This window comes from Amia ocellicauda, chromosome 14, assembly GCF_036373705.1.
Source record: "Amia ocellicauda isolate fAmiCal2 chromosome 14, fAmiCal2.hap1, whole genome shotgun sequence".
Taxonomy (NCBI): Eukaryota; Metazoa; Chordata; class Actinopteri; order Amiiformes; family Amiidae; genus Amia; species Amia ocellicauda.
Window position 1 is genome coordinate 18,031,812 of NC_089863.1, and position 142,470 is coordinate 18,174,281.

Consider the following 142,470-nt stretch of genomic DNA (forward strand, 5'->3'; position numbering starts at 1 on the left):
TACATTGGAGTAGGCTATTTTATAGACTTTATACCGACAATGGGGGACATCGCCAGGAGCCGAGGCGCGCACAGCAGGTGTTATATTTTGGTTATCGAGCGGTATATAGCCTACAGACACAGTTAAAGTTGCACTTTAACAATGAAGTTATTGTGTATTTTATCTGCTCTTATTGTAAAATGTGTATATGTTGTGTAAGTCGCCCTGGGTGAAAAATGAAAATATGGCTAATAAATAACCATTGCTTCACCTGTGTGTGTGTGTGTGTGTGTGTGTGTGTGTGTGTGTGTGTGATAGTTGTGAAAGGCTGCCTGGAATTAAATTACTTAAATAAACATTTAGAAGATTGTACTGCATTTATGTAGCTGAATTATAAAATATATGGATTGATTTACACATAGTATTACTTCTGTAGTAATAATAAAATAATGTCTCGAAAAGAACACATCGTACAGGATTTTTTAGCAGACACCCTTACCCCCTGCGACTTACACAAAATATACATATTGTACAATACGAGCAGATAAAATACACAGCAACTACGGAAAGTTGGATAACCACAATATAATACGATTAAATATACCTACGTTCTAAAGGGGAAAGTGTAACTAATTTATACACATCTCAAGAAACAATTTATATAGTTGTTGTTGCTGCTGCTGTTTTTAAGCAATCTAATCAGCATGTAGAATAGCATAAACGGAAACATCTGCCATGCAGAAGCGCTAAACTGCCTCCCGTTTGCCGTTTGCTGACGTGCTTTGCGCCGTGGGCGAGTGATCAGGCGCTCCCGCTGGCAGAGTGGGGTTTGCTGACGGCACATGCGCACATCCATGAGGGACGCACGACACTCAATTCGTCATAACACCTGCCCTGTCCTGCGCGATGATGGGAATGATGTCCGCCGTGATCTCTGTTGTGACGTCACATTTACGTAGTCGAACTCGTCATAAATCCACAGAGGTGTTCAGGTGCTGTATTACACGTTTTAAATAATAATAATAATAGTAGTTGTGAATGTTATTAACATTGTGTAAATGCTGTGGAATGTCATAACTTTCAATCTCAGGGCCTAGCGGATTTACGGAGATCCTATTTACTGTTGCTAGGTTCCACACATAAATACAAAGCAACAAGTACCGTTAAGTTTTTTGGGATTAGTATATTATGCCCGACCCTAAACCAGAAACATACAGACCATCTAGTTCAAACATCACTGACCCCACTATCGGCATTTGTGCGTTCAAGCAGGTTCATTCCCCCGCCTGGTTGACCAAAATAGTTTACTTCTAACCAGAATTGATTAAATTAATTCAAAATGTTCAGTCCCGTTCAGCTATAATAATAATAATAATAATAATAATAATGAATTAGGACACACATCTCTCTGACTCACCAACAGTTTATCTGTCTTCCTGACGTGGATCAAATAGTGGTGCCAAAAACCAAGCTTCCTGAGGTAAAAACAAAGCAGACATTACTAATACCCCATTTCCACTGGCTACATTTAGGTGCATTGCAGCCTGTCCCCTTGAATCCAGGCATTTCCACTGTGGCTCAGGTGCACCTCAGACTGTGTCCAAACTAGTTTCAGGAAGCAACGCTTGAGTCCCAAACTGGCCTGGGTGGAAGTACCGTTACGTAGCCTGACACATCACTATTTTCAAATTGTAACAATAATAATGGCGGTCACTACTGTTGCAACTTGCGAGAGATATGATAGAAATTTTTCCCATGAAACAATGTGTGTGTTTAACTTCTAATGATTATGAAATTGGAGTACTTGTTAACGTATGGTCAGAAAGTGCCACACAGGATCAATTGTTTGGAGCAGTGTTTGAAAAGATTGCAAAAATCCTGCTGGTGAAAAGACTGCATCGAACTGCAATACAGTGCCATGAAACAATACATTAAAAACAGAGTACAAAAAGGTTATAAGATGGCAAAACAAAAGTGGTAACTTGTTTCAATGCTGTTTAACCTTTGGTGTCTCACATGCACTTTCTGTGGCAGCTGTACCTAACACGGGCAGCTGGAAGGAGGGTAATAGTGACCCACGGGGCTAATACTAGTACACACCCACACAGAGTGCAGCAGTCAAAGTCAAAGGGCTGTGATTAACATCCTGCCCATTAGCAGGGCTTGTACAATACACTTTAATTCCTTTATAAAAATACAAATTTGCTTTGTATTGACACAGACGTCCGACAGTACAGTACAGTACAGTAACAGCAGACTTTTCTGTGATGCAATAACGTCTATTGGTTTTACTGCTATCAAAATACAATCACCCATTCAATAACCCACTCAGCTAACTGGGCAGGTGCTACTGTATAAAGTTACACGCAGATGGACAACTTGTCCTATTATCTTAAAAAATATGTATTTGAGATACAAGACTCTCTCCATGAGACGAGCAGGTGAGCTTTCACTTTGCCCGTTCATTAAAATAAACACATTTCAGGCTTTTTCCAAATACAACACACGGATTCAGACTAAAAACAATACTGAATTTGTTTTTCATTTTGTTAAAATTATTTATTAATTTGAGAAGCTGATACAACCACTTTGTCAAACTCCCATGGACACACATCGCAGGGCCGAGAGAAACGTGTGTTCTTCTTCAGGTGTGTGTTAGCATGCATGCGTGTGAGTGCACTTGTGTGTAATGCAGTGTGTTTTTGTGTGTGGGTGCATATGTGTGAGTAATGCAGTGTGTGATCATGTGTGTAATGCTAGTGAGCACGCAATAGCGTGTGTATTGCAGTGTGTGTGTTTAATGCAGTGAGTGTGTGTGTGTGCGTGCGTGTGCTTTCCTGCAGTAGCTATGTGGCAAGGGCACACAAATGCCAAGGGAAGTCTGCCCTGTAGTGTTCCTATTAAACGTTCCTTAAGGCTTCAGGTGTTGCACAGAGCACGTCAACGCACAGAAGTCAATAGGCTACTTAAGGTTAAAGCTGCTGGATTTAACACTTCAGTTATTCAGTAGTGCAGATCAGCCTGTGATGGACCGGCGTCTTGCCTTGTGACCTGTGCCCGCCGGGTTAGGCTCCAGGCCACTGCCACCCTGTCCTGGATGAAGCGGATATTGAAAATATACATACACATGGATGGACGGACTAAGCACACTGTCTGTTTTATGCCACTGGTCACAGATCGCTCGGGCTCACAGAAGCTGTTGGGGGAGCGGTGCGAGGGAAGGAGCTGCGGCTAAGCCAGTGGTGGCTCTGGTCAGTAACCCCCCCCAACAACTGCAGCCCATACCAGTCCACATGCACAGCCCTGCCTGAACCCACCGCAATCCCTGCCACTTTTCCTGTGGAGGAATGGCATGGTTTGCCAGAGTGGGACGCACATCTGGGCAGCCTGCCCTCCTGTGCGAATCCGCTAATGCCTCCTTGTGCAGAGAGTCTGTGTTAAGGACATTGTCGTGGGGGGAGCTAGGGCTTCTCAGTGGCATGGGTCCGCTGGTGTTTGCGAAGAACGCCCGACTGGATGAAGCTGCGGCCACACTGGGCACAGGTGTAGGGCTTCTCCCCCGTGTGGATGCGTTGGTGTGTCTTGAGGTTGGACATCTGGCTGAAGCTCTTGCCACACTGGGTGCAGGAGTAGGGCCGCCTGCCCGTGTGGATCTGCTCGTGCTTCTTCAGCGCCCCGGAGTCGATGAAGCTCTTGCCGCACTGGGCGCAGCTGTAGGGCCGCTCGCCCGTGTGGATGCGCTGGTGGATCTGGAGCTGAGAGAGCTGGCTGAAGCTCTTGCCGCACTGGGGACAACAGTAGGGCCGTTCCCCCGTGTGGATGCGCTGGTGCTTCTTCAGGTCCCCCGAGTAGATGAAGCCCTTGCCGCAGGTAGGGCAGCCATACGGTCGCTCCCCGGTGTGGGTGCGCTGGTGGATCTGCAGGTGGGAGAGCTGGCCAAAGCTCTTGTCGCACTGGCTGCAGCGATAGGGGTTGACCTCGGCGTGGATGCGCTGGTGGGCCTTGAGGTGCACCGAGTGAATGAAGCTCTTGCCGCACTGGGCGCAGCAGTAGGGCCGCTCGCCCGTGTGGATGCGCTCGTGCTGGGACAGGTAGCGAGCCGTCTTGAAGCTCTTCCCGCACTGGGAGCAGCCGAACGGCCTCTCGCGTGTGTGCGTCTGCTGGTGGCGCTCCAGGTTGCCCGAGTGGTTGAAGCTCTTACCACACTGAGCGCAGGAGTATAGCTTCTCCCCCGTGTGGATGCGCTGGTGCCGCTCCAAGCTGCCCGAGTTGCCGAAGCTCTTGCCGCACTGGGCGCAGGGGTAGGGCCGCTCCCCAGTATGGATGCGCTGGTGCTTCTTCAGGTCCCCCGAGTAGACGAAGCCCTTGCCGCACTGGGCGCAGCTGTAGGGCCGCTCCCCGGTGTGGGTGCGCTGGTGTGTCTGCAGCGTGCCCAGCTGACTGAAGCCCTTGCCGCACTGGGTGCAGGAGTAGGGCCGCTCGCCCGTGTGGATGCGCAGGTGCTTCTTCAGGTCCCCAGAGTAGACGAAGCTCTTGTCGCAGTGGGAGCAGCAGTAGGGGCGATCGCCGCTGTGGATGCGCTGGTGGACCTTGAGGTACTGGATGAGCGTGAAGCTCTTGCCACACTGGCTGCAGATGTACGGCCCCTCGCCCAGGTGGATGTGCTGGTGCGCTTTGAGGTTCTGCGAGTGGCTGAAGCTCTTCCCACACTGATCGCAACTGTAGGGCTTCTCCCCGGCCCCTCCAGCCTGCGTCGTCTGCGGCCCCAGCTCCTGCTCCTCCATCTCCTCCTTGATCAGCACCATCTGTATCTCGGGGAGCAGCTCCAGACCCAGCCCGGCCTCCTCATCCAGGGATTCGGACAGGTCCTCCCCATTGACCTCCGGGAGGCGGGGGGCGGCGCCATCCCTCTCCTGCTCCAAGCGTACCAGTTCCTCTCCATCTAGTGAGGAGCCCGAGTCACTGTCGAGCTCCTCTTTGATGCAGACGGCAGTGATGTCTCCCGAGCAGACCGAGTCCCCGTCGCTGCTCTCCTCCTCTGTGGCGCTAGCCCGCTCCGATCCGTCTGGCTCCTCCGCTGCAACTGGAATGGGACCTGGTTCGCTGGTCCGGTCCACCGAGGACAATGGACCCAGTTCTGCCGCTCGCACATCCGGCTGCCCACTGAGCTCCTCCTCCATGGCAGAAGGTTTAGTGTCCGCTCACTGTGGACCCAGGTGTTTATTATTACAACTTCAGGGGCTAGTGTCTGTTGCCCTTCTTCTAAGAGTGTCCTGTCTCAGACTGGAGTCCCACTCCTGCTCACAGTGCTGCTGCTCAATGGGAGCCCTTTCCCCAGAGTCAGGGAGAGCGCTGGCCTCTACAGCTCCTGGGGGAGAGACAACCAGTAGTAATTAAGACACAATGGAAACAAACAAACAAATGTATACATTTTCAAATGACATCTTTGTTTGTTTCTTAATCTATAAATTTAGTAGATGAAAGTATTGAGGGATATGAAGAATAAAGGAGTGCTTTTAAGATGGAGTGGAACTGTTACTTTCTTTTTTAAATATCAACAACAATTCAGAGAGAGAGAGAGAGAGAGAGAGGTGTAGAGAGATTGATGGAGATGGTTAGGATAAACAGATTGATAAAGATACATGGTGTATAATAAGCAAATAAATATGCATTATAAAATAACCATAATGTCATTTTTCATTCTAGCTGTATAACCTTTATAAAGATATAGATGTGGTTAGCAATTCACAATAAGGTCAGGCCTGTTGCAGTTAATACAACCTGTGTATACTATTAGTATATAAAAGCAGGATTAGTAAAGGTAGTGACACAATCCCTGTGAACGCAGACGAGTGCATAAACCTCCCGTATTCGGAGGCAGTCTTTTGACATGGCTGGTTTGTTGCTCTACTGGTCCCCAGACAGCACTGTTCGAACCCGAGCGGGGGGCTCCAGCCTGCACACGCTACAGTGTGAACCACTGATCACGTAACCCGGATCCTCCATGCTTGTGTTGTGTATAAATACCGAGTGTGTGCGCTAAGCAAGATATGAGTGAAGAACAACATCTCAGCTTTCCTACCCTGTGACCAGAACGTCAAGCCCCTAGCAGTGTATTTAACAGGCTGTCTTCTCAGTGCCCTCTCTTTGGCCTTCCTGGAGGAGAACTGATGCAGGAGGTTTATGCTACAACAAGGCTGGTTTTCTAGTCTGTTATGGTTCATCTATTCCTGCTATAGTTTGCCTATTAACTGCAGTAGCTGCAACCTTCTTACTTATTCAAACCTGCAGCTTTGCCGGAACAATGTGCTGCTGGCTGGAGCATGAGAGCCACGTACAGTGTGTGAGAGTGCATTTGAATTGCAAAGGACTGTGGCTAGCAAGCAGGGGTGATAGTAACATAGTTTGACCTCAGCCACCGAGACAACGATAACAACACTTACAGAAAGACAATAATAACTGAAGATCTGAAGTGCTGGAGCAGCGTTGTGCTTACAGGGGTGTTTAGAGAGCAGTAGCATCATTACTAAACAGGCATTTTAGTGAAAAGCATGCTCACATTCATAATGAAACAAGAATCGTGGACACTACACTGCGGACCCGACGCAGGGCCTCCCGTATTCACACCTTACGAGCTCCCCATCCCGCTTACTGTGGAGACCAGAGCCGCACGGCACCTGCGACTGTATTCACCAAACCCGGCCGGACAGACTCCCCCGCACCGCCGCGGAGCGCCACACACGGGCAGACCCCTCCGGTCAGGACCCGGTGTCCGTGCCGGTCCCTCCCCGCGTCCACGACTGCGGCGTGGGGGGTGTAAGTGTGCCGACGGGCCGCTGCCGTACGGACCTCCCTCTCCCGTCTCCCCGGCTCTTCCCGGTCCGCTCCGGGGCTCCGGCTGCGCACACACCGCGGCCCTGCGCTCCGACCGCAGCCTCCTTCTCGGCGCCTCGCTTTCTCGCTGGCTTCTTCGGGGCTCCGCGCACTCCGTCCTCCGGCGCCGTCTCTCTCTCTCCGTACACGGCCGCTGGAGTCGTGCGAAGCGCATACGGGAGCAACTAAGCCGCCACCCCGCCGGTGCGGCTCGCTGCGCCGCTGTTGTTGTCGGCCGGACGGGCTGACTCAGCCTAGCAACCCCCGACACCGCCGTTGTCAGCGTCGCTACTGCGGCGAACTTCGGGGGGACTTCGTGTGTTTCCGGAAGGACGAGCGAGCGCCAGCTACCGCAATGCCTCGTATATAAGCGGCTGCGCTGCCCTGTGCGGGGGCCGATGCGGGACACTGCCCTGCCTGGATGCAAAACAGAAATGCATGACTGTTGCAGCAAGATTGTGTAAGCCGTGTGCATTTCAGTTGTGTTCATTGCAGGTTTAGTTCAGTGTCTGTGTAGCTGATTTTGGAATAAACACAGCTTTCTTTGAAGGTCATGTGGAGGTCAAACAACCAGCAACAGTGTGATGCGGTTTGTGGCAGCTCACTGACGTCATGTCTAGTAACAAAGGGGAGAACTCTTCTATATGAAAGTATGTTCTTTAGAAAAATTTTACATGAGCCTTCCCGACTGGCCATCTCTGGAGTGCTTTGTTATAGATGAATAAACTGTGTATTGTGAATGATTGGGTATTATTCTAACCAATCGGGACCCGATTGTTCCTGATCAGCTTATCTATTTAGGGAGAAAATGTCACTCTATGTTGTAATGAGACTGTACCGTAGCAAGAGACGATAAACGCAGCTCTGACTTGTTGCGTATTGAATGAAGTGTGCGTAACATAGTGGTGCTAGGGATTATTATTATAGTACCCGATAACACAATCATACATCAAGATTCATATAACACCACATAGCTATAAACTATGTGCTCAGGTACATGAGCCCGAAACTGATTCTTGCAAGTATTCTTAACAAGAGAAAGAAAAGAAGAAAAAGAGAAAGAAATTGGAATCTGCATGCGACTCCAGTTAGTCCCGCCAGGCGGCGCTGAAGGGCTGCAGATGGAAGAGTAACAGCCCAATGAATATACAGACAGCATCTCCACAACAGCTCATAATCCACAATACTGGATTATACTTTCAAACTGCATTAGATGTTTGATCTACAGTACAGTCCAAGACAGCAGGGTCTTCAGCCCTGGTCCTGGAGAAGTACAGTTTAGCTATCCCATATGTTACCACTAAAACTGTCAATAATATGTAGTATATTTGTAGTCCATGTTTGTTTGTGTTCTGTCTCAGGTCTCAAAAGAAAATGTATGACTTTTATTACAAAAAATGTATAATCATATATGGTACAATATTTCCCTGCCTCTGCCTGGCTTTGTCCTGACTGTTTGTCTGATTGTCTGTGTGAGCTTTTCATCCTGCACTTCAGTGCAGTGCTTTACCTGGCGAAGGGAGTACATGGGTGCCATGATTGTGGTACTTTTGGTAAATGTGGGGCTGTTTTTTAGTAGAAAATTAATTTACTCAGGCTGAAATAGACATAACCTGGCAGCCTGAAGCTCAACCATGCATGACAGACACAAGACAAAAATCACACCACATCCAAACCATGGGTCTGTTAAAGAAATCCCTTCTTCAAGTAAGTAAAACAACCTTTTTGCTAAGTAAATTAAATGTTAATGATTTTGTTAGTTGAAGGTGTAAGCTTGATAACATAAATATCCAATAATTTCACTGGACTTGCAGCTGGCTAGCTAATGATTTGAAGCTAAACATTGTGTGTATTGCATGCTAGCCCAGGTCAAGGGTCCTCTTTGCTAGGCAGCAAGCTAGCACTCAAAGGAAAATTGCTAAAAGCACCATTCAGTGAATTTTGAGGTATTTCAAATAAAGACATGTAGGTAGCTAAGCACTTATTGTTTACATTTTATTATTGTATAAAACATTTGAATACATTATCTAGCTTGATCTGTAAGCAATAATGCAAACCTGCATTAATTAATAATTTCTAACTTCAAAGACGTGCAACTCTTAAATGGAGTATGAAGAAATCATTGTCCCAACCTGGCCACCCCACTTGAAAAGTTCTGGTCATGCCCTGCCTAGAGAGCTACAGTAAAGCACAGTAGAGGTCTCCAGCCCTGGTCCTGGAGAGCTACAGTCTAACATGACTTTTAAATAAACTTCTATCAAAGTGTTCTCTTAGTGGGTAAAGATCACATTCATCTCAATGAATGAAGACAATAATTGGTTCAATTACTGTACTGGAAACCCCTGCTGTACAGCACTGCACTGCAATGTACTGTCAGAACTGAAAGACTGCTTCTCTCTCCCTGTGTGTCAGTGCATTTCTCAATGTGTGTGTGTATGTGTGTATCAGATAGCAAAAGTGTGCCTCCAAGTGTCTTTGAGTGAATCCTGTCTGTCATTGCATCAGTGCCCCTCTGTCTGTCTCAGTGTATCAGTGTGTCTTTTAGTCTATGTGTGTCAGCTTATCAGTGTGTCCGTCTCAGTCTCTCTGTGTGTATGTGTGTGTGTGTGTGTGCGTCAAAAGTATATGTCCCAGTCTGCCTGTCCATCTGTCATCATCTTGACACGGATCACACACACACACACACACACACACAAAACACACACACAACAAAAAAACGGTCGATCTCCGCCCTCTCTCTCTCTCTCTCTCTCTCTCTCTCTGTCTGTCTCTTTCTCTCACTTCCTCCCCGTCTCTTAAAGCCCTGGCCGCTCGATCGCTCTTCCTCACTCGTCCCTCTTCACTGTTGCGGCAGACACTCCTGCACCGACACCGCCCGACCTCGCCCGACTGTCACCGGCCGCTCCAGCCTCTACACCAGGTAAAGACCCCCCTCTCTCTCTCCCTCTCTCTCCCCCTCTCTCTGTAATTGGATAGCACACACTGTTCATTATGAGGAGCTCGGGTTGTTTTAAGTTGGTCAGTAAGTAAACAAGTAAGTGAATAAGGAAACACATGAATTGAAGTCTCCTATCTAAGGCACTATGACCGGCCATATAGGACCCTGGAGTTCGGTACTACTGTGGTGGGACTTTTTTTCTTGCATGCAAGCTAATACTTCAATTGAGCGTTGAATTATTATTATTATTATTATTATTATTATTATTATTATTATTATTATTATTATTATTATTATTAAAAAGGATCGATGTTTGTGCAGTAGCAGTTGGCGAAAGTTTGTCGCTTCCGATCTTCGTTGCCTTCATGAGATTGACTTTCTTAAATGATTTGTATTCATAATAATGCATAAGTATAATAATAATAAGCAGCAGCAGCAGCAGCAGCATCTTTTGCACACGAAGAGTTTATGCCCGGCCTCCCATGGCTTTGCTACGTCGGCCCGCCGTTGGCACAACGACAGAGAGAAATGTACGGACAGGAACTGTAGCTTCTGGGCCAGTAAGTCTGTGCTGCATGAGTTACAGCACTGGAGTCCTGTTACAGTAGTTACATTAGGACAGTCTTGTTAGGACTGGACAGCCTGTTACAATGTACTAGAAAATAGTCATTTTATAATGTTTGATAGCTTGCCCATACATTTTGTAATCGGTACAGCCCACATAGTAATCTACCTATTGATCCTCTGGTCACAGTCTAGATGTTGATCAGATATTGCCTAGCAATCAATGTGGACTCATGAGTGTCTCTGTGTCTGTCTGTCTGATGGAGGATTAACTTCACTGCCTCTGTGTGTCTGTCTGCACTGACAATGATCTGGCATTTTGTATCTTTCTTCTCTGTTTAGGCTACATTTTTTGTTCTTGCTCTCTTCCTTCCTGTTTCTCTCTTCTCTCTTTCTCTCTCTCATCCATTCTTTCATCTGTTTCTCTTGCATTCTACTATTGCTAATACTACAACACCTATTACTACGTATTATTGTTAATATTATTGTTATTATAATGCTTAATTTTTCCTGTCTTTGGGTGATGGTTGTGGTCCATGCAAAGCTGTCGAATCAAGGCAATCGATGCTCAAAACACTGTTGTTCTTTGTAGCCCTCTGGCCGTTGTTAAGCAAGAGTAATACACGGCACAAGGCAAGCTTCTCCTCCTTTGTGTCTTTTTTTACCACTACCTACCCACACAGTCCAACTAGAACTCTTTAAATATCCAAGGGAATGCAAGATTTAGGTAATAAATCACTGTGCCTTAGGCCCTTTGATAAAAAAAATATGCTTTTAATTTGTCAGAACAAGATAACAATGAAATACATATAAAATATATAATACATAGAAGGTTCAAGTATTATTGTAAGTTAAGAGTATGATAAGCCAACAGCACATTTTGCACAAATGTCTCTCTGTACATTTCCTGTTGAGGCCCCAGCTCTCTTAAGAAAAAAATGGGTAAAAATAGTTTTTTGCGTTTTAGCAGAAATGCAAATAACCGTGCAGACCGCGTATAATGCAATAGGTCTTGCTGAGGCTACAGATATTGCAACAAGGCCAACCATAATAATAATAATAGTGATGATGACTAGTAATAATAACAATTAATTATATTATAATTATTGTGCAAATTCCACACTTCACTGCTCATTTCACCAATAAGTCCTATGTGTGTATGAATAGTGGGGGTTCTGAAGTCCCTGTTGCACCAGCAGGTGTACATTCGTGCAGTGATGTGAAATACCAAACACCAAATTAGGGAAGAGAGAGACACTGTAGAGTGAAGAAGAGAGAGATAGAGAGAGAGAAGGGGAAGATGCATGGTCAGGGCAAGAAAGAGGGAGAGAGGAGAGGAAGATGAAAAATGCAAGAGGGAAGGACAGGAGAGAGAAAAAAGCAATTGTGTGATCAGCAGTAAAATAAAAATAAAATGCATGAGCACAGAGAGAGAGTGGGGGGAGGGGGCGAGAGAGCAAGTTTGTGAGACGTAGAGGTAGATGGTGAGATAGAGGCGGCAGTCAGGGAGCAGTTACACCACATCCTCTACTGCTGCAAACTCACTCAGACACACACACATAGACACTCAAACACACACAGGCGCACGCAAACACACACACGCAAACACACACTCACACAGAGACGCCCAAGCTCATGCTGAGAATATCACACCCATACTGAGACACACACACACACACTCACACAGTGAGCCACACATGCACAGCGTAGAGCTGAGCTGGAATACAGGCAAATCACATTGGTTGGCAGTCAGTTGGCAGGCAGCACATCGATGGGCCAACTTGAAGGCATTGCTGAAGTTGAACCCCTGAGCCTGGCGTCCCTGTGCCCATGCATGCGATTGCCAGCCCCAGGTCACAGCAAAGTGCAGCACTAGTGCAAAGAGGCCTGTGGTCACAGACACAGAGTCATAGTCACAGAGGAAGCTGGCTGCTGTTCCACTTTCATACAGATACTGTGGCTGAGAGCAGAGCGAGACATTTGCTGAACATGGTGTTGACCGAGGAAGGCTTCTGCACCTAACTGCCTCAGTAGAGCTAATGAGAATGCTTTAGTGCCGACACATAGCTCATCTCAGTTAGCAAGTATTAATTAATATCCACTCAATCAACCAATATAGTACCAGACACTGAACAACACCCAGACAGCTTCCTTTGGCAGTATAGTTTAGTTGCCTAGATTGCGATTTTTGATGACCCTACCTACCTTTAAAGCGGTAAAGGGCCTCATTAAGCCTATGGTCCGATGGCCTATGACTTGTTAATTAATCGTTGGCAGGTTGAGGAGAAATCCCCTTAGTAGGGAGGCCTGTGTAATTATAAACGAATAGGCCCATAATCTGCTGATCCAACGAGATTTGCTCTCAGCAAGTCTTTCTTCACGGTCTCCAGGAATATCATAATTGTGTCATGTATCTGGGACTGTTGCAGGTGCGTCTCCTGTGTCCCCTGTCAGCAGTGTAAAGACCCCACCCCCTTTAATGGTAAGAGAGGAATTAGTTAATACATGTGTGGCTACACACCAGAGCTCTGGGATTCAACAGAGACAGGTTATCAACGCTGAGCCCGCTTTAAGGGAGAGAAGGGACATAAAAAATGACACAATCTATGCAGTGCAAATAACTTTAGTGTAAATCCAGGTTGTTCAGTGCTTGAATGGGAAATAAATGTGCCTAGTACTGTAGATAGTGGAATGACAGGCTGATTGATTGACTGATTTAATTTAAGAAGTACTCACTTAACAAGATGAGCTTTCCACGACTTTCACATTAGCACTCAAAGGCATTTTCTGTATCTGTATTTCCATGCAGGTTTTAGTTGGACCGAAATGCGGTGCTTAGAGTGTCCAATTTAAATGTCTGGGTTACAACCTATCTTGATCCTTTTTGTCCAGCTGGACTTTTTGTCCATGGTCTTCTTAGGATCTTGTGTTACCACCCCAGGTGTGCCATTGCCGTGTGGGTGGCTCTCAATAACAGCATTACAGAGAGTCTCAAGTGGAGCCATTGAAATGTCATTACGTAGCTTCATTCAGAGTGGTATGGCAAGGCCAGCTGGACAAAAAGAGCCAAGACTAGACCATGAGACATCACTGTTGTGTTTCCGCCTGACCCTTTTGAAGTGGTCACTCAAAGGACAACATTTGGCACCATTGAAACTAGCATAATATAAACACAGCCATGGGGAAAGCTCTAGTGCTAACTGTTGGAACGTTATCTTGTTAAGGGAGCACTAACTAATTTCAATGAATCAATCAATCAATTCACTCATTAGAATATTATATTAATTAGAGTTTTTATGCAGTAGCCACTGCTCTGGAATATCACTGGGAAAGCTACAATGATTGATGCAAATTTCTCTACCTCTGCGGGCGAAAGAAAAGTGTGTGGAATTGTCATTGGATATAATAACAACCCAGTGATATTGATTAGAGGTAATGCACAAGAGGGAGAACCGATATTGATCACCGTGTTACCTTGCTGTGTCTGCCTGTTATCTGAGCTGCACCACGGTGTTATTGATGGGAGTTATTGGTGCCGAGGTTCCGCCATGTTGGTGAGGAACAATGATCAGGACAATGCTGGTTGGTGTTATTGATCTCTGTGGGGGGGATCTGGGGGGGTTTTTAGACCTGGCTGGAGCCTTTCAGCAGGTGTGATGGGCCCGAGAAATTGTATAATTGTGGCAGAGTAATTTGATCCTGCTTTACAGGACATTTGATCAGTTTCCAAACAGAGTTATTGATTTGCCACTGTGTCTCTAGTCTCTCTGTCTCTCTGACCACCTGTCCCTCCGTCTGTCTGAAAGTGTGATGGTGCTTTGCAAAGGCACCTCGTGTCGTTGTTTCTCGGCAGACTACGCGGAACGTGTTTTTCTTTTTCCGCTAAGGGGGGGCGTGGCAGACAAGGGGTAGGACCGAATGTTGCAGCGGTCAGAGCTGCCAGTACAGAAACGGGGAGGAGCAAGAGCGTGGCTGCCAAATTATGTCCTTATAAGTCGCGGATGGGAGCTCTGTGGGTTACACAGCGCAACAACAAAAAAGAAAAAGCAGAGAGAGAGAGAGAGTGTGTGTCGAAATGCAGATAAATATTTTTTTCCTTCCTCTTCTTGGTGTGTGTGTGTGTGTGTGTGTGTGTGTGAGAGAGAGAGAGACAGAGAGAGAGTGACTATTTGTCGATCCCTTTGAACTAGAAACCTACAAACATAAATACATGGGAACATATGTACAAAAACATAAATTAATCAAAGAGTTTTTTTAAAGCTGCCCGGTGCACAGTTGACAGTGCCGCCATTTTCTCAGACTGTGGTGAAAGCACCTGCCAGAGCATTTGTAAATCAATTATTTATTTATTTATTTATTAATTTATTAGCAGATGCCCTTGTCCAGGGTGACATACAAAATATAGTAGTTAGTAATTAGTCCTGAACCCAACACAGTTAATGGGGAAGTAGCTGCTTTTGGAAGTAAGACTGTGCTGGCTTTTGGCTGAAAACAGCAGGTACAATGTGATGCTCTGGTAGGAACTGGTACAGGAATACTTCCTGTAGTGTTACGTAGATGAAGTATACAGGGCAGTGGTCTCCTGCAGTACAGTACAGCAGGGGTCTCCAGCCCTGGGAAACAGGGGCCAGTGCCAGATCAGTGCAGCCTGGAGAGGAGTGTTCCCACTGATCTCTGAGATCATTCTTGATAATAATTCTGAAGTACTCAATCCTGTATGGCTCCAATCTAGCCCCTCTACTATACTATATATTCCACACAGCACTGGCTCCAGTATGGGTCCTGTAAGTGTGAGTTTGTGTGCATCGTTGTCTCTGTCATGGACAGGGTGGTGACATTGAGTTCCACTTCCTCTTATATTACTTCCTGTGTGAGTGTTCACACAGAGCGAGAGAGGGAGAGCGAGAGAGCGAGTGAGAGAGAAAGGGAGGGGAGCATGCAGAGCAGGGGCTGTAGAGCTCTCTGTGCTGCCATCGGCACACAGAGCTACAGTACAGTGCAGTACAAAGGCAGTGGGGTACAGTGCAGTTCAGTGACTTTGTGGTACAGTTTTGCAGGGGTGGCTCTCAGGAGAGTGTAACTGAGAGCCAGCAGGAGAGGAAGTAGGAGAGTAACAACTTCCTGTTCACTCCCCTCATGATAATGTCACAGAAGACAGGCACTGTTCCCTTTTCATAGACCAGCAACAAACTGATAACAATTCTGATACACTGACTGCCTGACTGACTGATACACTGACACACTGACTGTGACTGACACAGTGACTGACTGACACACAGACTGAATGACTGACACACAGACTGACTGACTGACACACTGACTGACTGACTGACTGACACACTGATTGACTGACTGACTGATACACTGACTGAACTGTACAGCACTGTACACCCCTGTTCTGTACAATACTATACTGCACTGGAGTACACTAGACTGTACTGTACTGTATCAGACTACACCCTGCTGGACTGTATTACATCATGCTGTACTGCACTGCTTCCCATTTGACAAATCTAGCATTTCATATTGTCCCTCGCTTTTGTTTGAGCTCTGAGTCAGTTTGCCCAGATTTCTAATTTTATCTGTGAGACGACACAGCCCTGTACATGAAGAGGACTGGAGGGAAGTTGTAGCTAAAGATACCTCCACCAAAGACACTTCTGTTTTCACTGGGCTGGGTGAGAGAGAGAGAGAGAGAGAGAGAGAGAGAGAGAGAGATAGATAGATTGTTTTATGAGCATGATCAATACCATTCAAAGCATTTCAACCCCCCCCCACCTCAGAGAAGTCAGTGTCCTGCAGTGTCCAGTCAGTCAGTCAGCGTGTCTATACTGCATTAACACCCCCTTCTATCTCAGTTCAGTGTCAGTGTCCTGCAGTGTCTAGTCATCACCTGACCACCTTCTGGCGATTACTCAAGACACATCTGTTCAGACTGTACTTGTAATATAGCAGCTTATTCTCCTGAGCTGTTCAGCACTCCTGTAACATTGCACTTTATATAACTACACTTCCTTATGCTCTTCCTTGCTTATACACTGTTAGAACTTCTGTTGTTCACTGTGTTCATTGCTCCTAAGCCCCCTCCTTTTAGCTCATACTGTACCTAGGACTTCACCACATTTGTTACCTCTTTGAAGTAGGATGTATGCTTTGTATTTTATATTAACTGTAATTCTGCACTTTTGCCATTCTTAAATTGTCCATAATTTGAATTTGGTATTGAATTGTATTACTGCACTTTTGTCATGCTTGTGTAAACTGCCCTGGATAAGGCTATCTGCCAGTAAATAAATAAATACATAATAATATGCCATGCTTTACTGTTCTATACTCTCCGTTCTATACTAACCCCATCTCGCTCTCTCTGTGTCTCTCATTTAATGTACTGTACTGATCCATTCTCTGTACCTGCAGTGAACATGTTCTGCACTGCACTATAGTCTATTGTAGAATACTACACTCTGGTGTACTGTACTGTAGTAACACCCCTCTCTCCCTGCAGTGAAGATATACTACACTACACTGTACTGTACTATACTATACAGTACTATACTCTACTGTACAATTCTGTACTCTACAGTACTGTACTATACTACACTAACTTCCCCCTCTTCTCTCTTGCCCCAACCCCCAGTTAAGATGTCCAGGAAGGTTGTGCGCAGCAGTAAGTTCCGGCACGTGTTCGGCCAGCCGGTCAAGGCTGACCAGTGCTACGATGACATGCGCATCTCCCAGATGACCTGGGACAGCACCTTCTGCTCCGTCAACCCCAAATTCCTCGCCATGATCGTGGATGCCAGCGGAGGCGGGGCCTTCATGGTGCTGCCACTCAGCAAGGTAGGACAGGGCTGGAAGAGAGAGGGAGGAGAGAGGAAGAGGGAAGAGGGAAGAGGAGGGAAGGGTGTGGGTAGAGGAGGTGAGGGTGAAAAGAGCGGGAGAGGGGAGGAGAGGCAACAGGGAGAGGGAGGAGAGAAAGGCATTGAGAGGGAGGGGGAACATGGAGCATAGGGAGGGAGGCAAGGAAGGAGGGAGAAAGAGAACAGAGGGAGATGGGGAGGAGAGCAAGCATGGGGTAGGCCTGTGAATGGGCAACTGTCTGAACTGGGCTGCTCTGGGCAACTGGAGAGAGAGTGAGAGAGGGATAGAGAGGGAGAGAGAGAATGCACAAGAGAAAGCATCTGTAAACGGGAGAGGCAAGCAGAGACAGAGATGGGGGAAGAGATGGAGAGAGAGAAAGAGATCCAGAGAGGACGTGTCACAGAGAGAGAGAGAGATGGCAAGAAGTGACAGAAAGACAGCGACAGAGAGGGGTGAAAGTGAGAAAGGGAGGTAGAGAGAGCTGATCTCCAAATTAGGAAGTGTGGAGATCAGTTTCATTACGCGTTTCTTCTTTTGTCGCTGTTTGCCATATTTGGCGTCATGTCCTCTACTCACGTATTACAGGATGTGGTGAGAGAGAGAGAGCGTGAGAGAGAGAGAGAGAGTCAGGTAGGAAGAAGGAGAGAGAGCCACAGAGAGAGAGAGAGAGACTGAAAGGGGGGAGAAACAGACTGTGCAATTGTGAAAAAGAGAGGTGTGACAGTATGTATGTGTTTTTTCTGTGTGTGAGTGTGTGTCTGTTTCAGTGAGTGAGTGTGTATGCGTGTGGTGTGTGTGTGTGTGTGTGTTGCAGGGGTACAGAGCTGTGTGCTCCTGCAGCTCACTTTCCAGTCCCCTACACACAAACACTGCAGCCATCAGTCCAGATATTAACAAGGTTAGCGCTAATTTAGCACAATTGGTGGCATGTCTCATTAAATTGAGATCATCTGACTGATTTCCCAGAATCCCCCATCCTCCTCCTCTCTCTCTGTGCAGCTAGTGTCTATATGCTGTACCTTTGTCCCTAGTGCAGCGTTAATGTACTTCATTATCCAGTCACTCAGTGTGTCTCTAGTGTATTAATCCCCCCTCCCTCTCTCTCAGACAGGCCGTGTGGACATTGCTCAGCCCACAGTGTGCGGTCACACCGGCCCTGTGCTGGACATCGAGTGGTGCCCTCACAATGACAACATCATCGCCAGTGGCTCGGAGGACTGCTCTGTAATGGTGAGACACACTGGCACACTGACACTCTGACACTTTAATAGTCTGACACCCTGAGACACAGACACTCTGACACACTGACACAATGACACTTGGCTACACGGACACACTGATGCACTGACACTTGGATACATGGCTACACAGATACATGGACACTCTGTGACATGGACACTCTGACACACTGACGCACTGACACTTGAATATTGAATATTGAATTTTGAATATTACTGAAACTGTAATACACTGAAGTAGCCTGAAACACTTAAATAATACACTCTGATACACTGACACACTGACACTTGGATACACGGACACAGTGATGCACTGAAACTCTAATACACTGACAATGTGGCACACTGAAACAATTATATAATACACTCTGACACACTGACACTCTGACATTCTTACACTATGATACACTTACCCACTGACATTCAAATACACTGACACAGTGAGACACGGATGCACGGAGACACTGGCACAGTGAAATGCTGATTCTCTCTCTCTTTCTCGCTGTAGATCTGGGAGATTCCTGACGGGGGGCTGACGCGGCCGATGACCGAGTCAGTGGTCACTCTGGAGGGACACTCAAAGCGCGTGGGCATCCTGAGCTGGCACCCTACGGCACACAATGTCCTGCTCAGTGCTGGTACTACCGGTTACTACACTGACACTGCACTGATACTATTCAGATACTACAATCATACTACACTGACACTACACTACACCAGGCTATGATATTGTGATAGTAATCTGTGACGTGTCTGTCCTCTGTCCCCAGGCTGTGACAATGTGATCATAATCTGGGACGTGTCCCGTGGGGAACCGGTAATCCGACTGGACTCTATACACTCAGACATGATCTACAGTGCAGCCTGGAACAGCAATGGCAGCCGCCTGGTCACTGCCTGCAAGGACAAGAGCGTGCGCATCATTGACCCCCGAAAGGGCACCGTCATTGCCGTAAGTCACCGGCACTCTCACCCTCTGCCACGACCACACTGTCACTCTTACCTTTGACACCATATTGACTCACTGACACACGGACACACCAACTCTGGTCCTCCAGACGCAACATAGTATCCAGTCAGTAAGTCTCTGTGTCTATAGTAACATCCTATCTCTCTCTGTCTCTCTCTCACTCTCTCTCTCTCTCTCTCAGGAGAAGGAAAAGACCCATGAGGGCTCCAGGCCAATCAGGGCTGTGTTTGTGTCCGACGGGAAGATCTTGACCACTGGCTTCAGCCGCATGAGTGAGAGGCAGGTGGCGCTGTGGGACCCGGTATGTCTTGCATACTAAACTGCTTCTACACTGTAACTGTGCTGCTACTACACTAATGCTGCACTTATGCTACATTTCTGTTACACTGTTACTACACAGACACAATACCAATGCTACACAGTTACGACACTAATGTTGGAATGATGTTACATTGTTACTGCACGGTTATTAAACGTTATTACAACATCAGCACACTGATGCCACAGGTGTCTTACACTACACTGTTTCTACTGTATTATTACAACGTTTGTAAAATGGTTACTACATGCATATTACACTGTTACTATACTACTATGCCTCTGCAACACCAAGGCATACCCACTGACCTGCCCTGACCTCACTCCCATGGATAGAACACCTCTGGGAGAAACTGCAAAAGTGATTAAACACTAAGCATGTGACTGTAATAATACTAAAATAATGATGATAATTCATGTGTCCCTGTGTCTGTGTGTGTGTGTCTATGTGTGTCCTTGTCTGTTTGTGTCCCTGTGTAGAAAAATTTCTCGGAGGCCCTGACGCTGCAGGAGCTCGATACCAGCAGTGGGGTGCTGCTGCCCTTCTTCGACCCCGACACCGGTGTTGTCTACCTCTGCGGCAAGGCAAGGGTTAACACTACCTTCACTGCCCCCCACCCTGCTTTCTCTTTCCCTCTCAGTCTAACTGTAATTCATCCTAGCATCCAGTCAATCAACAGTCTGCGTTAACTCCCCTCCCTTGCCCTCTCTCTCTCTCTCTCTCTCTCTCTCTCTCTCTCAGTGTAATGGTACAGTCTCAGTGTCTGTATTAACCCCACACCTCTCTCTCTCTCAGGGGGACAGCAGTATTCGGTACTTTGAGATCACAGATGAGGCACCGTATGTCCACTACCTCTCCATGTACAGCAGCAAGGAGTCCCAGAAGGGCATGGGCTACATGCCCAAGAGAGGACTGGAGGTCAACAAGTGTGAGATCGCCAGGTAACACTGACTGACTGACTGACACACTGACTGACTGACTGACTGACTGACTGACACACTGACTGAATGACTGACTGACTGACTGACACACTGACTGACTGACTGACTGACTGACATACTGACTGACTGATACAGTGACTGATTGACTGACCATGTTGTCACCCAGTGTCTCAGTGTGTGTATGTGTGTTTCTTTCACAGGTTCTATAAGCTACATGAGAGGAAGTGTGAGCCAATTGGCATGACTGTCCCTCGCAAGGTAACTTTACACACTGTATCTGTAGTGCACACACTGTAGACACTGTATCTGTACTGAACACACTGTATACACTATCTGTACTGAACACACTATTCAGGTATTAACCCTTTCTCCCTTTCTCTCAGTCTGACCTGTTCCAGGAGGATCTGTACCCAGACACGATTGGTCCAGAGCCCTCAGTGGAGGCGGCCGATTGGTTCGCAGGGAAGGATGGAGAACCGATCCTGATCTCTCTGAAGGAGGGCTTCGTGGCGACTAAGACCAAAGAGTTCAAAGTTCACAAGAGCCTGCTGAGCACCACCTCCTCCACTGCACACAGACAGACAGACGGCACGGTGAGAGATGGACACACACTGCACACAGACACTGTCAGACAGGCACACATACATACTGACACACTGACAGACAGCGCAGCAAGACTGACAGACAGACATACACTGTGCAGAGACGCAGCACATGAGACAGACAGACACACACACACACAGACACACTGACACCCTGGACAGTCAGACACACTGACCCTATCTGCTCAATCAAACAGTCAGTCAACCACAATATCTGAATTAACCCCATTGACTCTCTCTCTCTCAGGATTACCACTCTCTGCAGGAGGAGATAAAGAAGCTGAAAATAACTGTGGAAGAGCTGAGCAAGAGAGTCAGCAGCCTGGAGAGCAAGAAGTAGAGAGAGAAAGGGAGGGATGGAGAGGGAGATACAGAGAGAGAGGGAGAGGGAGAGAGGGAGGGAGAGAGACAAATAGAGAGAGGGAAGGGGATAGAGCGAGAGGGAGAGAGGGAGGGAGAAAAAGTGAGAGGCAGGGAGGGAGAAGGAGAAAGAGGGGGGAGAGGAAAAGGAGAAAGTGGGAAAGGAAGGAGGAGATCACAAGCAGGAGAGCGAAAGATTGAGGTAAAGGAGGAGAGGAGTTAGAGAGAAATAAACAGCCAAGGCAATAGTCTCTCTCTCTCTTTCTCTTTCTGGGTTTTACAAAAAAATGTAATGCAGCAGAGTGGAAATATATTGAAAAATTATAGTAATAATTTTATAAGTTTTCTTTCTTTTGTAAAAAAATAAATAAAAAAACGAACCCACCTCAGTGTTAACACAGAGACAGAGAGGCAGGCTGTGAAGAAAGACACTCCATTAACACATACACACAAATATATACAGAGACCAAATACAGGGAGATTGTGCAGCGAACCATTTCAGTTTCTCTTTGAATGGATGCAATCAATACATACCTCATTTATTTATTATCGCAGTGCCAGGACACCTGCACCTGATATGTCCTCCTCTCTGGGAAAGGACACGGTCCAGGCCAGTAAAGAGACAAAGTTGGCAAAGTTTCTGTGAAATCATCAGGAGTCCTGTGTCTTGGTGTGGAGCACAATTGCTCTGATATTTACCTAAAGTCTTCTACAATTTCATGTCCGAGAGACTGCAGGGGTCTGAGAAATGTAAGTGACTGAAATGGTTCAATGATTGAAAATAATAATATTAATAATAATAATAATAATAATAATAATAATAATAATAATAATAATAATAATAATAATACCATGTACTTTATATCTAAAATAAACTGAGGATGATTGATGCTGTAATACCACCATCTGTCCACACGGGAGCAGCAACGATTGAGATAAAAATAACAGATTTGTCTCCATTTCTCACACCTGCTGTTCAATACAATTACATCAACCAATCGCTGTGGAGATACAGCAGACAAAGCGATGCAGCCACCACCTGTTCACCTTAGGAGCCTGAGGAGAACTGCTGTGCCAGGCCTGGTTGTTAACCAGTTTCCTACAGTCACTGCCGATTTGTTTTGTGAGGGTTGGAGAAGCTGTGTTCTTAGTATCTGTTTGGATGCTTTCTGAGGGTTTCTCTGTGTGGGGACATGAATGTGTGCCTAATTAGCCGCTACAATTAACAGTGCTGGAGAGACAGGCATAAATAAAGAGAGTGCATTGTCCAGAACTGCAGAGCTGCATCTCTATCTCTATTATTCTACTTGTGAGTCTGTGAGGGGCGTTACACATTAGACAAATTGAACAATTGGACAATGCAGGACACTGCCACTGCAGGGTTCATCAGTGTGTTCTGAAAATAAATGCAAAGTGAAAATGTGCAACTCAAGAACATATTTGTTCAGTAAGGGGGGTGGGGTGAGACAGGGCTGCAGTCTGGGTCCAACCCTGGTCAACATCCACACTAATGAATGGCTTTAAACGCATTAAAAGACAAGGTACACAAGACTTTTATGTAATAAAAACATGTTTTGGGAAAACAATACCAGTATACACCAATTTTGGATACAACTTTTCAACTCTATTATACTAGTCCTGCTATATGTCAGTGAAGTGTGGGGTCCCTTTATGAACCCTTACAATACAAAGTCGCCCCATGGAAGCATTTCATTTAGAATTTATTTAAAAAAATTTACCAAGGCTCAGAAACACCCCCAATATTGCCTGCAGAGTTGAATTAGGATTCTTCCCTCCACACACAGCAACACACAAAAAGAGCACCCAAACCCACTGCATTTAAACCCACAGTCCTACCAGTGCAAGGCTCTACTGAGGAGCCAGCTCTCCCCAGACAAGGACCCCCAGGGCCAGCAGGCTCGGACCCTCCAGAGCCCAGCCACACAGCCCCAATTACAACAATCAGGAAAACTGACATCAATTTAGATAAATTCATTCCAATTGCAACACAAATTGGAAATCTATTTTAGAAATCAAAACTATCAAACAAAGACTTAATACAGACTCGGCGACCACAGCCTAGCACTTGACAATAGGCTGATACAGAAAAATCCTGGATGGACAGAGAACAGTGGCCTTGCAGTCACATGACCCTGGGGATGCAGAAAGAGAGACGCACTTCCTGATATCCTGCTCCGAGTACAAAGAAATACAGGATAAATATCTCCAGAAATATTAGAATCAGGTAGCTGAATTTGGGCAGCTCCCTGACTCCAGTAACCCCCCCCCCCCATCCCATTAGGAGAGAGGGAGCAACTCTTACTATGGAGGACAGGGGCTTGTGGATTGTTTTATTTTGTGGTATTTATAGTTTCCCCCCATGTATCTATTTCTTTATATATTTTCTAAATCCTTGATTAATTTTCTTTCATTTCAATATGTTCCATTCCCCATTCCCAGGGTGGTATCTGAACACTGCATTGTTGTTTTAAAAGCTTTGGCAACACTGGAGCACTCCTGACATGCCAATTATGCAAACTGGAATTGGAATTTGATTGAATAAACTATAGACACACTGACTGACTTTCTCTCCTCTTTCTTTCCTCCTACTGCATTTTAATCTCTCACTTGTCCCCCTCTATTTCTCTAGATTTTCCCCCCTCTCCCTCCTCTCTGTTTCCACTCTCCCTTTCCTCCCCCCACCTCAGTCTCTCTATCTTTCTGAGTCTCTGTCCCTCACTCTCACATTCCCCCACCCTCCCTTCCCCTTTTCTCTCTCCCGCTCCCTCTCCCATTTCTTTCTTTGTCTCCCCTCCCTCGCCTCTCTCTCTGTGCTCTTCCCTATCCCACCTTGCTGCCTCAACCCCCCGACTATCTCTCTCTCTCTCCTCAGATCAAGTCTGTACAGGTTATGGAATGACACCCATATCTCCTTAAGTACAAGTCAGAACTTGGGCCTGACTTAGAAAATCTTCCCCCTTTCTCTCTCTCTCTCTCTTGTTCTCTCTCACTCTCTCTCAATTTCATTTCAAGGTGCTTTATTGGCATGCCATACAAAATGTATTGCCAAAGTGTTACAAAGGAATATATAAATTATAAGTAGAAAGATTAATTATAAAATCAATAAGGTAGGAGGGGGGATATTTAAAAAGAACAAACACACAAGTATGTATAATGAATATTTCATTTTCATTTACAGTAACAGTCATAAACAGAACAGTAGAAAAGCAGGAGGAAAACAATATATTTACAATGATATTGATGGAGCCTCTCACAGGCTGTGCCACTCTGGATGGAGTTCACTGGCGCCCCCTTCAGGCTGTGACAGGCAGCTATAGACTGGGCCACTCAATGGGACTGTGTGTCCCTCACCCAGTAGGATGGCCAGTTTCTCTGGCTCAGTAATTTTTGTGTGATTTTTATATGTTTATTTTAGTTCTTTCGCAGCCAGGAACTACTGAATGTATCCTCATGTGAATTACTAAAGATTAACACAGGTGGAGGCAATTTAACTTGGTATGTGATTTTGAAAGCGGTGGGTTACACGCATGGGTGGCGCTATACCCCCATTATTTTCTCTCAGCCCCCCTAAAAATAATACGGACATTAAGTAACGGCGCAGTCAAACAGTCCGACAAAGCACCTGCAGCAGCCCCTTGTATTTTCTCTCAGCCCCACCTAAAAATATTAACACAGAAGAATCCAAGAAAGAAGAAGTAACTTCGCAAAACACTGTCAGCAACCCCCATCTCTGACAAGGGACAAAAATGAGGTCTAGAAGCGCCCCTGGTTGCACCTGAACTAATTTAGGATTACTTTCAAGGGGGTGTACACTTATCCAACCAAGTTATTTCAGTTTTTATTTTTTTATTCATTTTCTAACAATGTGCAGATCTGTAGAATATTTTTTTCACTTGGAAGTTGGGGGGTAGGATATGTAAATAAATGAAAAAAAACAACAATGCATGTTAATTCCAGGCTGTAAGGCAAACAAGTAAAAATGTTTGAAAAGGTGTAGACTTTAGGCTATAGGCGCTGTAAATATTTATTGAACAGTCTCACACTCACCCAGTGACTAATTCAGTTTATTTTGTCAATTTATATACCACAATAATTTTCCAAGTACATTGATTACAGTAATCCCCTCAGGGTACGCTAATTCGAGTTATGCAATTTATGAATGCAAATCCAAGTAGTTTCGAAATGCACAACATTCTCGTACACACGCGAACACGCCTTCATTCTCAATATTTACATAAATCCATTCCAGAATATAGGGAGCTGACAGGAGCCTTAAATCTAAAATTAAACCAGAAATATGCTCACTGGGACAAAGTTAAATTGATTAAATAAGTTTTAATATAACATTTCGACTCCTACAATGTATGACTAATATAATTACCCAACACAGAAAATGTGCGGAAGTAAGGAGTCATCAATTCAAAACAAAAACACTAAAAGTGCATGACCAGAAATGTATAACGAGTATTTCGAGAGCATCCTAGAACAATCGAGGAAGTTCTGAAACGTCACCATAGTCTCTCCAGACACAAGCTGCGCAGACAAGGCAGGAGCACGGATATTCGAATATTCGAATGGACGTTAGTATTCGATTATTGTGAGAGTAGTTGGATTCTGGGAGATAAAAGCTGTGTAGGCGTTGAAAACATAACATTATCCTAAGGGTTGTGACATTTGAAATCACAAGGTAAGTCTAGCACATTTTCTGTGTCTTTTTATATTATTTTATAGTGCTTCATATCTGTTAATTGAATTAATATTCACTGCACATGATGTTGTAACTGAATAAATAATGACAAAACATTATTTAATTGTGTTACCTTAAGTGTAATAGTTGTATAAAATATGGTTTCTGAGTAACACATATCGTCACATTTCCATTGTTTGTGATGATGCCCCCCAGGTTACGTCTCGCCTACGTGATGTTTTCCAGGAACGCATCTCTCTCGTATCTCGAGGGGTTACTGTATCTCATATGCATTACCTGTTGTGCTATTTTGTATTTGTTTGTAATAAAGTATTTTGTGCCAAATGCAATCAAATGCTTTTTAAAACAACTCAATAAAACAAGCCAAAACATTTACTTTTTTTGTTATTTTACATTTCAAATGAATAACAACACATTCAAAATTTTAATACTCATGATTAATTTTTTTAAAATCAATTCCTAAAATCACTAAAAAAAAAAAAAATCTTAATGTGATTAACTTAAACAAAATACATGAACTCAAATAAACGTGCTTAAATCAATGAAACAATAAACTTGTGATTTAAAGCAAACTGCAAACCAACAAAAAAGGTCAATACATTGAAAGTAACTGAAAATGAATCAGATAAATCAAAAAATAAATAAAACAATAAAATAAAAACAAAAACAAAACAATCTGATGCATTTAAAATTAAATCCAGACGGCCAATGTATTTGACAAAATAACAAAACAAAACAACCAAAAAAAAAACAAAATCAAATCATTCTTTAAAAACAATTAAAATTCGTTTTTTAAAAATCATTTTTAAAAACAATCATTCATTACAAGATTAAAAAGATCTTGAACTCGGGCTCCAGCAGGGGGAACTGACCGTCCCCGGAGGTGGGTTCCATCATGGGATCCTGAGCTCCCCCAGATCTTGTATGTGCCAGTTCTTAAAGGCTTCCTCCTTGCCCCTCTGATGGACCTCCAGATTGACGTAGTCTCCTGTGCTCAGTAAAGTAGTACAGTATTTGCCTAGGAGAGTGTTAGTGTGAGTGTGAGAGAGTATTGATGTCTGGGTGTATGGTTGTGTGTGTGTGTGTGTCAGGGTGGGTACCTACTGATGCAAATCATTTAGGTCAATAGTTTTGTTACATCCACATTCCATATCTCTCAATGTCTTTTTCTCTTTTTCCTAATCTCTCTCCCTCTCTTGCATGCATTTTCCACTCCCATTCCTCACTATCCTACCTCTCTGTGTTTCACAATCCCCACCACTCTGCAATGAGAAAGACAGGGAGACAAATCCACCGAGCGTGTGCCCAAAACAGAGACACAAACAGAAAGGGGGAAGAGAGAGACGGACAAGACCAGGCTCGCACTGAACCCAAGCATCCTCCCTCCCTGCCAACTCACTCTTTCTCTTTCTCTGTCATTCTTCATGTAGGTATAGCACACTCACTGCACTCACTGTGGACATCTAGAAGACTCCTGATTTGAAGACGCATGTGATGTCTTAATCAGTCAATCAGGGGACACATCTGTCTAAAGGAATGTACTGAAGGAGAGAGAGAGGCAACTATGACATCAGCAAACTGGATTGTGACTCTGACTGACTGGACTGAAGTATAAGCAAGTGCTGTGTGGACTATAGTATAGTATAATATAGTATAGGGGCCCAGAGTGGAGCCAGTGCTGTGTGGACTATATTATAGTATAGTATAGTATAGGGCCCAGATCGTTTGTTTATTTTGCCACAAATATACAGTCCCTCCCTCTTTCTCCCTCCCTCTCCTTTTCCCTTCTTACTACATCGCAATGACAGTAGTGTGTAATTATAGAACAGCGCGTATGAGAGTGTGTGAGTTGTCAGTCTGTGACTCACACCCTCATGCCCCTCTCTCTAGCTCCGCTGTTGACTTTCTGCCAACTAAGAGCCCAACGACCAAGCATGCTGACCCATGGGGGGGTGGGGTATATAGACACATTAACTGACTGGACACTGCAGTACCTAATCAGTGCCAATTAGTCTATCAGTCAGTCAGTGTATCAGATCAGCCCGTTAGCTTTGTCTACACTTGTCCACTTTGCTACAGTACAGGAGTGGAGTAACCTTAAAGTGTGTGAGAGAGATCAGGAATCATAGAACAGCAGAGAGATATGGCAAATCTCATGATATATATATATGCATCTGTGTGTGTATTTAAGCATATATACATGTGCATGTTTGTATTATATATATATATATATATATATATATGTATGTATTATATAAAAACTTACTGTCCATGTATTTTCACTGCCCTATCATATTCCCTGTGTTATGGACTGTCCATGGTGTGTATAGATGTAACATTTATTGTTATTGTTGATGTGTGAATATATGTAATTGCTTTGGCAATACTACAAATGTTTTTATGCCAATTAAGCACCATTTGAATTAGAATTGAATTAACAGAGAGAGAGAGAGAGAGAGCGGGAAGGGGAGAGATGGGGGGAGGCAGAAATCCGACAGACCGAAACCAAGAAAAACACATACACACAGAAACAAAGATAAACAGAGCACGAGAGAGAGAGAGAGATGGACAAGTCCAGTCCTGCTCTCCCCAAAAGCATCCCACTCTATCTCTCTCTCCCTCCCTCTCTTTCTCCATACCTCTGCCCCACCCTGTCCCGAATTCCTCTTGAAAACAGACCACTCTACCACTCTGCACAACAGACAACACACACAGGACTACTGCACGGACACAAGTGAGAAAGAGAGAGAAGAAGAGAAGCAAAGAAGAAGAAGACGGGGTCAACCTCACAGAGAGAACCCTTTTTATTGTGGTAGAAGACTGACTGGAAACATCAGCCAGGTATATTGGATTTCCTCTCTCTCTCTCTCTCTCTCTTTCCCAGTCTGTTTTCCATGTTTTTTTCTTTCCTCTCCCTTTCTGTTTTCCCTCTCTTTCTCTTTTCTTTTCCCTCTTTGTATGTTTTTCTCTTTCTTTCCACTTTTTATTGACTTGCAAAGCCAGGAGATTCAAGAGGTGTATACTGTTATAGTGGCTCCAGTCAGTGTCTCCCTGTCTTCCCCAGTCTGTAATCCCTATATTTCCCTCTCTCCCTCTTTTCCCCAGGCTGATATCCCTAGCTGTCTCTCCCTCTCTCCCTTTCTATTTCTCTGTTTTACCCATATTTCTCTTTTCTGTTCCTTATTTGTATGTGTTGCTCTTTCTCTTTCCACTTTTTATTGATTTGCAAAGCTAGGAGATTCAAGAGTTGTAAATTGATATAGTGACTCTATAGTGACTCTATTGATATAGAGGTGTATATATACAGTACAGGGCTCAGTCAGTGTCTGTACTCCAGGTGTATATATACAGTACAGGGCTCAGTCAGTGTCTGTACTCCAGGTGTATATATACCGTACAGTACAGGGCTCAGTCAGTGTCTGTACTCCAGGTGTATATATACAGTACAGGGCTCAGTCAGTGTCTGTACTCCAGGTGTATATATACAGTACAGGGCTCAGTCAGTGTCTGTACTCCAGGTGTATATATACAGTACAGGGCTCAGTCAGTGTCTGTACTCCAGGTGTATATATACAGTACAGGGCTCAGTCAGTGTCTGTACTCCAGGTGTATATATACAGTACAGGGCTCAGTCAGTGTCTGTACTCCAGGTGTATATATACAGTACAGTACAGGGCTCAGTCAGTGTCTGTACTCCAGGTGTATATATACAGTACAGGGCTCAGTCAGTGTCTGTACTCCAGGTGTATATATACAGTACAGGGCTCAGTCAGTGTCTGTACTCCAGGTGTATATATACAGTACAGGGCTCAGTCAGTGTCTGTACTCCAGGTGTATATATACAGTACAGGGCTCAGTCAGTGTCTGTACTCCAGGTGTATATATATAGTACAGTACAGGACTCAGTCAGTGTCTGTACTCCAGGTGTATATATACAGTACAGGGCTCAGTCAGTGTCTGTACTCCAGGTGTATATATACAGTACAGGGCTCAGTCAGTGTCTGTACTCCAGGTGTATATATACAGTACAGGGCTCAGTCAGTGTCTGTACTCCAGGTGTATATATACAGTACAGTACAGGGCTCAGTCAGTGTCTGTACTCCAGGTGTATATATACAGTACAGGGCTCAGTCAGTGTCTGTACTCCAGGTGTATATATACAGTACAGGGCTCAGTCAGTGTCTGTACTCCAGGTGTTTATATACAGTACAGGGCTCAGTCGGTGTCTGTACTCCAGGTGTATATATACAGTACAGGGCTCAGTCAGTGTCTGTACTCCAGGTGTATATATACAGTACAGTACAGGGCTCAGTCAGTGTCTGTACTCCAGGTGTATATATACAGTACAGAGCTCAGTCAGTGTCTGTACTCCAGGTGTATATATACAGTACAGTACAGGGCTCAGTCAGTGTCTGTACTCCAGGTGTATATATACAGTACAGGGCTCAGTCAGTGTCTGTACTCCAGGTGTATATATACAGTACAGTACAGGGCTCAGTAAGTGTCTGTACTCCAGGTGTATATATACAGTACAGGGCTCAGTCAGTGTCTGTACTCCAGGTGTATATATACAGTACAGTACAGGGTTCAGTCAGTGTCTGTACTCCAGGTGTATATATACAGTACAGTACAGGGCTCAGTCAGTGTCTGTACTCCAGGTGTATATATACAGTACAGGGCTCAGTCAGTGTCTGTACTCCAGGTGTATGTATACAGTACAGGGCTCAGTCAGTGTCTGTACTCCAGGTGTATATATACAGTACAGTACAGGGCTCAGTCAGTGTCTGTACTCCAGGTGTATATATACAGTACAGTACAGGGCTCAGTCAGTGTCTGTACTCCAGGTGTATATATACAGTACAGTACAGGGCTCAGTCAGTGTCTGTACTCCAGGTGTATATATACAGTACAGGGCTCAGTCAGTGACTGTACTCCAGGTGTATATATACAGTACAGTACAGGGCTCAGTCAGTGTCTGTACTCCAGGTGTATATATACAGTACAGGGCTCAGTCAGTGTCTGTACTCCAGGTGTATATATACAGTACTGGGCTCAGTCAGTGTCTGTACTCCAGGTGTATATATACAGTACAGGGCTCAGTCAGTGACTGTACTCCAGGTGTATATATACAGTACAGTACAGGGCTCAGTCAGTGTCTGTACTCCAGGTGTATATATACAGTACAGGGCTCAGTCAGTGTCTGTACTCCAGGTGTATATATACAGTACAGGGCTCAGTCAGTGTCTGTACTCCAGGTGTATATATACAGTACAGGGCTCAGTCGGTGTCTGTACTCCAGGTGTATATATACAGTACAGGGGCCCCAGTGACAACCTAGATCTCAATTTCATTAATGCATCAGGTTATTGACTTCATAAGTCCCAAGAAAATGATCAGCCCCTGATTTCTACACACCTATAAAGCATGAGACCATTGCTGTACTGTAGCTCTCTAGGATTAAGGCTAGTTAACTGATGTGTGGCCATTGTTAGTACCAAAGCCTCCTTAAGCCCCCTGTTGATGAATCCTGGTGACTCAGAGTCAATTACAACAAACAGCAGTGGTTTTGTCACTCATTTCTTTACGCCCACTCTCGCTGCCTATTTCTCCATCTCCTTCTCTCTCTCTCTTTCTCTTCCTGTCTCTCCATCTCTCTCTTCCAGTCTGCCCATCTCTGTTTCTCTCTCAGGGATAACTGTTTCCAATGTGACTGGATGCTAACATCCTTTTGGTGTTTTATTCCCATAAAAAAAGACTCAGGAACTAGGAATGGGTGCAGAGCCCTTGATTCATATCTGCTGCTCTCTGCCAACACACAGAGCTCACTGCAGTGTCGCTACAGCCCCTCTTGTGTCACACAGCGATTTGCAAGTGGTCAGTGGTCAGACCACACTCGCCATTACTTAATAGAAAACTTCATTTAACTGATACCAATAACAGTAGTAACAATACTTGTAACTTGATCCCGTTATGTTACAACATCTCCTGCAGCAAGCAGATAAGTGTTGCCACACCGTCTTGGTCAGTAACTATAGTCGAGGCATTGCGCTATTGTTCCAGACTAGGTTTATGCGTCTCCATGGCGCGCTCTTTCCTGCCTGGCCGCCCACCTCCCCCCCGCCCCCTGGGCTGGATTAGCACACCTGCTGAGTGAGTCACCCCCGGGGCAGCCCTGCCCGCCGAGTCCAGTCCACAAACACGGGGGCAAGAATGCGAAAACAAGTCGAATATACAGTTTAGAAAAAATGATTAAGAATATGAATTAATTAAAAATATTTTTGTGACTGTGTATGTGCAGCTGTTTGTGTGTGTCTGTGGGTGTGTGATTGAGAGTGTGTATCTGTGTGTGTGTCTGCCTGTGTGTGGGAGTATGTCTCTGCAGGTGTGTGTGTGTCTGTCTGTCTGTCTGTGTGTGTCATTGTTGCCTGTGCTCTTATTGATACAATCCTTGAGTTTTCAAAGATTTTGGAATATGTGCCCTCAAGCCTCTCCCTCCCTCTTTCTCTCTCTCTCTCTCTGTCACAATCCTCAAAATTCCTCTTTTTATCTCTCCCTCTCTCTCTCTCTCTCTGAGAATCCATGTGAGTCAGTCAGGCATGTCAATACAGGCCCCGCAACTGCAGCATTCTACACACACACACCGCTACGCTCTCTCTCATTCACATATATACATCTGTACCCTGCACACTTACACACCTATGCCCCCCCACCTCTCTTTTTCTCTCTCTCTCTCTCTCACACACATCCCTGTCTTAGTGCATTCCAGGTCAAACAAAGTTGTGAGGACAAGCAGAAAAACACACAATTGTAGCATGTTAATTTGTCTATATCCCTGGGCAAATAATGTGTGACAAAGGACTACAAAACAAATCTCAAAAATTGGAGATATATCTCCCTAAAGGGTAGAATGTAAGAATTAAAATTACATATAAAACACAAATCTAACACAACCCAGCATCAAAATATTGATGTTCAAAGTAATGTGGCATTTATTGCAAATGCTACCAAGCAAATTATATTGCTTACTGACTCATCTTCCTGTCTCGGGTCACATAATAGTCACTCTAGACATAACACCCTGTGTGTCTGTACTGTATTAACCACCACCTGTCTCTCTCTCTCAGGATGGGCTCTGCAATCCAGATGCTATCGGTGGCCCTAGGGCTTCTGGGCCTGGTGGCGGCGGTGGTGTGCTGCGCTGTGCCCCTGTGGAAGCAGTCAGCTTTTGTTGGACAGAACATCGTCACCGCACAGGTACCAACTACAGCACTGACCACACTGACGATCACTGACCACCACTGAACTGAACACACTGGCCACTCCCCCTGACCCCCGCATTGAACACCACACTGACCATTCCTACTGACACACTGGACACTCCAAATGACACACTGGACACTTCTACTGACACACTGGACACTCCAACTGACACACTGGACACTTCTACTGACACACTGGACACTTCTACTGACACACTGGACACTCCTACTGACACACTGACCATTCCTACTGACACACTGGACACTCCTACTGACACACTGACCAATCTTACTGACCCCTGCATTGAACACCACACTGACCACTCCTACTGACACACTAGACACTCCTAAAGACCCCCATAATGACAACCACACTGACCATTCGTACTGACACTGACCCCTTCAAACATACTGGCCACTCCCACTGCCACGCAGACCTCCACACTAACCATCCCCTCTCCCCCCTTCACCCTAGTACAACTATGAGGGCCTGTGGATGTCCTGCGTGGGCCAGAGCACTGGCCAGCAGCAGTGCAAGAGCTACGACAGCTTGCTGGCCCTGGCGCCGGACCTGCAGGCCGCCCGCGCCATGGTCATGATCAGCTGCATGCTCTGCGGCCTGTCCCTGCTGATCCTGTTCACTGGCGCCAACTTCACCACCTGCGTACAGAACGAGTCGGCCAAGCCCAAGATCAGGCTGGTGGCCGCCGTGGGGCTGCTGCTGGCCGGCCTCCTGCTCTTCATCCCGGTCAGCTGGTCCGCCAACACAGTCATCAAGGACTTCAACAACCAGCTCAACCAGAACAAGAAGGAGCTGGGACCCTGTATCTTCATTGGCTGGGCTGGGGGGGCCTTGCTGCTGCTGGCAGGGGGGCTTCTGTGCTGCTTTAATGGCCTAAGGGGGGGGGGTGGTGGGGGCGGGGCAGCCAAGTATTATGCCAACAGCTCAGCGCCACCTAGTAAGAATTATGTGTAGGTGGAGCAGGGAGAGAGAGATGGGGAGAGAGAGGGAGTTGGTCTTTGTAAATATTTCTGCTTGTAGTTCTCAGGGAAAAGGGAGAAAGGGAAAAGAGAGAGAGAGAGAGAGAGAGAGAGAGAGAGAGAGAGAGAGAGAGAGAGAGAGAGAGAACTCTTGTACAGGGGCAAAGGTGTGGGTCAATACTGTATAACCAATCACATTGTTAGACTCAGGGCTACTTTTAATTCTGCTAAGGAATTCTACTAATTGAGGGGAGGGAGGGAGTGTTTTTTTTAAGTTCAGGATCTGGTTATTGAACATGGGGATGACATGGAGTGAGGGACAGTGGAAGAGAGAGAGAGTGAGAGAGAGAGGGAGGGATTGATTTATGTTCTTTGCTTCTCCAATATTTCAAGTCAGTGTGGACAAATATGTTTGTGTGTGTGTGTGTGTGTGTGTGTGTGTGTGTGTGTGTGTGTGTGTGTGTGTGTGAGAATGTGATCTGGTCAGTTCCTATGGTCCAGTATATTCAATGATTCTAGTATTTTATAGAGTCCTTAGACATTTCAGCACAGACAGGGTCTACAGCTCCTGCTACTTGTCCCACTGTGAGCACACACTGTAGAACAGAGGTGGGGGGGTATCAGAATCCTTCACTAACGGGTATGCTCTATAGCAAGGGTTTTCAAACTGGTCCTGGAGTATCCCCTGCCCTGCTGGTTTTTGTTCCAACCTAGGTCTTAATTACTTAATTGAATGGTATATTGCTTTGTTAGGTCAATAAAGGGTGCAATTAAGCAATTAAGACCTCAGGTGGAACAAAAACCAGCAGCGCAGGGGATACTCCAGGACCGGATTGAAAACCCCTGCTCTATAGGAAAAGAGATGGGGGGGTGGGAGAGGGAGAAGGAGAGGGGAGGCAGAGATTCCTTCAGCATTAGACAGACTCCATCCGACAAGACACAGAGCAGGGAAGAGTGAAAGAGTGTGTGTGGGAGAGAAAGTGAGAGAAAATGAATGAAAGGGAGAGAGAGAATGTACAATTTTATAGGTGGGACTGGGCTGTTGTTCTGTCTGCTGAAGTAATATCTATGGTCCTACATTTCATTCCTCACACAGACTGGTGTCATTATAAACAGTTTGTGTGGTTACTATTGCAATGTAATGCATAGTCTTTATGTTCATCTCTTGTTATACATAATAAACAAAGACTATACTAATAAAACATAATTTCCTACATTAAATTAAGCTCTGTTGATTTGTCTGTCTGAGTGTCTTTCTCTCTTCATCACTCTCTCTCTGTCTGCAAGCCTATTTCTCCCTCCCTTCACCTCTTTCTAACTTCATCTTCTCCCTCTCCATCCCTCCCTCTTTCTCCATCCCTTCATCCTTTTCTCCCCACCCCTCCCTCATCTATCATTATAAACATGTAATGGATTGCACAATGTTACACAATGTATTGGGTGTAGTTTGTTTTCAATAATTAGAAAATCAACACAACAGGTTAGTCATTGAAAAACTAGAGACAGGCTTAGAACATGAGAAAGTGTACAAACGAGAGGAGGCCATTCAACGCATTGTGCTCATTTGTGTCCATTAATAACTGAATGATTCAAGGATCCTATCCAGTCTATTGTTAAATGTTCCCAAATTTTCAGCTACAGCCACATCGCTGGAGAGTTTGTTCCAGATTGTGACGCCTCTCTGTGTGAAGAAGTGTCTCCTGTTTTCTGTCTTGATTGCCTTGAAGCCGAATTTCCATTTGTGTCCCGGGTGCGTGTGTCCCTGCTGATCTGGAAAAGCTCCTCTGGTTTGATGTGGTCAATGCCCTTCATGATTTTGAAGACTTGGATCAAGTCCCCACGTAGTCTCCTCTGTTCCAGGGTGAAAAGGTTCAGGTCCCTCAGTCTCTCAGTAGGACATTCCCTTCAGACCTGGAATAAGTCTGGTTGCTCTCCTCTGAACTGCCTCTAGAGCAGCGATATCTTTCTTGAAGTGTGGAGCCCAGAACTGCACACAGTATCCAGATGAGCTCTAACTAGTGCATTGTACAGTCTGAACATCACTGCCCTTGTTCTCAATTCTACACTTTTGACAATATACCCTAGCTTTCTGTTTGCCTTTTTTATTGCTTCCCCACATTGTTTGGCTGGAGAAAGTGAGGCGTCCACATAGACTCCTAGGTCTTTCTCATGCGTTACTTCATCTAGATCTGTACCTCCCATAGTGTAATTATAGTGGACATTTTTGTTACCTGCATGTAATACCTTGCACTTGTCCACATTGAATTTCATCTGCCAGGTTTCGACCCACAACTGAATATTATCTAAGTCCGTTTGAATAGCCTGTGCTGCCGAGATTGTATCTGCTGAGCCACCTAGCAAATTTGTCATGTTTGCTAACTATCCCAGAGTCCAGATCATTAATATAGATTAGAAAAAGCAAAGGTCCTAATACTGATCCCTGTGGAACTCCACTAACAACCTCACTCCAGTTAGAAGCAACTCCTCTAATCGACACCCTCTGTTTCCTAGACATCAACCAGTTCATAATCTAACTACTTACATTACCCTGAATGCCTACAGCTCCCAATTTGAGGATCAGTCTTTGGTGTGGAACCTTATCAAAAGCTTTTTGACAATCTAAGTATATCATATCATATGCTTTCACGTGATCTACAGCTGCAGTTGCATGTTCAAATAACTCTAATAGATTAGTGAGGCAGATCATGTATTTTCAAAACCCATGTTGACTATCTCCAAGAATATGGTTTTCATTGAGATGCTCCTCTATTTTCTGTCTACTCATTTTTTACAACATTTTACAGGTGATGCAGGTGAGACTGATTGTCTGTAATTTCCTGGCTCAGTTTTGTCCCCTTTCTTGTGGATTGGTATGACATTTGCTGTCTTCCAGTCAGTTGGCACATCCCCTGATCTAAGTGTCATTTGGAATATTTGAGTTAGCGGCCTATAAATAATTTCCCTCATTTCTTTAAGTACTGTTGGAAATATCCCATCTGGCCCAGGTGATTTTTTTGTTTTTAATTCTGCTAGTCCCTTTAGTACCTCCTCCTCATTTATCCTGATCTCTCTTAGGGTTTGACTGGACTGATTGTCAACCCGTGGCATGTCATCTGTTTTTTCTTTTGTAAAAACCTCTGTGAAATACTCATTTAGAACATTTGCCACATCTTGTTTGTTTTCCAAGATACTTCAATTTTTGCCCTTTATCTGTTTCAACTCTTGCTGTTGTAGTATTGAAAAAAAAGCTCTTTGCATTAGTTTTAGCTCCAAGAGCTGTTTCTTTCTATTTCCCTCTTTGCTTTCCTGATCCCTTTCTTAAGATCTCTTTGCAGTTCAACATATTCTTTGTATTTTGTTTTGTCTCCATCCCTTTTGTATGCACTATACAACATTTTCTTTCTCTTGATATTTTCTTGCATACTTCTATTAAACCATTTTGGCCAATGTTATTTGGTCCTCAATTTTCCACTCTCCTTCCTCCAGAGCCGCTCCTTCTCATCCCTGGCCACTAAATGGTGGAACGACCTGCCCACCAAAGTCAAAACAGCAGAGTCCTTGACCTCATTCCGGCGCTTACTCAAGACGCATCTTTTCTGACAGTACTTGTAATATTAGTCCTCCATCCCCGTTATATAGCACTTCACAGTTTTATTATGCTTCTTGCGTTCTTGATTGTTTTCCTCTTTGCTCCCTTTCCCTTAGCCCTCGTCTGTAACCCTACATCTTGACAGCACTTAGCTTTCACCGTCCAGGATGTAGGACCTCACTTACTGTACTTGTGTAAATTGTAATTTGTAAAATGTATTATTTTGAATTGCTATGGTTTAGCTAAATTGAATTTGTAATGATTGATGCCTTGTACTTTACTGTATTTTTGCACTTATGTTGTAAGTCGCCCTGGATAAGGGTGTCTGCCAAGAAGAAAAAAAAATAATAATAATACAATTTTAAGTTTTGGTAGATATTTCTACTGAGCCTCAAGTAATATTTTCTGCATCGTTTCTTTAGGAAATGAGCGACTGCTTTACAATAGGCAATGCAATAGGTTTCAGTTTCAAGTGCGCAGCAGTACTGAACCATACCCTGTACTATGCAAGCAGTTGTGTTGTTTGGCCACAGGGTGGACAACGTTACAACACCACGGCTGTTATTGTAATTGCAAACACAAGAGGGAGACAAATGGGCAATATTTTTTTCTGCTTTTTTCCAATATTAAAAAAGGCAGTTGTTTTCTGTGTAGTAGTAGTCTCCGGCCATTAGGTGTCCCCCACGTAACACCGCCATGTGTAATCTAACTTCACGCTTGAGTTCCGTTATTGCCGATTGGTAGTTCTTTTATCAGCCGAAACGTTTTTTTTTTTTGTTAAGTTAATTAATATGTTTATTTAATTCCACTTGGCTAAAGACATCAACTTTATTATTTTGTTGGTCGTCGTTTTCTCAAAAATGAAACACGAATCATTTGACAGCAGTTCGCATTCCAGAATCTAAGGTTCCAGAATTGATTTGCAACGAATATGATGCAATCACATTACCCTCCGGCTACTAAGAAGAAATAGGCTCATGGCGTCCGTGCTAAGAATGGATCAATATATGATATATTTAATTATAACATCATTACGCGTCGAGATATTTTTTACGAAAGTGCAGATTACGAATAAGCGGAGCCCCAACTCGCCCAACCTCTTTCTGTCTTCCCGTCTCCCATGTCCGGCACAGGAAAAAAAAAAAAAGGCTGTGTGTGGTTCATCTTGCTGACGTGGAGACAAACCAATCGGCGTCGAGAGACTGGGTTCAAACCGCAGCCGACGACCAATGAGAACGCGATTTTTGAGTGTGACGTCTGAATGGGCGGGGCAAGGGGAGGATCGCTCGAAGAAGGGAAAAAAACAATTCAAACGGAGGCGAGAGAGAAGGGGTGACGCCGCGCCTGCGCACAGCGATTCTTTACCTTCCAAAAAAAAAAAAAAAAAAAAAAAGAATTGGCCTTTTTAAGTGCCGTCAGGGAAGAGAGAGAGAGAGAGGGACCGAGAGAGGGGGCTCAAAAAGAAAAAGAGGGTGAAGAACGGCGAACAGGACGGTTCATATACATTTCTTCCAGCCAGGGGGACTATCGACGCGGGCGGCAGCGGTTGTGGTGACCTGACGGCAGCGAGCGAACGACGCACCGACACAACTCCCTCGGAACGGAAAAAATGGCGGAGCCGGATAAGTTGAACATCGACTCGATCATACAGAGACTGCTGGAGGGTGAGTGGAGCCGGCGAGCCGAGGCCGCCGCGCCGCGCCGCTGGGGGGGGAGAAAGGGACGAGAGCACGGGGGGCGCTTTTTAAAATCGGCCCTTTCCCCGAGAGAGAGAGAGGGAGGGAGGGAGGGAGGGAGGGAGAGAGAGAGGGAAACAGCCCGCAAATTGAATCGGCTACAGCGGGCACCGGAGAGAGAGAGAGAGAGAGAGAGAGAGGGCGAGCGGCGCAAACCGAGGGAGCGGGAGAGGGGGACGGCAGAAATGCAGCAGCGGGAGAGAGAGACACCCGGGGGAAAGGGGGTTGAAAGGAGGGAGAGGGAGGGAGGCATCCTGGGGTCGGCCGCCCTGCCAGAGATCCGTTTATTCTTCTTTTTCTGTGCATGAATTATGGCTTCAGTGGCTGGATCGACGTCACCCGATTCCGCTTTCTCGCATTTTAAGGTTAACGCGCAGAGAGAGATTAAATAAATACGCATTATTGGTAAACGGCGCGTTTGGGGGTGTTATTATTAATGGGAGTCTTGGGGGAGCCTTTCCGGTGAGTTGTAGACGGCGGGGTGGGGGGCTTAAACGGCGGCGAAGCCCGGGCAGTGGTAGCTCGGTATCGGGTCCCCCCGGTCGTGTGTTTTATAGGCTGTAAAATGAAGTGTATAACAGGCAAACGGGGGGGTGGGGGTGTTGAGCGATTATAGCTCGGCTGCAATTGTTCTGCCCGGGAAGCGCTTCCTGTCTGTGTCAGCGAGGTGAGGAGCAGACTTTGAATGCAGTCCCAGTGAGAGGGAGAGTGCAGTGGAATCCGAGCGCTGGAACACCGAATTCAGAACGCCGGCGCGACAGTGTTCTCTCTTTATGATCGTGTTGTGAGTTTAGCTCGGCATTGTGTTCGGGGTTGTCAGGGGCAGCAGCACCGAGCCCTTCGGCCCTGCAAGGCGGCAGACTGAGGGGGTGCGAGAGTTTCCTGGCCAGTGATCTTTAAATCAGCTTATTCAGTAGAGAGAGAGAGAGAGAGAGAGGTCGGCAGAATACTTGTTTAACGAAATCTGAGACCCGTAAGGCGGTGGATGAAGGGCTTTCCCCAGGACCGGGTCTGCCACTGCCGTAGTGTTAGACTACAATACTGTGTAGTATTTCAATTTCGTCAGCATGTTTTTTCTTTTTTCATATCCATTCAGTTGGCTGGTACACACTTGACAGAAATAGACCTCGGAATCCCATATATAATAGTGCTATATTCGATTAGTATGACGTCAGTGTCGGAGGCATTTGTATCAATACAACACTTCGACAGTAATTTAAAAGGAACAGGATGTGTATTAGTGCGGTTATTTGAGTGAAAGTGAATGAAACCCATAGTCCGCTCGATGATTGATTTGATACGTCTCCATTAATGATGTTTTATGTAACTGCTCTGTGTGTCTCTCTCTGACTCTCTCGTTGATTGCTGTACATTACGACACTCCGGAGGGCTCTAGTTCGAAATGGATGTTTTACTGTAATGCTCCTGGTGTGTGTGTGTGTGTGTGTGTGTGTGTGTGTGGCGGGGGGTGGGGGCTGCTGCTGGTGGTCCATCACAGACCGTCCAAGCACCCCCTCCTTCACAAAAAATAAATTGAGCAGAGGCTCAGTTACAGGTCAGCAAAGCCAATCAGCACCCAGCCAGTCACTTACTCTTTCTGTCTTTGAAAAGCCTTGATTTGGTTCCTACAACTAATTAAAGCCCATTTCAGAGGAGCACACCACCTTGGGTTTCTGATGGGCTAGTGTGAAAGCATGTACACGGGGGTTAAGAGCCAGCCAGCCCTGACACAGGCAGAGCTCCTTCCCTGGTCCCACAGAGTCGGTGTTCCCTGTGTTGTACACGTGTCCTCAGCTGAAGGACATGGGCCGTGTCCAGCTTTGCTAATTAAGCCCCAAACTGTTCAGTCCTGTATTTGGGTCTTTAGCTGTAATATAAACCTGAACCTGTACTGTAGCTCTCCAGGACTAGGGCTGGAGACCCCTGCTGTACTGTAGCTCTCCAGGAGACCCCTGCTGTAATTGATCAGTTTATTAATCGGTCAGCTCATTGAAGTTAATTTAATGATGTGGGTGGGAGTGAAGCTGGGGGGGGGGTGTTATGGTCTCTGGCATTATTTTGATGACAGTTGTTGAGCCTGAACCCCCTAATTTTCTCCATAAAACCCATCGCACACAAATCAGTTTTCCAGTGCGTCAGTCCCTTTTGAGCTCCCTCGAAGTGGGTTGTGCGCTACTGCTATCGTTCTATCCGGCATGTGATTTCTCTCCTACTCTAAGCCTGGGGCTCACAAACCATTCCTCTAGATTAGGAGGGTCACACTCCAGTCCTGGGGGTTTTCTCCTGGTTCTTCTTCCAATGGGAACTCTCAAATTACTCATAGAATTAATTTCTCATTTACTCTTACATCTTCACCTTTTTATTTGTGTAACTGTTGACTTCCCACCTGTTGATTTTACTCAAAGGTATTGGACCCGGTTAAGCACCCAATCGGATCAATGCAGGGACTGAGAGTGGGGTGAGGGAGTGGGTGGGAACATGAGCCAGAAAAGCCCAGAGCCCTCCAGGCATTGAGCTGCAGACCCCTGCTGTACACCTCAGGAGTTCAAAATAACTCCTCCCAATAGATTCACTTAATTTGTTCCTGTTTTGGATGCATGGTTTTCTACCCTCATTCCCTTGTGTGTGGAGCATTTACGTAACCCTAACTGTGGTGTGGAGAAGGAAAATACATTTTTCCCTGCTGGGACCCTTTGTTTCTGGGAGAGGTATGGGGGTCTGTGTAGTAGAGGATGCCAGTGGAGGGGTGACCGTTCCAAACTGAAGACCAGCTGCTGGAGTTTTGTGAAGCGGTGAATCAGCTGTGTGGGAAGCAAACAGAAACCGGTTCACCTGGGGGAAAGGGAGAGAAGAGATGTTCTTTTCACAGCAGTGTGTTCTGGGTTTGTCTTTTTCGGTTAACTAGTTTATAGGCGTTCTCATTCTGCTTTTAATGCACCAACTCAAACATGTTTGAAAGTGCACACAGAAGAATGAAGGAGTCATTCTTGGCCCGTGGTGGTGGTGGTGGGGGGGCAATACAGCGCTGTGCCCGTGGAGACTCACTGCGATTCACTACACTGATTTAATTACACCGATGTCTGTGACCAGGCACTCCAATTAAGCATTGAGCCTCTTGCACTCATTCCCTGTATGTTCCTCTTTTTCTCTGTGCACCCCACTTTCCCCCTCTTCTCTCGCTCTCTCTGTGCCCCACTCTCCCCCTCTCTCTGTGTGCCTCCCTTTGTATTAAAAAAATAAATCAATCAAATAACCAGAAGAAGAAGTCTCGGAGGGTTAATAATCACTAATCCAAGCCGCAGTGATGCAGGTTGATTCAGTCTGTCATGATGCGGTGAAAGGGTGGCGTTCATAAAGACACGTTATCCTGAACCACTGCTTTTTCTTCTCTTTTCTTTATCGCAGCAGACTCGCCCTGATACATTGCCTCTAGCCTTTTGTCATGACAGGGGCTCTTAGGTATGACCAGGAGCTTTATGAGCACAGTGTATGGTGTCACAGGGGGCGGGGCTTTTGACAGAGTAAGAGCTGCATTCCAAGTGTGTAGAACTGAGCCACGACAGCAGCACATTTCAGATGTTCTCTTTTGTCTTTTTAAACATTTTTTGGCTAGCTACCGTTACTTGGAATTTAATAGGAGTTTAAAAGTCTAGGTGCTGAGAATAAGACATTGAGGGCTACAGTACAGGGTCCTCGGGTAATCTTTCTTACCCATTTCTCAATTACATAACCATAACAATTGCAAATATCGCCTTAAACCACTGTGCGAATCCACTGGTAATGGCGGATAGATTGGGGCTGGCAAGGCATCAATTCCCAATGGAGTTGAGGACACGCACTGCAACCTGAAGTCTTCACACACTGGTCTACTTGCCTTTCGCCATTCTACTTCCTCTTACCTGAGGGGCCACTCCAAATACTGTATTTCACTACAGTTACAATTTTAAAACGCAAAGAAAATATTTCTCCTTTTAAGTGATCAGAGAATCCAAAATGTCCCGGAAATGAATGACCGGAATAATTCCATTGATCAAAGGCATTCGGCAACTCAAAGATAGCTCTAATCTCACTTTGCCTCGGCAGTGGTCACTCGTGCCAGTTAGGTCAGGGAGAAATCCATTGATCGCCCCAGATAGGGATGGGGACAGCCAAAAAAAAAAAATCCCTAAAGAATTAGCTGCCGACGGTGGGGAAGATAATATGACCTGGTGTAAGCACCCTTGAATTTGCAGTTTTTGTCAGTGAAGCAATTAAATGAAAGCTAATTATTAGGTTGATTTAAGGTTTCAATTAATTGAGAACTCGGTTGGAACAAAAAGTAGAGGGGAAAGGGGGTAGCCCTGACCTTCGACTGTTCTTGATGCACACAATCCTCGGTTGGCACTCCTTGAACAAGATCTGCAACCTGGTCTCTCTCGGCATTTTGTGCGTTTAGTGTAACGTGCCGGCAGGTATACGCCCACGAGTTACGGTCCTCAATACTCACGCACCTGGAATCAGAACCAGGGCTAGAGCAGGTGACGGAGAATGAAGCAGGAAGTTCAAGATCCCAGGGGAAGCTGGCAAGAAGAAGGGAACTAGACTAGTGTGCCTTATAGCAGCGTGCTGTGCTTCAGTGTGGAGGGGAAGTGCGGGTATTCAATTGAGCAATGGCTAGGTAACCTCCACGCAAAGGAGAAGTGCAAGTCTGTGATCATGCCGCACGGTTTTGTACGTGAGAGGGGTGTGTGTGTGTGTGTGCGCGCGCGCTGCTGAAGTCCGTGCTGCCTTCCCTGCCCGTCTTGCTCAGAATTACCCGTCCTATAGAGTGAGCAATGCGGGGAGCTTAGCTGGGCTTAGTAGAGTTTAAAATACCCCACACGCCAGCAGAGTCTATTTATACAGGCAGCGGCCTAATCACTGCTTCACCGGCGGCCCAACACTGCGGTGCAGTGCGAGAGGAGGCTGGGCTAGATTTCAGTCACACTTAAAATCTCACTCTCTTTCTCTCGTATATATGCATCTATCTATAATATTTAGAAAAGTGTGTATTTGTAATAGCAAAGAAAGATCTGCTATCCGTTAACGATGTTAAGATGGCATACATACCATGCAATGCCAAATAACTGCAAGTAGAGGAATTAGCTGGGCAGTGTTACGGTACACAAATTCACCACCACTGCTGTCATTCTGTTCTTTGACTACTACTATAATAAGGAACTTAAAAAAAAAACATTTAAAAAGTGACACACTGATAAGGTTTCATAAGGGTAGGATATAACGAAGGATAACACAATATTACAGTTCAGATGCAAGTACAGAGTGAGGGACAATACCCCGGCGCTGTCGGAGCGTCAGCATGCAGAGCACATTTTCACACCATGGCGCCCCGGGCAGTGCGCTGCGATCGAAAGGCTTCATGTGGAAAAAATTCCGGAAGCTGAACTCTCTGGGACTTTGTCAACACAGGCAAACTGTCTCAGGCAGTTATAATCAAGGCTCCCACTGCCCAGGCTTGCCCCCGTCTCGCTCTTTCGCCCCCCCAGAATGCACATCGTACCTTGGTATTAGTGCTGCTGGTGACTGCACTGCCTCACCAGGTAAAGGGAAGGGAAAGGGGAACATTGAGCTCTATGTATTCTGTAACATAAGTGTATCCCCTTGGAGCCACGGGGGTGGAGGGGCAGTACAGTATTTTGGTCTCCATCTGAGCAGAAGCGGTCTTGGTAGCGTGTCTCTCCTATGAGAATATAGTGTACCCTACTCAGTGCGCTTCAAAGAAGCGTCTGCTTCATCGGCAAACCTTGTGATGCCCTCAGCGCGAGAGCTGGGCTGGCCCGTCTCGTCATGGTCACACTCACCGTGTCGACATCGTCCACCTGGTTTTCAAATAAGGAGATGAGAAGTGATTTATAAAACCAAAAGAAACCAGCTCATGCAATATTCTCACCTTTTTACCCTGAATGAAGCCGTTAAAATCACTTCCTGTTGTCTTGCCCCTTTTTGATACCAGCGGGGCAAGGTGCGTTGGTTACAGAAGTGCCCCATTTTTTTGAGATTTTTCAGATTGCCCTCAGCTGGTGCCAGGCCCAGGGAGCCTAGAGCCAACAGCCAGGGCTGAGGTCAGCACTCGGGTGAAAATTACACAACCAGACATGATTATGCAACTTGCAGTGAAAAATGACCATCTGCTACAGCAAACAAACCGCCGTGTACGGAGAACCACGTGGTGTCTTGGAGGGGAGATGTTCATTAGCACTCACCGTTACCCAGGACGACTACACAAACAAACAATGCTTTTCACAAAACATGATGCATGACAGCAAGAGCAGTTAACTATGATCTGCAGTATGAGTTCTTGTTAGTGAACTAAAAACAGAGATGCAGTGGAGAGCCCAGTGTGTTTTTGAAAAACTGCTGGTTCCATCTAGGGAGGTTTTAAGATTGGTCTTCTCCACACTGTGATGAAGCAGCACGAGAAGAGGCAGTTAATACCTCCCCGTCATGTTTGTTCAGCCGCCGAACTGAGTTTTGGACACCAGGTGTATTTGTCTGGTTTTTAATTCCCGTGGGGCAGCAACCCTGTCATCGGGCTCCACGGCTTATTTAAAATATTGGACTATCATTTCTGAAAAGGGGAAAGAAACGAAAAACTAAAATCTGCTAGAGCTGACTTTATTTTTTTGATAATATAAACTTTCATTTGGTGCTTGGGGTAGTTTGGAAAATTCTTTCATGCACTTATCTGAGCAGCTGTTTTGAGGGTTTTAGTTTTTTTGGGCTGTTTACTGAATGCCAGTGATCTCTGTGGCAGAAAAGCTCAACTTTAAAATCCCATCCTTGGAACTTTGGTTATGTTTTCGCTAAATCTGTGTCCAATGTTTTCAACCCAAGTCTGCGGTAGGGCAGCTGGCTATATGTACACAAGACGGCATCGGGGTATAAACTAGAGTGCCTTGCAGACGATAAACTTATGTTTTCAGTTTTGTGGTACTCATTTACAGCATTTGGGTTGTATGTTCAGAGGTTTGTTTTATTACATTTGTTTTTTGCTGTTGTGCTTTGTGATGCATCTATAGAGTAATATCTGTTCAGTTGCAATTTCTTTCTATTGTGCTTTGCGACGTGGCTGAATAAGACCTGATTGCGTGACCTTTCATATTGGTTTGTAATAGGGCTGTTACGTTGACGCTGCTGGAGGTTCTAGTTATGCCTAAAAAGCAGGCGGTTCTAGTGTGAAGGCCATCGGCAGGTTCCAGTCAGTGTTGGCTTATCAGATCTGTGTAAATCAAAGGTGGCCCAGAGCGGTCCTGCTATTGGCTTTGTTCTGGACACCAGCCCTGTCTCGAACCCCAGATGTTTATGTAAGCCCACATGTTTGAGAATTACACACTGTACAGAAGTCAGGCAACCATTCCAGACTGCCATTCTCTGACGGTGTAGCACTGAAAGCAGTACCCCCTTCCTCTAGTCACAGTGAGAGCTTTCTATAAAATGGAGATTAGGGCACCATCATTTAAATGCCCTCTACATTTTTGTCTGAATTAATTTCCTGTTGGTTAGAAATGCTGTTATCCTCATCAGTCCTACCAGTGTGTCCCAATAAAATTATCCCCTCCACACTGTACCCTTCAACTTTCTGTTCTATAGGTTTCTATTCACATGGTTTTTCTTGCTATGTGCTATGCCAATGGGTGTCGCTAAAAATGTCTTCCCTCCCCCCCCCCTCTCCCTCTCTCTCTCTCTCAAGTGAAAGGTTCCCGGCCTGGGAAGAATGTGCAGCTGACAGAGAATGAGATCCGGGGCCTCTGTCTCAAGTCTCGGGAGATCTTCCTCAGCCAGCCAATACTACTGGAGCTGGAGGCGCCACTCAAGATCTGTGGTGAGTGCAATTGGTGGACAGCCTGTGGATGAAGGGGCGGGGCTTTAAAAAAATATATACATATCTATGTGTATGTATATATACAGCTCTGGAAAAAATGGACACCACTTAACATTGATTTCTGAACTTGGAGTGGTCTCTTAATTTTTTCCAGAGCTGTGTGTGTGTGTGTGTGTGTGTGTGTGTGTGTGTGTGTGTGTGTGTGTGTGTGTGTGTGTGTGTGTGTGTGTGTGTGTGTGTGTGTGTGTGTGTGTGTGTGTGTGTGTGTGTGTGTGTGTGTGTGTGTGTGTGTGTGTGTGTGTGTGTGTGTGTGATGTTTTTTCCACTGTCCTCTGTAGGAGGTGTCCACAGGTAGAACTGTAACCTCCTGAGATCAGACTATATTCTGTATCATTGTTATGATGGCAGGCTATGCATGGCCTATACCAGGGGCTATTTTTGTACAAGTATTAGTATTATAATTTGTTCTGATCAAAGTCATGAGATGGTGTTGAAACTGATAGGGACAGATACCGTTCTGTTTGGCTTCCAGTTTTAAAGAAACCGCGTGCTTTTCTCGGTCTTCACGTCTTGCAGTCAATACAGATGTGTTTTGGTTGTGGCCAACCGACACTCGATGCATACAAACCCAAGCTACCAATGAAAGTGCTGTCTGACCCTGCCTGGGAGTTATTGAGCGCCATTCTCCACTACTTTAATTACCAGACTGTACACTTTTTCTTTTTAATTGTTTTTTGGAGGAGATACTATTTATACTAGTTTGTCAACCTAAATCTGCCATCAAAAAGGAAAACTTCAGTATCCTATTGCCGGGACTGTGTAATGTCTCCGTATATAATTTGTATGTTATAAAGTATTCAGCCGGCTGCTATAATGGTGCCCAAGTTTGCTGTCCTGTTTGTCCTAATGCTCTCGGGCGCCTTTTTCTTTCTTTTTTGTAATGTCAAAGAACCAAGTCTGCGTACCTTAGAAATGCACCGCTTCCAAACAGAGCACCCAGCTGTGGAAGCGATGGATTCGAATGCACAGGAGCTGCCCAGCCGTGTTTTTGTTAGGGCACTTTCACAATTTGACCATGGCATTTAACAATCTACAATGTGTAGTACGGATACTATGATTCGTTGAGGACTTTTATACACTTAAATTGGCAAGTGGATGGGACTATTTTGGTATTTTTCTTTCCCTAGTGCACCACGTCACCAGCACGCCCTCGAGTTGAACAAGAGTCGAGTACAGCTGTTTCTGCACCTTGCTCTATTTTTATCCCCTATAATGGCCAGGGTCTGACCTGCTCTTCAGACTCGCTTACCATTCCTCTCCCTGAAGTGAACGGGGGTGTGCTTAGTTCTGAGCAATGTGCTTCAGAGTCCCTTGCCTACACACAAACTCAATTAACTTCAAGCAAATCGCACCGTACTTTATCCATTTTAAGTCGAGATAACGTTTCCTTGTATAAAAACGTTATCGGGTACTTCAGTGAAATAAAATAAATACAAGATAAGCATTCTTTATAAATATTTTTTTTTAATTAGAATTCCTGAACTGCATTAACAAAAAGCAAAGCTGCCTGCGTCTGGCATCTTGAGCCCAGTCTGTATCGTTTATATTGTTTGTATCCTTATCCTCCGTTCAGTGTTAGACGTGAACTGTTCATATTGTGGTGTATCAGCCTTAATCAATATCTGTAGGCAGAACTCTGACCTTTGACCTCCACAAATGGTTTGTATTCAGACTTGATTTTGTATCCTGATCCTCACAGGTGTTGCCCCTGGGCAGTACTGTGACCTTTGACCTCTGGGCTCAGTCCACTCCTATTCCTCGTGTCATTATCCCCACAGAAGATGCCAGCGGGCAACACCACGAACTTTGACCTCTGAGTAGTGTCTGTCCGTGCCTTTCGATTTTCATTTGTATCCTTATCCTTCCCCATCGCAGGAGACGTCCACGGGCAGTACTACGACCTGCTGCGTCTGTTCGAGTACGGCGGCTTCCCCCCCGAGAGCAACTACCTGTTCCTGGGGGACTACGTGGACCGGGGCAAGCAGTCCCTGGAGACCATCTGCCTGCTGCTGGCCTACAAAGTCAAATACCCCGAGAACTTCTTCCTGCTCAGGGGCAACCATGAGTGCGCCTCCATCAACAGGATATACGGCTTCTACGACGAGTGTGAGTGCCAGAGAATGGGAATGGGGCTGTGGGAGTGTGGGGAGGGAGTGGCTGAGAGACTGGGGACTAGGGGAGAGGGGTAGGGGGCTGATGGTGTAAAATGGTGAGGCTAGGGGTGGTGGGAAGAGAGGGAGAGGTTGGGGCAGGTGGAGGGAGCCTGAGGGAGTTGAGAGGCGCTGAAAGAGGGAGTGTTATAAGGAGGGGGTTTGTGCTACCAGTGTGTAAATGTAATGTGGTGCGTCTCCCCCTTCAGGCAAGAGGCGGTACAACATCAAGCTCTGGAAGACCTTCACTGACTGCTTCAACTGCCTGCCTGTGGCTGCCATTGTGGATGAGAAGATCTTCTGCTGCCACGGAGGTGCCTGGCCGCCCCTCTTTGTGTGGCCACCTGCCTGCCTGTCTGTCTGTCTGTTCCCACCCACCTGTCTGTCTCCATGCCAGTCTCACTCCATCTCTCAGTACCTACGTGTGCATCCGTCTCTCCCCCTTAGTTGTGTACCTTCTCGGACTGTATCTTTCTCTGTCTCTCTGTACTATATCCTGCAGCCTCTGTGCATCTGAACAAGTGCTGCGTTAACCCCCTCCCCTCTGTCTCTCTCTGTGGTGGTCTTATTAACCCTCTATTTTCCATCCCGTGCGTTTGCAGGCCTCTCTCCGGATCTACAGTCGATGGAGCAGGTGCGGCGCGTCATGCGGCCCACCGACGTGCCTGACCAGGGGCTGCTGTGCGACCTGCTGTGGGCCGACCCCGACAAGGACGTGCTGGGCTGGGGCGAGAACGACCGGGGCGTGTCCTTCACCTTCGGGGCCGACGTGGTGGCCAAGTTCCTGCACAAGCACGACATGGACCTCATCTGCAGGGCGCACCAGGTAACGCCACCCGAGTGGAGGAGCTCTCGCTGCATATACACACTAGACACGTGGGCTGCGTCCCAAATCGCACAATTGCTCCCTCGTTACCCTCGTTCTCAGTCACAGACAAAAGTGCTGAATGCTGACGCTGAAGTGTGTCCCATTGAACACTTTTAGCTTCACCCTCCACCCTACACCCTCCTCACTCAAGTGCGCACTCTGACACATACGCACAACGTCACGCGGAATGCACACTTGTCGAAGGGTGTGATTTGGGATGCAGCCTTAATAATGTGGTTATAACCAAGATCGGCCCCCGTGAGTAGCCTGGCGGCGAACTGCTTTACAGACCCCCTCTCTGTGCGCAGGTGGTGGAGGACGGCTACGAGTTCTTCGCAAAGAGGCAGCTGGTGACTCTGTTCTCGGCCCCCAACTACTGCGGCGAGTTCGACAATGCCGGGGCCATGATGAGTGTGGACGAGACACTGATGTGCTCCTTCCAGGTGTGTGTCTGCTCTATTAACTCTCTCTGCACAGAGTATCAAGTCACGGCATGGAAATCCTATATTCTGCAGTGTCAGTGTCCCATCCCGTCAGTAGTATTGTTGTGCTGCAGTGTCTAGGCATCACATGGCTACTGTCACGCCTTTACCGTGTCCGTGTGTGTTCTAGGATGGCACTGTGGTTAACACAGACGCACAAAGAAGTGTAGTGTTCATTCAGGGCATCTGTTTAATATCTCTCTCTCTCTCTCGTTCAGATCCTCAAGCCGGCAGACAAGAAGCTCTTCTCATATGGAGGAGGAGGGGGGATGGGCTCAGGACGTCCCGTCACACCCCCCCGAAATTCGGCCAAGGCCAAAGCCAAGAAATAGCACCCACTTCACCCCCCCTCCCCTTTCCTCCCTTCTCCTCTACCTCCCTGCACCCTTTCTTCTCTCTTTTTTTTTTTTTTTTTTTCTTTCACCAAACAATGTATCCAGGGGTTTACTAATAGTACATTCAGCTCAAGCAAGGACCAGCTTTCCCTACTGACTGTAGTTGTCCTGTTCCACAGAGAGACTGGGACCCTCTCCCTCCTCTTCCCCTTCTCCCTCTTTCTCTCTCTTTCCAGCTCAGTTGTGAGTGTGCTGTTTTGCAGATCGGCTCAATAGTATGCACACACAGACAAACACTTGCACGCAGACTAGAGAGGGTAGCCAACCAAAAGGGGTGCCTTCTGGGTAAAACCAGAACTCGGTGTGAGGGAGAGAGAGTGACCGAAGATCCTCTAGTAATGAAGATGGCAGAGGTCTGTGCTGTGGCTGGAGAGAGTTGCTCTAAAACAGACCACAGATACCTTTATAAACACAGACACACACACGCACACACACATGGAAGACACAGGGCAAATGTGTAAACTGGTGCCCATCTCCGGTGACCCAAGTCATTCTGCGGCAGGCACGGTTCCTTGTGGTGGGGGGGGGCAGTGAGACTTTGGTGCTGAAAACTTTGTATTTGTATTTTTTTCTGGTTTATTAAAGGGGAGACTGTAGACTGATCCCCAGGCAATAGAGCATGGGGTGGAGGGGGGGGGGGAAACCGAGAATAAGGCATGGGTCAGTTGCACCTCTGAACTGAACGCCAGTTTAGCCAGGCTGTGTGAGAGAGAGTGAGGGCGAGATAGAGATGGGCAGGGAGAGTCAAAGCAATCGAATCTGAGCTGTTTTTATTTGTCACCATTTCTCTTTTTCTTCGTGTGTATCGTTCACTGTTTTGCTGTCCCTGCCCCCTCTCTCTCTCTCTCTCTCTCTCTCTCTCTCCCCCCCCTTCTCTGTGACTCTGACTCACTCTCTCTGTGACTGACTCACTTTCTGTATCTTTCTCTTCCCAATGGAACTGGTTCATTTAAGCGTGGGAACCAGATACAAGGCCCGTCATCCCCTTGTACCTCCCATCTCTCTGTGTACAATCACGGGTCTTGATCCCCTGTAGCGATGTTGGATTTGAGGGGCTGGGGTTGGGGTGGACCAGTTGTCAGCTTGAGAGCTTGTGACGCCTCCCTCTCTCACTTCCTATTGGCCGGCCTAAGTGTATCAGGACAAATCCAAAGGGTTGGAGGATAGTTGGGGTGGGACTTTCACAGGCAGGGCCAATGGGGAGGGCAGAGGAAGTAGCCAATCACTGTACTGTACTGTGTGTGTTTGTAGGGTCTACTCTCATTCCACCCGAGTATGCGCTCTCTGTCTCTAACTCAGGAGTGTCGATCAGGCTCTAGTCCTTGCTTTGGTGGGTCCAAAATATTTGACTGAACACTTCACTTTATTTTAGCTTGTAAAAAAGGCATGTGTTTTGACTGGGGATTTGACTCTTATGCAGTCACTGGACCAGTTGGTCATATACAGAACTGCAGCAAGGTCCTGTCTCCCAGTGTGTTCTGTTTATCGCCCCAGGCCAACACACAGTTCATGGCATGGGCTGGTGGGGGGGCACCGGAGAGCCATGGCTTAGGGCCCCGATTCCCCACTGAGCCCCCTGTCACTTGACTTGGGCATCCCTAGTGGTTAGCTTCCATATGGGACCCTCCCCAGTGCTGTGGCTCTCAGGGTCCAAGACTCAGAGTTACCCTGTTTTTTTTTTTTCTACCCCCTCAACCATCCAATCAGGGAAAAGGAACCTAAAAGAAAAACGAAAAACTCTCCACTCACTTGTTGCTGGGTGTCCTTGAGTTTTAAGTGACCTCTTCAGTCTTGGAGGGTGGGAGATTGGAGGGGAGGGTGTGGCAAGTGGAGGGGGCTGGGCCTCTGGAAATTGGCTTGCCCTGATTCAGATGTATTTATTTGTGGTGGGACGTGGGGTGCTGTAACAAAAATACTAGCCTTCGAAATATTTTTCCCACGAGAGTCCCCCTAGGCCTCGCCAAATGACTGTGTGTGGCACTGCTGTGCTGTGAACTGTACTGTCAGTCTGGCCAGGGAGGGGCAGACTACCTGTTCAATGTCAGTTTTTGCTACATTTTTTCCCCTTGGAGTGAACCGCCCTCAACCCTACATTAGCTCCCGGTGTGATCCTTTTCCTTTCTCTTCCGGATGTGATCGTGTTTAGTTCCGATCTCTGTAGTAGGGGAGCGGCTAATGGGGGGGAAAAAAACTTGATACCCCCCCCCCACCCACCACATGTGAAAATAAACCAAAATAGACTGAGCTTGTTCTCCTGTTTTACTAGACTAGCGCTGGGCAGCTCGGCTTGGAGAGCCCCAGTGCCTTCTGGGTGTTTGTTTTCACCCCCCTCGTATCACTGCACTGTGTTCCAGGGGTCCAGTGACTGATGACGGAGAGAGGGCTGGAGAAGCCACAGCGCTGTCTCTCTCCAGGAGCAGGGCCCACCTCGGCTACCGAAGACCAATCTAAATACGTGCCGAGAGAGCAAGCCTTAGCCACGGCCCGCCTCTGAACTTTGACCTCCCCCCGAATCCAACATGGCATATTTGCCCCCCCGACCTCGGTTTCGTTTACAAATAGCGGAACAGCGGCTTGCGACCATCAAACCGAGCCACACTGGGGGCACCGGTGTCATTTGGGTTACCGAGGGAAGGTGATTTGGCCTAGCCCCCCACCATCTTTAACCCTGTCCAAACCGACCACCCCCACTCCTCTCTCTTCCTAAAGTAGCTAGTCTTGTTTATTATTTTTTTCCTGTTTTTGAGTTCTGGGCCCAGCTGTACTGTACATGTACTGTGATGCCCCCCACCCCGAGCCCCCGAGCTCCAGAGGCTGCTGTGGGAAGTTTGGCATCAGAGGGCAGACTTGAATTTCTGGGGAGGAGGAAGGGGAGGGGAGGGGGGTGGGGTGGGGTCGCTTCAAGGATGAATTTATCGGTTCGGTTTTGACAATTTACAGAATTAAATGGTTTAGCTTGTTTTTTCTGTTTTTAAATGCATTGTAATGTTTGAGAGGGAGAGCAGATGACCAGGGGCCAGTCTTGAGCAGCTGGCGAACAGAGAAGACCCCTCAGTCAAGGCTTCCTATTTCGTTTTTTTTTTTCTCTCCCATTTCCTACATTTTGTTTTATTTTCCTGACTTTTTCAGTCTCGGCCGACTTGAATGCCGACTCCCTGCACTGTGCATTTGCTGTTGTCAAATAACTGTGCTGCACCATGTTGTGCGGTGCATTCAATCAATACTTTGACACACTGACCGTGTGCAGTGCAGTAGCAGTGTCCCCTCAGCAGCACTGCCCCCCATGCAGTACAGCCCAGCAGCACCCTACTGAACCGTGCTGTGTACAGCCCCACAACACACCAGCACTGTACTGATAGTCACTGTAACCACGGCAGTGTACTTGATAGTCACTCAGAGCTCTACTATAACAATGTCACTGTACTGTGTAGTCACTGTAACTGTATTGTCGTCACTGTACCCATGGCAATGCTCTACTGTATAGGCACTGTTCTCTATAACAGACTGGACTACTGCAGCGCTGGTGCGCCACAGTCTCCAGAGCACATTACAGCTCCCCAGCAAACATTGTCAGGATAACAGTGCCACCTGCCTGTGGTACAGTGTACTGCCACTATACTGGGCACTCCTGCACTGCCTGGTTTAATACAGCCGCATCCCACCGCACCACACTGCACTGCACAGGGTCAGGGTACAGGAGCCTAGAGCCAGAGCCAACCCGAGTCGGTACTGAGCAGTGCAGGCAGTCTGGGGGTTTGTTACCGTGAGGTCTTGTGTTGGAATTTGGGATAGTTCTGTATGATGTATAGTAGGTTTACCTCGTACTGCCTCCCTTCAACCAATCGGAGAGCCTCTCTCCCCTGTTGCCGGGCAGAACTGATGGGCACAGGCCAATGTGATTTTCTTTTTTTTTTTTTTAGATTTAACTATTCTATATAATATTTTTTTTCTCTTTTTACCTAACAGAGAGAAGTAGGGACCTTTTAGAAAATAATGTGATATAATGTGTTTGGTTTAATTTTGAAAAAATATTAAAAAAAAAATAAAAAAATACATTTTTGAACCAATCAGGGACCTCCCCCATGCACTGTTGCTGGGTAGAATAAAGAAACTAAATGCTATTTTTTATTTTTTATGTACATTTTTTTTTTCCAACCAATCACAGATCTGTCTCTCTGTTACCGGGTAGAAAATAAAATCAATAGTGTATTTGTATACAAGTGTGTGTCGTGTTTTTGATTGGTGTTTTCTTTTCTCAAATATTAAACTTTCCATCAGGTGTATATTAAAAAATGCTTGTCAATGAAGCAGTCAATTTATTTATAGGCAGAGTTGATTTAGCAGTGATACCAGTCCCTAACATTTGAATGTGCAGTGTTTGTCAAGCCAAATGTTTTTTTTTGTTAGAGCCTCAAACAGCAAAGTTAAGATATTTAACATCAAATATGATATAGATGATATACATCAGAACTGTGTTTTAAACACTGTAATGATAGCTTTACCATAAACAGTGTGGTCACATGCTATTGTCCAAGATAACGACGATGTGTTTAGTCATATGTTGTGTGTGTCCCCCACCTCTCATCCACATATACCATTTTTTGTTTAAACCGGTCCTGTACTACTCGCTGCTCTGCTGGTTTTTGTTCCAACCTAGGTCTTAATTACTTAATTAAATGGTATATTGCTTTGTCAATTAAGGATTCAATTAAGCAATTACGACCTCGGTTGCAACGAAAAGCAGCAGCGCAGGGAGTACTTCAAGACCGGTTAGAAAACCACTGACATATACTTAAAAACAAAAATACGTGTGTGTATACTGTACTGAAGGCTGGACAATACAATGCAATACATAGTATATGCATTAAAATAAGACGCATGGGTGGTTGATCCGCTCCGAGCAGTAAGCAGTCTGCTTGTGCCTGTGGTGCCACCTCTGCCTAGGATTACGATGGAAGGGCGTTGTGACCAGGTTTTACACATGTGCATGTGCACGTATATCTATGTGTGTCTATATTATCTATGTCTATATAAATATGAGAGAGAGAGAGAAATCTAGATAGATGTATATCAATATCAGAGAGATCTACGTAGGGCAAGGGCTGCAGGCAGTGTCTGCACACTAGGCAGATGTATACAGAGTTGAGCATTAACTATTGATGTTACAAAGGAGTGGCAGTGCCTCTGTGCGGCTCTGATAGGTCACTTCGCAGTACCATTCAACTTGATTGATTGCAGTTTTAAACATAATTCGATTATATGCAGCGATACAAGTAGGGTCACTATGAAATAAATGTATGATTCATTGTGTTCTCTGTTTTAAATCGAGCATGCATCCACTTTGGTGTCTGCACTCCAGCTCTATATGTACAGTACACTATCTCCAATAAGTATAACAAACACCTATATACTTGAATCTTGCAACGTCAAAAAAAAAACTAATTTAAATTGCACGGTGACGGTAGAGATCAGGATCTTTGATGTAGGGGAGCGGGGGACCTTCGTGAGTGCGGTCGCGGGTCGATGACGTCATATCCCCGTCGCGGAAGTGCCTGTCTGTCTTGACGAGCCGATCCAAGATGGCTGCGCTGTTGGGACTGCGTGCGTGCGTGAGCTCCGGTAAGTCATCGTCCGCCCCTGAAGTCCTCTGCAGGGCTGCAAACCCCCATGTACCCCGGCGGTGGGGCGACGGGGACGCGGTCAGGGCCGGGTTTGCCCCCTGATTTCGGGAGGGTTAGTGCATGGAGACCGTGTGTGTTGGTGTGAGGGAGAGATGCGATGCTACTGGCGCTAAAGGTCATTTCTTACTCCGCGTCAAGCAACGGTGCGCCACTGAGATAAACTGAGATAAACTGAGATAAACCACTAAAATCAAGCGTTGAATAAGTAATTAGTAAACGGCAGTGTGTCTGTATGCATCTATATATGACCGGTGTGTGTGTCGTGCTAGCGGCTTTGTGTCGGTACGCTGCCGGTGTGTGGAGCTGCTCGGTATGGGAGCCCCGACTGTCCCCTGAGAGGGCGGCTCAGCCCGACCGGGTTGGACCTCATCTGCCCCCGAGCTGCATCATTTCGACGAGCCGTTAGCTGTTAAAAAGAGCCGGCGACTGTGCAGCAGCTCAACGATACAATACAGGGACGAGTTACAGTGCGGCAGGTCGGCTCTACATCACTTCCACTGCTGGGGCTGAGGCGGCCAGACCTGTGGAGATCCAGCCTGCAAACCACTGATACAATATGGAAAACTACCCAGGATTGATTCCATAAAGCAACTTAATACATAGCTTTGTTTTACTCTTAAATAAATTAAACAATATTGAGTAGCCTGTCACTTTGGCAATTACAAAACGAAGCTTCTTGACAAAAATCAGTCCATGCCGTGGCATAATGTCATAAACAGACGGATCAGATCAACTGATTAACCCCCCTTTATACCTGACTTAATCAGTTGATCTTCTAATCTTCAGGCTTGTCCAGTGCCACCAACCTAGTGGAGCAAAGCAAAAGATTAGTGTGCAGACATCCTGATTCCCCCTTAATCATGTTCTTTAACACTCGGCTACACTTTCAGAAGTCCCCATGAGATGTAAACCAATTAGTCAAACCATAGATTTCCTCTGTTGCAGAAGACTGAAATATAACTATATAAAATATAAATGTGGGTCTATGACAAAACTTATCAAGTTTTCTGTTAGAAATCACTACTAATCACTTGATTAAGGCCACAGTATATCATAAGCTGTGCTAAAAACAAATAGTGCTATAATAAATCATAAATAATAGATACATATTCACTTACAAATTCCATAAATAAAACCCCATACTGCTATGAATGAATCATAAATAAAATATACAGAACATATTCAATTCAGTAAGTAGGACTACATAAATATAACTCTTGATTTAAATTGAATACTACTTAATGTCCTACAACGATTCCAAAACAGACCTTTATTAAATCTTTCATACCCATGGCAGTTGTAGTTTTAAGACTTCCTACAGAAAACTACTATGCCCAGAATGCATCACTCTGCATGTTTATAAGGGGGGTGACACGCAGACTTTCCTCATTCTGAACAGAATCTGCTCAGAAGAATCTGACCATTTAGCCAGTGAATGCTCAGACTTTCTGCAGATTCTGTGCAGAATGACTAAGGTCTGTGTATGGCACCCCATGTATACACTGCTTTAATAAAATGCTGTTTTGGAACCATTGTAGGATACACATTTACTATTGTGGGTGTTTTTTTCTTGATTGGTTGGGGTTTTAGGCTAACATACAACATGATAAAGCCCCTGCAGTAAAGTATCGTTAGTTATCTACTTAATCATGGATTTATGTTTTTGTAGTTTGTATGTTTTAGATTCTGGGCAGCTTTGTGTGTGTGGTTGTGTGTGTGTGTGTGTGTACATGTATGTACTCAAATAGATCTGACACTAAATAGCACAGCAGTGTCTGCCAGTACATACACTGAGCTGTAGAAGTTGTAGAAAACCAATGTATTGTTATATAATCATGAAAGACTGTAATAGTTATTATTAATTAATTAATTCCCAATTGTCTTCCTTTTCTCTCTCCAGTTCTGCAGAGCTCAGTGACCGGTCTCCTGCACAATTCTTACAGAGCAGTGAGTATTGTTGTCCCGCAGTACCGTGGTTGAACCACAGGGGGAGGCTGTCAACAGTGTTTATTAAACTGGGCATCTGCCTGAGACACAAGTGATCATTCCTGTTTGTAACCAAGAGAGAGAGACAGCTCTGGGAAAAACTGAGACCACTGCAGATAAAATAAAAATAAAAAATATGAATGGAATGGAATGGCTGCCATACATGTAGAGATCCTACATGTATGGCAGCCATTCCATTCCATTCATATTTTTTATTTGGAATTGGGGAGAAATGTTGTCAGTAGTTTATAGAATAAAACAAAAATGTTCATTTTACCCAAACACATACCTATAAATAGTAAAACCAGAGAAACTGATCTTTTTGCAGTGGTCTCTTAATTTTTTCCAGAGCTGTACCATTGCAGTAGAAACTGGAGTTCTGACTAACATATTTCTTCTTGTCCTGAATTTTCTGCTCTCTCCTTCACCATGTTTCTCTCTCTTTCTCAGTGTCCAGTGCTGGTGTCTGGTGGACGGCGGTGCTATGCTGCGGAAGCGAAGCGGGTGTTTGCCCGCGACAAGCCCCACGTCAACATCGGCACCATCGGCCACGTGGACCACGGCAAGACCACGCTGACCGCTGCCATCACTAAAGGTAACCGCTGCCAGCACTCCGGGACCCCCGCACCCTCACGGCCAAGACTAGGGCTGGTCTCTACAGCATGAGTCCTAATGAGGGAAAAAGCCAACTTACTTCTATCAGTATTTATCAATACACTCGCACTGAACAACACACAAACCCTGAACTACACGCGGTACAGCACAAACCCTGAACTACACGCTGTACAATGCACACGGGCCACCACCCCACAGCGCAGGGTCCTGTTTGTGTGTAACTCTCCCTCCCTCCTTCTCAGTGTTGGCGGATGCTGGCGGCGCTCGCTATAAGAAGTACGAGGATATTGACAACGCCCCGGAGGAGAAGGCCCGCGGCATCACCATCAACGCCTCGCACGTGGAGTACAGCACCGCGAACCGGCACTACGCGCACACCGACTGCCCCGGCCACGCCGACTATGTTAAGGTACGGCACTGCGTACAACACTGTACACCACACACTTTAAAATACACACTGTGCACCTGATTGCCCTGGTCACACTGCAGACGCGCTCACTCGCTCTCATTTTTGCCCTTACTAACGCCCCCCCCCCCCTTCTCCTTCTCTCTCCTTCTCCTTCTCCCTCTTCTCTCACTTTCTCCTTCTCTCTCTCTCTCCTGCTTTCTCTCTCTCCTTCTCCTGCTCCCTCTTCTCACTTTCTCCCTCTTCTCTCTTCTCCCTCTTCTTTCTCTCTCTCTCCTCCTCCTTTCTTTTTCTCCTTTCTCTCCTCCCCCCCACCTTCTCTCCCCTTCTCTTTTTCTCTCAATTAAATTAAATGCATGACATTTGTATACAAGTATTGCCAAAGCATGTGATATAATTGATACATAAACAGGAAAATATAGATTTTATAGAAAATAAAGTAAAACAGAAAAAGAATAAAAAAGAAATACATAGATTAAACCATTAAAACAATTAAATGAATAAATGAAATGGTATGATTAGGTACATTTCAATACATAAAAGTCTCTCTCCCCCCCCCCCCCCTAGAACATGATCACCGGCACAGCCCAGCTGGACGGCTGCATCCTGGTCGTTGCAGCCACAGACGGGCAGATGCCGCAGACGCGGGAGCACCTGCTGCTGGCGCGGCAGATCGGCGTGGAGCACGTGGTGGTGTTCGTGAACAAGGCGGACGCGGTGGGCGACGCCGAGCTCACCATGCTGGTGGAGATCGAGGTGCGCGAGCTGCTGACCGAGTTCGGCTACGACGGAGACAACACCCCTGTGATCATCGGCTCGGCACTGTGTGCACTGGAGGTGAGGGGGTGGGGCGGGGAGGGGAGAGCCTGTGTGGTGGTGGGGGAGAGAGGGCTGAAGAAGAGAGATGGGGAGAGGAGAGGGGGAGAAGGGGCTTGGAGATGCTGTGTGATGTTATGTTTGGGAAGGACCAGGGGAGTGACCCGGCTCCATCTAACCCATCAGAACCGCGAGCCGGAGCTGGGCGTGAACTCCATCATGAAGCTGCTGGAGGTTATCGACACCTACATCCCCCTGCCCAAGAGGGAGCTGGACAAGCCCTTCCTGCTGCCCATCGAGTCTGTGTTCTCCATTCCCGGTACGGCACTGACCGCTGCATATAGTGTCCACTGTCCTGTGTACACAGTCTGCTGTAGTGTACTGGACTGTCCACTCTATAGTCTAGTCTCTATGCTGTCTACTATGGTGTCTGCCTGCCGTGCTGCCCTCTCTACTGTGTGTGTAGTGTAGACACTGCCTGCTCTACTGTATAGACTGTGTGCTGCACTGGACCATATATGCAGTACATGTCGTCCCTCTCTCTCAGGCAGGGGCACTGTGGTGACCGGCACACTGGAGAGGGGTGTCATAAAGAAGGGGGACGACTGCGAATTCGTGGGACACAACCGCTCCTTCAAGTCTGTGGTGACAGGTGAGCCCTGCAGACCCCCAGTGCTGACTCCACTGTGGGCCCCTATACTATACTATAGTCCACACAGTGCTGGCTCCAGTCTGGGCCCTGTGCTGTATTATCCTCTCCCTCCCTGTCAGGTATTGAGATGTTCCACCAGTCTCTGGACCGCGCGGAGGCGGGTGATAACCTGGGCGCTCTGGTGCGTGGCCTGAAGCGGGAGGACGTGCGCAGGGGCATGGTGATGAGCAAACCCGGCTCCATACAGCCTCACCAGAGGGTCAAGGCACAGGTCAGACACGGTGCTGTATCGGACTGACTGAACGGCGCTGCGCTCCACTCTACGGAACTGACCGTGCTCTTTTGACTGTATTGTTCCCACTGCACTGACACGCTCTCCTCCCTCCCTCGCTCCGCAGGTCTATGTGCTCAGTAAGGAGGAGGGGGGGCGGCACAAGCCCTTCGTCTCCAACTTCATGCCCGTGATGTTCTCTCTCACCTGGGACATGGCCTGCCACATCAGCCTGCCCAGTGACAAGGTCCGCATCTCGCCTGTGTGTCTTCGCGTGTAGTTGTCTCTCTCTCTCTCTCTCTCTCTCGAATGCAGTCGGTGTGTCTGTCCTGTATTAACCCCCTCCCCCCCTCTCTCTGTAGGAGATGGTGATGCCCGGAGAGGACACCTCCCTGACCCTGACCCTGAGGCATCCCATGGTGTTGGAGACCGGCCAGCGCTTCACCCTGCGGGACGGCAACAAGACCATCGGCACCGGCCTGGTCACCGAAATCCTGCCCACCCCCCGCCAGGAGGAGCTCAACTGGGGCTAGACCGACTCCTCCAGCGCCACCTTTCCCCCCCATTCCCTTCACCGAGAGCAACCAACCAACCAGATGCACGCTGGGTTTCCCCGTTACAGAATGAATCCTCCTTTAAAGGACTGTCGCCTTCCCTGGAGAGCCGCAGTACAGTGCTGTTTATCACCGGAGACCGCTGCTGTACTGTAGCTCTGGATAGGTAGACCGACCGGCCGACTGACAGACAGTGAATTGGACAACAGATGCTGAGAGAAGGATTATGGGGGGGGATAATTAATCTGATATGAACTGATATGACAGAAACAGACAGGCGTGGGGAGTGGGGGGGTTCTGACAGCACTTACTGATGTGACTGATTTCCTGCGAATGTAATAAAATGTATTTAATAATACGTGTTCGGTTGTCTCCCCTTTACTTCTCTTTCCATCTCGCTCTCTCTCCATGCGGCTGTCTGTGCAGTATACTCGTATTCATCAATCCCAGTCCAGAGGAGCCAGTCCTCATGAACGACAAACCAAATGACTGTTTTAAAATGAATTAAACCAATATAATTGCTGAAACCGCAAGAAAGTAAAGCCACATAATTTTATTATTTCACTTTACACGAGTGCTATTTGTTTCTGGCAGAGACAAGCCAACATGAATGAAGCAGCAGGTGTGGCTGTGTGTGCGTGGATATTTACATTGTATTTTATCTGTACAAACTTGTATTGCACATTGTACATGTGTGCAAAACCCTCTGGGACTCCAATAGATTGTTTGACTCTCAGGCTGTTTTCTCTCTCTTCCATTCAATCCTTCACTTGTGCATTCCCATCGCTTATCAACGTGCAGGCACCGCACTCCCTGTCCTTCCATCTTGTTTTTTCTCGTTCCCTCTCAGACAGCCCTATGTGTGAGGCCAGTTTTCCGCTCCCACCCTCTCTGGCCCCGGAGAAGGAAAACAGTCCATTTTCTCATAGGAGTCTGCAAACAGAGCAACACACATTAGTGCAGTATAACACACTGCAGTGCAACACACACATCCCTATATAACCTGCACTACACTATGCTATACACACTGCAATACATTACAGTAAGTCACACACTGCACCATGTAGACAGCACTGTATAACACTACACTGCACTACTACACGATCTGCAAACAGGAAAAAAACTACAGTATACTACACACACTGCACTGTACTACAGTATACTACTCACACTGCAGTCTCCTCACTATCTACTTCTGTTATCCTCTCTCTCACCCTCTTCTTCCTCACAGTCTGTTCCTGTGTGTGTCCTGGGGGGGGCGCCATGCCTGAAGGGCTCTGAGTACACTGAGCTCTCCATGTTCTCATAGGACTCGCCGTCTGACACAGTATCGGTGTCGGGGTCATTCTGGGGGGGGTTCAGGGAGAGCTGACCTCCGCCCTCTCTCCCTCCCTCCTCTTCAGGAACAATGTAATCTGGGGAGAGAGAGTGGTGGTGGTGGGGGGGTTAATACAGACACAATGTGGGATACTACCCTCTTTTTCCTCCCTCTTTCCCCTCACTCACCCTCCTCCCCTTCACTGTATGTCCTTGGGGTTGTGCCAGTTCTGCTGAACACTGAGCTCTGCATGTTCTCATAGGACTCCCCATCTGTGAGAAAGATGGGGGGTTAACACAACACAAAGTGGCGCGAGCGCTTTATGGCCTAGAGTGCTGTCTCTAGTAGCGGCTTATTGAATATTCATAACGATTTTCCATTATATAGATGGCGAGAAAAACAGCACTCCTTGCAACTCCCACAATGCATCCCGTCTCAAAGATAGATGAAAAGGGGGCGTTGACTATCTTTTTTGTTTACATAGAGGATCTTTTGTGGGACAGTACACTCTTGTTCCCTTCCTCCCACAAAAACCCTGCCAACCCCCTCTCTCTCACCCTCCTCCTCCTCACAGTCAGTTCCTGAGTGTGTCCTGTGGGGGGCACCATTTCTGCTGAGCCCTGAGATTACTGAGCTCTCCATGTTCTCATAGGATTCCCCGTCTGAGGGAGAGGGAGAGGACACTGTTTACTACAGTACAGACACATTGACACATGTTTCCCAGGCTGGAGAGTGTGTTGTATACCGGCACAGTGTGTCATGGTGTAGTATACACAGACAGACAGACAAGTACCTGTGTCGAGGTCATTCTGGAAGACATGGAGCTGACCCGGCTGCCCTCTCCCTTCCTCCTCCCCCTCCTCTTCAGGAGCAACATAATCTGGAGAGAGGGGGGTTGGACGGGGTTAACACAGGTTCTACAGACTAATACAAGAAACCAAAGACACATATTTTCTCTCTCTGTTTCTGCCTTATTCCCCCCCACTCTCTCTCTCCCTCTCTTACCCTCCTCCTCCTCATTGTTAGTTCCTGTGTGTATCCTTGGAGGGGCACCATTTCTGAGAGGCTCTGAGAACACTGAATTCTGCATGTTCTCATAGGACCCCCCATCTGTGAGAGACAGATAGAGTGAGAGAGAGAGAGAGAGAGAGGGACAGGGACAATGGAATACACTGACGCTGCACTGAGAGAGGGAGTAAATATAGACATCTACACAATAGAGCAAATTGCATATATACACACAGACGGGTGACAAATTAAAGGAAAAAACAACATAAAGTGTCTCAGTGAGGTGTTGGGCACCACGAGCCGCCAGAACAGCTTCAATGCTCTTGGCACAGATTGTACGAGTCTCTGGACTCTACTGGAGGGATGGACACCATTCTTACAAAAGATATTCCCTCATTTGGGGTTTTGATGATGGTGGTGGAGAGCGCTGTCTAACCACGTCGGTCCAAAGTCTCCCATAGGTGTTCAATTGTGTTGAGATCTGGTGACTGCGAAGGCCATAGCATCTGATTCACATCATTTTCATACTCATCACACCATTCAGTGACGCTCGTGCCCTGTGGATGGGGCATTGTCCTGGAAGAGACCACTCCCATCAGGAGAGAAATGTGTCAACATAGGATAAAGGTGATCACTCAGAAAAAAACTTGTAATGATTTGCAGTGACCCTTCCTTCTAAGGGGACAAGTGGACCCAAACCATGCCAAGAAAGAGAGCCTCCGGACCCCCTCACTGTAGGGGTCAAGCAGTCAGGCCTGTCCCTTTCTCTTGGTGTCCCACACATGCACTTGCCCATTTGTTGAGACCACGAGCCAGTTGTGCGTCTTTGTGACTGAAGCTCCTGCCATTCGTGCCCCAATAATGACCCCTCTTTCAAAGTCACTTAGATCCTTTCCTCTTGCCATCTTGATTCAAAATTGAGGTCAGCTGGGCCGGTCAGCATTTGTATACATGCCACAGAGCATGATAGGATGTTAATTGCTTAATTGTATCATGCAGTACACCTGTTTGGAGGCATCTGAATTCGTTATGTTCCTCCACTCATTTATTCAGGTTTTTCCTTTAATTTGTCACCTGTCTTTATATACAGATATATACACACACAGAAACACATAGTATAGTACAGACTGTATACAGTACAGACCATCTGGTATACAGATGACAGTTGGACAGTACCTTGGTCTGCTCCCTTCTGGGTGTGGTACAGGGAGACACAGATCCGCACACCATTCCCTCTCCCTCCTTCCTTCTCTCCATCCGTCACTTCATTATCGGGAACGAGGTAATCTGCATAGAGGGACGGGTGTTAATACAGTGCATTAACACTGCACAGAGAGAGGGTGGCGGAGGGGGGGGTCAATACAGCACAGAACAAGAGACTGAAATAGGGAGGGGAGAGTGGCAAAGAGAAACAAGAAAGGAGAGGGAAGGGAAAAAGAGACAGAGAGAGTAAGAGATGGAAAGAGGGGTTAACAAATACATACAGGAGCAGACTGACTCGACACTACACAATATTGACACTGTAACCAGAGAGTGAGGGGGGAGAGAGACAGAGGTGTTCAGTGTCTCACCTTCGTTTAGGTCTTGCAGTGGCTTGGGACTCTGCTGGTTGTAGACGGCCACCTCGACATTCTCATAGGACAGATTGTCCACAGAGCCCCCTGTGAACACTGACACACAGCACAGTCACTACCGAACACTGACACACAGCACAGTCGCTACCGAACACTGACACACAACACAGTCGCTACCGAACACTGACACACAGCACAGTCGCTACCGAACACTGACACACAACACAGTCGCTACCGAACACTGACACACAGCACAGTCGCTACCGAACACTGACACACAGCACAGTCGCTACCGAACACTGACACACAGCACAGTCACTACCGAACACTGACACACAGCACAGTCGCTACCGAACACTGACACACAACACAGTCGCTACCGAACACTGACACACAGCACAGTCGCTACCGAACACTGACACACAACACAGTCGCTACCGAACACTGACACACAGCACAGTCGCTACCGAACACTGACACACAGCACAGTCGCTACCGAACACTGACACACAGCACAGTCGCTACCGAACACTGACACACAGCACAGTCGCTACCGAACACTGACACACAACACAGTCGCTACCGAACACTGACACACAGCACAGTCGCTACCGAACACTGACACACAGCACAGTCGCTACCGAACACTGACACACAGCACAGTCGCTACCGAACACTGACACACAGCACAGTCGCTACCGAACACTGACACACAGCACAGTCGCTACCGAACACTGACACACAGCACAGTCGCTACCGAACACTGACACACAGCACAGTCGCTACCGAACACTGACACACAGCACAGTCGCTACCGAACACTGACACACAGCACAGTCGCTACCGAACACTGACACACAGCACAGTCGCTACCGAACACTGACACACAGCACAGTCGCTACCGAACACTGACACACAGCACAGTCGCTACCGAACACTGACACACAGCACAGTCGCTACCGAACACTGACACACAGCACAGTCGCTACCGAACACTGACACACAGCACAGTCGCTACCGAACACTGACACACAGCACAGTCGCTACCGAACACTGACACACAGCACAGTCGCTACCGAACACTGACACACAGCACAGTCGCTACCGAACACTGACACACAGCACAGTCGCTACCGAACACTGACACACAGCACAGTCGCTACCGAACACTGACACACAGCACAGTCGCTACCGAACACTGACACACAGCACAGTCGCTACTGAACACACTGAAAACAGTTACCGTGTCTCACCTGTGGACAGACCATTCACCATGGCCCCGTCCCAGTAAGAGTTGTAACAATGAGACCTGGGATATTCACAGAGAGGACAGAGACAGGACATATCATTACACTGTCACTGAGGGACTGCAGGCAGCTACAGCACTGCAGCACTGACGCACTGATACACAGACTGATTGACACACTGAATGTATTGTACTGTGTTGTGTTGTGTGTTGTGTTGTGTGTTGTGTCAGTGTACCTGCAACTCTTCTGTTTGGCGTCTGCCATCCTCTTCTCCCTCGCTGCTCTCTCTCTCCGCTCTGCCAAAACGATGGGAGACAGAGTGAGAGGCTTGTCCCTCCCCTCTTTCATTCCTCCTCTCTCCCCTCTCCCTTCTCTCTCTACCACCTGTTTGCCCTCTGTCTCCACTGCCCCGCACCTCGGCTATTTGTTCTCCAACTCACCTCTCTCTGTCCTTGCACAGTCACTCCTGATCACACACATTGCACACACACGCATACTGCACACTGCACACTGCACACTGTCTCACCGTAGCGCTGGTACAGAACCAGTGTGAGGGTGAACAGGAAGACACCCAAGACTAGCGCACAGCCCGGCGTCACTAGTAGGATCCAGTAAGGCGAAGATACCGAGTCAGATTGAAGGTGAGACACTGCGGTGAGGGAGGGAGAGAGAGAGAGAGAGGGGTTAATACAGTTACAGACACACTGACTGACTGACTGACTGGACACCACACTGTGAGAGAGAGAGAGACTGATGTATAATAATACTGCATTGAGAGACATAGAGAGTTCATATAGTACAGACTGGACAGTACAGTACAGTACATTAAAAGAATGAGTTAAGAGAGACAGAGATCCTGTGTCTTTACCGTTGCCTCTGTGCTCCAGGCTGTGGTTCGTGGTGGTGTCGTTCTCATTCTTGACACCAGGGGTCATCGTCGTTACTTTGGAAACTAAAGTAGAGAGATCAGATAGTGTCACACCATACTGTACTGTACTGAACTACACCAGCACTGCTGGCCACACAGTATATTATAAATCAGTCACAGAATCATAACATTTAGGACCTAAACGCTTCATTGTTCTGATTGAGCCCTTAGTTTACCACACCTTTACCTTACTGTACTGTACTGCAGGGATATACAGCTCTGGAAAAATTTAAGAGACCACTGCACATTGTTCTTAAATCAGCATCTCTACATGTATGGCAGCCATTCCATTCCAGTGTCTGTTGAATTCCAACACACACACCTCAGTCTTCTGAATGAGGTACTGATTAGGTGATCACCTGAACCAAATCTTATTTAATGACGAAAAGTATAAAAACACTGCTGTGGTCATCACTATCCTCTTGCAAAAGGACCAGCTGGATGGCAAAAACAGTATTAGTAGTACCTCAAAATTAATTGGAATAAAAAAATAACTATTGACTACGCAATAGAACCTTTCAAAAAGAGTTGAAAAGGAAAGTTCTGAGTGAGGCAAAGAAGGGTTCAATTCTAGCTTTACTGGCTACTGGAGGGATACGGTGAGCGTTGGGTTGCTTCCATCATTAAAATTTCAAAGATGGCGGTTCATAAGAACAAGGTCAAGCAGCAGACATTGAGGACAACAAAGCTACAGACCGGCAGAGGGCAAAAACGATTCTCCACTGACCGGGATGACCCCCAATTCATTCGAATGTCACTCAACAACCGTAGGATGACATGAAGGGACTTACAAAAAGAATGGCAAACGGCAGCTGGGGTGAAGTGCATGAAGAGGACGGTTCAAAACAGGCTCCTAGAGGCAGTGCTGAAGTCGTGAAAAGCTAGAAAAAAGCCCTTCATCAATGAGAAGCAAAGAAGAGCCAGGCTGAGGTTTGCAAAAGGTCATCTTCTCAGAGTCCAATTTTCAGCTTTGCCCAACACCTAGTCGTCTAATGGTTAGATGGAGACCTAGAGAGGCCTACAAGCCACAGTGTCTTGCACCCACTGTGAAATTTGATGATCTGGGGATGCTACAGCAAGGCTGGAATCGGGCAGATTTGTCTTTGTGAAGGACACATGAATCAAGCCAAGTACAAGGTTGTCCTGGAAGAAAACTGGCTTCCTTCTGCTCTGACAATGTTCCCCAACTCTGAGGATTGTTTTTTCCAGCAGGACAATGTTCCATGCCACACAGCCAGGTCAATCAAGGTGTGGATGGAGGACCACCAGATCAAGACCCTGTCATGGCCAGCCCAATCTCCAGACCTGAACCCCATTGAAAACCTCTGGAATGTGATCAAGAGGAAGATGGATGGTCACAAGCCATCAAACAAAGCCGAGCTGCTTGAATTTGTGCGCCAGGAGTGGCATAAAGTCACCCAACATCAATGTGAAAGACTGGTGGAGAGCATGCCAAGACGCATGAAAGCTGTGATTGAAAATCAGGGTTATTCCACCAAAGTTAAACCAAGTTAAAACATTAGTATTGTGTTTAAAAATTAACATTAACTTATTTTCTTTGCATTATTCGAGGTCTGACAACACTGCATCTTTTTTGTTATTTTGACCAGTCGTCTAAATGCTCTAAATGACATTATTTTTATTTGGAATTTGGGAGAAATGTTGTCAGTAGTTTACAGAATAAAACAAAAATGTTCATTTTACCCAAACACATACCTATATATAGTAAAACCAGAGAAACTGATAATTTTCCAGAGCTGTATACTGTACAGCACTGCATTGTTATTCACTGTATTATACTTTAGTGTAGTATTCTTTATTGTATTGTACTGTACTGTAATGTTTTCAACTTCAGTGTTTTCTACTATATTGTACTGTACTGCAGTGATATGTATTTTACTGTACTGTCAGCAGACTTATTCCGGGTCTGAAGGGAATGTCCTACTGAGAGATTGAGGACCTGAACCTTTTCACCCTGGAACAGAGGAGACTACGTGGGGACTTGATTCAAGTCTTCAAAATAATGAAAGGCATCGACCACATCAAACCAGAGGAGCTTTTCCAGATCAGCAGGGACACACGCACCCGGGGACACAAATGCAAATTGGGCTTCAAGGCATTCAAGACAGAAAACAGGAGACACTTCTTCACACAGAGAGGCGTCACAATCTGGAACAAACTCCCCAGCGATGTGGCTGGAGCTGAAAATTTGGTAACATTCAAAATAGGATAGTATCCTGGATCACTTAGTTATTAATGGACACCAAACGAGCACGAAGGGGCAAATGGCCTCCTCTCGTTTGTAAACTTTCTTATGTTTCTTATGTTATGTATTGTACTGTACTTTCTTGTGTTTGTGCTCCTGCTGTTGTTTGTCTGTCTGAGTCCAGATGTCAGCTCTGCAGCTGGGCCCTGAGTCAAACTGAAACATCACACGGTGCTCTCAGGGGACATAACAGGACATGAGACACACGCGGAGAAAACAGCCCAAGAGAGAAACACATCCTAACTGAACAGCGCTTCCACGGAAATAAAACCGATAAAGGAACTGAGAGAGAGAGAGAGAGAGAGAGAGAGAGAGAGAGAGAGAGAACAACATTTCCAGTCTATTTTCATCACAACATAAACCATAACAATAATAATTAAAAATGGTGATTATATTAACAACCACCACCTTAGGTAATAAACCTTTAGTATTTGTAGGTGTACTCCTTTTCCACATTACATGTGTAAATGGGTACTAATTAAACCAATGCCAATAGAAGCCTTTGGACCTGGCGTGTCACGGTTAGGTGCCTCTCACACTTCGACTGCTCCCTGTCATATGACCAATAGGGCCCAAACGTGGCGCTGTATGGTTTTGATCTATATTGCTCTGTTGTATTTGACATGTATTGTTTTTTCTGTATGATGTAGTGCTTTTGAGAACTGTATCCTATGACAGTTGAATATCTCCCTGGGTAATTTATTATGATTATCATCATCACCATGACCCTGTACTGGAGAAAGTGGTTATTATATATATATATAAATATATTCTTTCTTGTTTCAATGTGTCCTAATGCATCACAGTGAGGAAGACTAGGCCCTGCTATAGCACTGACACTAAATGGGAGTTTCCTTATTACAGGGCAGTGCAGCATCAGGTCTGAGCAATCGCTTACGGCCTTACAGTGGACTGACAGGGTGTTGCAAAATTATTCAAATGTGTCATCCGACCACACCAGCACTTTTCACACTTACACTTTCTGTGTAACTATCGGTGACTAAACCCTTGTGTACCCTCTCAGTAACTTCTCTCTTCTCATTCAGAGAAATCCCCCCCTGAAGGGAGCCAGGCTCTGTCGTCTACATTAATGGCTCCCACTTCACCCGACTGATATATTGTGTCGTCCCACTATTTTGCGTTTCAGAGCAGGTAATGTGTAACAAGTATTTTGTGACAACTGCCACTAAAATGGTGTCTGTCCGCTTACAGTTGATACTGAATGTAAAATTAATGCCTGAGTAAATGTATAAAATTATGCCAAAATAATAATGTGACACAAATATAATGTAGTGTGTCACACTGTCTGTACAGTTATGTTAGTCTATTACACTAGCACTGCCTGTGTATAGTTATAACCTGGTGCTGCCATCTCCTACCTGTGTCGGTGGGACCCACAGATGTTGTAGGTACATCTTGTAGGTGTGTCCCGGTCACCCCGAACACAGCACAGAGCCAGATACTCCACTGCAGCTGCATCATACTGAGCACTGACAGCCAGACAGAGAGTTAGAGAAAGAGAGAGATACAGAGAGGATGGGCGGGGAAGGGGTGGGGTCAGATGGGAAGAACGACAGCAGTGAATCAGAATATGTATTGGACCACTGAAAAAGACCGGTCTAGGAAATGTATATAGTAGAGAGAAAGAGAGAGGGCAGAGAGGAAAATAGGGAGAAACAGGTAGACAGGGGAGGAGGTGGAGAGGAAAAGGAAAAAAGAGAGAGTGTGCCTTAATGAAGAAGAGAGATGGAGAGACACGCACAGAGGAAAGATAAGGCTGCAGGACGCGTTGGCGACATCACGGTGAGGCGCTGTGTTGTTTGTGCAGAATGAGGATGCAGCTGAACTGCGGAGAAAGAAGAAGTGAGAGAATGGGGGTGGGTCACTGATGCGCAGGGCGGACAGATCATTACTGTAAACAGCAGCGGGGCGGAGGAGAGAGAAGGGGGAAGAGGAAGGGGGAGAAAGGAGAGGGGAAAATGAAAGAGAGAAGGGGAAAAGGAGAGAGAAGGGGGAATAGGAGAGGGGAAAAGGAAAGAGAGAAGGGGAAAAGGAGAGAGAAGAGACGGGAGAGAGGAGACACTAAACTGACCACACAGGCAGGCCCAGGCTGACCAGAAAGAAATAACACAAATCACCCTGAAGTCATGACCCTATGTTGGTAACCACAGCTGTCAAGAGAAACTGGGGTTAACATACAGTGCATCCGGAAAGTATTCACAGCGCTTCACTTTTTCCACATTTTGTTATGTTACAGCCTTATTCCAAAATGGATTAAATTCATTATTTTCCTCAAAATTCTACAAACAATACCCCATAATGACAACGTGAAAGAAGTTTGTTTGAAATCTTTGAAATGTATTTATATTAAAAAAAAAAAAAAAAAAAAAAAAAAAAAAAAAAAAAAAAAAAACCACAGCCAATGCCTTGGACTTCATGGCTTGGTTTGTGCTCTGACATGCACTGTTAACTGTGGGACCTTATATAGACAGGTGTGTGCCTTTCCAAATCATGTCCAATCAACTGAATTTACCACAGGTGGACTCCAATCAAGTTGTAGAAACATCTCAAGGATGATCAGTGGAAACAGGATGCACCTGAGCTCAATTTTGAGTGTCATGGCAAAGGCTGTGAATACTTATGTACATGTGCTTTTTTTTTTAGTTTTAATACATTTGCAAAGATTTCAAACAAACTTCTTTCACGTTGTCATTATGGGGAATTGTTCGTAGAATTTTGAGGAAAATAATGAATTTAATCAATTTTGGAATAAGGCTGTAACATAACAAAATGTGGAAAAAGTGAAGCCCTGTGAATACTTTCCGGATGCACTGTATGTTCTTTCACTACTATTTAAATATCTGTTCCTAGGACTTCAGTTTCTAGGACTTTCTGCCTTTTTTTCTATGTTTAGAGAAGTCTGTAGCAGACAGAGACACTTTCAGCGGATGAGGTAACCATACATTAACAACAAACCTTCCTGTTGTTTCTGAGAATTGTCCACAAGGCCACAGAAATGCTGAGGTGGAATTGTACCAAAGGGCCTGACAGAGTGGTTTCAGATTTAATTAGCTATGTTGATTATTCAGTAGCCAATATAACCTACTACTTGCATATGAATCTATATTTAGTTAATATTCATTGATTATTTCAATTAATCCCATATATGGATTTTTTCTGTGTTGTCTCTCAAACTCTCGATCTATAAATGGCCGCACCTATTTTTCTCGGGGCTCGGTGCCTTCGCTGATTCCAGGGATCCTCCGTATCTGTCACCCTTTTCCCTAGATTATTGTATTACCATTATGTAATAAGCATCATCCTGTGGATGCCTTACAAATTGCATCCTCATTATCAACACTGAACTAACACCTCCTGGACAATACAACACTTTAACTTCTACTTTCTATTTCACACTAATGTGGTTCCTGCTGGTGCTCCTGACTGCTATTTCTTGACTTCCTCTGTCACGTTTAAATGACCTCACTATGACTAGCTCTGTATTTATTGAGATCCCAGCCCCCTCACTGCACACACTTCTGATTATTCTGTTTTGGTTTTTAGTTACAGTACTGGGAGCCTTGATGCAGGTTGGAATCTGTGCCAGCTGTATTTCACTGTGTCATATAATGCTTTTGAGAAGAGTCTTAATGTGTGTGTGATGCTCCATAAGGAGAGATGGGTAACAGACAGATTAGATAACCTAGATGTGTATAGACAGGAAGAGGGGACAAGAGAGGTGGAGGGAAGAGGGGTGATGGGAAAAGAGAGGCAGGCTCTAAAAAATATGAAGTGCCTTTTGACTAAGAAACGTTTAAACAAACAACCCCAATCAACTGTGTGCAGCTGTTCTGCACAGAGAAAGACATTCATTACCCCACCTCCAACCATTATACCACACTACAATCATAAACATCTCCCCACCACAAGCCAAAACATGTATAAATTATATACACTCACCTAAAGGATTATTAGGAACACCTGTTCAATTTCTCATTAATGCAATTATCTAACCAACCAATCACAAGGCAGTTGCTTCAATGCATTTAGGGGTGTGGTCCTGGTCAAGACAATCTCCTGAACTCCAAACTGAATGTCTGAATGGGAAAGAAAGGTGATTTAAGCACCGGGTACCACTCATCTCCACTACAAATAGGAAAAAGAGGCTACAATTTGCACAAGCTCACCAAAATTGGACAGTTGAAGACTGGAAAAATGTTGCCTGGTCTGATGAGTCTCGATTTCTGTTGAGACATTCAGATGGTAGAGTCAGAATTTGGCGTAAACAGAATGAGAACATGGATCCATCATGCCTTGTTACCACTGTGCAGGCTGGTGGTGGTGGTGTAATGGTGTGGGGGATGTTTTCTTGGCACACTTTAGGCCCCTTAGTGCCAATTGGGCATCGTTTAAATGCCACGGCCTACCTGAGCATTGTTTCTGACCATGTCCATCCCTTTATGACCACCATGTACCCATCCTCTGATGGCTACTTCCAGCAGGATAATGCACCATGTCACAAAGGTCGAATCATTTCAAATTGCTTTCTTGAACATGACAATGAGTTCACTGTACTAAACTGGCCCCCACAGTCACCAGATCTCAACCCAATAGAGCATCTTTGGGATGTGGTGGAACGGGAGCTTCGTGCCCTGGATGTGCATCCCACAAATCTCCATCAACTGCAAGATGCTATCCTATCAATATGGGCCAACATTTCTAAAGAATGCTTTCAGCACCTTGTTGAATCAATGCCACGTAGAATTAAGGCAGTTCTGAAGGCGAAAGGGGGTCAAACACAGTATTAGTATGGTGTTCCTAATAATCCTTTAGGTGAGTGTATATCGATATAGATTGATGAGGTATTGGGTATATACATCTCTCTCTCCCAGTCTATACGTAAACAGATGTAAATTTCACACACCCTAAATAAAGAATTTCAAGGGACTGTTCATAGTTTGTAATTTGCAATTTTTCACTGTGTGTTGTGAGACTGCCCACACCATTAAGATGTAATGAAGGGGGTGTAAAAGTGTGTCTGCAGGGTAGAAAGATCCTGTGTTTCCCCGGGGCAGAGACATTTCTAGGCATAAGCGACAGTGATAATTCTTCCACGAATTTACAGATTTTGTTTATCAGAGTCATGCCCTGGTGCATCATGGGATAAAACATCATAATCTATGAGCTAAAAACCCGCCATCGATCTGCGGCTGCATTGTGTTTGTGTCCTGTTGTTTTGGGTGCAGCAGTAAAGGCATTTTCCAAAAGGGTTTTCACAGTCCAGCTCATGTACAGGCTGTGGCTGCCTAGAATGAGTTTAAACAGAGACAAGCAATGGGAGAAATCATTGATTTTCTATTCTTATTTATTTATTATTGTTTATTTTTTAGCAGACGGCCTTATCAAGGGCGACTTACAAAATATATATATATTACAAAAGTGCAATAATACAGTACAGTTCAAAGTATAATGCAGTTACAAGTTCCAAATTACGCAAGTGTATAGGAAATATACAGTAAACACAAAATATAAAGTCCTACATCCTAAATTGTAATAGCTAATAAGTGGAGACAAGGTGTAATGTCATAGCTAAGAGTTAAGGGGAAGGGCCCCAAACAAGTGGTAAAGAACAGGTACTATATTAAAAGCATTAGAGAAGTAAGTGTCCTTGCTGTCAATGAACTATCCCCTTGGGGGACATAGTGATAGGACAATAGATAATGTTTATTTCTAGTTTATTTCTAACAAGCTTTTCATTACGGTATTTGAATACACATTATTGAAAGATCCCAAATGAGCAGAAATGGTGTCTCTCTGCCACGGTTCGCACACGCTACTCCACTGCTCCTCTCCCTCCACTGGCTCCCGATAGCGGCAAACATTCAGTTCAATACACTGACCCTCACCTACTGCTGTCTCACCACACTGCACCAAGATACCTTCAGTCACTCGTCTCTCCATACATCCCCTCCAGACCACTGCGCTCCTCCAGTGCCAGAAGACTAACTCTGCCTCCTCTCCACTCTCCTTCCTCCAGAGCCGCTCCTTCTCATCCCTGGACCCTAAGTGGTGGAACGACCTGCCCACCGAAGTCAAGACAGCAGAGTCCTTGACCTCCTTCTTGCGCTTACTCAAGACACATCTATTCACCTGTACTTATGTTGTTTATTCCCCTGGGAATCTTAGCTCTCTTGTAAAATTTTACTTTATATAACATTTTCAGCATACTGCTTGTTTTTACATTGCTAGTACTCATGTTGTTTATTTTGATTTCCCCTTTGCCCACTTCTCTTTAGCTCTTAACTATGACTTTAGCATATTTTATTTGCACTTGTTAGCCATTACAATATAGGAAGTAGTATTTTGGTTTAACTGTATTTTTCTATGCACTTGTGTACTTGTAATTGTATTATGTTTTGTTCTGTTATTATTTTTGTCATTTAGCTGACGCTCTTATCCAGGGTGACTTATATTTGTACCCATTTATACAGCTGGGCATTTTACTGGAGCAATCTAAGTGAAGTACCTGCTCAAGGGTACAACAGCACTGCCCCACCCAGGATTTGAACCCACAACCTTCCAGTCATGAGTCCAGAACTGTCAGTTGGATGCAGAATACATTAAAACTCAAATACTCAAACACCTCTCTGAAGAAGGTTTAATGCTGACAACATCATTAGGCAAGGCTACGATGGTGAGCTGAATAACCTAAATCTAGTACATTTCTTGATGCTTCAATTCTAGAGCCTCTCAGGCTGTTGATCAGTTTCATAGGTTAGTGCATTCTTAAATCCAGAACCTCCTAAACAACAGTAGAGTTCATTGAGCACCATTTATTCAATCTAAATAATTATTAACTATGTAAACATCACTGTATTCTGCTCTTAAAACCTCTCAGCGATTTCACAGACCTAACATTACTATTTTTCGAAATAGCTTTCGTCCGTTTCCAGTCCGTGCCTCTTTCACATGGCTGCATGTCCTTGGATTGACAAAACTCTTCGAAGTGTGTGGAGTTCCTATAGTACTAGTAGCTTTAAAATAAATAAATAAATGTTCTGTTGGTCATGAAAGATAATGATAATATATTTACAGAAGTTACATTTAATTATTTATATATATACACATTGAGACACACACATATTGCGATATGTTAAGGAAACTTAATAAAGATGTATATCACAAACATTACAAAAAAATGTTTAAAAACTAAATAAAAAGCGAAGTACCAAAGCCATACAAAGAGCTGATATCAAACCTATAGAATGTGTTATAAGAAACCATTGGAGTAACCATTATGTCAAGTTACAAGAAACTATTGGGATAGACTTGGCCAGAATTCCTTTAAAAAATGTACTTTGCTTGATACTTGTCAATATATATACTTACATACGTATAGGTACTGTATGTGGGTGTACATTTGAGCAGAGAGATATATACAGAATTCTGTGTGTATAAATTAAAATCATCATCACGGGTGTTAGTAGTAGTAGCAGCAGTAGTGTCACTGCACAGAATATGTTTCTACTTATAGAATAACCTGAGAAAATATGGATTTTCGGTGGAGTTCCCCTTTAAGCCAAAGTTTCAGGCTAGATTTGTCAGTGGATCGTATTGGATTACAACATCTATTATTTCCGATATCCGATCCAGTGTTTTTGGCCTGTATTGGACCGATAACGATATGGATTATCGGATTGGCGCATCTCTAGAAACAACTACACACATAATTGTCATTTCATTAGAATTGATATCTCCCTAACAGTCAACCTCTCTTGACACTGGAATATCACAGATTAATGGCAGTCAGCTGTGTGGGTTTAAAAACACTGTAATCCAGAAAATAACATGATGGCAAACAGTGCGCAAACTCCATGTGTTGACATTGCTGTGTGTTGACATGGTATAATTCTGCCAGTCAGTCACTGTGTAGCACACAGTGACTGACTGGCAGAATTATAATAAAAGGGAGCTTTTTATACATGTACTAAATCAATTTACAAATTACGAAATCTATGCTCCACAGTGGGCACACCAGAGACACCAGACTCTGTCTCACTCCCAGCACATCTCCACCCTGACATGCACTCACAGATTCTTCCTGAGAATCCGTCCTTTCTTCACTGACTAACGACTGGTTATTGGCTTTCGTTTGCAACATGTGTGTCTTTTACTTCGAGTAAAAACTGAAGTCCAAAGTTGCAACTTAAGACCACGGCTCAATTTAAAATAGCTTTAGGCCCAGGATTATGCAGTGTGCGAGGCCTGTCCTATCTGTACATATTATTATTTATTTGTTTATTGTCAGAAACCCTTATCCAGGGTGATTTACAGGATACAAGAGCATCTGTAAATAGGCAATGTCAACACACGGAGTTTGCGCACTGTTGCCATCATGGATACATTGATAATGTCACATGTCTCTACAAGACAATGCATCTTAGTGAATGACTTCAGTGATACTCTTCCCACTCTGGCTGCAGTGTTATGGTCTTTTAACTGTGAGTGTACTAGTGTGTGCTGAGATTAGCTGCCTGAGAGAAAGTCCTCCCACACTGGGCACTTCTGGTGTTTAAGGCTATTTCCCCAATAAAAGCTCTACCCACACTGGGCACAGCAGAACGTTCTCTCTCCTGTATGAGTACGCTGGTGAAGTTTAAGGGTATGTGCCTGAGAAAAGCTCTTCTCACACTGGGTAGAACTGTCTCTCTCCTGTAAAAATGTGCTGGTGTTTGTTGAGATTATTTGCCTAAGAAAGGCTCTTCCCACACTGGGCACAACAGAACTTTCTCCTGTATGAATGTTCTGGTGTGCATCAAAGCTGTGTGCTCGAGAGCAGTTCCCCCCATATTTGGTGCAGGTGTGGGGTCTCTCTCCTGTATGATTGTGCTGGTGTCTTGAGAAAATTTGCATGTAAGAAGTTCTTCCCACACTGGACACAGCAGAATGGTCTCTCTTTTGTATAAAGGTGTAGTATTAGTTCTCCTGCACACCTGAAGCTCTTCCCACACTGAGATGGTAATGCTGTTTTCTATGGCACAGTAGGGGGGTCTTGGATGAAGCTGTCCGTGCTGTGATATGGGGCATTCCCCACTCATTGTACAGTCACCCTTCCCACTGAGCCCCGCCCTCAAGGCAGCAGACTCTAGGTCGCAGTGTTCACCTCCAAGGAGTGCAGGCCCCGGGTCACAGGCATACATAAGTGTTTTTTTTTTTTTTTATAAAGTAAAAGGACACTTATGAATCAAGCTATATAAAACATTATTAAAGTGTGAAAAACAGAGTTATGGGTTACACATTATTACAGTAGTGTTACGTTACTAATATTACATCTTAATGAGTTAATATACCTCAATTTAACCCAAAAACAGACTCCTCATATATTACTTGTCTCCCCTCCCATCTCCTCAGTGTCTGCTCTGCATCAAGCGATTGTCTTTATGCAAACCTGGTCCCCGACATGCCTGCACGTTAGGGCTACACCTTGTTTATGTGGTTAATGCAGAGTCCAGTTTGTCATTAGGCAAGCTCATTTTTCCCCTGAGAGAGAATCAATGAATATTTATTAATGCAAATTAATATGCATAGTCTAATAAATTGTATTTGCTACTGAATAAATCAACAATATAAAGTAAATATGATGCCATTTCATCTTTGAGATCCGCATGTCTGGGATCTATTGTTTCAGAAGCAGAGACTGTCTAGAGGGATATTAGAGATGTCATACACTGGAAGATTATCAGAATTGCTCTCACTCTGATAACAACAGCACCAAAACTCACACACACACCTTACACCAGAACCCTCTATAGCTTCCCGATCACTTTGAGAAGGGCCCTGTGTTTAAAAAAGAATTGTAATTCAGCCGCGATGCACTATACACTCACCTAAAGGATTATTAGGAACACCTGTTCAATTTCTCATTAATGCAATTATCTAACCAACCAATCACATGGCAGTTGCTTCAATGCATTTAGGGGTGTGGTCCTGGTCAAGACAATCTCCTGAACTCCAAACTGAATGTCTGAATGGGAAAGAAAGGTGATTTAAGCAATTTTGAGCGTGGCATGGTTGTTGGTGCCAGACGGGCACCTTGTTGAATCGATGCCAGTTCTGAAGGCGAAAGGGGGTCAAACACAGTATTAGTATGGTGTTCCTAATAATCCTTTAGGTGAGTGTATGTTCATGTAGCCTTCCCAGTTACGGTAACTGAATTCACAGTTAAGAAATCAACTGATTGTGCTTTGACTCATTACAAAAATACAAACAATTTACAATTAGTAGAAATGGTTATGTAATGCATTGCAGTCAAAAAGCACTTAACTGAGCTGATAGAGGCAACAATATCCACCTGGTATTCTGTACACCAATGGGTATCATTTGTTATGCACAACTTGTACTTTATCTTTAGACTACACTTGAAAAACCAACAATAGACTGGCATTGATCATCAGGAAAAATACATAAAAATAAATAAAGGCAGAGATTGAGAGCTAATAAACAACCTGTTCCAGTAAGAACATAAGTGAAAGTAATGAATGTCGTGGAGACGAGATTGTCGTTATGACAGGCATTTGTTTGTCCTCCAACGACTATTGAATACCTCAGAACTGAAAGTAATATTATCCAATAGTTAATGTGCACTCGGTGAATTACACAGTGTTGTGAAATCCAGACACACATTTGAAGTCAATTGTATTAATGACTGGATTTTTCTCAGATAATACCAGTTACATTGTCAATGCATACATTGACAATCTTCAAGGTTTACTACCAAATTTAATACATTTGAATTGTAATGATCACACTAGTATTATCTGTGCAATATTGGGGGGGGTGGGAGCAGGCAGAGATAGGACACTGTCTACTCCAGTGCTGTCATAGCGTTTTAAAAACACAACATTTCAAGCTGCCTTAAACAAGCCAAGAGCAAATCTCTACACTGCACTGAGCTCGTCAACTACTCTGTATAGTACAGTAAATATGGTACTGTAGTAATGTTCCATATAAATGTACCACAGATAATGATATAGCATATGAAGTACTATGGTTAAAGTGTTCAAATGCTTTCCACTGGTAACAAATCATCTTTATTTGAATCTATTGTATGAGCCCATTCTACATGCAGGACAACAGCATGTTTCAGCATTGTTTAACAGTGAACAGGGTCAGTTGGGTTGTTTACAGTGTACAGTGGCATTCCACTTCTAATGCACCCCAAGGGTCAGTACTGGGTAATCAAGGTAACTGATTGTAACCATCCCTATAATTCACAAGCTGACAACATAAAAAAACCTGAAGCAAAACCAGGAAGCTTAGATGCCAAAAAACAAGGGTACAGTAAGTGTGTAGACTATACGCTATGTAAATAACTGCTGGATTAACTTCAATAAACGCAGTTGAACACAAGAAAGGTTCAAACTGAGGAGTAATCTGGAAATGGTCTATCAAAAACATTTCAGGAAGTTTAAGCATTTTAAGGCATTGTTTCGTTTTCAATTTGATTCTTCAGTGTATCGATCCAATGTCGTTACAATGTAAAGGTGCACACGGACTTTAGACAAAGACAAGGGATGTGTGTACATTTACCTGACTGCCTGTTAACATTTTAGACTAAATGATCATCTATTTTCTTCTGAATGTCAGAAGTATTTTAGTTTGCAAACCATTTAACCCCCCAGCATGTTGCAGTCCCTGTGCTCAAATAGTATAATCAGTTCCTGTATTTGTGGCATTTTGGTATCTTAATAGTTGTGATTCTAGACTGTTCTTGGACAATACCATGACCAGACAAGCCCAAATCCATGCTCTCACTTCTTCCCCATTCTGGCTCTCATGTGATGGCCTTCATGTTTTCTCAAGTTCCCTACATCACTGAAACATCTCCCACACTGGGTACAGGAGTACGGTTTCTCTCCTGTATGAATACGCTGGTGTCTGTTGAGGTCTGATACCACATTGAATCTCTTCTCACAATGGGAGCAACAGTACGGTCTCTCTCCTGTGTGAGTGCGCTGGTGGATTTTAAGGCGACATATATAAGAGAAGCCCTTCCCACACTGGGTGCAACAGTAAGGTCTCTTTTCGGCGTGAATGAGGTGGTGCCTAATAAGTTCTGATGTCCCTGTGAAGCTCTTCCCACAATGGGGTTGGTGATGGCTACGCCACAGTGATGTGGGTGATGAGGGGGAGCTGTAGGAGCTAGGTGGTCTAGGGAGTCTGGGATGGAGTTGTCTGCTCTGTGATGACCGGATCTCACCCCTCACTGCACTGTCAGTCCCCCCACTGAGCCCCACCCTCAGGGCAGCAGACCCCAGGTTACACTGTACACCTACAGGGAGCTCAGACCTCAGTTCACAGGCACTGTCTGTAATATTGTCAGTTTTGAGATTACGGTATGTCTCACTGAAGAGAGTCTGTGTTTTGGGCTCCACTGTGTAAACAGAGTCCAGTGTATCGTCCTCTGTTTTGATGTGATCAGACACCAGACTGGGCCCACTCTGTGTTCTGGTAGAGCCCAGCTCAGCACCAGCTGCACTGGGTCCACACTCAGACCCCAGTTGCTGGATCCTGGAGAGATTTGCAGTGTGGGGTGAGTCCAGGTCAGGGTCACTCTTGATTAACTTTAGCGTGAACTTTGACCCTGCTGTGCCAGATCGTACTGCCCCGAGTCCCAGTGTTAAATCCCCAGTGTGTGGCTCTGTCATGTGGCCAGACTCCAGTCCCCTGAGCTCCTCCTCACTCAGTCTGCTCCTGTGCTGCTCAGTCAGGCCCTGGTTGTCTTCAGTATCTGTGAGCTCTGTGTCCTGCATCAGACTGGAGTCCCACTCCTGCTCCCAGTGCTGCTGCTCAATGGGAGCCCTTTCCCCAGAGTCAGGGAGAGCGCTGGCCTCTACAGCTCCTGGGGGAGAGATGACACAGGAGAACGGCACTGAAAACAGCAGCTCTGAAAACTCACACAGTTCATGCAATTACTAGGGTCGGCCTTAGCCTTCTGGGAGCCACACGGCAGATTTGATTGTGGGGCTCCCCACCTCGCTGCAAAACATTTTAGTGGTGCCCACCAATGGAGGACAGAAAATGTTTGTGTGTCTTTTAGTTTTACCTAAACATTTAAATAGTTATAAATAAATAATCACAGAACATTATTGCACTTTAACATGCACTGTAAATGTTGAACAAATAGATGTATTGTAATACATACAAATGTAAATAGTTGTGTTATTTCAATGTGCACAGTGCTCTAACAAAACAGTTTAGTTAAAAAAACACCCATACCACAAATACTCTGTAATGCACTTGAATTGTAAGAAATGTGATGTGTAAGGAGTCCACAGGACCACAGTGAATCATTAAGATGTTTATTGACACAGCAAAGGTTCTGGGTCCGGAGAAAAATGGTAGTTATTTATAGGTCAAGACCTGGAAAGCAAACAAAGAAAAGTCTATATATGGAAATAATTAGGAAGAATCAGTGAATATGCACAAAATGCTGATTAATATGCAAAGCTAATAGATTAAATTGGTTACTGAATACTAAACAGAGCTGAGTAGATTTGTCCAACACTCTGGTACATTTCCACTGCACCACTTCAGTATGCTTCAGTATTCTCAGAAAAGGGAAGGTTCGTTATGAATATAGCCATGTTTACTTCATTCTATAAAAGTGTCAAGGCAGGAAAATCAAATGTTTTGAGAACTGGGTGTCTGTCTGCTACCAGACGCCTCAAGAGACACTGCACTGTACAGCACTATGCAATTATCAGGTGTAAAATTTGTGAAGGAAGGAGACCACACAACTTTAGACACAAATCTAAAATATGCATTAAAAAGACATGCATTTAAACTAAGCATGTTCCCATTAAAACCAATGCATTTTAAAATGGGACCAGCTTTTGAAGACATCTTGAAATACTTCAAGACAGCTGTACAGTATTTAGAGATGGTTTGGGTTGCAGATGTGTTCAAATAATTTGGAGGCATCTAATCAGGCCATTATCAAGAGATGCAGTATTGATATGAAGAGATCTGCAGCTGCACAGAAGTGTGTTGATCAACAGCAGCCCAGCAGCCCACAGCTCTGTCACTGGCCCTGCATTCAGCTCATCTTGGTGCTCCTCGTCTCCTCAGCCCTTCAAGTGTCCAATCAGGACAGCTGGGCCAACACAGGCAGCCAGTGATGATGAGTAATCAGTCAGTCCAAGCCTATTGTATGGAAGGGTTTCAATGCTTCATGTAAAGTCACAAATTCACATTTGTCTACAGGTTTGGGAGTGAAAGCGTCACAGATCCATTAAAATAAAATACATTTCAAATCTATGCTGTCATTGGCTCTCATATGATAATGCATCTGACCTGTGTGGCATAGACAGAGAACAGTCAGGATGTACAGCGACCACAATGACTCCAGCACAGAGAGACTGCAGCATAGCCAGTGACAATATTATTATTAGTAAACATCACAGACCTCCATATGAGGAAGCTACAGATATTTCAAACTGAGTGAGACTGTGAGCAAAGAAGACTGAGTTACAGATGCAGAACAGAACTCCGGTTATCATTGACGACACCAGAAAACAAACAATGGAGAGCTGCAGCTGACACACCACCGGCAAACCTGCAGTCAGTTAGGAGTCCGAATTGGAAATGCAGCCCATGCTGGCATTGAGATGCAACTATCATCATTATACTATACAATGGTGTGTATGGTATACATTTCAGAATATTATTTCACCTTATTCAGCATTTGTCATGCGTCTGACTGACGTTACAGCACCAGCTTATTTGAAATAAATTGAAACAATGCATCTGCTGTGGTTGTTTACACACACAATTGCAGAAGTCCAGAGTGGGAAGCGTCCCAATCTCTAGCAAAGCAGGAAAGACCATCAGCGCATGTAGGGCTCAGCATGGGCGGCCATTACAGCAGCAAGAGAAACAGCTGATCCACCTTCACTGCAGAAAGGCAGCACAGGGTTCCTGCAATGTGCCCTGAGGCCCCCTAGTGGACAGCACCTGGTTTTAAAGTATTGCAGAGTTAAAATACATTTGTTGTGAATTGGATGTTTGTACAGTCTTTGTAGATTGTTAAAGTTCTTGTTCATTTAATTTTTTAATATAGATATCCCCTATGTGAATGTATTTCCCAGCATAAAATGGTATTTCCTGTATATAAACTGTTGTCTATAGAATATATTTTTTTTTTTAAACTGTCAAAAAAAAAAAAAAAAGTTTTTCAAACCCAAATATTATTTTGATACGTCGTATTATGCTCGTTTCTGGTTAGCTGGCCGAACTGTCGTCAGGAAACTTCCCAACATATTTCACTGTCAGGTGTTCAGAAGACTTTAGTATGTTCCATGAAGTTACCAATACTGGCATGTGTAGATTTAATTTTAAAGTTAAAATGAGAATAATGTATGTATAGATAGACTTATAACTGGTAATTTCTAAGCTGGAAAGTGTTTCCAGAGTCCCATTTTGTGTTGTCTTTATTGCGAGTGAACTCCACACAGGGCTGTGTCCCATTGCGTTAGGCTTCCTCTAGTTCAACTCCATGTTGAGCTTTCATACTTTCCCTACTGTGGAAGACACTTGCAAAAAGTGGATACAAAATATTCAGCATGAGGGGTTCAACACCTTATACAGTGAGGGGAAAAAGTATTTGATCCCCTGCTGATTTTTTACGTTTGCCCACTGACAAAGAAATTATCAGTCTATCATCAGTCTCTCTTAAAGGAAGTGCTCCTAATCTCAGCTCGTTACCTGTATAAAAGACACCTGTCCACAGAAGCAATCAATCAATCAGATTCCAAACTCTCCACCATGGCCAAGACCAAAGAGCTATCCAAGGATGTCAGGGGCAAGATTGTAGACCTACACAAGGCTGGAATGGGCTACAAGACCAATCGCCAAGCAGCTTGGTGAGAAGGTGACAACAGTTGGTGCGATTATTCACAAATGGAAGAAACACAAAATAACTGTCAGTCTCCCTCGGTCTGGGGCTCCATGCAAGATCTCACCTCGTGGAGTTTCAATGATCATGAGAACGGTGAGGAATCAGCCCAGAACTACACGGGAGGATCTTGTTAATGATCTCAAGGCAGCTGGGACCATAGTCACCAAGAAAACAATTGGTAACACACTACGCCGTGAAGGACTGAAATCCTGCAGCGCCCACAAGGTCCCCCTGTTCAAGAAAGCACATGTACAGGCCCGTCTGAAGTTTTCCCATGAACATCTGAATGATTCAGAGGAGAACTGGGTAAAAGTGTTGTGGTCAGATGAGACCAAAATCGAGCTCTTTGGCATCAACTCAACTCGCCGTGTTTGGAGGAGGAGAAATGACCCCAAGAACACCATCCCCACCGTCAAACATGGAGGTGGAAGCATTATGCTTTGGGGGTGTTTTTCTGCTAAGGGGACAGGACAACTGCACCGCATCAAAGGGACGATGGACGGGGCCATGTACCGTCAAATCTTGGGTGAGAACCTCCTTCCCTCAACCAGGGCATTGAAAATGGGTTCGTGGATGGGTATCCCAGCATGACAATGACCCAAAACACACAGCCAAGGCAACAAAGGAGTGGCTCAAGAAGAAGCACATTAAGGTCCTGGAGTGGCCTAGCCAGTCTCCAGACCTTAATCCCATAGAAAATCTGTGGAGGGAGCTGAAGGTTCGAGTTGCCAAACGTCAGCCTCGAAACCTTAATGACTTGGAGAGGATCTGCAAAGAGGAGTGGGACAAAATCCCTCCTGAGATGTGTGCAAACCTGGTGGCCAACTACAAGAAACGTCTGACCTCTGTGATTGCCAACAAGGGTTTTGCCACCAAGTACTAAGTCGAAGGGGTCAAATACTTATTTCCCTCATTAACATGCAAATCAATTTATTACTTTTTAGAAATGCGTTTTTCTGGATTGTTTTGTTGTTATTCTGTCTCTCACTGTTAAAATACACCTACCATTAAAATTATAGACTGATCATTTCTTTGTCAGTGGGCAAACGTACAAAATCAGCAGGGGATCAAATACTTGTTTCCCTCACTGTATAGGGTCTGCAGTCGCCACTTTAAAAAGGAAGATTTGATCAAGCATTCAATTACCAAGTGTTGCCTAATTGGTCCTGAATTAATTAATTGGTCAGCTTATTGTACATGCACAATAATAAGATCATAAGATGAAAAACAACAGAAAAATATTACATTTCAATATCTATGGTGCCATCACTGATGAAGGGGACCTAAACTGGAATGCACAATCAGGTAAAACTGTATTGTGCTCAGTTGCATTTCACCTCCAGTGCACAGGACCACACAACAGTGGTTTTCCTGCTCTCTATTTGTCTCTGCCCCAGCTTCACATGCTTACAAATGCATAAACGATTAGTATAATAAATTAACAATTAGCCCTGTTAATGTTGTCTTACAGTGCATAAGCTCTTCCCAGCAACCTGTCTGTTTAAAACTCCTGTTAAAAAACTTAGCACTGTTTGTCTCCGCTTCAGTTCAGTCACATATTCACTGTTTTAAGTCTACAGCTGAAGATTAACTGCATTCAAACCCTCTATTGGAAATAAATACCCCTTTCACTACATACTGCTTTATCCATCGTTACCAATAACAAACAAAAACATTTGAAAATCACTATAGTTTCAGAAGAACAAGAAATACATTGTAATATTCAGGAAGAGAAAAAGGCTTAACTTTGTTGCTTTATTAAATGTTTTTACAGGCGACTGGGTCATAACCATAGGAAATGCAATGTGTTAGAAATAACCACCACAACTCACAGATATAGTGAAGTACAGAAGTGCTTTTTAATCTTATAATGAATAATGATCAGAGAACATGTAAATCACAGATGGAGGACCCCAGTAACACCGACTCTCACTATATTAATTCTCACCCTCAATGATAATAATTCTGTCCCTGACAGACATAGGAGGCGACTAATCCTTTAGTTGCAAAATCACTCAAAGAAAACTTTCCAAATGTCACCAACAGAAACAAAATCTTGTATGTTTGAATTAGTTGTAGAAGAGATTTGGCATCTAGTACAGTTTGACCACTGCTGCTTTCAGAATTTTCTGGAATTTGCATCCAGTAGTGTTAAGACCTTATTAACTGATCCTCAGCCCCACCGTGTGCCTACTGACAGATCCAAGTCCAAGCACCAAAACCCCAGATGCAGCTCCTTGAGTTTGAGAGCGGGGGTGGGGGGGTTGTGCTGCCAGGGCACGATTGGGTTAGAGCAGGGGGGTGTGTAGGTGGCAAATTAATTAAAAATTACTTTTTATAAAGGCACTGCTTTGGTCACCAACAATGCTGCATTGCATATATTAATAAAACCTGTGAAATGAAGTCTCAAAGTGCATTTTCTGAATGCAGTGCACGTAACATGCTCTGCACATCGTCTAAACTTACTTGGCCATACTTGAAGAAAGCAAATTGTAAAAGTAAATTAACTTGTCGTTGCTGTAAAATGTGCACTCACTGCCTGCCCTGCCCGCAAAGCACGGTTCTGTTAGTAATTGCAGGAAAAGGGGAACATACCTGCAATCCCACCTTCACCGGTAATCACACAGTGGAGCAGCTGGTTTGAAGCTGAAGGTAAATGATTTGGCCGATCATGCCAGTTAGGTAGTCTTTCAGTGGCCCGACTGACTGTGTTAGCTAAGAAAGCCCTTTGTGAAAGCAGTGATAAAAACGAAGCCTACATGACTAGTACTGGACGGTTTTGTGAACCTGCTGTGCATTCTGGTGCAACTTAAAAGATCACTTTCCAAGTCTCACTGTGATTGCTCCAAGGGGTTTTTTGGTACCCGTTAACAGTGTGGCCTGAGAGAGGTCATTTTCATCTTACAAAGATGTCTTGTGGGATTACAGATGCTCAATCAAAAATGACAACCTGGCAATGTACAACATGCTGTTTCTGAAGTGAGGAAAGCTAATAACCATTTTACACACTATAATTATCCTTGTCAATAATCAACATTATATTGTTTAATACAGTACTAAAAGGCTTCTGTATTCATGTAGTGAAAACTGCATTACAGTGTCTACATTTCTGCGATTATGCTATTGCCCACGTTCCATGACACGGAAACAATGAAAAGCCTTATAACAAAGTTACCGATAGGACCCCGAAGTGCAATGACACACTTGGCCCACCCCCTAAAACAGTCCCAAGTATACTGCACACAGGTATAACTACCCCTTTTGCTCCAGCCTCACAGACCAATAGAGTGACCTCGATAGTTGGGGAACGGTTTCTTCATTTCAGATAACCTAGAGTGCATCTGCAATCCAACATTATCTTTCAATTTTGAAACAGTTCCTCAGGCATTACGAGTCAAAGTATACCCACATCATCGTGAAGGAGGACTAGGTCAGCAGAACAGTGACAAGAACATGATGGAATGTTTTCCATATGCAAGGAACTCCTTCAACACCAGATAACAGGGAGAGAAAGAGAGAGCAGGGAAGTAAGATTTGCTCATGTTTGTAAAACAGAAATAGAGTGCATCACATCCAATCTGCAGAAACGTGTAAAGGTGTGAGGCATAGACCAACTCACCGCTGCACAAAGCTCAAGACAGTGGGACACCTCGAAAAATAAAATTAGCCACTAAGTGCTCATAGCTGGTTTACCTGTAAACCAGCTAACATGATGGTGTCCACAATCCAATGTGACAGGTGTTCGTTAAGGCCTGACCCAAGAATCACATAGCGTGACGGACAAAGATCTGGTCATTTTATTGCAAAGATTGTGCACCGTTCACAGACTGCAGAGACCAAACAGGACAAAGGGTAGTGTGTAGTGCAGTAAATATGGTACTGTAGTAACTGATCATATAAAATGTACCACAGATATGCCACAACAGTGAACACTGCCAGTTTGGTGTCTTTTAATGTACCAGCATATAGTGCAGTTGCACTCCACTGTGGGTACATAAGAATCAGTAGTGGGTAATCAGGACCATTGTGACCATTATATTTCACAAGCTGCCAACATAAAAAAAAAACAGAAACAAAACCAAGAAGCATAGCTGCCAAATAACAAGGGTGCAGTATTTGTGTAGACTATACGCCTTGTAAATAACTGCTGGATTAACGCCATTAAAAATAACTATTCACAGGCAAACATGCAGGGTGTTTATGAAGTCCATGTGAAACTAACCACAGACAAACACATTAAAGGATCAAACTGAACACCAAGAAGAAAACTGGAAATGGTCTATTGAAAACATTTCAGCAAGTTTAAACATTTTTTATTCGATTCTTCATTGCGTCAATCTAATGTTATTAAAGTACAACACTGCACACAGACATTAGATAAACCCTGTATGAATGTTTTCCTGACATCTTAGGTGAAATGATCGGCTATTTTCTTTACATTTAGATGTGAACATTTCCAAAAATAGTTTAGTTTCCAAACCATTTAACCCCTTAGCACGTTGCAGTCTCTGTGCTATATTGTCATTATCAGATCTTGTATTTGTGGTGATTTGTTGGCTTATTGGGGATTGTAAATTTAAGTTCTGTTCTTGGCATTCATCATGAAATACCCCAAATCCACAGCCTCATTTCAGCATCATTCTATGAGTGTTCTCATGTCTTCTCAGGTTTTGTACATAACTGAAGGTCTTCCCACACTGAGTACAGTAGAATGGTTTCTCTCCTGTGTGAATACTTTGGTGTATGTTGAGGCGCGATGCATCCATGAACCTCTTCCCACAATGGGCACAGCAGAACAGTTTCTCAGCTGTGTGAATACGCTGGTGAGCATTAAGGATGCGTGATTGTGTGAAGCTCTTCCCACACTGAGCGCAGCAGAATGGTCTCTCTCCTGTGTGAATACGCTGGTGTCCCCTGAGATATGCTGCCCGAGAGAAACTCTTCCCACACTGAGCACAGCTGTACGGTCTCTCTCCTGTGTGAGTGCGCTGGTGGGCTTTTAGACTACTTGATTGACTGAATCTCTTCCCACACTGAGCGCAGCAGAATGGTCTCTCTCCTGTGTGAATGCGCTGGTGTCCCTTGAGATGTACTGCCTGTGAGAAGCACTTCCCACACTGGGCACAGCAGAATGGTTTTTCTCCCGTGTGAATCCGATAGTGTGTGTTGAGGTGTGCTGCATCAATAAAGCTCTTTCCACACTGGGTGCAGCAATATGGTCTCTCTCCTGTAAGAGTCTGCGTTTTGGGCGGTGTATGAATGGACTCCAGTGTATCGTCCTCTGTTTTGATGTGATCAGACACCAGACTGGGCACACTCTGTGTTCTGGCAGAGCCTGGCTCAGCACCAGCTGTAATGGGTCCACAGTCAGATACCAGAGACTGGATCCTGGATAGATCCGCAGTGTGGGGGGAGTCCAGGTCAGGGTCGCTCTTTATGAGCTTCGTCTCTGCTGTATCAGACTCCAGTGCCCCAAGTCCCTGTGTTGACCCCTCAGTGTGTGGCTCTGCCATGTGTCCAGACTCCAGTCCCCTGAGCTCCTCCTCACTCTGTCTGCTCCTGTGCTGCTCAGTCAGGCCCTGGTTGTCTTCAGTATCTGTGGGCTCTGTGTCCTGCCTCAGACTGGAGCTCCACTCCTGCTTCCAGTGCTGCTGCTCAATGGGAGCCCTTTCCCCAGAGTCAGGGAGAGCGCTGGCCTCTAGAGCTCCTGGAGGAGAGACGACACAGGAGAACAGCACTGAAAACAGCAGCTCTGAAAACTCACACAGTTAATGCAATTACTACATACAGTGTTTCCCCTACCATTATACTGTGGCCTGCACCACCAAGCTCACGGGCCACCCCCTTGAATGACAAAAAAATAAAACTCAAAAACAAAAGCACATATACTCTGCCCTCTACTATTGTTTGCTATGAACCCCCGTCAACAATGCACTAACATGCGCCCTAGCGTCAATGGTCCACTTACCACTAAAACCATGCCGTCAACAATTTGCCAACTGACCACCTTGCCTGTGCACATTTCAGGGGGAAACACTGATATAGGAAGGGAGTTCTGACAATGGGAGATGTTCCACTAATGAAAGAAAACGGGAAACTGCTAGTAGGAAAGTCCAGAAATGTTTTTTCCTCATTGCCAGGAATATAAGGAACAAGATGTTAGACCAAGAAGACACAGTGCTGGCATGTGACTATGATGTTGTAGGAGTGACAGAAACATGGCTTACAGGAAATGATGGGGATGAATACAAGTTGAAAGGATACACACAGTTTAGAAGAGACAGGCAAAATCGAAGAGGTGGTGGGGTAGCATTATATGTCAGAAACGACATTGAGGCAGAAGAACTCAAATTAGATCCTCGTAATGAAACAGAATCATTGTGGGTTAAACTTTTGAATAAAAGATCTGGAGGATTAGTGGTAGGAGTGTGTTGTAACACTGCATGTAGCAAAGATGTGGCTGTTATAATGGGGGATTTCAATTTACCAAACACACTGGGAATGCCCAGTTGGGACTACAGAATCAGAAATAGAAATAGTTGAGATGGTAAATGACTATTTTTTTTAACTCAATTTGCGAGTAAAAATAATGTTGTGCGAGTGTACAATTTTTGAACTCTATAAGGAAAGACTACATTGAAATGATTATGATAATTAACGATTCTATACTAATCATTATTACAGTAGCAAATGTGGGAAATGTAGTTCGGCTGTGGATTGTCTCAATTAACCGAAGGCGGAGGCTGCAGCTACACCTGTGGAAAGTATAGGAGCACTTTACATTGAATTTACATTGAAGATAGTTTGCGACAACATGTGCAAAGCTGAACTCGCATGGCGTGAGCATGGCAATGATGCATGAGCACCTTATGAGAGACACACTGGGGCCAAAATGACAGGACTGAAGATGCCCAGGATGGCAAAGGCTGTTGCCTCTAACACGTCATTTGTAGTCTGTCATCCGAAAAGTTGTCTGTCAGTACGGCACATTGGATCCGTTAAAACCGCACAAAATACTCAGCTTTTCAGTTTCTTGAACTCGTGTGCGTCTCGTAAGCTACACCCGTTTCTTTACCTCCTCAACTACAGTATTATACATTGTATTTCTATCGCAGTCTTATTATACCCACACACAACACTCAAGCAAGAGTCAAAACAGACACAGTAAAGACAGGCAATCCAGCAGTACAGTACATGCAGACAAAGTAAGAAAGAAACCAAGCAGCTAGGTTAACCAATGAAGGGGAGCAAGCAATAAAAAGGCTGAAAAGATTATTTTAAAACTTGTAACTAACAGAGATCCTTAACTTTTTCAAAGATTTTTTAAGACAATTCTTTAAACTATCCTGTGTAGCTTCTCAGAGCCTCTGGAAGTGCGTTGCACAGCCGTGGTGCATTATTACAGAAGACTCAGACTATATGATCAAACTAGTGGCATAAATATTGAATTCAAAATATAAACTGAAAACGTTTGAGTTTCATTTTGAGTTTGCAACGGTGTTGCCGTGTGTGCATATATTTACACAGGGACATGGAGAACGTGGGGGGAGGGGTAGGGGTGGTGTGAGCCACTGCCCCTTTTCTTTCCCCCAATTGCCCTATATGCCCCGACCACCCCCCAAGACCTCACTTGGCCGGCACCCCCTCACCGCAACCCAATGGTGTTCTGACAAACTGAGCTTCCCCAGGATGAGCTGCCCGGTAGTCTGACAAAAATGGGCTACCACTTGGAATGAGCTGCCCTGACTGAAAACATTAGGAAGCTCATCCTCTCTGTGAGAAAGGACCTCTTACTGCATCTTAACCCTTCAAAACCGAGGCAGCTCATCCTGTCATCTATGCATAAATAGCAAATTAGTCACTATGTGAAATAATACGGGCAAAATAATTTTAAATGTACCTAATTATTACCAGCAGATTTATGGGCGTGTTCACTGCGCACGCGTACTTTCGCTAGGCAGCTCATTCTGACAAGTAGCGGAGTTTGTCAGAACACCCGATAGCCACCCTGGATAAGGGCGTCTGCCAAGAAATAAGTAATAACACCGGCACCGGCACCCTGCCCAACCTAGAACGGATAAAGAACGGATAATATGCCACAGGTTAACAATCAGTCCAGTCAAACCCTAAGAGAGATCAGGATAAATGAGGAGGAGGTACTAAAGGGACTAGCAGAATTAAAAACAAACAAATCACTTGCACAAGATGGGATATTTCCAACAGTACTTAAAGAAATGAGTGAAATTATTTTTAGGCTGCTAACTCAAATATTCCAAATGACACTTAGAACAGGGGATGTGCCAACGGACTGGAAGACAGCAAATGTCAAACCAATCCACAAGAAAGAGGATAAAACTGAGCCAGGAAATTACAGAGCAATCAGTCTCACCTGCATCACCTGTAAAATGTTGTAAAAAATGAGGAGACAGAAAATAAAGGAGCATCTAAATGAAAACCATATTCTTGGAGATAGTCAACATGGGTTTAGATAAATTAGTAAGACATGATCTGCCTTATTAGAATTTTTTGAACATGCAACTGCAGCTGTAGATCATGTGAAAGCATATGATATGATATACTTAGATTTTCAAAAAGCTTTTGATAAGGTTCCACACCAAAGACTGATCCTCAAATTGGAAGCTGTAGGCATTCAGGGTAATGTAAGTAGATGGATTATGAACTGGTTGATGTATAGGAAGCAGAGGGTGTCGATTAGAGGAGTTGCTTCTAACTGGAGTGAGGTTGTTAGTGGAGTTCCACAGGGATCAGTACTAGGGACTGTGCTTTTTCTGATCTATATTAATGATCTTGACTCTGGGATAAAAAGTCCACTATAATTACACTATGTGAAGAATAGAACTAGAGAAAGTAACACATGAGGAAGACCTAGTAGTTTATGTGGACTCCTCCCTTTCCCCATCCAAAGAAAGCAATAAAAAAGGCAAACTGAATGTTAGGGTATATTGTCAAAAGTCTAGAATTGAGAACAAGGGCAGTGATGTTCAGACTGTACAATGCACTAGTTAGAGCTCATCTGGATACTGTGTGCAGTTCTGGGCTCCAAACTTCAAGAAAGATATCGCTGCTCTAGAGGCAGTTTAGAGGAGAGCAACCACATAAATAAATGATAAGTACTAGGGATGTGCTTGACAATATTACTATCGATAATTCCACAGCTGTTGTCCACGATTATTGAAATAGTCCCCATACATTCGAATATGCATTAAATGCGATATAATGCAATGTGACAATTTTTGCAAAGTGCAGTGGTTCTGGGCCAATTAAATTTGCCTACAATGGTAGAAAACTTGACAGGATCCTACAAGATCCTACAAAATGCTTTAGGATCCCCATAGTATCGTATTCAGGATCGGAATCTTCGCTACAACTCTGTGAGGAATATGATTTTATACCAATCATAGAGTTTATAATCTTTATCAGGATTTGGGATATTTTAGGAACTATCAGAAGCACACAAAATTGGATTGTCAGGTTTGTGGAAAAAATAAGCAATAAGCAAAGACAAAGAACCTTGAAGATCAAGGCAAAAGAATTAGCCTAGTAAAAAATTTAAATTCAGTCACATTACATATGTTATGTAAGTATATAGTAGGAAGGAAGTTAGGAAGTACTTATGTACTCATGCATTGGATTCACTGTCCTGACAGAATCCTGTAGGATCCTTTAAAATCCTTTAGGATCCCCGCTTTATGTATTGTCTATACTGTTACCTATAAGTGGGTTAATGAAAGACATTTTGAAACCCTAAAAGTCATATAATATTAATATGGTTGAATGTAAAATATCTAATAAACTAACACTTCTAATACCCAATTCATAAATCATGATTAATAAATGTTTTACATGACAATGATCAATATTAATAATTAGATTTATTGATAATCATACGTACTCCAGTGCTATGAGGTTTTCGAACGTTTGATGAGTTAGAGAAATTGGGCAATATTAAAAAAAAATTACTTTCAGTTAAACTTTAATTTCCAGATTACTATATAGCGTTAAAGGGGGGGGGTATTTTGATAGAGCATTCTAGCTCTGAGCTGGAGCTCTGATCTAAAGAAGACCTCTCCCCCAAAGTTACCAGAATTCCTGATCTCATCAGCCCATGAACTGCTCTATATCAAAGTGGCAGTCTTGGGAGGATGGCACAGAGAATGGGCCAAATGGCTTGGAATCCCTGCTGTGAAAATGTCTGGGGAATAGGGCCTGTAGGTAATAAAAACCCTTTGAAGCAGGCGAGAGCTGAAATCCAGACGCAGAGCTATGAACCCGGACCAACCGGCATTTCCAAATGATGGCATGGATTGACATCATTCATAAATCGAGCCTCCTCCAATAGGACACTGGGGGCTGAAACCGAAATCCAATCTCACAAACTCAAGAACCAATCACCTATTGATCTGACAGGCGTATAAAGGACAGCGCACGGTATCTCGGTATCTCTCTCTCTCTCTCTCTCTCTCTCTCTCTCTCTCTCTCTCTCTCTCTCTCTCTCTCTCTCTCTCTCTCTCTCTCTCTCTCTCTCTCTCTCTCTCTCTCTCTCTCTCTCTCTCTCTCTCTCTCTCTCTCTCTCTCTCTCTCTCTCTCTCTCTCTCTCTCTCTCTCTCTCTCTCACCTGAACCAGTAACTCGCTGCCACAGCTCGACCTGTAGCTCTCTCACCAGAAACGGAACCGGAAAGCAACTAAGTGTTTGCCGGCAACAGAAGAGTTAAACTGGGAGGAGATTGAGCGGTACGAAGAATTCTTTAAAGAACTTTTAAAGAACTTTACAGACTGCGCTGCCCGCCTGTACCCACCTGATCAGTGGAGTTTTACAGCTGGACAATTGACTAAGTCGACTGAATACAAAAGTGTCAGTCATTTAAATAGCTATTGAGTCTTAAGAAACTTGACCCTTGGGAATGAACAACGCCCAGCTTTCCTCAAAGACTTTGTCTTCAAGTAACTACGGTGGAAACCCTGCTTGCAAAGAAGACATCCTGCGCACAACTTTGGAGCCTTCAAACCAGGGGAAAATCTGTTTGGAAAAGACTGTTTCGCGAAACCCCAACTTCCAGGAGCATCGACTGAAGTGGAAGTTATTGGACAAAGCCGAACCGGACTGCCTTTGTTCCAACCCACACGGACCTCGTGCCGTGTGCTGTTATCTGAGCCCGAAGACAGAGAGGCCTCTCTGCGACGAAGTTCAGTTTGAAGTTTATTATTCATGACATTTGAGAAATCAATTAGAAATGTTATTCTGTGAGTCATAAACTTTAGAATGTCTAATATCATTTAGTATTTTATTAAATATAAACGAGTGCTGCATTAAACTGTTTTGTTTGACAATTTTAGAAATAAAATCTGTCAACACTGAGAAATATCTTCTTATTCCTGTTTAGTCTGAAATTGATACACGTTAATAGACACTAGATTATAGGTGGCCCTGCCTATCCTTAATCATTGAACAGTAATCAATTAGGGAGAATTGTGGTAACAAGAAATTATAGGATCTTTCTCGGCACCCAAACGTAAATGAGACAGATATATATAACGAGAATTATTTGACTTAAATACTAACCTGCATTAGTTATTTAATGTCCGACTAACAATACTGATGAGAGACTCACCTTTATCTTAGTAACCGGTATTGTAGTCGATATGTTTGTAAGTTTGTGTAACGTTTTGTGTGTCATCATATGCCATTCCATGGTCTTTGATTTGTTGATCTTGAGTGAATTTTAATTAATTCGTTTTTCCTTTTTTTGTATAACTAGTGGTGCTACATTTTATCTTTGTTTTTAATAAATTTGACAATTTATATCTTTGGAATTGGTGTCTGCGTCCAATTATTGCAGAAATTGAGTTCTACAAGATTCTAGGATTCTTGATAAGGTGATACTTAAATTCACTTCTTTAACTAAAATTTAAAAGTGTACCTTAAGCTACAACTAATACATGTAATAATTTCCAGATTACTTATATATTTAAATCATATGGCATCTGCTCATCACTCCTACAGATCAATACTAATATTTGGGTTATTCTGTGCCAAATAAACTAATCTTCAGTGTTAGAAGTACACATAAGTGCACCAAAACCAATACATGGAAATGCATATTAGAAATACATTACTGATTTTCACTTCATTGATTCTCTACTAAACCAAACTAAATGTCTCCTTAAAAATGTTTACAAATAATATTTACAGTCAAGACCCTCTTCTGATTACATCAGAAAATGATATGCTTGGCCCGGAATTTGGTTTGGGAACCAGTGTCCCTATTCCTTCATGCAGATCAGCAAAAGGACAAATTTAACATCTGAACAGAGTGATAACAATAAAGAGACATAAAATCACAATAGTTAATGTATAAAACCTTTTGGATAGTGACCCACATGTTGAAGCAAGAACAGGTAGTATGACACTTTAGCATTACTTGTTTTTTGTATCGCAAAAGAATCAATCACTTGAATAAGGCTGACAACACTAATAGCTGATCAATTAATTCAAAGATGGAAGGAAGGCAATGCAGCCACATTCCTGCAATCCTTCAGCTGGTCACATCTGATTAATCAAGAGCCACAGTGCCCTATCTGGACTAGCCTGAATCAGAAATGCTTACAGGGGCAGATAAATCATTCAGAATACCAAAGATTTGATCTGGATTACAGAACCATAATGTACTTGTCATGTTTGTCTCTCTGTTCTAGACCTTTAGCACTTTACAAGTGTTGTCTGTCTTTAATGCTGCATAAATGTTAGTATATTAAAAATGTTGGCAATTCATTTGTATCACAGGTTACCTTTTGGTAGCCCATTGAACTACCACTCATAGTAATCTGTCTGTCCCTGACTTAGATCGAAAAAGTTTAATATGAATGATAAAAATAAGTACTGAGGAGCTTGTGTCTGTATTGATTTTACTAAACAAATATGTGGGCAGTAGGAGCAGTGATGAGTAGCAGTGATCTAACGAAAAGTAATATGGGTGGCTGTATTGAACTCGCAATGTTTAACAACTGAAATTATATATATATATATATATATATATATATATATATATATATATATATATATATGCACTTAAACAAACAAAAGGCCAGTGGGACTAAATGGAATTTGATGGACATCTGTATTTTCTTTCAAACAAATAAGTGTATTCTTGTTCTAGTGACTATTGTAACATGTTCCATATACATTTCATTCCATACATTTTTTTCACACAATATCACATGATCCTGTGCCACAATACAGGATCTAGTACAATATTGTCAGGGTCCTGTGCAGGATCCTAGGGTATGGCATAGGATCCTGTAAGCTCCTACAGGATCTTACAAAAGATCTTGAAGGATCCTACACAGGATCTTGCACAAAGATCCTATCACAAGATCTTAAACAGGATCCTGTCCAAGATTCCTACCAGGGTGGAATTCCATACTGTTCACACACTGGAGTCAAAGGACATTAGGGGGTCAAATGACAAGTCATGCCATATTTTTCCACTATGCTTTGGCTACTTTCATATTAATTCCTTCTTTACACCTTCCACTGCCACTACCTGCTCGATTCTGTTCCATGTAATGCTTATCCTTTTGGGTACAGCCAACTGATACAAAGTACTATTTACTAATTGTAGTATGTTACACTTTCCACACACTGCTGTATTCTGTGTGATATAAAGCCAACACTTTGTGCAACACAGAATGCCATGCAAGGAGAATCTCAAACTAACTCCATTTCAAGATCTCAAACTGAACATTAAGTCAATTTGAGATTTCGAATCGACTTCCTCTGAAATTGCTGTATATTTTTAATGGACTTCCTGTCCAATTCGAGATCTCAAAATGACATCATGTCCCATCTCGAACTGTATTCCAGATATCTAGTTTAAAACGTCATTTCAAGATCTCAAATTGGGAGCTTTAATTCAAATTAGATATCTTAAATACCATTTGGGATCTCAAATTAACATCAATTCCAAGATCTTGAATTCGATTCCAAATACAATTTGAGATCTCAATTTCAAATCTTGAAATTGAATTAGTCTGACATATCTGCAACTCAAATTAAGTTCTTAAACTGTATCTCTAAATGCCAATTTGGCTTGCCATACTTGCAAGGCCACCGTTGACTGCCATTTGCAGCTATATATATTTTACTATTTATTACTTTTATTACTAGTAGTAGTAGCATTCATGTCCATTATGCAGAGTGACATGAAGGTTACACAAGAAACATTTTAAGCATTACAAGACTAGTGCAGTAAAACAATCGGTACACATCCTAGTACAATGGCCAATAAGTGCAGATATAGCCTCTCTCTCTCAGGTGTGTGGCTGTGTGCTAAAGGGATGACAAGGTATAGTAAAAACAACAAGTGCAAATAATACACAAGTGCCTAAATGAGGACTTTATATTAGTACACGACACATTGCAATGCATTACCATGAATATCACAAAGATTTAGATTAGCCATTTAAATTGCTCTCAGCGCCGCCTCAATGTCTGATTTGTCTGCTCATTTCCGCACAGTGACGTCAGGCGCAGAGTACCGGCCGAAAAGTGTCGTGAAGATTGTGTTGCTGCCCTTGTTGTTCTCACACCGAGCGTGTGAAATGGACACTCGTCCCCTCTCTCTCGGCCTCGTACATCAGCAAATACATTAATAAATTAATGAAGTGTTACCAGCGCCGGCGGCCCGGGCCTCCCCCTCTCTCCTCCCGGCTCCTCGGCTCTGCACAGGCGGCCCGTCCGCTCCGGAGCTCCAGTGACACACAGCCGCCTCCCCCGCCACCATGAGCTCCTGCAGCCTCCGCCTCAGCGCCTCGTTTTCTCTCTGTCTGCGGGTTATTTCCACCCGGGACTCCGACACCGTCTCTTCCACCGCCTTCCAGATCTCACACAGGGCGGCTCTCATCAGCTCGGCCAGCGCCGAGGACAGGCGGCCGCTCAGAGCCGCGGACACCGACATCTTAGTCCAGCGCAGACAGAAGCAAATATAAGTTAGTATATTAAACAGCGTGGGTTGTAATGGCGTCACCGCTGCTCTCAGCTGCTCACTGTTACTGTTTCCCTCGGTTTGAACCGAAGCACAAACTCCGCCCCTTATCTGCGCGCTGCTGCTACACACAGAAGTAGAGGGATTTCTACAGACTGACGTCATCGTAACACGTTAAGAGAAACGCCATCTTGGTGGGGTGAGAGAGACCGCGCACCACTACTTTTCTTATTTTGGAGTTATCGTTACTGTATCTGTAAACACTTTAGAACACGTGTCTGAACTTGTCACGCCCGTAAAGCTGGTTTTGCTTTCGAATTTGAAGTTGATAGGACACACTGCTGTTCTGTATAATATAATCACTCCAAATTTTCAGGGACTTAATGAACACCAGTCACATTTTACACAGGCATTACCAAAATAAGGCTTATATTTTTGTTCAATAAAATAGTTTGTCTTTATGTCACCGCAATCTACTTGTTGGAGTTTTCTTCTACACCAACCACCCAGAAATCCTTACAAGCACAGATCATGAGATGGATATAACAATATATAAAAAATAAAACAAAAGGCCTTGCATATCCCTTGGATCAGGGGTTCCCAACCCTGCTCCTGGAGGACCCTACCCTGCTGGTTTTTGTTCCAACCAAGCTCAATAACTTAATTGAAGTTATCATTTGCTTATATGCTTCACTTTTTAAATTGTATAACTGATAAAAAGTTGTTTACCTAATAAGTTCCTTATACAATTGTATATTTAAAATGCCTACTACTTAAAATAATTAAAATGAAATGAATAGTTAAATTAAGGGTTCAATTAAGTAATTAATAGTTCAGTTGGAACAAAAACCAGCAGGGTAGGGGGTCCTCCAGGAGCAGGGTTGGGAACACCTGCCTTGGAGCACAGTCAAGATGATTATTAAGAAATGGAAGGTGTATGACACCACCAATACCCGTCTAGACATGGCAAGGAGGTGGCTGACCAGAGAGGCTACCAAGCAATTTGTGGTCTGATGAAAGTAAAATTGGCGAAACCCAGCACAGCACATCACCCAAAGAACACCATGCCAACTGTGAAGCAAGGTGATGGATGGCATCATGTTATAGGGCAGGGACTGGGACGAACGGGCATGTGTCAGGATAGAAAAGGAAAATAAACTGAAGTACAGAAAAGTAATTGAGGAAAACCTGCTGCCCTCTGCAAGAAATACATCAGCCTATGACCCCAGGGTGCAGGGACGGTCTGGGACTAAAAAACAACCCTGAACTTTGACCTAGACCAGCCCACCACAACTGGCCCACAGATTCTCAACCGCCCAACATTAACCTGTTGAATGTAATTTTATAATGCAGATTTCCAGCAGTATAGACATATCCAAAAGTAATTTATCACAAGGCCATAGACCAGTGGTTTTCAAACCGGTCCTGGAGTACCCCCTGCCCTGCTGGTTTTTGTTCCAGCCGAGGTCTTAATTGCTTAATTGACCTAACAAAGCAATATACCATTGAATTAAGTCCTAGCCTAGGTTGGAACAAAAACCAGCAGGGCAGGGGGTACTCCAGGACTGGTTTGAAAACCCCTGCCATAGACAACAACTATAATGCTGCATACTACAAAAAAAAAAAAAAAATCACCGGCCCACAGGGAATTCTCCCAGTAAGCCTGAATCCAGCTCCGGATCCCAACAAACAAAAAACGTCTGGCTCCACTCTGGTTCCGGAGGTATTCAATAGTTGGAGAGAAAAAAAACAATCTGCAAAAACATAGTATCTGTGACTCATCAGACACTGTACTCTGTCAGATATATTTAACAGCTATACATTTTATTTCTTTTGTAAATCAGCAATTTGTTGAAATGAGCTCCATGATGACAATGTGCTCAATGGTAAGTACCAGCTGCTGCCCTCCAGAGCAGTGGTTCCCAATCCTGGTCCCAGGAATGCTGTGAGTGACATGAAAACAATATTAACATTAAGATTCAGGTTATTGGTCACGATTTAAGGTTTATAAGACCCTGTTCCAAAGTTAAACCTATTTCAACAGTTATTTTCAGACTATTAGCTATAAAAGAAAATAAATAATACAATACAAAACATTATGCTATAACTTGAATTAACTTCAGGAAAATGTTACCACAGATATAGAGAAGAGGTTTTCTTCCATCTATCCATTATTTATTCAAGTGTAGTAATTCAAACTCTTCAATAAAAATCTAATCTTTAATGCTGACAATGGAAACAAGAAATTAACATTAGATTTCCAATTCCAAGTATCAAATTGCTGCAGAAGAAAATTAATCCCAGGTATGCTAGCAAAGGAAATCAAAAGTGACAAAGGTGCTACACATACAAAACACACTCTCACCAAATACAGAAATACACACCACTGAACACACAAATAGTTTGCTGTATGTTTCCTGTGTTTATTTTGGTTCCCTTAGAGCAGAGGTTCCCGAAATGCAGCCTGGGGGCCATATGCGGCCCTCGAAGGATGTTTGGTGCGGCCCCCTAAAGTCAACCTTCAGCCACCCCTTTTCTGAAGCTTTTTTATATTTTTACACTTTATGACAATTTTCTGTTACAAATTGCACATGTAAATTGGAGGGAAATAATAAAAATTCAAGTTAATAAATGTTCCCTGACAGAAATGTATAGGTTCATTTTCTACTGCACCCCCCCATCCTATGCAACCTCGGGAAATTGGCCCTCCATCAGCAGACATTGGGAACCCCTGCCTTAGAGTAATAAATCCCTTGTTATATTTAATGAAAACTATATTGTTGGATTTGTCTCTGTGGACTAATTTACCCAAACTCCTATCAGACATACAAACTGATCACGGTGTGACACAAACCCAAGTTCATAAATTACAACTCGGGTACACAGACTATGCTAACTTACTAAAATCATAGATAAAATAGGCAGTCAGAAGAATTATATGAAAAAAGTGATAAAAATTACTCTGGTAATCATTATAACAGTGACAATATCACACTTAAGAGGAAGGTTACTCTTATGATGCAATATTGTGCCGTGTGACTGCAATTATGTAATCGAGTTCAAATTATTTCTCTCCATTCTACATCAGCTGGACTATGAAACAATGACTTGCATGTATTGCCTGTCCTTAGAATTGATCTCTCCTTGCAGTCTCCTTGTTCACTTAGAGTTTACAGAGGTGGGCATTGTGTTGACAGTAGTTGGTAGGGACAGATAGTAAAAATCATACAACAGGTTTTTACTACGTTATGTAGTGTAGTAAATATGGTACTGTAGTAATGTACCATATACCACAGCATGTGCAAGGTACTATGGTAAACTATGGTACATTTTCTTACGGGAAGTGTTCAAATGCAATTTACCATAATGTAGTACAGCTGCACTCCGCTTCTAATGCACCCCAAGGGTCCGTGACAATCAGTACTGGGTAATCTATATCCATTGTAACCCTCACAATGATTCCCATGACACATATGCATGGTGTTCCTGAAGTCCTTGTGCAACTTTCATAAGCAAGAACATATACAAGAAAGGATCAAACTGAAAACTTTAAAGATACTGTTTCTAGTTGACTTTGAAGATGTCACCAGGTTCTAACATTTGAACTTGCAGTTTTCAAATACAGTGGATATCAAATGTCTACACAGCCTCATTGAAAACAATGCAGCTTTTGTGGATGTAAAAGCTGAAATCAAGACTAATTATGTCAGACCTTTTTTCACCTTTAATAAGATCTTGTAACCAACAATATTTAAGTGAAAAATAAATGGCAAGTTTTTTGGGGGAAAAAAAATGAAATAAAAATCTGTCAATGCCTTGGCTGCATAATTGTGCACATACTTTACAATGATGTAACGGTGTTCAGATTGAACCAATCACCAAGCAACACTCCAAATCAGGTACAAAGGTAATTTGTCTGCACCTGACATCAACTGTAGTGATTCTGATAAGCCATAAATAAATTCAGCTTGTAACATTTCCTTGATGGTGTCTTGGTTGAATACTGTAGAGATAGCCATGGTCCACAAGGAACTAACAAAATATCTACGGGATTTATTGTTGAAAGGTACAGACCAAGAGAGTGATATAAAATCATTTCAAAGCCATTAAATATATCATGGAACACTTTACAACCATCATTAAGAAGTGGAGGCAATATGGCACCACCAGGACATTGCAAAACTCAGGACTTCCCTTCAAATTTGATTACAGGGCAGGAAGAAAACTCATCAGGGAGGCTTACCAAGAGGCCAAAGGCAACCTCAAAGGAGCTGCAGGAATTTCTGTCAATTACTGGCCACACCCTGCATATAACAACCATTGACCTGTGGGGTAGGGTGGCAACATGGAAGCCATTTCTCACAAAAAAGAACACCCAAGCCCTGCTACATTTTTCAAGAAGACACATTAAATCTCACAAAAGCATGTGGGAAAATGTCTTATGGTCTGATGAGACCATGGTTGAACTTGTTGGTGTTAATTCCAAAAGATATGTTTAGCGCAAAGCCAACACAGCTCATCAGCCAAAGAACACTACCTACTGTCAAGCATGGTGGTGACTTTGGTCAGGATAGAGTGCGAAATGAATAGCTCCAAATAATATTTTGGCATGAACCCTGTTGCCCTCTGCCAGAAAGCTGAAGTTAAAGACAACAAGACAACAACAATCCAAAGCACACAGCCAAATAAACCAAGGAAGAGCTTAAAAAAGGAAGATCAATGTCCTGGAATGACCCAGTCATAGCCCAGACCTCAATCCTATTGAAAATCTGTGGCCTGACGTAAAGAGGGCTGTGCACAGGAGATGCCCTCGCAACTTGACTGAGCTTGAACTTTTCTGCAAAGACGAATGTGCTATGTTGATAGAGACCTATCCAAACAGACTTAATGCTGTAATCCAAGTAAAAGGTGCTTTGACAAAGTACAAGTTAAAGGGTGTGCACTCTTAAATATTGTTGGCTACAAGATCTCAAAGGTGAAAAAAGGTCTGACATGATTAGTCTTGATTTCATCCTTTTTCATCAACAAAAGCTGCATTTTCAATAAGGACGTGTAGACTTTTAATATGAACTGTAGCTTGCAACTTAAATAACCATGGCTATAGGCTAAACATGAGAGAATCAAACTGACAATGGCAGACTGAAAATGTTTAAAAAGCGTTTAACATTTCAGCATATCATTTTACATTTTCTTCTATGATGTGTCCATCCAACATCATTAAAATGTAACGCTGCACACAGACTATTTCTGACATCTCGATTTCCTGAAATATTGTAGTTTTAAAACCATTTAACCCCTCAGTACATTGCAATCCCTGGGCTCTATCATTATTATTATTAGGTTTTGTATTTGTTGTCATAATAGTGCTGAAATGTAATCCAAAGTTCTGTTCTTGGAATTCATAATGACATTCTGGGAGCAGAAAACCCCAATAACACACCCTCACTCCCACCTCATTCTGCAAGTGCTCTCATGTCTTTTCCAAGATTCATACATCACTGATGCTCTTTCCACACTGGGTGCAGCATGATGGTCTCACTCTTGTGTGAGTGCGCTGGTGTTTGATGAGATGCGATGCTTGAGTGAAACTCTTCCCACACTGGGCACAGCAGTAGGGTCTCTCTCCTGTGTGAGTGCGCTGGTGTCTGTTGAGGTCTGATAACCCAGGGAAGCTCTTCTCACACTGGGTACAGGAGTAGGGTCTCTCTCCAGTGTGAATCCGGAGGTGGAGTTTCAGATGTTCTGCACGAATGAACCTCTTCCCACAGTGGGTGCAGGGGAATGGTCTCTCTTCTGTGTGAGTGCGCTGGTGGATTTTCAGATGATCTGCCCGAACAAATCTCTTCCCACACTGGGTGCATGGGTACGGTCTCTCTTCTGTGTGAATGCGCTGACGTCTATTTAAGACTCCTGTGCGAGTGTAGCTTTTACCACCCTGGGGCTGCCGATGGCGGCGCAGTTTTCCACGCTGTAGTGGGGCAGGTGAGGACGGCGAGCTGGAGGAGTTATGTGGTCTTGTTGTTCTGGGATGCAGCGGTCTGCGCTGTGATGGGCTCTCCCCCCTCAGTGCACTTTCACTCCCTGCACTCAGCTCCATTGTCAGAGCAGCAGTCTCTGGGTCAAAATGTCCCCCTACAGGGAGCTCAGACCCCAGGTCACAGGCAGTGTCTGGAATATCGTCAGTTTTGGGGTTACTGAGTGCGTCTCTGACAAGGGTCTGTGTTTTCGGCTCCATTGTGTAAACAGACTCCAGTGTATCGTCCTCTGTTTTGATGTGATCAGACACCAGACTGGGCCCACTCTGTGTTCTGGTAGATCCCGGCTCAGCACCAGCTGCACTGGGTCCACACTCAGATCCCAGAGGCTGGATCCTGGAGAGATCCGCAGTCTGGATGGAGTCCAGGTCAGGGTCAGTTTTTATTAACTTTGTTGTGAACTTTGACTCTGCTGTGTCAGTCCCCAGTGCCCCGAGTCCCTGTGTTGACCCCTCAGTGTGTGGCTCCAGTCCCTTGAGCTCCTCCTCACTCTGTCTGCTCCTGTGCTGCTCAGTCAGGCCCTGGTTGTCTTCAGTAGCTGTGGGCTCTGTGTCCTGCCTTAGACTGGAGCTCCACTCCTGCTCCCAGTGCTGCTGCTCAATGGGAGCCCTTTCCCCAGAGTCAGGGACAGCGCTGGCCTCTACAGCTCCTAAAGAGAGACGACACAGGAGAACAGCACTGAGAACAGCAGCTCTGAAACCTCAAACAGCTAATGCAATTATTTCATGAGCAAGTATTATCAGGACATTATTCAGAACTCTTAATAAAGTATCCAGTCAGCATATAAACTGGGAGCATATATGAACTCAGACAGTCAGAGCCCAGTCTGGATGATCGTATGTGGAAAGCAACATCACTCACTCAATTACATTTACAACATTTCAAATTAAAACATTGAACAAAATGTATTCGTAATAAAGGGATCCATGTCACTTTAAATAAATGTCCATTGCTATACTGTGATCATCTGACCCACACAATGAGGACACAAATTAAATTTGGAAATGGTAAAGTTGTGTTTAATGTTTTCCAGACGTATATATTACACATGTAAAATCAACATTTGTCCATTAAAATATATATTTCTTAGCAGACTTCGTTATCAAGGTAATTTAAAACTGTAGGCCTATGCATCATTGTTTTTACCCTGCTCAAGAGTACAGCAGCAGTGTCCCACACTAGCCAAACTCCAAACTGCTTCCATTAGAATTTCTCATTCTATGACATGGTATTGCTTTAGGATGGATCTCAAACTCTGCTCCCACGCAACATTGGGGTTTGTGATCTGGACCAAAGTATTCCGCCACTAAAACTGAATAAAGGTAGTCTTTTCTGAATTTGCAGATATAATTAAGATCAATTATGGCATTACATATTTATTTTTTCATGGTGTTCTACAATGAACACTAGGCCTGGGTAATATGACGATATATATCGTGACGATAGAAAAACGTCTATCGTTTGATATTATGCTGTTTCGTTTATTTCGATATGTCGCAAATCCCACTCTTTACGGCAATATTTTTCGTCATTAGGACGCTTTGCGATCTCCCCGGTTCGTCCACACGTGCCGGATGCGGCAAGAAATGTGCATCAGAAACACAGACAGACATGGAGGAGAGAGAACTGGACACAGAATAGCCAAAATAACCAAAAGATACTTTAATGCGCAAGCGCACACGCTGCGCACCGCTCTCGTCACCGGGCTAAACTCGATCTGCAAGCACCCCCCACCCCCGCTAATTTAGATGTATATAATTTGTATAAAATTAAAGAATAAAAGTTTGTTGGCATTTTAATAAATTGGCAAGCAATGCAAACACATGCAGAAAGTTTCATTTTCTTTTCATTACAATGGTGAAGTAGTACAACAGTTTTTAATATTATTATAACTATTTTGCATTAACACGTGCTGTACCGGTAAGGAGAATTGAAACACGACAGTCAGTGAAGAAATGTCTCTGTCCAGCAGATGTTAATGCGCCACAATAAACCCGGATGTGCTAAATCTACCTGAATCTGTACCATTTTACAGCGCATGTGTTGTGATTACTATTACTTGTGTTATTGTTGCTATGTGACAGTTTTTATTGTTTGTTAGTTTAGCATATTTAACGATTAACGAAATACTTGCAGTTTGAATGTCTTTGGTCTTATTTTGTAGCTTGATTTGATAAAAAAGTAGAAATATCGAGGTATCGCCCATACTTCTAAAAATATCGAGGTATTATTTTTAAGTCATATCGCCCAGCGCTAATGAACACCATGACTTCCAGCTGCTTCAAGACTGGAAAAAGATTGAGAACCATTGCTTTAGTTGATGCATTGTATAATTTGAATCAAGATCAGGATGGATCCAATTTCAGCTAAATAAAGAGGCATTAGCCAAGATGGCGGATTGGCTGCGGAGTGAAACCGCCTTATTTTGAAACCCACTGCTTCTCCGGGCACGGTACCCCCAGACACGCCCACTAGGGATTGGAAGCGCTTTATTACTGCTTATTTAAATTGTAATGGTAGGAACACAATTTGTCAACAAAAAACAGTTATTCCCCTAACAATTTGCATATTCATTAGCTTATATATTCACCCCAAGTGCGGACGAGAAGCCCCCACCAGAGGGAAGAGCACAGCCAGCAGCACCGTGTAAAACTTTATGATTTCCTTTCTGCTGTAAAAACTGTACTGCCTGGAGGTTAATCCTGGTTAATCCTGCCTTCTGGACTCGGGTTTCCCTCCAATAGCGAGAGAAACCTTTGTCCAGCAGGGGGCTTTTGAACTGTACTTGACAGTCTTTTTTTTCCTTGCAGGGAGCTGATCCATCAGGCCAGACCAGACGAGACGGGGAGGTGCCGGTTGACAGAGCTGCAGAGTCCTGGGTCCTTGGAGCGGTCCGGAGGCCGAGGCGAGTGGAGATTGGGACGGACCGGGAGCGACAGGGGACCTAGCCAGAGGGGTCGGAGGACTCCTCACGGAGTGGGTCCCATCCAGAAGCCCGGCCGACCATCTACCCGGAGCCCGGCCTGACCAGGACTGCTCCCCGCTGACGTCACCAGCCAGGATCCAGGAGAGGCCTCGGATTCCAGGGACCGACCAGGCCGATCGGCAACGTCCCTGAGGGAGGCCTCCTGCAGCCAGGGCCCGGACTTCTCCCCGCAAGGCCCGCTCCCTGCAAGAGCCCCGGAGGTGGAAGCTGCTCCCCAGCCAGGTGGACTTGCCCCGACCTCCGGATTGAGAGCCTCCCGACCCTTCTCCAAGGTAGGAAAGTGCAGCATGGCCCAGCGAACCGCCGGTGTGAGGCGCCATAATGCGGTGCGCTTCAGCCGTGAGGCTGGAGCCGAGACCGCGGCCCTCACCCGGCTGGAGTTCAGCAGGTCCGTGCTGCAGAGGGGCCTGGGCTTTGCCCCTTCTGAGCTGAACTGTGTGGTAAAACTGCCTGGACCTAGGGACGTGTTCGAGGTGAGCTTTAAGAACCCTCAAGTGCTGGAGAGTTTTTGGAACCTGTATAGGGAAAAAAAAGACAGCATGCCCCTGAATGACTTTGTGGTCGACGCCCTGACAGATAGAGAGATTAAAATTGTAACTATTCAGTTCTATAATGAAGCAGTGGCAGAGTATGACGTAGAAGTATGGCTGAGGAGACACTGTGAGATCCTGTCTGAAAGCAGGAGAGTTAATGATGAGGATGGGGTCTGGACCGGTGCTCGGCGGTGGCAGGTGCGCCTGCAGGTGGAAGTGGCCGCCATCGGCGGAGTACGCCATCTACCAAGCACCGTGGTTTTAGGAGCAAATAGGGGGCTTGTCTTTTATCATGGCATGCCCAAATTATGTAGGAACTGCGGGGCCCTGGGTCATTTAGCCGCAGCCTGTACCGTTGTTAAGTGCAAGGTCTGCGGCGGGGAACATCAGACCAGGGCCTGCAAGCAGGAGAGGGCCTGCAACCTGTGCGGTGGGGGAGGGCACCTCTTTAGGAATTGTCCCTCCTCCTATGCAAATAGGGCGCGGGCCCTCGGGGGTGGTGGAGAGAGAGAAAATCAAGCGGAGGCTCCTCCAAAGGTGATACCCCAAGATGGGGGTAGAGAGGAAACAATCCTCAGGAGCCTCATAGGCTCCCTCTCTGACTCTGGGTCAGAAGTGGAGGCAGAGGGAGAGTGGACAGTGGTAGCGGGGAAGAGAAGGAGGGCTGAGAAGAGGAGCATGGGTAGGGGGGGTATGATGAAAAAAAGGATTCATTCTGCAGATTCTCCCCCCCCTGCCGGCTCCTCCCCCGCTCCAGAGTCCCCTCCCTCTAATTTTTATACGCCCCACTCTGACTCCGGAGAGGAGAGTGGTGGGCCTTCTCCACTGCCCCGAGTGGGCAGCCTGGTAGATGAGAGGCCCCCTAGAAATAACATTCCTCCTGCCCCACAACTGAGACTCTCCCAGGGGAGGGGTCAGGTATGCCCTCCCGGCAGTAGTGGGAGAGCCGCAGGTCCTCAGGAGACGAGAGTCGGCGCCAGTGTCCTTTCCCAGAAAGACATCAGGGACGTGATGGCAAGGTCACTGGCGCTGGGGGAGGAGGCCTGCGGCGGCAGACAGCCGGGAAGGGAGAGACCACCCCCTCCCCCACCATTAGTTAAAAGAACAACTAGCGGGGTCTACACAGTTTTCTCCCCAGTTGTACATAAAGCCTCTGCCCTGCCATCTGTTCGTCGGGCCTCGGCCTCAAAGGAACCAGGGAGAACCTCCAGCACCACGGGCCCTGAGCCCAGTGGAGTTTTGCCCGCCTTACCGGGTGGCGGGAGCCGAGCCCCCCCCATAGTCTTCCTAGAGGATCAAGCGGTGAGGCAAATGATTGAAATGATGGGTGCTAGCGCTAAGCTAGGTGAGGGAGAAGAGAGGAGTGGGGAAGAGAAAGGTTTCTTTACATGATTGTTACGGAGCGGGTAATTGCCCTCACAGCCATTATGGCTTTAACCATTATTTCAATCAATGTGAGGAGCATTGCTGAGGTGAAAAAGAGGACCGATGTTTTAAACTCTCTGGCTGGAATGAAGGCGGATATTATCTGTTTGCAGGAGTGCGGCATCCCGTTCCAAAAAGAATACAAAGATCTCCGGGACACTTGGACCCTAGGAGAATCCTTCTGGTCGGGGTCCAATGTGTCCCGAGCGGACGGGATTGCCGTACTCCTGAAAAACCCCTTCTTAACAGTTAAAACATTTAAGGTTATAGAGGCGGGCAGACTGGCCAGCCTCGATTTTAAATACAAGGGGGCTGTATTGAGGCTGGTCAATGTCTATGCCCCCACCAGCCAGAGAGAGAGAGTCCTCTTTCTCCCTCAGCTACGCCCGCTCCTGATCGGCACCTTGCCAGTTATCATTTCAGGTGATTTCAACTGTGCTCTGAGGGATGTAGACCGGAGTAAGCCCCGCAACGATAGATCCAGCAGGGACCTCGCTGCGTTCGTGGAGGACTTTGAACTCTGCGACGCAGGTCGGGACCTGGTCCCCTTGTTCACCTGGGTGAGTTCTTCTGGCTCCTCCTTCTCCAGGATAGATCTCGTCCTCCTCAGCAAGCCACTGGAGAGGACCGCCATGTCTTCGGAGGCGGTCTTCTTTTCAGACCACAGGCTCCTGACGACAGAGGTGCTCATTCCGAGCACACGGGAGTCGGGGCCTGGGGTCTGGAAGCTCAACACCTCTCTGCTCGATGACCCTCGTGTGATTAAGACCTTTAGCAGACGCCTCGAGGAGTGGAGGACCCTGAAGGACCTTTTTGATTCTCCCATAGAGTGGTGGGAGATGATGAAGAAAAGAACCAAGGGCTACTTCATTCAGCTGGGGAAACGGAAAGCTCGCGAGAGGCGGGCGAGATATTCCCATCTAAACGCCCGCCTCCAGCGCCTGAGTCTTTTACAGCTCAGAGGCTTCGACCTAGCTGAGGAGGTGGCCCGGGTCAAACTGAGTCTCTCCGCCCTCTATCGGGAGGAGCAAGAGAAGATCAAGGTCCTTTCCAGGGTCCGCATCATGGAGGACGATGAGAAATGCAGCCGCTTCTTCTTCAAGAAAACGAAGGAGAGGCGGCCTGCAATGTCCTCCATGATCGACTCCTCGGGGCAAGAGGTGGAGGGCAGAGAGGCTGTTGAGACAGTGGTGCGGGATTTCTACAGGGAATTGTACGACCAGAAGGTGGTGGATCAAAATCTGATCCATCACTTTCTGTCCCTGTTGGAGTCCCGCAATGAGGGGGACGAGGAGGAGGAGGAGGATCCAGAGATCACCACCACTGAACTCTCCCAGGTGATAAAGAGTCTTAACTCTGGAAGGACACCGGGTCCCGACGGGATCCCTGCTGAGTTCTATAAGATCTTTTGGGAGGTGCTTAAGGAAGATCTGGGCCAGGTCCTGGGGTCGATGTACAGAGAGGGCAGATTGGCCCCTTCGATGAAGAAAAGTATCCTCTCCCTTCTTCACAAGAAGGGAGACCCGAAAGATCTGAGGAACTGGCGGCCAGTCAGCCTCCTGTGCACCGACTACAAGATACTGGCCAAAGCACTGACGCTCCGGCTGCAGCGGCCACTCCCTCAAGTCGTGGGTCCCGACCAGGTCTGTGGTGCCCGGGGGAGATCGGCGGCCGACAACGCCATGCTGCTCAGGGATGTCGTGGCCTACTCGAACGAGAGAGGGCTTCCCCTGGTCCTAATCAGCTTGGACCAGGAGAAAGCCTTCGACAGAGTGGGCCACGAATACCTGCAGCTTGTTATGGAGAGGATGGGTCTCGCTCTTGGCCTGAGGAAGTGGGTCAAGATCATCTACAGCGGCCTAAGCAGCAGGGTCCTTGTGAACCGCCACCTGACCGAACCATTTCCGGTCAGGTCGGGGGTCCGGCAGGGTTGTCCCCTGTCGGCCCTGCTGTACGTCCTCTGCTTGGAGCCGTTCATGCAGGCGATCCGCCGGGACGTCCGGGTGACAGGTTTCCATCTCCCGGGTTCCGGCAGAGAGCAACTGAAGGCCCTGGCCTATATGGACGACGTGGCCGTGGTCTGCACGGACGCTCCGTCCGTGGCCAGGGTCGAGGAACTGCTGGACGGCTTCTGCAGGGCGACGGGGGCCGCTGTGAATAAGGCCAAGAGCGAGGTCTACCTCTCCAGGGCATGGCCTGTCGGCCGGGGCCCGCCGACCGTGTTCCCTGTGAAGCCGTTTATCAAGGTTCTGGGGATCACGATCGACGGGACCAACACGGGCACCCGGAGCTGGGAGGAGGCCATAGCAAAGGTCCAAAGGAAGATCCACGGCTGGAGCACAAGGACCTTGACGATGGCTGGTAAGGTGCTGGTCGTAAAGGCCATCCTCTTCCCGATACTCCTCTACATAGGAATGATCTTCCCCCCAGACAAGGTTATCGCAAAACTAGTGACCCGAATTATATTTCGGTTTGTCTGGGGGAGCAAAATGGAGAGGCTGAAAACAGTGCAGATGGTGAAGGGTACCCTGGATGGAGGCAGGGGGGTCCCGGACGTTGTGCGGCTGATAAAGGCGCAGGGGCTGGCCTATGTGGTTAAGAACATCCAGGCTGCTGGCAAGAAAGTGAGTTTCATGAACCGCTTTTATTTTGCTAGCAGCCTGAGACCATTCGGCCTCTGCGCCATGGACAACACCAGGCCGCACTCGTGGGATCCCCCGCCGTTCTACAGGGCGCTCCGAGCCTTTGCGCTCGAAGTAGGCCTCCATAAAGTCGTGCTGGCCTCCTGGGATTATAAGACCATCTGTAGTCAGATGAGATCTGCCCAGGAGACCAGCCGGATAGAAGATTTCCCTCCCGAAACCTGCCGGTTTATCTGGGCTAACGCTACGCACGTTTGCCTCACGAACACGCAGAAAGATGTCTCCTGGATGGCTGTGAGTCGGTGTCTCCCCACCCGAGTGTTTATGCACAGAAGGGGCATAGCTCCTTATGACACCTGCCCCTATAAGGGTTGCTTGGGGAAGGAGACGGAGGCTCACATCTTTAGTGAGTGCCCCTCCGCCCACAGGGTCTGGCTCCTGTTTTCTCCGTTCCTCCACAGGTTCGCCGTTCCTGCGCGGGCGACCGCCCAGCAGATCCTATACGGTCCAGCCAAGGGAATCTCTACATCTACCTTGAGGTGCTGGTGGCGTGTCGTCTGCGCAGTGAAGCAGGCACTGTGGGAGGGACGGAACATCTGTTTGTTCAATAAGCAGGAGCTGGACCCGATCGTCATCGCGCGGAGGGGCATGGTGTTTGTGAAAGACTACGTCAATCTGGAGGTCCATCAGAGGGGCAAGGAGGAAGCCTTTAAGAACTGGCGCATACAAGATCTGGGGGAGCTCAGGATCCCATGATGGGACCCACCTCCGGGGACGGTTAGTTCCCCCTGCTGGAGCCCGAGTCCAAGATCTTTTAAAGATCTTTTAAAGATTTTATGAATGATTGTTTTTAAAAGAAGATTTTAAATAACGAATCTTAATTGTCTTTAAAGATTTAGTTGTTTTTAAATCACATTGTTTAGGGCTTTTTAGGTATAGTTTTGTTATATTTTGTTGTCAAATACATTGACCGTTTTGGGTTTAATTTAAAATGCATTAGACTTTTTTTGTTTGTTTTTTATTTTTCCTTTTTAATTGTTTCTTTATTTTGTCTAATGCATTCAGTTATTTTCAATGTATTTGACTTTTTTGTTGGTGTGCAGTTTTTGCTTTTATCACGTTTTGTTTATTTGATTTGAGCACGTTTATTTTAAAGTTAATTGTTTTAGTTTTGTTAAAAATCACAAGATTTTAAAAAATTTTAAGTGATTTTAAGAACTGATATTTTAAATGATTTTAATCATAAGTATTAAAATTGGAATTGTTTTATTTTAAGAAATGTAAAATACTTTAACCAAATAAACAGTATTAATCCTGCCTTCTGTCAGAGATGGGGGTTTTTTGGTTTAGTTTTGTTATATTCCTTTGTCAAATACATTGTCCGTTTTGGATTTAATTTTAAATGCATTGGACCTTTTTTGTTTGTTTTTATTTTTACCTTTTTAATTGTTTCTTTATTTTGTCCAATGCATTTTCAGTTATTTTCATTGTATTTGACTTTTATGTTGGTGAGCAGTTTTGCATTAATCACATTTGTTTGTTGTTTTGGGCACGTTTATTTTAAGTTAATTGTTTTGTTTTTTGTTAAAATCACAAAGATTTTAAAAATTTTAAGTGATTTTAAGAATTGATTTTTAAAGATTTTAATCATAAGTATTAAAAAATTGAATTGTTTTTTTTTATGTAAATGCAAAATACTAAATACAATAAAATAGTATTCTGTCAGAGATGGACATTGTTCAGTAAAAATGTGCCCGTAAAAAGAAATACGTCGGCATCTACAGAATTGGTCACAACTGACATACACTACACCGTTCAAAAGTTTGGGGTCACTTAGAAATTCTTGATTTCGAAAGAAAAGCATTTTTCCCTCCATTAAAATAACATCAAATCAATCATAAGTATTTCATATAGGTTTTCATGGAAAACAAGGGCATTTCTAAGTGACCCCACACTTTTGAACCGGTAGTGGATATCTTTTAGACTTTCGCGTACAATTGGAAAATGATTCTCCAGTAAACCTCTACACATGTCACTATGTCTGGATCATGTAACTGGCATTACCGGAGAAAAATCCAGACATACTATTAAAATGAACAGAAATGCGTTCAGGATTTCACAACGATGTATAATTCACAGAGTGCGCATTAACTTTGGCTAATATTATTGGGAAACACATGCAAGACATCAGTATGTTTTGCACAGTGACATGTCGGACAGAGTACCTGTAGTTACGAGCTGTGCATTTTAGGTCTTGTACACATCAGCAATTTGGGGGTAGATATTCCCTTTTCAGTTGACGTGCTGGATTGCTCCCGTTTTTATTGCACGTTTGTTCAGGAATGAACATAGTTTGGGATCATTTTTCCACATGGGAATACGAGCACAAATAAACGGCTGTCTTGCGTTGTCTTTTTCCCGGCGATGAATGCCAGTGTATTATTGTTGACGTTTAATTAGATCCGTCATGTTCAGTGGTGCACAGAATATCAGCTGAACACATCACTGTCTGATTGCGATGTCTTTGAGCCCGTGTTTCTCGGTTTCTTTTCATGGCATTGATTTCTTACCGTGTACAGTAATCGTATTAGTCATAGTGGAGCTCAGGTTTCTGTGGTTGTTGCTACATGTTTTCATTGAGCGACAATGTAAAGAATGGAGTCTGTCTCGAATATAAGAAAACGATTAATTCAGTAATACATAAATAAGTAAATTAATGAAGTGTTACCAGCGCCGGCGGCCCGGGCCTCCCCCTCTCTCCTCCCGGCTCCTCGGCTCTGCACAGGCGGCCCGTCCGCTCCGGAGCTCCAGTGACACACAGCCGCCTCCCCCGCCACCATGAGCTCCTGCAGCCTCCGCCTCAGCGCCTCGTTTTCTCTCTGTCTGCGGGTTATTTCCACCCGGGACTCCGACACCGTCTCTTCCACCGCCTTCCAGATCTCACACAGGGCGGCTCTCATCAGCTCGGCCAGCGCCGAGGACAGGCGGCCGCTCAGAGCCGCGGACACCGACATTTTGGCTCAACACAGACAGATGAAAAGGCTCAATCCTAATAGACAACGCCGTTGGGGACGCACACGTCACAGATCCCGCAGATTTGCAGGGAGACACAGTCCGGCTCCACCGCTGTTTGTTTGTCGCTGTTTCAAACTGCCGCCCCTCATCCGGGCACTGCTGGCCCCGGTCAGCGCAGGCTACGTCATCACCCCCGGCCCCCTCTCGGTCACCGCACATGCGTGTGACTCGTTCGTGACGTCACGGCGTGACGTGAGCGAGCAGGACACCGGAAGCAGCGGGACGCCCGTCAGCCCAGCATTGATGCCCCGGTGAGGAGCTGCACAAGCTTCAGAGTCTGTAAAAATGTACGTACTGGACATTATTGAGTTATTGTCCACTTTTATATTTTAACCTAATACCTTCATGAATTAATTGAAATGTAAGTTTGAATTCGCATTCCTGACAGATATAGATAGATCAAGCGACTGGGCAAACAGTGGAAAATGTACAAAGACTTCCAAAACTGAAAAATACTTATTGTGGGCTTTCAGGAACTTGTGTTTTCATTGAAAATATTGTATTACATAGTGTAAATAATATGAATACTTAACTTTACTACTACTACTACTAATAATAATAATAATAATAATAATAATAATAATAATAATAATTAATACACATTTTCTACAATGTGTTAAACTCAACAGAATTTTTAAAAGTAATAGTGACATTAACAATAGTGCTACAATAGTTTCATGCTGGGGCAGTGTTTGTGGAACTGGGATTACACAGCCAATGACAAAATGTCCCCTATGACACAATGTTTTATTGCGCATTGTGAGCGATCCGAGGCAGGGGACCCTTTCTGCTATCAATTGGACCTAAAATGATTTGGGTGTCATTCTTTTAAATATTAGAAATCCAGCCTCGGAACACTCACACTGCATGTACAAATAGGACATTGTGGCACGAGGGTCACCAGTTTGGCTGTCTATTCCCAGTTCCACAAACACTGCCCCAGCATGAAACTTTGTAGCACTATTGTTAATGTCACTATTACTTTTAAAAATTCTGTTGAGTTTAACACATTGTAGAAAATGTGTATTAATTATTATTGTTGTTGTTGTTGTTAGTATTAAAGTTAAGTTTTAATATTATTTACACTATGTAATACAATATTTTCAATTAAACACAAGTTTCTGAAAGCCCAGAATAAGTATTTTTCTGTTTTGGACGACTTTGTAAATCTTTCCACTGTTCCGGCATTCCGGTGCCTTTTCCCACTTGTCTCTTGTCAACAATGATTCAACATCAATTTGCTATTAATAAACTGTATATAACAAATATATATATATATATATATACACTCACCTAAAGGATTATTAGGAACACCTGTTCAATTTCTCATTAATGCAATTATCTAACCAACCAATCACATGGCAGTTGCTTCAATGCATTTAGGGGTGTGGTCCTGGTCAAGACAATCTCCTGAACTCCAAACTGAATGTCTGAATGGGAAAGAAAGGTGATTTAAGCAATTTTGAGCGTGGCATGGTTGTTGGTGCCAGACGGACCGGTCTGAGTATTTCACAATCTGCTCAGTTACTGGGATTTTCACGCACAACCATTTCTAGGGTTTACAAAGAATGGTGTGAAAAGGGAAAAACATCCAGTATGCGGCAGTCCTGTGGGCGAAAATGCCTTGTTGATGCTAGAGGTCAGAGGAGAATGGGCCGACTGATTCAAGCTGATAGAAGAGCAACTTTGACTGAAATAACCACTCGTTACAACCGAGGTATGCAGCAAAGCATTTGTGAAGCCACAACACGTACAACCTTGAGGCGGATGGGCTACAACAGCAGAAGACCCCACCGGGTACCACTCATCTCCACTACAAATAGGAAAAAGAGGCTACAATTTGCACAAGCTCACCAAAATTGGACAGTTGAAGACTGGAAAAATGTTGCCTGGTCTGATGAGTCTCGATTTCTGTTGAGACATTCAGATGGTAGAGTCAGAATTTGGCGTAAACAGAATGAGAACATGGATCCATCATGCCTTGTTACCACTGTGCAGGCTGGTGGTGGTGGTGTAATGGTGTGGGGGATGTTTTCTTGGCACACTTTAGGCCCCTTAGTGCCAATTGGGCATCGTTTAAATGCCACGGCCTACCTGAGCATTGTTTCTGACCATGTCCATCCCTTTATGACCACCATGTACCCATCCTCTGATGGCTACTTCCAGCAGGATAATGCACCATGTCACAAAGGTCGAATCATTTCAAATTGGTTTCTTGAACAAGACAATGAGTTCACTGTACTAAACTGGCCCCCACAGTCACCAGATCTCAACCCAATAGAGCATCTTTGGGATGTGGTGGAACGGGAGCTTCGTGCCCTGGATGTGCATCCCACAAATCTCCATCAACTGCAAGATGCTATCCTATCAATATGGGCCAACATTTTTAAGAATGCTTTCAACACCTTGTTGAATCAATGCCACGTAGAATTAAGGCAGTTCTGAAGGCGAAAGGGGGTCAAACACAGTATTAGTATGGTGTTCCTAATAATCCTTTAGGTGAGTGTGTATGTATATATATATATATATATATATATATAATGTCACATAGACACATACCTTGCTGTCTTTCACACAACATGCCACAGAAACACCAGTGGTCCCAGATATACACTCAATGATACGCATGCGCTGATTAAGGGGCTGTTGCTAAATTGTGGCGAGGGATAAATCATATCCAGCAGCTGTAGATCACATGAAAGCATATGATATGATATACTTAGATTTAAAAAAAAAAGCTTTTCATAAGGTTCCACACCAAAGACTGATTCTCAAATTGGAAGCTGTAGGCATTCAGGGTAATGTAAGTAGATGGATTATGAACTGCTTGATGTATAGGAAACAGAGGATCGGATAGGATCCTTGGATTACTCAGTTATTAATGGATACCAAATGAGCACAATGGGTTGAATGGCCTCCTCTCATTTGTAAACTTTCTTATGTTCTTATGTTCTTATATTTATGTTTCTACATAGGTTTGAATTAAAAAAATGAACAAAGGAAATAATTTGGGGGGACACGTGCCCCCCCCTTACCCCAATGGCATGACGCCACTGGATTTACCTTGCAGAGTCTTCTGGCATATTTCCCGGAAGTCCAAAATTGCTCCAGGGCTGCATCTCAAAGCACTCCCACTCTCTCTCTTTATTTTTATTTTTTTGAGAAATACAACAAAACCACTCAAAAAAAAAAACATATCCATACAACATATATCAGTGATACCATTAAATGTATATCAAGGGGCAGTGTAACAAATATTACAATCTACAAAAACATTGTGATTTAATAGCTCATTCCTTAAAATTAATATTTTATGATTTCTATATTGTTCTATACCTTTCAAAACTCAAGTATGTTATGTTTTTGGAAAGAGCATTTTGATCTGTGGAGGTGGAATTTGGCTAACAGGATTCAAAAATCTCTTACTGCCATCTGTTTTGTCAAATTATGTATTTAAATGTGTATAAAGTTAATGTAGGTCAGTTCAGAACATTTTAAAATAAGTACAGTTTCAGAATGTATGAATACTTGTTTAATTCTAGTTGTTACAGAATGAACAATTCATATCAATATTCTACTGGATAACCTCTGAATTATTCTATACGATATGAAGTGGCCAAGATCTTTGCCATTTAATATCTTGAAAAAGACAATTCCAGCAAGAAACAGCAGAGTGCAGCAGACACAGTATCCCTTTGAACAGGAGACCTTCTCTTTTTAGTATCATTCTCAGATTTTTGTGTGATCTGCGATGATTTGCTCTCATAGTTGATGTAGGCGGATGGTGTTGTTTGCCAACACTAGATTGACAATGTCCAGTTCCTGTTCATGAGTGAGCAGATGTTGCCTTCCACCCTCAGGAGTTCGTCTGGCACTTCTGTAGAAAATGTAAGAATATGATGTCATTGGTTATGTTCTTTTTTACATACTGTACTGTCATACTGTACACAGTAACATCAAAACTGTATTACATGTACTTCACAGCACTATACCTATTTTGGAACAAAGACCTAATATTGTAATATTGTAGGACTACATTGTATTGTACTGTGATGCAGAATTATGTGCAACAATTACATAGGTACAGTCTAGTGTAGAAAGTTGAAGACATACCTGTTCTCCAGTCTAAATGTCCATATTGTGGCTGCTACCGTGTAGCGACTCAGGTTAGGCTGGACTCTCTGCCCAGCATCCCTCATTGTCAAGCCATGATTTATGACATGGTCCACCACAAGTGCCCTAATGTCATTGGAAATATGTCTCCGTCTATTGCCTGGTCCCTTTCTTTGTTCTTGTCCTTGTCCTATTCCTACTCCTTTCTCTCTTCCTCTACCTCTTCCTCTTGCTCTCACTGCCTCCATGTTTTCAAAGATCTCAAAAAGAGATTAGCTTACTTGAGGTCTATTTGTAGTGCTAAGGCTCAGTCAGACTAATTGGTGTAGGTGTTTTGATGTGTGTGTGGGTGTTGCCAATTTCAGGTATGTTTTGCATTTTGAATGGAAGTGTTTTCCGAGTGATTGTAAGAGATTTCATTCTTAAACGAAGTGTCTAATGTAAGGAACAGTGTGTAGTATTTTGGAAGTGTGTTGCAGAATTGCAAACCAAGTGCAAAGCAGAAAATGTGTTTGTACTTTTGATGCCTTAAGGCATGGTTACAAAAGTTAAGGTTTTGATGCTTTTGTCTAAGCATTCACTTTCATTGTGTAAGCAATCGGCAAAAACTGTAAAAACTTTAATGATAATTACAATGATAATAATAATGTCCTCCAAAGACTGTGACACTCATTTGTTAGTGTCCTGTGTGAGTACGCTGGTGGAGTTTAAGGCTGTTTGCCCGAGTAAAACTCTTCCCACACTGGGCACAGCAGAACGGTCTCTCTCCTGTGTGAATGCGCTGGTGTGTGTTGAGATTAGATGCCTGAGAAAAGCTCTTCCCACACTGGGCACAACAGAACTTTCTCTCTCCTGTATGAATGTGCTGATGTTTGTTGAGATTAGCTGCCTGCGCAAAGCTCTTCCCACACTGGGCGCAGCAGAACGGTCTTTCTCCTGTGTGAGTGCGCTGGTGCACATCAAGGCTAGCTGCCTGGGAGAAGCTCTTCCCACATTTGATGCAGGGGTATGGTCTCTCTCCTGTATGAGTGCGCTGGTGAACTTTAAGATTTGCCGATTGACTGAAGGTCTTCCCACACTGTGCACAGCAGTATTGTCTCTCTGCTGTGTGAATTCCTTGGTGTACTATCCGGTCTCCTGCATGACTGAAGCTTATCCCATGCTGTTTTCTACACTGTACAAGGGGGTGTGTGGGTGGGGGGCTGGAGGAGATGGAGGAATTATGTGGTGTAGGGGGTCTGGGACACACCTGTCTGTGGTATGACGTTTGGCACTCCACCCTCAATGTACTGTCACTACCCCCACTGAGCCCCGCCCTCAAGACAGCAGACTCTGGGTAACACTGTCCATCTATAGGGAGCTCAGACCCCAGGTCACAAGTGCCGTCTGTAATATGTTCAGTTTTGAGATTACCAAGTATGTCTCTGACAAGAGTCTGTGTTCTCTGCTCCACTGTGTAAACAGACTCCAGTGTATCGTCCTCTGTTTTGAAGTGATCAGACACCAGACTGGGCCCACTCTGTGTTCTGGGAGAGCCCGGCTCAGCACCAGCTGCACTGGGTCCACACTCAAATCCTAGAGGCCGGATCCTTGGGGGATCTGCAATGTGGGGTGAGTCCAGGTCAGGGTCGCTCTTTATGAGCTTTGTCTCTTCTGTGTCAGACCCCAGTGCCCCGAGTCCCTGTGTTGACCCCTCAGTGTGTGGCTCTGCCATGTGTCCAGATTCCAGTCCCCTGAGCTCCTCCTCACTCAGTCTGCTCCTGTGCTGCTCAGTCAGATCCTGGTTGTCTTCATTATCTGTGGGCTCTGTGTCCTTCCTCAGACTGGAGCCCCACTCCTGCTCACAGTGCTGCTGCTCAATGGGAGCACTTTCCCCAGAGTCAGGGAGAGCGCTAGCCTCTACTGCTCCTGGGGGAGAGACGACACAGGAGAACAGCACTGAGAACAGCAGCTCTGAAAACACACAGTTCATGCAATTACAACATGAGTAATTATATGAGAACATTATTCCAAAGTCATAATAGAGTGTCCAGTTAGCATGTAGATTATGAGTTTCAATACTTGGTTGCAAATCCTTTGCAATCAATGACTGCCTGAAGTCTGGAACCCATAGACATCACCAGATGCTGGGTTTCTTCCCTGGTGATGCTCTGCCAGGCTTGACCTGCAGCTGTCTTTAGCTCCTGCTTGTTCTTGAGGCGTTTTGCCTTCAGTTTTGCCTTAGAAATCAAAACAAACCAATCAGAGAGATAGCGAAAACATTAGGTCTGGCCAAAAATATATATTCTAGACATTTTAAGGAAATGTATTAAAAAATAAAACCTAAAATAGTTTGGTTGGATAAGTGTCCACCCCCCCCCTCCTTGTAAATGCAATCCTAAATGTGGGAAGGTGTAAGCAATGTTAAATTGTAGGGATTCACATGATTTCAGAATAAATCAGCAGTTCCTATTGATTCCCTCTGCTGGGAAGAGCATTTCAAATCAAAGCACCAAGGACTCAATCCTTGAGCACCAAGGAACTTTGAAAGCAATCAGTCATGAGCACCAAAGAACTTTCAAGAGAACTCTGGGACAAAGGTATTGAAAGGCACAGATCAGGGGATGGACACAACAAATCTACTTGAATATCCCTTGGAGTACAGTCAAGATGATTAAGAAGTGGAAGGAGTATGGCACCACCAAGACCCTGCATAGATTAGTTCCTCCCTTCAAACTGGATGACTGACCAAGAAGGAGGCTGACCATAGAGTCCACCAAGAGGCCAATGGCAACTTTGAAAGAGCTAAAGGTTTTTATGGCCAAGACTGGTTAAAGTGTGCATATAGCAATATACCAAGCACTTCACAAATCTGGCCTGTATGATACTCAAGAAAATTCACCTTGAATCTCATTTGAAGTATGCAAAGAAACACTCAAGAGATTCTGTAGTCATTTGACAAAACGTTTTGTGGTCTGATGAAACTAAAACGGAACTTTCTGGCTGAAATAGAAAGTGATATATTTGGTGCAAATCCAGTTATGATATTAATTATTTTTAACTTCTCAGTTATGATTTCTACACAATCTGCGTTAGTTTCACTGAAACTCACACCATCATCTCAACAGGATTCTGTCCTGTGGGGAAACACAGAAATGAGCTCACAAATGAGCAATACTTTATTTGGGACAGATTTAATGTGAAACTAATATAATTTGATTATATTCATATGCAATATTAGGCTTCTGTCAAGTTAAAGAAAAGGAAATAGAATAAACCCTATTCCACTCTGCCCCCTCCAGGCCCGGGAGTTCAGTCTCATCTAGCAACAGGTGGCAGCAGCTGGGTGTGTCTTCAGTCTTCCTATGTTCTTGATGAGGTCACAACGTGATGAGATCATGGGATACCATTGGCCTCTCGGACTAGTTGTTTTGCCGGGTCGGTGCAGTACCTCCAGAGACCCTTTTTTCCCAGACTTAAGGGTATAAGGTGAAGACAAAGACCTTGAGCTGTTCACATGAGATCATACAATACAGGGATGTGAAAGGGTTGCTGGGGGTAAACATGGGCAGCATCACATGAACAATGTTGAATTTCATGGTTTCTGGCCAATACCTACTGACATAAGTATATGTGCAGGTATGTGGGTGTACACATAGACAGATATAGAGAGAGCATTAATATCTACAGAAGTGTTTATGTGAATCAGTATTGGTGGTAGCAGCAGCGTGTGTTTGGGAGTCGGGGTGTAATAAGTGCAGCTCCACGTCACATTTGTTCATTATCTATTTGTGTCAAGTTATACTGAGTGACTGTAATTAAGGAATCTAGTCTGAGTTATTTATCTCTGTTCTATTTATCAGCTGGACTGTGAAACAGTATACACATGGTTTTCTAAATTGCCTGTCATTACAATTGATTTCTCACTATATCTTTACATTGTGGTATTCCAGTGTCAGAGAAGTTGCAGAGTGGTGGAGGTCAGATGTGTGGGATTAAAAATACTATAATACTGATTTCATTATTATTTATTGCAATGTATTACAAGGTTTACAATGATGCAGAAACCATGAGCTATAGCACGTGGAATTTTATTGATTAAACCAATAACTTATAATGGTGGGTTCCATCTATATTATAGTCCACATGGTACTGTAGTAATGCATCAGAATTTGCTAAGCAAGTACTTTGTACACTAAAGTAAAGCAAGGCACTGTGTTCACTTAGAGTTTACTGAGGTGGGTACTGTGTTACTGTAGTAGAGATGGGCACTCTAGTAATGCACCAAAAGCCTTACTGAGTTGGGCATTGTGTGGACTGTAGTTAGAGTTGGCAAAATTCATTTTACTAGCTTGTGTAGTCCAATAAATATGGTACTGTAGTAATGTACCATATAAATGTACCACAGATACCACAGCATGTGTAATTATATAGCATACAAAATACTATAATAAACTATTGAACATTTATTAAGAAGCTTCTAGTGTTCAAATGCATTCCAGTAGTGACAAATCTTTATTTGAATCCATTGTATGAGTCTATTCTGACTGCAGGACAAAGGCATGCAACCTCAGTCATACTTACCAATTGTGAACACAGTTAGTTTGGTTGTTTTTAATGTACCAGAATATAGAGAGTACATAGGCATTCTACTTCTAATGCACTCCATGGGTCCATGACAATCAGTACAATAACACACAGAAGACCATAGTAGTGCTGTTTGACACTTTGTGTTAAGTATTGTTAATTTTATTTGATAGGATTGTTTACTCCGACCTATTTTTCCTGTTATTTCCCTGTTTATTTGTGTGTAGCTCCTTGATAGTATGTGCCACATGTATTTATCTTATATAAAATGATGTTTTCTCTAAATGTGCACTTTGAACTTGGGATTGTGCATCAGGCTGCTACTGTCATTGGGGCCCACACAGAAAATATATTGTATTATTTTCAATTGGGAAAAGAAGCAGCCCACGACTCGCTTTTCTCATAGGTTTATTGAAATAAATGCGCCTCGTGTGCCAACTCTAAACTAGAACCCCATCATCAGCTTCAGTTAACCCCTACCCCTACCTAGTGCACCGGTGCACTTTGAGGCTTTTTCTCACAGAGAAACTCTTCCCACACTGGGCACAGGAGTACGGTCTCTCTCCAGTGTGAGTGCGGTGGTGTCTAACAAGATCAGCTGACCCAGCAAAGCTCTTCCCACACTGGGTGCAGGGGTACGGTCTCTCTCCAGTGTGAATCTGCTGGTGTCTAATATACTGTGTTAACCCAGTGAATCTCTTCCCACACAGGGTGCAGCAATACGGTCTCTCTCCTGTGTGAACCCGCTGGTGGACTTTGAGATTTTCTGTCCGAGTGAATCTCTTCCCACACTGGGTGCAGGGGTACGGTCTCTCTCCTGTGTGAATCCGCTGGTGTCTAATATACTGTGTTAACCCAGTGAATCTCTTCCCACACAGGGTGCAGCAATACGGTCTCTCTCCTGTGTGAACCCGCTGGTGGACTTTGAGATTTTCTGTCCGAGTGAATCTCTTCCCACACTGGGTGCAGGGGTACGGTCTCTCTCCTGTGTGAATCCGCTGGTGGAGTTTAAGATGTTGTGCCCGAGTGAATGTCTTCCCACACTGGACACAAGAGTATGGTCTCTCACCAGTGTGAGTGCGGTGGTGTATAGCAAGATGGCTTGACCCAGTGAATCTCACGCCACACTGGGTACAGCAGTATGGCTTCTTTTTGGTACGAGTGGGTGGATCTCTATTTAAGACTCCAGTATGAGTGTAGCTCTTTCCACACTGAGGCTGGCTAAGGTGATGCCGTTTTCCACACTGCTGTAGGGCAAGTGAGGAGGGGGAGCTGGAGGAGATATGAGGTCTAGGGTTTCTGGGACGTAGCTGTCTGTGCTGTGGTGATGGGCTCTCCCCTCTCACTGGAGATTCTAGGTCACACTGTCCACCCACAGGGAGCTCAGGCCCCACGTCACACTGTCCACCCACAGGGAGCTCAGGCCCCACGTCACACTGTCCACCCACAGAGAGCTCAGGCCCCACATCACACTGTCCACCCACAGAGAGCTCAGGCCCCACGTCACACTGTTCATCCACAGGGAGCTCAGGCCCCACGTCACACTGTCCACCCACAGGGAGCTCAGGCCCCACGTCACACTGTCCATCCACAGGGAGCTCAGTCCCCACGTCACACTGTCCATCCACAGGGAGTTCAGGCCCAGGGTTATAAGTGCTGTCTGTAATATTGTCAGTTTTGAGATTACTTAGTGTGTCACTGAAAGAAATCAGTATTCTTGTTTTCACTGTGTAAACAGACTGCTTCGCATTGTCCTCCGTTTTGATATGATCAGCCAATGTACTGAGTCCACACTCAGATCCCAGAGACTGTATCTTGGAAAGATCTGCAGTGTGGATGGAGTCCAGCTCAGGGTCACTCTTTATGAACTTTGACTCTGCGGTGTCAGACCCCAGTGCCTCGAGTCCCTGTGTTGACCCCTCAGTGTGTGGCTCTGCCATGTGTCCAGACTCCAGTCCCCTGAGCTCCTCCTCACTCTGTCTGCTCCTGTGCTGCTCAGTCAGACCCTGGTTGTCTTCAGTATCTGTGGGCTCTGTGTCCTGCCTCAGACTGGAGCTCCACTCCTGCTCCCAGTGCTGCTGCTCAATGGGAGCCCTTTCCCCAGAGTCAGGGAGAGCGCTGGCCTCTACAGCTCCTGAAGAGAGACGACACAGGAGAACAGCACTGAGAACAGCAGCTCTGAAAACTCACAAAGTTCATTATTTTCAGACATTATTCAGTAGTCCTAAAAGTGTCCATTCAGCATATAAACCGGGAGGATTTACAAACTCAGAGTGGTCAAATAATTTGGAGGTATCTAAAGCAGGCCATTAGTGTGTTGATTAACAGGAACCCAGCAGACCACAGCTCTGTCACTGGCCCTGCATTCAGCTCACACTGCTGCATCTAGTGTATGCAGGGGTCAGGAAACAACTGATTGAACTTCACTGCAGAAAGTCAACACAGTGTTCAGAAGCCCATGGTACTAGTATTCCTGCAATACAGGGTTTCCAGCAGTGCTATTCAGCCAGGTGGCACTGATTACTGCCACCTGGGAAAACAGATGCACGAAGCACAATAACAAATAAGAAATTGCACACGCTCCACCCCAACTCTCATTTGTCATGGCTAAACCCCATCTGCAAGCACATCCCCGCTCCACAATAAGCAATCTCTGCCCTGACCAATAATACGCAACCAAAGATCCCCTACTCGGCAGTCTTTACTTGAGAATTTGTAAGGTGTATAAAATTAAGCACACAGCCATACAATCCCCATAGACAAACACTGGCAGTAGAACGGGCCATACTGAAGAGCTCAGTGACTTTCAACATTGCACCGTTATAGCATGCCACATTTCCAACGAGTCAGTTAATCACATCTTGCCCTGGTCATCTGTAAGTGATGTTATTGTGAAGTGGAACCGTCTAAGAGCAAGAACAGCTCAGCCTCAAAGTGGTCGGCCACACAAGCTCACAGAACGGGACCACCAAGTGCTGAAGCATGTAGCACGTAAAAATAGTCTGGCCTAGGTTACAACAATCACTGCCAAGTTCCAAACTGCCTCTGGAAGCCACCTCCACACAAGAACTGTTCGTCGGGAGCTTCATGAAATGGGTTTCCATGGCCGAGCAGCCGCACACAAGCCTAACATCACCATGTAAAATGCCAAGCATCGGCTGGAGTGGTGTAAAGCTCACCACCATTGGACTCTGGAGCGATGAATCACGCTGCACCATCCAGGATGCCAGGAGAACGTTACCTGCCCGAATGCATAGTGCCAACTGGGGCTAATTTCCATGGTTCAGGCCCATTACTTCCACTTAAAGGAAATCTTAATGCTACAGCATACAATGACATTACAGACGATTTTGCACTTCTAACTTTGTGGCAACAGTTTGGGAAGGCCCCGTCTTTTCTCTAATTAGACTTTAGAAAGTTCAAACCCAATAATTATTTTGGTATGTCGTATTATGCTTATTTTTTGTTATCTGGGACGAAATATTTCAGGTAACTTCCCAACATATTTGGCTGTCATGTCAAGTGTTCAAGAAGACTTTAGTATGATCCATGCAGTTACGCCAATACTCTGTTGTGCAGATTTAATTTACAACTGAAAACCAGAATAATGATACAGTTAGGTCCATAAATATTTGGGAAGTGACAATTATCATCATTTTGGCTGAAAGCAAAACGCCCCAAGAACAAGCAGGATCTAAAGACAGCTGCAGTGCAGGCCTGGCAGAGCAGCACCAGGGAAGAAACCCAGCATCTGTGATGACGATGGACTCCAGACTTCAGCCAGTCATTGACTGCAGAGGATTTGCAATCAAGTATTGAAACTCACAAATGTGCACAAATATAAATCGGCCTTAAGTCTGCACAGCTGCAGACTGCAAAACAATCAACGAGCGCTGTGTGACAAAGACGTGTGCATCTCCAGATACAAAGTTCACGGCATGTGCGAGCGCCCCCTAATCAGGAGTGAATTGCCTCAAGGGCATGATCTTATACTTTGCCTTATGCACCATGAAATCCACAACAGAAATATTATATTTCAAAGTTTGTCATCAATAAAATAACATGCATGTTTTAGTGGTGTATGTATACATTATAACAATTTCCATGTGTTCCATGCTTTTGTTAAGTGCTCATCTGGCAAGGAAATACATAACAATACATACATGTGATTTACATGTGTAAATCTCTCAAAGCACACATTAAATGGATATTGCAATCCAGCATAAATATGATATTATACACAAAAAAAAGAGCTTCTTGTCACCTTTAACATGGCCTGCGGTGAATTCTACGGCACTGTTTTGAAAGACAAGACACTGCTCCAAGCTGCAAGGAGTAACACCAAGTACACTTGGAAGGAGTAGTAATGAGGACAGTCAGGTGATTTAAAGAAGAGCGATATAGAAATTAAATGTGAGAATATGTTTAACGTTAAATTAATTCTTTTTTTTTTTTGCTGTTTTGCACATTCTTTTGGTCTTTTTGTGTATTTTACTTGCACTTTGTTAATAAAGCATTGCAATGATTTTAAGGTACATTTGAATGCTCGTCTCTCTGACCCACGCCCCCTTGCCACGTAGGCTATAGACAGAATTAATCCGATTGTAACCTATTCTGGTGATGCCACAGCAGGGGAGATTTCTCGAAGGCAAAAAAGAAAAGATCTGTTCAATTGTAAAACTTTTTAACCTCATATTTACTTAAAATAAAGGCACATTTTGTCAGGATTGTGTTCTCAGAAGCCACCAGATATGGCCATTTAAAGACTTTATCCCTAAAATCCCACCCCGCTTCCTTTTTTGGTTTCTCAAAGGTGGCAACCCTAGCTGCATCCCAAATCGCACACTTGCTCCCTCGTCCCCTTCCCTTGTGGGGCTGGAGTACTCTGGTGGCATCTGAAGGGGTGTCCCAGTCCCTCAGGGTGCGAATGAAGGAGCCTAATCGAGCAGTTTGTCCTTCAATGCTCCCTTCGGCCGAGTGAACAGAAGAGCACACTGATGCGGAAGTGTTCCCAGAACTCTTGTGCGTTGAAGGCGGAGACAAGTCAATTGGGAAAATATGGCAGCGGCGGGTGTATATAAATGTAATGTAATGATAGCTAGACAGTTTATAAACTATTATTAATCATATAAATCATCATTTAAATATGATTAGAAAGTTCAGCCAAAAAATATTTCGGCACCTATCCTATAAAACTAGGAGGTTATATTAACGAATAATGTATTTCAAAATTATTATATATTTTAATTAAATACAGAGACATTACTTGAAAAGACTGCATAGGTACTTTTTCGGTCAAAGGCAAAGTGCTGAATGCTGGCGCTGAAGTGTGTCCCATTGAGCACTTTTAGCTTCACCCTACACCCTACACGTTCCTCACTCAAGTGCACACTCTCCGACGTCAGCACAACGTCACATTAAGTGTACACCACAGTTGCCAAGTCCGCTTATAATACGCGACTTTGGGCTTCTTCTTTAAGTCGCTTTAAAAAATCACGGGTCGCGGGTTCTGTTTTTTTGGGCTTGTTTTAAAAAATATGGTTGCTTGATAGGAAAATCTGACAAGCGACTTTTTTTTATTTTTTTATTTACATGTAAAGAATATTTTTTCCAACGCATTGATTGATACTGTCTGTGTCTGCTCACAGCTTCACAATAACAGTGCTGCAATGTAATTCACCCTCCCATACACATCCCCACGTGGACCTATCCCACCCCCTCCTGAGTCCTGTCCCTCATTGGAGTAAAATCACATTGAATCCAAGCGATGATGGTTAGCAGACATAGATTGACATATGCACATTTTCACAAACAATGCCCCCAACAAAGTGGGCCAAGTATGCCAAAAAGTACAACAAACACTGGGAACAGGAAAAAGAACTTAAAGACTGGATAGGTCAAGTGGTCGGTGATCAAACGAGGCCATTTTCCTCAGCACTTTAACAGAAGTTGGTTTTACTGTGTCAGAACTTTCAACCACCATTCAAAAGGCTGAGCTCAAGCTAGCCAGCTATATTGCTTGCCACACAGCAGTTAGTTCAGTGGATCACTTGGATGAACTGGTAAGTTCAACCTTTGAAAAGGACTTGAAAATCAATCATACAAAATGTACAGCACTTATCAACAACGTCATTGCCCCCTGCATGTTCAAAGACTTGTTAAAAGATATCGGAGAGTCTCAGTATTCGCTGGTAATCGACGAGAGCACAGATGTCACTGTGACAAAGCAGCTGTGCGCACTAGTACGCTACTTCAGTGTCTGTGAACAAACTTTACCTGGAGTTTCTCATACCCATCTTACATGAGTTTTCTAGAATTAACAAGTTGTTCCAGCTCGAAACTGGCAATGCTTTCAAAATGCTGGACTGCCTACAGTAATTTTTTCATTCAACTATCTCAAGAGTAATCACACCCAGCGCCATTCCTCCATCCGATTCCAAACTCCTTGATGTCAATTTGGATGACACAGTCAATCAACTGCCCGTGTGCGCTATTAATTTTGGGGTGCAGTTTGCCATTTCTCTTGGAGAAGCAAAGCTTGACAGCACTGTTGAAACAAACATGAAGAATAGATGCAGGGACTTTCTTCTGGAAACAACAAAGCAGCTGCAGAATAGGCTCCCAGCAAATATCAATACCTGGAAATCCATGGCATCATTCAGCCCATCTGTGATTCTATCACAGAACAAACCACAGTTAGTCACAGTATCCATGCTGAAAATGTACACAGGTGATCTTGGGGCCCTGGATGCACAGTATCAGGCAATTACATTTGAGTAGTTTGAGTCTCTTCTTGCAATGCCCCTTAGCAATGCCGATGTTGAAAGGGTTTTTTCACAAATTAACCATGTGAAATCCAAACTGCAGAACAGAATGGGCCAGAAGCATAGTGTGCATTCGCTATGGCCTAAGAAGACTGGGGATTTGCAGCAAGGACTTTGTCCCAAGCCAGGACAAAGCGCTTCACTGTTGTAATGTACAGAGATGGAGAAGAGACAGGGGAGATGATGGAGGGTGCAACAGAGGAGAGGGATGACCTTCTTGTAGAAGGTGAACAATTTAACATTTTAAACTATTATTAAAGGTTATAACTAAAAACAAGCATAACATACTCATATATACTGTTCTAATAGTATATGGTTCTAATGTGTTTTATTATACATATGTGGCTGTTACAGCTCCCCCTTTGTGCTCCGGTCCCTTTCTCCTTTTCCATCTCTCCAATCCTTTTCTGCTTGCATTTGATCAGAGATGAGTGGATAGTGCCTGCCCTCCCCATGACCTTTGTTGCCAATTGACGATTTTTTGTCAAATAAATTCTGTCAAATAAATAAATGTTTGCTTTTGAAACTCAGAGTGGTTTAATTTTGATTTGTTGACTAATTTATTGAGTCTGTTGACATTGAGGCCGTAACAGGCTATAATAATAATAATAATAATAATAATAATAATAATAATAATTGGCTTTTTATATGTATATATATAGGGCTTGTTTTTGAGCTGCGGTTGCTTATTAGTCTCGCGAGAGTTGGCGCCCCAGTGATACAGGCTCGCTGGTCTCACCCGACATCCACACTGACGTTGGGCGCAGAGGCTGCAGGCCGAAAGCGTCGTGAGGTGCCGCTCCGTGTCGTTTAAAGATACCGAGTTTCTAAGACGCGTCTCTCTCGGCCTCGTACATCAGCAAATACATTAATAAATTAATGAAGTGTTACCAGCGCCGGCGGCCCGGGCCTCCCCCTCTCTCCTCCCGGCTCCTCGGCTCTGCACAGGCGGCCCGTCCGCTCCGGAGCTCCAGTGACACACAGCCGCCTCCCCCGCCACCATGAGCTCCTGCAGCCTCCGCCTCAGCGCCTCGTTTTCTCTCTGTCTGCGGGTTATTTCCACCCGGGACTCCGACACCGTCTCTTCCACCGCCTTCCAGATCTCACACAGGGCGGCTCTCATCAGCTCGGCCAGCGCCGAGGACAGGCGGCCGCTCAGAGCCGCGGACACCGACATTGTTGTCCAGCGCAGACAGAAGCAAATATAAGTTAGTATATTAAACAGCGTGGGTTGTAATGGCGTCACCGCTGCTCTCAGCTGCTCACTGTTACTGTTTCCCTCGGTTTGAACCGAAGCACAAACTCCGCCCCTTATCTGCGCGCTGCTGCTACACACAGAAGTAGAGGGATTTCTACAGACTGACGTCATCGTAACACGTTAAGAGAAACGCCATCTTGGTGCGGTGAGAGAACAGACAGCGTTAACTTTTAATTTTGCAGTTCTCTTTACTGTATTTGACAGCATGTGTGTGAACTTGTAGTGTTTTGGTTTTGAATTTGAAATTGACAACACACACTGCTCTTCTGTATAATATATTCACTCTATTGTTTACAGGTGAGCACGAGTATGAGCATGAATACTACCACCTTCTTTTATGACCTAGGATGGTCTGGGGGTTAACCAAGTTTAGCTCACAGGCTGCAGTGTATAGTGTTCATTTTCCTTTTGTAAATATTTTTCTAGATGTTATCCATTTTTTATATCTCAATGACATGCAAGAAAACGGCCAAATAAAGGCTTTCAAGAAAGAAAAAAAATGCTATTCACTTCCTCCCGGTCACATGAGGCTGTCAAATTCCTGCCCCTACTCCTAGGAAGCATGGTGAAGGCAAACCCTCCCAGTGAAAGATAACTGATGAACTGCATTTCTTTCCCTGTGTGTATGTGTAAACAAGGTCACTGTCTTACGGCATTGCTGTGCTATGGTACTGTGTCATACTGCAACCCTGACACCCAGAGGAACAGAGTCTGATAAGAACCAGTTTCCTCCAGACATTTGGGCTTGATACATCGTACAAACCCCCCTTATATTAAACATTAAGTATGCTTTAATTCTGAGCAGTTGTCAGGCAGAAACCAAACTTGCACTCATCACGGGACAGACATGTGGGTCCTGTTATCTTTCTCTCCTGTCTGGTCGTCATAAAAGTGCCTGTAGTTTGTAACTTCTCTAAGACTGTTCTTGAGATCGCCTCTTGAACCTCTTCCTTGCAGCTGCATGTATTAAAAACCTTTGATTGGAAACATATTTCTCTCCAGATTTCTTCAACTCTTCAGTAACTTACTGGTTACTAATACGTATTTTTTGTTGATATATATATATATATATATATATATATATATATATAATCATGAAGATCTCTAGAATTACCCAAACAAAACAAATCTTACAAGAGATCTATAGTTTTTTGTATACTTAGCCAAAAGTCCAAGCGCAAATGCCTTGTAAGCACATATATCATGGGGAAATGGGGTATACTGTGTTAATAGGTTAATACATCTACATTATTGGTCATGTTTAATGTTTTTTGCTTTGGTAATACCCCATATAGACATTACCTACAACAAATAACCCCATGTTTTAAATTATCCATTTCTCACTTTTATGATATTATGGGGGCAAAATATTGAGTCCCTTTCATCCAATTTGGATGCATTTAATTCTAATAGGTCAAGGACTCTATTTTTATGTCTAGTAGCTTATGATACCATTATAATATTGAAATTCAGACAGGTATTTATACATCTTTCTGATATTATGTGCCAAATCATCACAGAATATCACCCTGGGAATGTCGACTATGTTCGCAGCACAGAAAGGCGCTCAATCTGACTGACGAAGAGCTCTGGAATTCTTTTCACAACTGGGTACAATTCAGTCCCAAGACGACATCTTCTTTGGTCAGACAACGATCATGTCAACAACAAAAGTTTTAAATAGGCCATGCGGAAGAACAGATTTGATGAGATAATAGCTTCCATTCATGTTGTGAATAACATGAATGTCACAGATCACCCTTTCTTCAAAGTGCATCCAATGTTTCAGGAGCTGAATGAAGTCAACAAAACCATAACTATTCAGGAATATCTGGCAGTAGATGAGATGATTATTGAGTAGTTTGGCAGGCATGGATGCAAACAATTCTGGATTTGTCTACTAGATGGAGTCATATGCAGGTAGCCACACTTGACTCAGGGTCCAAGTAGAGCTGCGCAATAAATAGAATTAATTCAATTAATTTCAATTTATGTTTTTGCATGATGTGTAAAATGTTTAATACTGTTTTATTGGTAAAAGTATTCTTAAAATCACTTAACATTTTTTAAATCTTTGTGATTTAACATAAACAAAATAAATGAACTTCAAATAAACATGTGCTTAAACAAAACAAACGTGATTAAAGCAAAATGCTACCAACAAAAGAGTCAAATACATTGAAAATAACTGAAAATGCACCGGACAAATCAAAAAACAATTAAAATGATAAAAATAAAAAACAAACCAAAACGGTCCGATGCATTTAATATTAAATCCAAATGGTCAATGTATTTGACAAAATATAACAAAACTAACAAAAAAAAAAAAAACAACTAGTGCTTTAAAAACAACTAAATCTTTAAAAACAGTTAAAATTCATTTTTAAAATTCATTGTAAAATGTTTAAATCACAAAATCGAGATTTTATGTTATAACTTGCGCAAATGCATGTTTCGCGACACCAAGAGAATGGTACAGACCTGACTGCTTGACCCCTACAGTGAGGGGGTCTGGAGGCTCTGTGCTGCTGTGGGGGGCATTTTCCTGGCATTGTTTTGGTGCACTTCTGTTTTAAAGTTTCTTAAATAATAATTATTATTATCTATTTATGTTCTTTGTTTGAAGACTACAGCCCCCCATGATACCTTAATATGGAGGTCTAGCTCATAGGACCTTGGGAGCTGTAGTTGCTTCTGTGCTTCAGTGAAACCTGTATTTCAATTCAGTGGACTACAGCCCCCATAATGCCTTGCTATCTCTCCCTGTAGGTTTCACTGAGCAGTACTGCTCCACTGCTCTATGGGAGCTGTAGTTTGTGGAAGAACAATCATCTTCAATCAGGTTGGAACGTCAGTTGCAATGCCTTTAATACACGCAAGTTCTTGGAGAAAATAGACAGAAAAACACACACAGTACAAAGACTTGAAATAAGGTTTCACTGAAGCACAAAAACAACTAAAGCTCCCAAGGTCCTGTGAGACCCCCAACTTTCATGAGATTTATATTGATCACACAGCCATGATATGATTGCTTAATTCATATTTTCAATATAGATTAATTGGGTTTGGTACATGATCGGTGACAAGCAACATTCTTATGATGTTTTAAATGGTGGCATTTACTGTATCACAATAATTACCATAATTTATAAATAAATAAATAAATAGATAAATAAATAAATAAATGTATATATTTTGCCAACCCTGGAGTCTGCAAGTGTCCACACAGCACAGCCTCTCATTTGTGAGTCTTCTCGTGTCTCTTATAGTTTCCCAGATCGGTGAAGCCCTTCCCACACTGGGGGCAGCAGTATGGTCTCTCTCCTGTGTGAATGCTCTGATGCGCTTTGAGGTTGCCTGCCAGAGCAAACCTCTTCCCACACTGGGGGCAGCTGTATGGCTTCTCTCCGGTGTGAACCCGCTGGTGGGTTTTCAGGTGCCCTGCCAGAATGAAGCTCTTCCCGCACTGGGGACAGCGGTACGGTCTCTCCCCTGCATGCGTTTGCTGGTGTGTTTTAAGGTCTCCGGCCTGGATGAAGCTCTTCCCACACTGGGCGCAGCAGTACAGTCTCTCTCCTGTGTGAATGCGCTTGTGGACGGTCAGGTACGCTGCCCGCGTGAAGCTCTTGCCACACCGGGGGCAGCAGTGTGGCTTCTCCCCCGAGTGTGCAAGCTGATGGACTCTAAGGCTCCCTTCCCGAGTGAACGTCTTCCCACACTGGGTGCAGCAGTACGGCCTCATTGTGCTGTGAATGCTCTGGTGTTTTTTAAAGTTTTCTAAGTAAATGAATGTCTTCCAGCACTGGGGGCAGTGGTGGTGGCCCTGCTGTTTCCCGTTATGGGGAGGCAGTGGCAGCATGGTGGGGGGGGCATGCAATGTGTGCTGTGGCGGCAGACTCTCCCCTCCCAACTCACTCCCTGCCGACTGTCCACTGCGGACGGGCTGTTGCTCAGGCTTCACCTGTCCCAGTGCCTCGGTCTGCTCCGACTTTGATTTGGGCTCAGGACGAGTCCCAGTGGAGTCCAGCTCAGGGCCGACACAGCGCTGCAGGTCAGCGTGCAGATCTGCATTAATGCACTCCATGGCATCAGGGTCCTGTTTGAAGTGCTCAGAGACCAGGAAGGGTTCATACTGAGGGCCAGGGCAGCCCAGCTCTGCGTTCTGGAGGGGCTGCGGCTCAGGCAGCTGCTCTGACTTGATGTAATGCAGCTCCTCCGGCTCTTGTTTGATGTGATGGCCGACCACCAGCGCTTCACTCCGAGAGTCAGTACAGTCTGGCTGTGCACTGGAGTCCAGGTCAGGGTCACTTTTTATCACATTACAAGGTGTGAACTTTAACCTTGCTGTGTCAGACCCCAGTGCCCCGAGTCCCTGTGTTGACCCCTCAGTGTGTGGCTCCAGTCCCTTGAGCTCCTCCTCACTCTGTCTGCTCCTGTGCTGCTCAGTCAGACCCTGGTTGTCTTCAGTATCTGTGGGCTCTGTGTCCTGCCTCAGACTGGAGCTCCACTCCTGCTCCCAGTGCTGCTGCTCAATGGGAGCCCTTTCCCCAGAGTCAGGGACAGCGCTGGCCTCTACAGCTCCTGAAGAGAGATGACACAGGAGAACAGCACTGAGAACAGCAGACAGTTTGGAGTTTGATCTGTTGTGTGTGTTGATTAAAGTTTTACATTTCTTCTGAAATCACATGAGTAAACTAAAATCACTGCACCTAAGAGTTGCGTATTAAAGCATTAGAATAAACAAGTGATGGATTCTGAAGTACACTAGTTTAGATAATGTAGGTAATACATTGAAAGGTAATATGAACTGTGAGATATACAGCATGTACAAGATTGCTAAGATTAGGGACAAGCCCAGTAATTGTGTATCCATGAATCAGGATACCTCGGAGTACAATTTACCATTCATGTATCATGCATCCTGATACGTTTAAAATGTGTTTAACATCATATTTTAAAAACTGCCCATCATGAGAAATATTTTGAAAGATGGAAACATGACTCAACCCTCTTATGATGTAGGCAACTTTTTGGTGAGTATTTAAACTTAATGCTGAAAATATATATAGTATGATACTTACGTGCTTATCAAAACAAGTTAGTTTATTGAAATGCAGTGAAGATAATTGTTTGAGCTAAAATTGATATTTTACCTGCTGCGTATCAGGGCTCCTTCTGAGATGTGGATTACCAATATGAACAATAAGGAGCGCTGATCCTGTTTAAAGTATGTATTCATTAATCACATCTGACGGGAGAGAGGAAAAGATTTGCTTATTTTATTATTTTTTAAATATAAGTTTTGCATTTAGTTCAATATAGACGGGATACAACTTTAATGAACAAAACAAAGAAAAACGCTGGTTTGGTTTGTACTGTATTCTAATCAGATGTCAGCCTTTTCTAATTAATCAAATACCAGAAAGCTAAGGTCCATATTGAAATTGAACGCAAGCTCATGAACCATTGCATGTAATTTGTTTTACGGTTTTAAATACAGCTCAACCACCGCCCCCCTGTTTGGGCAGCACTCAGTATAGAAATAGACCAATCCCGAGAATGTGATTTCAGTGATATATGCTACTAGAGACGCCATCTTGCTGGGGGGAATCAGCCAGGGCGCTGCAGTGTTTGAGTCGTGGGGCGCCTCTACACCCTCTTTAGATCACTGAGTTCCGCTATCTCTCCTTGCGTCAGTTTAACTGCACGCAATCATCAATCAATTCGTTTCCTACAGGTGTATGGGTTAACAGACTCGCCTGAGCGCTTTAACTTCGACAGTCCTCACTGTGAACATGGCAGAGCTCACAGGCGCTCAATGTATGTATGTATGTGCATTCAGCTCTCAACGCCCAGTTCAATATGGATTTGGTGCAGATTGGTACCAACGCTGTGTGGACTATAGTATAGGATCATGTGCTGTCTGATGATCGCACTGGATAAGCGCGCCTGCAAATAAATACATGATAAATAACTAAGATAATGCTAGATACAATGTGGACACGCACAGGGCCGGCCCTGGGCAATTTGGTGCCCTAGGCAAAATTTTAGCTGGTGCCCCTTGCATTGCAGCCAATTGCACCACCGATCATTGTGTTCACACACTCACACAGAAACTGCAGCACATTTGAAAGAAAAAGTGTATTTCTCAATTATGTTATAGGTTAGGTTATTCTCCAAACATCTGAATAGTCTTTCCAACTTCCCTAATGAATTTAAGGTAAAAGTAACTGACATTGACTCTAGCGAGCTCTTTAAATGAGCGAGCATTAGTAGTGTTGTCCAAAGTAAGCTGGCGAGTAGTAACGCTGCTCCACCGGTAACTGTGCAATTAGATCCACTATTCACTCATCACATCACATCACCTCTGTCCTCATCCTGTTTGTCCTCCTCTTCTCTTCTTCTTTCTCTTCCCTGCGCACCAGAGGGCTCTGGTCTTTTTGACATGGTTTGAAGTGACTGCTGATGCTAATGGATCATTTTCACTGCTTCAGATACCTGAACTCACCCCCCCCCCCCCACACACACACACACACACACACACACACACAATTAGGTCAGTCTAACTGTGACGCTGCAGGCAACAGACAAAATATGGCTTAATAAGCTATGTAGTTATTTTGTTGTGGATGTTTTCGTTTTTTTTGTAATATTTCGAATTAATAATATTAGTAAAAAATAGTAAAAGTTAAAAAAAAAAAATCTTCACTCATAGTATTTGCCTATTCCGCCTATGCCGCTGGCCGGCCCTGGTCACATGTAAATTGTATTCAATTCCAGTGTGTACCACTAGGTGGCATCTGTAACCTAAATGAGTCACTGGACAGTGCAATATGAGTGTATTATCAATACTCGCCAGTACGTGGAAGCAGTGAGTTAAGTGACACAGGAGCGTGTCGTGTATTGACAGAGGGAAACTTAAAAGGAAAGGGGAGAAGGATACAAACACTTGTAACGAAAGAGGCGGATGCTCCG

General features: G+C 44.6%; 10 protein-coding genes across 16 annotated transcripts in view; 4 read left to right on the forward strand and 6 right to left on the reverse strand.

The window, feature by feature from the left end:
* Positions 1-2,512: 2,512 nt before the first annotated feature.
* Positions 2,513-7,373, reverse strand: LOC136767779 (zinc finger protein 135). Of its 4 annotated transcripts, none has more exons than XM_066721775.1 (2): positions 6,829-7,373; positions 2,513-5,347 (listed from the first exon to the last, which is right to left on the reverse strand). In XM_066721775.1, the coding sequence occupies exon 2, from the start codon at positions 5,157-5,159 to the stop codon at positions 3,441-3,443; it is 1,719 nt and encodes a 572-aa protein (XP_066577872.1). In that variant the 5' UTR covers positions 5,160-5,347; positions 6,829-7,373; the 3' UTR covers positions 2,513-3,440. The 4 variants fall into 4 exon arrangements, with proteins under 4 accessions (XP_066577872.1, XP_066577871.1, XP_066577870.1 ...); XM_066721774.1 differs by having other exon boundaries at positions 6,632-7,373; XM_066721773.1 differs by having other exon boundaries at positions 6,607-7,373.
* Positions 7,374-9,616: 2,243 nt separating this feature from the next.
* Positions 9,617-22,923, forward strand: coro1a (coronin, actin binding protein, 1A). Its single transcript, XM_066721893.1, has 11 exons — positions 9,617-9,772; positions 16,992-17,194; positions 18,323-18,445; positions 18,962-19,091; positions 19,224-19,405; positions 19,605-19,724; positions 20,222-20,326; positions 20,538-20,683; positions 20,884-20,941; positions 21,067-21,276; positions 21,533-22,923. The coding sequence occupies exons 2-11, from the start codon at positions 16,997-16,999 to the stop codon at positions 21,623-21,625; spliced, it is 1,365 nt and encodes a 454-aa protein (XP_066577990.1). The 5' UTR covers positions 9,617-9,772; positions 16,992-16,996; the 3' UTR covers positions 21,626-22,923.
* A 6,098-nt stretch (positions 22,924-29,021) lies between these two features.
* cldni (claudin i) lies at positions 29,022-35,835 on the forward strand. Its single transcript, XM_066722010.1, has 3 exons — positions 29,022-29,215; positions 33,499-33,628; positions 34,109-35,835. The coding sequence occupies exons 2-3, from the start codon at positions 33,500-33,502 to the stop codon at positions 34,607-34,609; spliced, it is 630 nt and encodes a 209-aa protein (XP_066578107.1). The 5' UTR covers positions 29,022-29,215; position 33,499; the 3' UTR covers positions 34,610-35,835.
* A 3,690-nt stretch (positions 35,836-39,525) lies between these two features.
* On the forward strand, positions 39,526-55,975 carry LOC136767897 (serine/threonine-protein phosphatase PP1-gamma catalytic subunit A). Its single transcript, XM_066721961.1, has 7 exons — positions 39,526-39,867; positions 47,669-47,800; positions 49,736-49,966; positions 50,220-50,324; positions 50,613-50,836; positions 51,187-51,321; positions 51,579-55,975. Exons 1-7 carry the CDS (start codon positions 39,813-39,815, stop codon positions 51,690-51,692), a joined length of 996 nt encoding a protein of 331 aa, XP_066578058.1. The 5' UTR covers positions 39,526-39,812; the 3' UTR covers positions 51,693-55,975.
* A 1,294-nt stretch (positions 55,976-57,269) lies between these two features.
* tufm (Tu translation elongation factor, mitochondrial) lies at positions 57,270-63,094 on the forward strand. The gene is made up of 10 exons (XM_066721895.1): positions 57,270-57,374; positions 59,337-59,383; positions 59,873-60,017; positions 60,280-60,446; positions 61,011-61,280; positions 61,446-61,578; positions 61,807-61,911; positions 62,031-62,182; positions 62,310-62,429; positions 62,545-63,094. The coding sequence occupies exons 1-10, from the start codon at positions 57,335-57,337 to the stop codon at positions 62,713-62,715; spliced, it is 1,350 nt and encodes a 449-aa protein (XP_066577992.1). The 5' UTR covers positions 57,270-57,334; the 3' UTR covers positions 62,716-63,094.
* Positions 63,095-63,274: 180 nt separating this feature from the next.
* LOC136767862 (uncharacterized) lies at positions 63,275-72,890 on the reverse strand. Of its 2 annotated transcripts, XM_066721908.1 has the most exons (13): positions 72,457-72,890; positions 68,752-68,835; positions 68,410-68,532; positions 68,119-68,179; positions 67,890-67,945; positions 66,634-66,732; positions 66,239-66,349; positions 65,060-65,164; positions 64,848-64,934; positions 64,612-64,716; positions 64,243-64,326; positions 63,951-64,151; positions 63,275-63,669 (listed from the first exon to the last, which is right to left on the reverse strand). In XM_066721908.1, the coding sequence occupies exons 1-13, from the start codon at positions 72,557-72,559 to the stop codon at positions 63,593-63,595; spliced, it is 1,296 nt and encodes a 431-aa protein (XP_066578005.1). In that variant the 5' UTR covers positions 72,560-72,890; the 3' UTR covers positions 63,275-63,592. The 2 variants fall into 2 exon arrangements, with proteins under 2 accessions (XP_066578005.1, XP_066578006.1); XM_066721909.1 differs by lacking the exon at positions 65,060-65,164.
* Positions 72,891-78,161: 5,271 nt separating this feature from the next.
* On the reverse strand, positions 78,162-102,670 carry LOC136767799 (uncharacterized). Of its 2 annotated transcripts, none has more exons than XM_066721807.1 (2): positions 101,726-102,670; positions 78,162-83,978 (listed from the first exon to the last, which is right to left on the reverse strand). In XM_066721807.1, exons 1-2 carry the CDS (start codon positions 102,201-102,203, stop codon positions 82,888-82,890), a joined length of 1,569 nt encoding a protein of 522 aa, XP_066577904.1. In that variant the 5' UTR covers positions 102,204-102,670; the 3' UTR covers positions 78,162-82,887. The 2 variants fall into 2 exon arrangements, with proteins under 2 accessions (XP_066577904.1, XP_066577905.1); XM_066721808.1 differs by lacking the exon at positions 78,162-83,978 and adding an exon at positions 88,777-92,742 and having other exon boundaries at positions 101,726-102,660.
* Positions 102,671-103,841: 1,171 nt separating this feature from the next.
* LOC136767816 (zinc finger protein with KRAB and SCAN domains 1) lies at positions 103,842-118,829 on the reverse strand. The gene is made up of 3 exons (XM_066721828.1): positions 118,388-118,829; positions 107,491-108,722; positions 103,842-103,981 (listed from the first exon to the last, which is right to left on the reverse strand). The coding sequence occupies exons 1-2, from the start codon at positions 118,671-118,673 to the stop codon at positions 107,527-107,529; spliced, it is 1,482 nt and encodes a 493-aa protein (XP_066577925.1). The 5' UTR covers positions 118,674-118,829; the 3' UTR covers positions 103,842-103,981; positions 107,491-107,526.
* A 3,424-nt stretch (positions 118,830-122,253) lies between these two features.
* On the reverse strand, positions 122,254-125,040 carry LOC136767856 (uncharacterized). Its single transcript, XM_066721899.1, has 2 exons — positions 122,848-125,040; positions 122,254-122,611 (listed from the first exon to the last, which is right to left on the reverse strand). Exon 1 carries the CDS (start codon positions 124,850-124,852, stop codon positions 123,524-123,526), a length of 1,329 nt encoding a protein of 442 aa, XP_066577996.1. The 5' UTR covers positions 124,853-125,040; the 3' UTR covers positions 122,254-122,611; positions 122,848-123,523.
* Positions 125,041-127,276: 2,236 nt separating this feature from the next.
* The window catches only part of LOC136767753 (zinc finger protein 420), a 58,129-nt gene continuing 42,935 nt past the window's right edge, over positions 127,277-142,470 (reverse strand). The window contains exons 4-5 of one of the 2 annotated variants that reach the window (XM_066721728.1): positions 138,763-139,232; positions 127,277-128,509 (exon numbers count right to left, since the gene is read on the reverse strand). In XM_066721728.1, coding sequence (XP_066577825.1) covers positions 127,896-128,509; positions 138,763-139,232 — 1,084 coding nt within the window. In that variant the 3' untranslated portion in view covers positions 127,277-127,895. Of the gene's footprint in view, positions 129,548-135,128; positions 135,643-138,762; positions 139,233-142,470 lie in introns of those variants that run through there. The other variant, XM_066721729.1, reaches the window with a different exon arrangement.

What these genes read in the sequence shown, in the direction of transcription:
- LOC136767779 (XM_066721775.1), bottom strand. Translation starts at nt 5,159, where the DNA reads ATGGAGGAGGAGCTCAGTGGGCAGCCGGATGTGCGAGCGGCAGAACTG.
- coro1a (XM_066721893.1), top strand. Translation starts at nt 16,997, where the DNA reads ATGTCCAGGAAGGTTGTGCGCAGCAGTAAGTTCCGGCACGTGTTCGGC. An exon ending in TGGTGCTGCCACTCAGCAAG is followed by an intron (nt 17,195 to 18,322) that starts GTAGGACAGGGC and finishes CCTCTCTCTCAG; the next exon opens with ACAGGCCGTGTGGACATTGC. An exon ending in AACAAGTGTGAGATCGCCAG is followed by an intron (nt 20,684 to 20,883) that starts GTAACACTGACT and finishes TTTCTTTCACAG; the next exon opens with GTTCTATAAGCTACATGAGA.
- cldni (XM_066722010.1), top strand. Translation starts at nt 33,500, where the DNA reads ATGGGCTCTGCAATCCAGATGCTATCGGTGGCCCTAGGGCTTCTGGGC. An exon ending in AGAACATCGTCACCGCACAG is followed by an intron (nt 33,629 to 34,108) that starts GTACCAACTACA and finishes CCTTCACCCTAG; the next exon opens with TACAACTATGAGGGCCTGTG.
- LOC136767897 (XM_066721961.1), top strand. Translation starts at nt 39,813, where the DNA reads ATGGCGGAGCCGGATAAGTTGAACATCGACTCGATCATACAGAGACTG. An exon ending in CATACAGAGACTGCTGGAGG is followed by an intron (nt 39,868 to 47,668) that starts GTGAGTGGAGCC and finishes CTCTCTCTCAAG; the next exon opens with TGAAAGGTTCCCGGCCTGGG. An exon ending in GATCTTCTGCTGCCACGGAG is followed by an intron (nt 50,325 to 50,612) that starts GTGCCTGGCCGC and finishes GTGCGTTTGCAG; the next exon opens with GCCTCTCTCCGGATCTACAG.
- tufm (XM_066721895.1), top strand. Translation starts at nt 57,335, where the DNA reads ATGGCTGCGCTGTTGGGACTGCGTGCGTGCGTGAGCTCCG. An exon ending in GACCGCTGCCATCACTAAAG is followed by an intron (nt 60,018 to 60,279) that starts GTAACCGCTGCC and finishes CCTCCTTCTCAG; the next exon opens with TGTTGGCGGATGCTGGCGGC. An exon ending in CGGCACTGTGTGCACTGGAG is followed by an intron (nt 61,281 to 61,445) that starts GTGAGGGGGTGG and finishes CTAACCCATCAG; the next exon opens with AACCGCGAGCCGGAGCTGGG.
- LOC136767862 (XM_066721908.1), bottom strand. Translation starts at nt 72,559, where the DNA reads ATGATGCAGCTGCAGTGGAGTATCTGGCTCTGTGCTGTGTTCGGGGTG. An exon ending in CCTGGAGCACAGAGGCAACG is followed by an intron (nt 68,533 to 68,751) that starts GTAAAGACACAG and finishes CCCTCACCGCAG; the next exon opens with TGTCTCACCTTCAATCTGAC. An exon ending in ACTGCAAGACCTAAACGAAG is followed by an intron (nt 66,350 to 66,633) that starts GTGAGACACTGA and finishes CCCTCTATGCAG; the next exon opens with ATTACCTCGTTCCCGATAAT.
- LOC136767799 (XM_066721807.1), bottom strand. Translation starts at nt 102,203, where the DNA reads ATGACGTCAGTCTGTAGAAATCCCTCTACTTCTGTGTGTAGCAGCAGC. An exon ending in GGCCCGGGCCGCCGGCGCTG is followed by an intron (nt 83,979 to 101,725) that starts GTAACACTTCAT and finishes TCTCTCCCCCAG; the next exon opens with GAGCTGTAGAGGCCAGCGCT.
- LOC136767816 (XM_066721828.1), bottom strand. Translation starts at nt 118,673, where the DNA reads ATGTCGGTGTCCGCGGCTCTGAGCGGCCGCCTGTCCTCGGCGCTGGCC. An exon ending in GGCCCGGGCCGCCGGCGCTG is followed by an intron (nt 108,723 to 118,387) that starts GTAACACTTCAT and finishes GTCTCTCTTTAG; the next exon opens with GAGCTGTAGAGGCCAGCGCT.
- LOC136767856 (XM_066721899.1), bottom strand. Translation starts at nt 124,852, where the DNA reads ATGTTCTCATATAATTACTCATGTTGTAATTGCATGAACTGTGTGTTT.